The sequence below is a fragment of the Stegodyphus dumicola genome, chromosome X1, assembly GCF_044657685.1.
Source record: "Stegodyphus dumicola isolate Sdum_Otavi_A_Nest chromosome X1, ASM4465768v1".
Lineage (NCBI taxonomy): Eukaryota > Metazoa > Arthropoda > Arachnida > Araneae > Eresidae > Stegodyphus > Stegodyphus dumicola.
This window is the reverse complement of record NC_140780.1, coordinates 196,090,886-196,235,064: the sequence shown is the minus strand read 5'-3', so window position 1 is coordinate 196,235,064 and position 144,179 is coordinate 196,090,886. Positions and strand designations below refer to the sequence as shown.

The window sequence follows — 144,179 nt, the reverse complement described above, 5'->3', positions numbered from 1 at the left end:
ATTATTATTTTTAAAGTCTGATGGTTTTTCAGTCTAAACTACTTCTGATAGAGATTTCGCATACGTCCCTGTTGGTTGTGCAGTCTGCTTGTTCTTGACATGCTTTGATCATCTGACGCTAAGGAATTAAATAGTTATTCTGAAATATTTCAAATGATGTATTATAATTTCTTATGATATCAAAAAGTGAAAAATTAAGAAAATAATTACAGTTTTAAATAAGAAATTCGTTACAAAGAAAGCTATGTAAGGAATTAAATTTCGAATATTTTCATAAAAATGAACAATGTTGGTTGTTACAGGAATACTCCTTGTTTTATAGTCTCAAAGTGGACTATTTTATAATTGACAGCAAGTAATTCTTTGTTATTAATGGACATATTTACCTTTCAGTTCTTTATATTATCTAGTTTATATCGAGTTTGGGCTTCTTAAGAAAATATTCAAATGTATCTTTCCTGCAAGAAGGTTTTTCATCCATTCATATATTGAGCGTCCCCTAAAAAAAAAAAAAAAAAAAAAAAAAAAAAAAAAAAAATTCTGAGAGTTGGGGATTGTTGCATAGTTTTCCAAAATTTATACGTCTTCAACGTGCTTTACTAAATGGTAGTGCTTGTGTGAGAATACATATAAACATCTGTATATCCGTTAGAAAATTTCCATTAAAAACGCCTCAGATAATGAAGTCTCTAAATCACTCATATTAATTTATTTTTATATTCTGGGTACCACAGCTTCATAACAGCTTAGGTCTACAAAACCCAAGGGCCGAGGACTCCAAATTTCAATGGACTAGTAGAAATTATCACACGATTCTTTGTAATCCAGCCTTTATCGGAGCCCCTGACAAGGCGTTGTGCCTGAGGCAGTGCTCTTCACAAGTTCTTTAAAGACCCTTTTTAACAAGCTCGATATTCTCTGTAAATTTTCATGATTAACTAACTTTGATTAGATGCGGATTATAGAGAAATATATTCTTAACTGAAAGTAAACAATTCAAAGACCTTTTTTTTCCCATAACATGCTGTTTTTCTGTATTCATTTACTAATTTGTATTCCAGCAACTAAAGGAAATACATTATTCGCCGACAGATGTGAGTTATCTTTAAGAAAAAATAATAATAAAAGCAGGAAAAGTATTACATGACTTATATCAGTTCACGCCTATGTTTTCAGATTAAGGTAGTTTAATTGATTATTTGATTGTAAGACAGCTGCAAGGAGACAATGCCACTTCTTGAATCCGAAACCCTAAAACTATAGAATGAAAAAGTCAATCTGATAACCGTGAGAGTATTAGCATTGTTTTAGCATATTCTAGTCACTCTTGTTCTGGTGTGTCATTCATGTAATCCTGTCAAAAAAAGTCGTTACAATAATCCTATAATTCGATAATAGTGTGAAATCTAAATAATCGAGCAAACGTGCATTTCGGGCATCAGACCATGCTGGGAATGTTATTAAGAGATTTTAACATAATAACATTTGCAGAACCAGAAATTAAAGACTCGTGCTGCTGTATTTAAAGTAAGATTTGCTTTACGATATGTTTGCGCTGTAAACCTCAAAGGGCCGCCCAATCGTTCTCTAATAGCCAACAATATAATATTCAATGTTATATCGCTCTGAGATGATTAAAGAGGAAATGGGTGGATTTTCATTGAATAGCTTTAGGCTTATACGTACGAAACCATGCATGAAGTGAGTGGAAAGAAAACAAGAAAATAAAAGTGTATTTTGAAACATTTAAGAACTGCATGACATTAAAGATTTGGTCAAATGTTGAATTGCTGAATCGCATAAATTTAATTGGTTCATTTGAAAATAAAATTTCCTGTTTATGAAGTTATTCAATAGGCTACCTTGAGCTCGAAGTTCCTAATCCCCGTAATTTTAAGTTTTATTTTTTATGCAATGTCTGTGGAAGAGTAATAATGTCATATATATAGAGATAGATAGATAGATAGATAGATAGATAGATAGATAGATAGATAGATAGATAGATAGATAATCGAATGGAAAGAATTCTCTCAAAAAAGACATGAAAGCATGATAAATAATAAGTTACGGAAAAAAGGATATTTTCTTGGTTATTTGGTAGTTCAGAAGTAACTTGCAGACTAAAAGATTCTAATAAAATTGATTATCATATTATAAGATTTAAAAATTATGTATATAATAAAATATAGTTTATTATAAAAATGTTTATTATTTTCTAAATGTTGGCATGGGACTAGACCGCACGTTACCGTTGGAATAAATTTATTTCAGAATACGTGAAATTCTGTGCGATTTCTTTATTCATACAAAGCATTTCCGTAAAAGCTGGAGTATACAAACTTTAATTTAAATTTTCAGCATCCCATATTGTCAACTCCTGACTTCCTGTACCTAGTAAATTGCCAGCAGTTACTACTGTTTTTTGAAAATGAACCAAAAAAAAAAAAAAAAAATGTCATTAACTGATATCGTAGAGACGAAATTCGAGTTTATATACTACAGCTACTAGCAGATTGATCCGAAATGTGAAAAACGATTTCTCTGCCTTTGAACATTCTTTTGATATTTAGTCAACAATTAAATGACATAATCTTTTACAAAAGTTAATTTTGTAATTTAACTCAAGAAATGAGTTTAATTATCTTCGAAAATGGCATTTCGGGAATTCATCTCGAATCAGAACGATTTAATGAAAAATTACAGGTTGCTATAAAAATGGACAGACAATCTTGACTTTTCATTAATGTTAGTAAAAATTCGCACGGTGCTTCACTTGCTTTAAATTTGGTGCAAGCTTTCAAAAACATTAAAATATTTAATGAAATAAATACAAAGCTCTTTTTATTCCTGATAATTAGGGATCCAGCCCTGCCTTGATGCCTTTGAAAATTCATTGTTAGAACTTATTTCATCTTTTTGTTCAAAGTTTAAAAAAAAAAAAAAAAAAAAAAAAAAAAAACATATTTTTAACATCAAATATTTTTTATTTGCATAAAAATACGCAGAAACGAAAATCTGTATTAATATATGCTTTACTCTTTGAATTTATTAATGAAACATTATTTGATTAACTTAATTACTCTTAAAAACTTGTAAACCTCCTCTCTTTAGTAAGATGCATTAATTTACAATAAAGTTTAGGCGAGAAGTAAATGAAGTGTAAAAACGAATGCTAAACTTGTAAGATAAGATACTTTCTCCCTCGTTTCCGCGTGACTTCGTAGTGTAATAATATCGTTTCCGACTAGCAATCGGGAGGTTCGAATTTCGATTCCCGGCAAGGGCCTTGATACTTTTTCACGTCTTCTGATCCGAAATAATATACCTGATGGTCTCTGTAAATTGTTGACAAATAAAATGAACAAACGTTTTTGCCGATCGTAGCATCCGCAAAATTATTAAATTAAGAAAGCAATGTAAATGTTCAATGAATTGAGAACGAGGTCGCATTTTAGAACTATCATTTTTCATAAATAATCTTAATGGAGTAGCTTGTTCTATTATAATCTTTTTTTATTTCGATTTTTAATTTATTCATAGCAATGAATTATTCTGAAAACATCATAATTTAAGCAAGGAATTTTAGCTTAGTAAAATAAAGGAGCATTTTTCTTTTTTCAGACGCTTATTTAAAAATACAGAATAAAAGGACTTGAGCTAAAATAGTGTGAAACATGAACTCATAGGAGGAATTATATTGCATACAAAAGGAATAAAGACTAGGCTAGCAAACAATGTTAAAATGAACCTTTCCCACCTTCACACGTACAAACCTAGAGAAGGCATAAAAAAGATTTGTGTTTCAATATTGTCATCTTTTATCAGTGTCATCTTATTTTACATTTTATTGATGCCATCCTTTTCTGAATACTGACCTCACGCTGTCATTCAGGAACAGGTTACGCAGCTATTTTATTTCCAAAATATTTTAGCCGAAAGAGTGAAGCTTTTTTGTGACCCACAATTTCAAGGTAGACAAGATATCCGCATCACAACTAGACCTAATTTACTCTACTTGTAGAATAGTTAATATCTCGGTATAATGCATGCGTGTATTTGCTATACTAATGATATTTTTTCTTCCGGCGTATCGAGAAGCGTTTGAAATTAATTCGAGAGTTACGATTTTCTTATTTCTGTGACTGCTTTCAAACGAAATTTCATTTGAGAGAATTAATTTTAACTTCAAGGGTCATCGTCGAATTTATTGTTGCACGTAGAGCCCTTATTTTTATTAATGTTGTTGTTGTTGCTGCTACTGTTGTTATTATCAGTACTATTATTATCACTTTTTAGTATAGATATGAACTACGCAAATCGATTTAATTTGATAAGTGCTATTCTTTTTAACAATTCGTAAGGTATTTTTATAACTTCATAATATCATTCCTTCTAATTGACGTACAAAATAAACATAATTTCAGGAAGATTCACTAGTGAAGTTGTTTCACTTTCCTTTGTGAATTTCTTATAAATTTGGTTACCATCACACTTTGCTGATCGCACACTGTGACTGACATCCCATTTTACACCATTTGCTATCATCACTGTTGCAGCCTTTATAGGCATTAATCACTAACTGATAAAATGCTTTTAGAAGTGAATATTAAATCTGCATTTTAATTATTCAGAGATATTTTCAGGAAATTATGGTCTGCAACAAAATTATCATTTTCAAAATTTGAGCAATTTTCTGCATGTAAAGCGTTATAATAATCCCCCCTTTCCCTCATTCTAGTTCAAAACGAGAAATAAGGCTTTTCTGAAATTTCCTTTCCTATTTAGTTGAGAATCAATAGCACCTGCAACATACAATTCAAGAGTGATAAAGATTGGAAAGTCATTTTCGCAAGATTTTAAGCGTAAATCAACTTCACATTTCCAGATGGTAAAAAATCGTCTGCTTTCGTAAGAGTTTCACCCTGAATTTATTTATGCAGGAAATTCCACCGAAAGTTAATGCAAAATTTCTTCTTTATCATATGAAATTAAAAAAAAAATGATTCATTTGTGACTATTTCGAAGTTATTTTGAATTATCGACAGATTACTTGCTTTGCTAATATAAAAAACATTTCGCTTGGTTGATTATGGAAAGGCTTGAAAATGTGATGTTTTTAAAGCCGAAAGCATTTGGAAAGGACTTCCTAAAGCAGCGTCTTGTACTTCACATGAGAAGACATGAAATGTAATAAACTCAGAAACTTACTAATATATCTTCTGAAAAATAACACTGGGCTCCATAACTAATGATATTTTTAAAGGGCAAGTAGATGTGAGTGGATGTGAATTTAATGGTTTCATATCTTTATTAGATATTAAAATTTTATTTTTATTCACCTACGGAAAAATAAATTTCCATTTAAAAGAGTTAAATTATACATATAAATTTATCTCGGTAAGCAGTCTACTATAACTTCCTAAGTTATGCATGGGTAGTTGTCTATCAACATTCTTCAATACCGCAAGAAATTTGCATAAGATCATTACACGCGAAAGCGGCATCCAGAAAAAATTTCAAACTGAAAAACCATTAGTCATTGAATTTAATCAGCGCATAAATTTCATCTAAGCAGTGGGGATAATAAAATAACTTGAAGACCTTTTGCATCAGCTTGTCCTTAAAATGTGGGATAGATGGCAGTGGAATAGTAAGGTTTAAGAAGTACGGTACTTGAATAAATGGCTTAATATTTGCTGCTGTTATCGAGTCTTAAATTACATTATATGCTGCTTTTTACACGTATTATAACTCATGCACTATAACGGGCAGCATTTACTGTATGAGCTGTATTTAGTGTATTTAGTGTTCGAATTATGTCTAAATTTATTTTAAATTTTGAAAGGTGCAGGGTCAAAGAACAGTACAGCTATAAGTATACGGAGGAAATTTGAAGCACTATGTATCAGAAATTAACAATCAATTTCATAATCAAAAATGGTTTATAAACAATCATAATTATTTAAATTATTTTACAAAGAGTAGAAATAACGCCATGCTTTTTTTTATTTGATTGATACTATTATTTAAACAAGACAACCTTTTTTTTCTCAAGAGTTTCTTTTTATGTAATCACGCTAAGTAAATTTAAATTCTATTCATCAATTTAAATTTCATCAATTCAATAAAACAATATTTTATTCTGATTAAACAAAACAGTATCAGCATATTTTTAGAAGATTCATTTTGCCTAAGTTTACATGCACACCTGCTGAGCTGGGACAGTCGGCAAAATTATCCAGTTTCTTTCGAGTATTAACACTAAAACTGTAGTTGGCATGGCTGAATTGCCCATAAAACTTAAAAGTGGTAGTTAAAGTGGTAATATCTTAATCTGAGCATTTTGTAGCAGATTATAAATATTCTGCAAATATTATAAGGCTATTTTAAACATTATCTAAAATGCTTTTATGAATTCAAAATGCTTTAGCATTCAGATTCTAATCTAAATCAAGATGTTGTGAGTAAAATAAAACCTCCAAAGCAAAATGGAGATTACATTACATTTTGTGCTTCTACATCTGGGTAAATTTTGTCACGTAATGATGATGAAACAACTATAGTCTTAATAAAATAACTATAGTATTATGGAAAACTCATTTTTATCATATTTAATACATATTTCTCAACACGCTCCAGCTGTATTATATTATCAACAGGATAATTCAAATTCATTACTATGTATTTTTTCATTTTATAAACGCAAGCTTATATTCCTTTTGCGTTTCTTTTCCTCTTTTTTTTCTTCCGAATAAAGCAGTGAGCTAAGATATTGCTTATTTTTTTCTAATGATCCGAAAAATAAATTTATTTGTCCAAAAAATTAAACGTTCGAAGTCACATATGCTCTTCCAGAAAATTCTTTAAAATTTTAAATAAAATTATTTCTTAAAATGCTTCAAAATTATTTGAACATATGTACCTAAATTTTTAACCGAAACTTTAAGTGAATAGTTCTCTTTCATTTACTTTATTCCATTCCTTTAGTTCTTTTCCTGTAAATTCATTTATCTAACTAACCTAAACTGAAAAATTATATTGTCTGATTTTTTTATACGCAAAGTATCAGGAAATAAAAATCTGAAAAATCATATAAATTCTAAAAAATCTTTCTAAATATTCTAAAAGTGAAGAATCTTGTCTTAAAAAAAATCTCAATTGCTTTACTATAAAAATCTGTCTAGTTGAAAACAAACATTTGGTAGAAGCTCTAAAAATGTACAGGGCCGAATAGTTAATGTTCTTGTCAAACGCTTCTAGCCATAATTTTGTGAAATGTCAACAAAAGTTCTCTCCATCTCATTTTTCATTAGAGTCAGACATTTTTTTTATGTATTTTTCCTTCTAACGATCTTGGAGCCTAGTTGAAAAGTTGGAAGTTGTGGAACTCGTAGACACTTGGGCTGTCCGTAATGGATTTAAGGGCAAGTTGTCGTCAATCAAAGAAAAAACGGAGGGCTGTCGTCGCGAGCTTAGAACTCATCACAGATCTGAACAGCGAAGTTTTTTTCTTTCATTCATTTAATGCTTTTACCTATTGGAAGAGAAGTGCACTGTTTCCAACATTTCGATTTAAAAGGATAAAAGATTTTCCTGCTCTTTTTGGTAAAAATATTTGTAAGCATATAGAAAATGAAAAAGAATTCCTTACTATTATTCGTGAAAAGTTTGCATATTTGAGAATATAACGCTTGAAACTTTTGAAAGCAATTAATTTTCAAAACGGAGAGATTTTAGGCCCTTTGCATTTAACAAAAGTTCGCATTAGCCTTTTATAAATTTTAATAAAAGTTTTTCAGATTTCATTTCATGAACTTTGCAAGTAAGCATATCCCTCTCTAAACATACAAGATTGTTACATATTAAAAACCAAAAGAAGCATTTTTTAAAACATGTTTGATATTAATTAATTACATTTCAATATGTTTAATAGGAAAGATTTTTAAAAGCATCTTTTTAAAAGGAAGTTCATCAGCATGTTGGTCAAACTGAAATTAAAACTACAAAAAGTAACAATGTTAATAACGCTAATATCTCCTGCATTGTAGTAGACTGAATAAAAAATGAAAAGAACTGTTACAGGGTCAACAAGGATATGCGCAACAGAAATAAAACACACAATAGAATCCTGAGGGCATTAAGAAGCAAATTATAAAAATAAATAGATAAAAAATGTAAATTTACAGTTATGTCTCTTCTATTCAGCACATTAGAAATAGAAGAGTTAACAAGTTAATATAAATTTATAAGCACAAGAGCGGTATTTTATTTGTCTGAGAGATCAGTAAAGTGCACAGAATTAAAAAAAGCAATATGCATAGCAACAAAATGATTTTTGCAAATCATTTACATCATACCGTAATATAAAGGGAACAAAAGATATTTCATTAACTTGGAAAAATCATACAAAGCTGCAAATAATATGAGAAAAAAATATTTTACAAATTTTTAAAACTCATTAGAAGACAAAAAATTAGAACCCAATTTATAAAAAGAAGACAAAAAAAGCAGCGTTTAAGAGAAACTGAGAATTTTTTCATCTAAGTGATTTTATCACTGTGATACAATTTTTAGAATTCTGAATGTAGACTGATTTTTACTATGAAATTGTCTTTTAGAGGAAACAGCCAGATTTGCCAAATTAGGAAATACTGAAAATAAATTTTAAAATGAGAAAAAAATAAGGAAGAAAAAGTAAAATTATGTTTTTGTTCATATGCTTTACTTAGGAGTTTTTAAAAATGAAGAGGTTCATGGTTTTAGTAACTTGAAAATTCGTAGGCTTGCTGGATATGGACTATGTAAATATGATGGAATATGTATTTTAAGTGCTTCTGACTATGGTTTCATAAATATCAGGAAATGTAAACACCAAACAAGTTTTGAAAGCTATTCAACAAAGAAACTGATTAGAATATTGTTAATTAGTTTTTGTAAAAATATTTTCTTTTGTGTGTAGGAGATTTAGTTCTGGCTTGATGGCTTATACTGGTATTTACAACAATTTTAGAAATACTAGAATTGTGTGTTTTTTTGCTTTTTGGTGCAAAAAGTATAATTGCACTGCTAAAGTAGTTCAAGCAATAATCAGTAGAATTTTAAAAAATAAAGGTATAACTTTAGTTTCGTTAAAATAAGCAAGTCTGCATATTTTATTTTAAGTTTGTGAAATTTTCATTTTATGGGATTAATATATTTTTTAAAGTGCTAAATTTGTAAATGCCCTTATTTTTTAATCATGCCTAGTTTTACTGCGTTACTAATTTATTTTAACACCTTTTTTACTACTGTCTGTACTAACAGGGTCTGTGGAAAGAAAGAGTGAAAAACAATAAAATTAAAATATTTGGCTGCAAAGTAATATATATATGCATTTTTCAGTATATGCTTAATAAGTTTAAAATACTACGCATTTTTACAGTAGGTTCTAAAATACAAATATTTATACAACTGGGATGATATTTCTAAGTTAAAATGTTGTTAAAATGTTGCCTTGTTTTTGGACACGAAAGCTGCGTTAGCTGCTCTTTTGTATGATTCTTTTATTTCAATCATGCATTTGAATATGTGTTGTGCAACATTCAGCGATAATCTGTTATCATGTTAAGATTTCAATGTTTCTGATACTTTTCATTCAATTAAAATCCTGGAGGAAGATCCTTTCCCTTGCTTTTCACTTACTATACCAAGATTTTACGTAAAAGGTTTTATAAAGAGAAATTTGATAGTCTTTGTGTAACCTTTAAATTTCCGTAGTATATTTAAAAGAATGGCGAATCACGGTCCTTGTTATTACTGCAAAACTGAAATGATATTCTGAAATCCTTAGGGCAATTCAAACTTCACTTTCAGCTTCCTTCATTATAAATTCAAAATTTTCTTCTAATATCAGTTTTTTGAAGTCTAGTGAGACAGATATTGCTTCTTCAGCTTATATTCTGGTAAGATAAGGGACATTTTCGAAGAGATTTAAAAAATATATTAACTTTTTATCAATGGCTTCACATAAGTTTGCACGAAACCTAGTTTTTTTGTGAAATGACGATAAAAAAACTTTCCTTCCGTTAGTAAAGCTTTGATGTAACGTTATTTTTCCAGAATACAGAACTATGCTTCATGGCTTGTGTTTTTACTCTTATTATTGGCTTCCTTCACCCCTAGTCCTTAACCAGTCCTGCGCTATAGCTGCAGGACTGAAGTAAATTAAACTTAAAACATCTAAAGTTAAAATTAAATTGTAATCAATGCAAGGCAATTCCGCAATACTATTAATAATTGCAACCAATCTGGATAAGAGGTTTAACACTGTATCTAAACATATCAAAATTAAAATAATAATTCATCAGTAGAACATACTCTAAAAATAAAAATGCGAGAAGGAAAAATATACAACATTATAAAAATATAAAAATTAATCTCCTTTTACTGAAACCCTAATTCAGGACTCATCAGGGAAAAATGGAATTTTTTAAAAAGTTTAGTTCCATTCCGTAGGTTCCAAGGTTACCTATACTAAAATTGCATTTTAAAAGGATTTTTTTTTTTTTGGCTAAAATTTTAAGAAATAAATTTTTTGAAAAAAATTAAACGGGAAAAAAAGAGTAAAAAGGGAATGTGATGAAGATATTGATTTCAAGATTAGCAAAAACTTAAGTAAAACATCAAAATATAATTTAGACAAGGGATTGCGAACTCATTCAGTGTTGCAAATAGAAGTTAATTTCAAGCATCTATAATGTTTGCGACACAGCTCGCAGAGTTAATTGATGAATTGGGACAATAGTAAAAGAGACTTTAAATTATAATTATTTTTAAATTCTGCATTTATTGTAGGGTAACCTAAATATGATATCAGCTGACAGCCGATCTATTGGTGGTATTAAAAATAGAGTTATCTGGCATATGAAGTTCTGTTCTCTCAAATAAGTCTTTCTTACAATAAAATTCATTCGACTGATAAAAGCTATGCGAATATTAAAATCTGTTTCATTGAGTCATCAATTATAATAAAGCATGCAAGTTTATTTTCTTTAGGAAGTATACTTTCGGGAGAATATTCCAAGGGAACTGTTTAGTATTCAAATCATACGTGGGAAAAATACCTTTCGCCGTGAACCGTACCAGGACTAGCTACTAGTGTTATCCTCTCGGACACGAATTTTAAGGAGAAAACTAGCATCGATTCTAAAAGTAGATGAGGATTCCAACGCTTGCATCCTAAAACATTATAGAATAACTCTATATTGCAATTTCAGTGTTCGTCAATTTTTGAATGAAACGTTTCCACACCATTAGATTGGTCCCTGTGGATCTGGCAACGAAATTGTTTGCAAATGGTTCTCATCTTCCGACTTTACTCATGTTTTGGAAGCACTTTTGCAAGGAACCCGGTAAATATGTGCAGCTAGATCCAAAGGTTTCTAGACTGATGCACTTTTAAGAGAAATAGAAATAACTTTGGTAGCTTATGTTTCAGAATGATCTTGTACCTCAATGCACTTTTCACAGCGTTTAATGAGAAATCACTGGCCAGAAAAATTAAGCTGTAGATTTAGTCTCAATGTGTTCTACAACTTTTCTTTTCACGCTATCATCATCATTAAATCTCTTTCCACGAATTTCAGATTTCTCTTTGGAGAATAGATAATAATCACTCCGAGCTAAATTGAGCTAAATAGTAAAATTGAGTTAAACATTGGGCCATGCATTTACCTTTTTGGCTCAGGTAAAAAAAAAAAAAAATATGTAGCTCTGATGATTGTATATAAAAACAATATTCCATTAAGATTTTGGATTAAATTTTATTGTAAGCTTTTACCCTCATTTCACAATTTCCATCGTTTTCATTTTTACACATATATCGTCTGAATAGCTGTTTATTCTACCAGACATCTTTTAAAGTAACTCTTTGTATGTTGCTGCACTTGAATTTTTGTAGCAGCTTTTGTGCCTATAGGACTTTTTCAATATCTTTCTCGTCTGTACTTATTAGAACACTTTCATTGCAATGGTTAGATCGGCAAACCAAATACCTGTTTTCACTTTTATATATATGATTCAAATCAAAAGACCGGCTAACATAAAGATTGAAACTAGGGCTTTTTAGTTTTTCTGAGTTTGAATATATTTCATTTTTCTGAGGCCTTGTTAAAAGAACTCTTCACGTAACTAATACAGTATATTGCGACAAGCTAACAAAGAAAAAAGAAGAGGAGAAAAACTGATACTAGGAATTTAAGATAGTAGAATTTAAAATAAATCAAACATCAAGACAGTCTAATGAAAGAAAAAAAAAAAAAAAAAAAAAAGAAAAGAAAAGAAAAAACGAAGGCTAATGTAGGAACTACTTAAAAACTACTTCCGGTTCGGGTTTAATCAGGAATAAAATCATTAAGGCTCTTTTGGGACATCACCGTTCCACTCACATGTGAAACACAGGAACTTAACCACAACCACTTGCTGGATAAGATGCAGAAACAATATATCAAACTTCCCTCAACTGAGACATTGACGATTACCACAAATTTACATAATATTCATATTACAGTTAAAATACAATTACTTACAACGTATAGAAAATTGACTCTAGTTATAATACGATAAAAATGTCAATGCTTGTCATGGCTTGCTCGCATAGCAATAGCTCAATTTTATTTCTTATAGTCGTATACAAAGAGAATTGCTTGTTGAAATTCCTTATATGAAGTTTATGTAGGAAGTTTAAATACATGGTTACACCATACAGTTTTAAGCCCCTTTTTCTCCAAAATTTCCGATATTTCAAGAGAAACAACCTTTTGTTCCCGACTTACTGCGTGTCTTCCTTATGTAAATGTAAAGCACGTCCGGCTAAGAATTGGAAGTTCCGTAGTTCGAATCTCGGTGAAGGTATTGCATATTTATCACGATTTCTATCTCAGTAAAACCTAATGAATCTTACAGACATATATTAGTTTCCCTTCAGTGTTCTACACATTATATTTTAAACGATTTACAGCAGACATCTATCGTAACAGTAAATATTGCAAAAATGATGTTTAAATCTTGAACAGCAGAAATATCTTTAATGTAAATGAAATATTTAAAATTTGGCTATTAAAAATGCAAATTTTTAACTTTAAAATAAATACAATTTTTAAAAATAGCATAATACAGTTTTTTATATTCACACTTTTTTTAATAAATATCATTTTTTATATTAAAACTTTTATAGCATTTAGTTTCTGTGGAAAGAAGTATAAAATTAAAATAATAATATGTAAAAGAAAATGGATTTTAAACTTGATGACATTACTGAATTAAAAAAAATACATAAAGAAACAAAAGACTGCAGTGAGCTTAAGAATGAAGTGAGATTTTTTTAAAATTAACATTAACGTTTCATTATAATATTCAAAAATGAATCTGTGAATAATTTTGCTAAATTTACAGTTAAAAACCATGTACTTTTCCCCTTTTTGATTGAAATAGGTGACTATTTAAAAAGTAAATTTATATACCTATTAATTTTTATACCCTTAATTACCAGTTTGGTAATAATAACTCGGACATAAAAATTTCAACGAGCTTCAAATCTTTTTCTTCAAGCATACAGAGAAAGAAGGTATGTTCCTTGAAAATGCGTTTCGAGTCATTTCATTAAATCTGGAAGAAAAAATAAATCCTAACTTTTGGCTTAGGTGCCATTTTCATACACACAAATTCTGGAGTCAATGCGTTTTGTACTGTTTCATGAATTTTAGATTTCTTATGGGATTCGGCGTGCTTTTTATTCGCACTACCGACAGAGGATTTGGCTTTCCAGCCGCTAAATAAAAACATCCGTCTAATCCATTATCATCTTTATCCATTCCTAATTAATTATGTTGGCCATGCAATTTTTCACCTATTCGGAATTCAGGGTTAGTACACATTATAGCATAAAATAAATCTCAAGGCCTTATTAAAATTGCACTGTTAATATCAGCTTTATTATAAATAATCGCTTAAGGAGTACACACTGGATTGAGAGAAAAGTTCCTTTCATTGTCCTTTTCTGAATTTGAGTACATAAGGCAGCAAGATGCCGTCACTGTCAAAGGCAAATATAGATGTCTCTACAAATGACCATTTCCGACCTCTGGAGTCAATGTATTCTTCTTACATGGAAACTGCCTTTGACTTCTGTCTGACTGCATATATAAGCCATTCCCCATCCGAAAAATCATCTGACGTCTGAGAAGGAAGGATATTTATCATTGGAGGAGCTGACTCCTTCCTTAAGATTTTAAAACTGCAGCTCTTCGTTATTCTTTACCTCAACTCTTCAGAGGCGTGCCAAGCAGCAAAAATGAAAAGGAACAACGCTTAGAGTTGCTAATTGCGAATTTCTGCTTCGCACTTACTGATCCTCTGGGGGGTGATTTGGAACCGGAAGAAATAAAGAAGTGGAAAATTTAACGTTTCGGAGAAGAGCGGAACTTTGGAAGCTCATCACGTCGCATCGCCATGTTTGTTGATTTAGACGGAGGCAGCATTCCCATGCTCAGTTAACCTAACGTAGTGACTTAAATTATTATTTTTTATTCTCACAGGGCCAAGTATGCGGAGATCCAAATAGGAGCCTAACTCATGAAAGTTTAAATCCTTAAAAGGCTTTTTGATATGATGCTTTAATTACGTACCTACCGTTTCAACTAAACCGTACCGGACGCTTCTATTTCGGAAGTTTAATACTGCATTATGAGTATAAAAGCATTACGTTTGCTAAGTGGACAAATTAACTGAAACAGCATATTTTTCCCTGTTAATTTCATGCTCGTTAAAATTTGCTTTCGAACATACATTACAGTCTATCAGATCAGGTTTTTGCTAGTTTAATGCAGTATCTGAAATGACAGGATGTAATTATGAAAGTACTTGCGTTATATTTTAGTCTCGGAATGTAATTTCTCTCCTCTCTCTCTCTTATGAGATACTGCAGATCGCCTAAAAATATTATTTAAGCATTCATGTATATTATTTAAGCATTGAAAAATAACATTCAAGAAAACATCTTACAAATATAAAAATTAAACGGGAATTCACGATTTCATATGAACTTACAGCAGAGTCTAAGAGCTGCGAAAAATTGTTAATGCAGTAGATTATTTCGTGAAGTGGCATAATTTATAACAGCTGAAGAAAATATAATTGTGTATGAAATAAAATAAGATTACTATTTATCTGAACTATTTAATATTTAAAATAAGCCAAATATAATTCCAGTTAATTGTTTTAAAACCTATATGTTAATTTTTTTACAGCTCTCTGTTTAAAATATACAGCTATAATATTCAAAAAAAAATGTGATAAGAACAAAGATAAAATAAAAAATAACGCTATATATTTAAAATAAATGTAGTATAGTAATGTATATTTTAGACAGAAATGATGAATGGTGCATTAAACTTTAAGATATTATTTTATTTTCTAATTTCAATTACATTTCACGTGTTGCAGCTTACGTCATTAGCCGAGATGGCGTAGAACCTGTGGCAGAAAATTGCAGTTGCAGGGTAGGCTAAAGCATTCCAGACTGAACTTTAGACTATGGGGCTGAAAAGATATGATTTTAATGCAGCACGTGGTCACTCATTGTGGGAAGGAACAGGAAACGACTGCATAAACAGGAAGCATCCAAAAACGAAAAATTCCAGGAATGATTCAAGGACTCGCAGTGGCTAGTATAAACGTTCAAAATGACAAACAAATTGATACAATAAAGTAAGTTTAATAGATATTATTCTGTATTTCTAATCAGCTTGAGGACTTGACATTCCAAAGGCCACTATATCGCTTTGCTTAGCCGTAATATTGTCAACATAGGATGCGAATAAACGCGAAGCAATATTTCTAGCTCCCACTGTAGTTAAATAAAATCCCAAAAGAAATGCAGAATTTTTATTTATGCATGAATTGGTAAAGCCGGGACATATATTAAAAGTGTAAAAGCTATGAATTAAATATGGAATATAATATCCTATCAAAACATCCTCCACGTCTCATGACATTCGCGCAAATCTTTGACGAAATTCAAATCCTGCTTTAATTTTGAGATACATTTTACTAACATTCATACCGAAACCAGTTAAGTTTAGTACCTTGTTGAGTGTCCACAGTATGGAATCATGTATAGTGTATGCATTAGAAATGTAGCTAACATTGCAATAAAAGCATATAATAATCTAAAGCAGCAGCAAAGCAAATCCTAATACTACGTGAAATCTCATAAAAATTTTTTCTGATTTTTTACTTCCTGAAGCAGAATTGTTTTAAAGTGTGTATCACGAATATGAATTCAAGATATAATAAAAGTATTTATTCAGAAAACCTGTTTTTATAAAATCTTCTCTTTTGAAACAATATATAACGCGTCACTGCATACTTTACATTGGACACAATTTATTTAATTATTATCCTAACCTTTGTTACAATGAAATGGAAAGAATATTTAGATCTGATTCTGAAGGTAGGGAAAAATGTTTTTGATTAATTAATTGCATGGCATAAGACATAGAAGTCTATGAGTAGGAAAAGTTTGCTTCTTGTGCATTATCTTTCTAAGAAATATTAATTTGGCACAATATTTCTTGATAAACATGAAACATGTCAAGAATGTAAATTTTTCTTATTAATATCTAACCTCGGATCTACCGGAGTAATTGGTTTAATACACCACATCCCTAGGAAGCAGGCTTAGATTTAATATAATCTGTGTAACTATGTGTTCACAATTTACAACAGGTATTTAAAGGTTTATATATGGATTAGATTATTTAGATTGAGTCAAAGCGCTAAAGAGCTATCTGCCTAAGGAGAAGGACGCATTCGGGGAGAAATTTTTAAGGAAAACTGGTCCGTATTCACATGGAAAAATCTCCCTCGCACCAACTCAACTCCTCTATTCTTCGAAGATTATTGATGTTTCTGCCGCTGTTCTGGATACTTTTGGCCCTATCTGACTCCTCTGCACTGACGCCTTGGACAAGACAACAATAACAACATGGGAAAATCCACGAAAGCTCCCATGCAGCCACCCTGTTCGAAAAGATTTGAACTTGATCGAATTTCCAGTGCTTAGCGGTTTTACCGCTCGGCTGCTGTGGGTGCTTGTGTACTGAAGAGAAACAATTCAGTGTAAAACTGAGAGAGATCCTTACATTAGCGAAGATTTAAGATTTAAAATCTAAGACAACATAAGGTTTTTACCCTCTTCCCTTCTTTTTACATTCAGATGCTTTCTTAAATGTGTTGTACTTTAACATATACACTAGTTATCATTAGCTAAGAAAAAATCACAAAAAGGATAATTACTCAAAAAGAATTTAATGAAACTGACCCACAGTATACAACACATAAGGTAAAAAATAACATAAAAAGAAATTACCAGACAATTATGGTATTACAGAAGATAGCATATGTATCAAATGAACATTTCGGACGTGTCAGTTTCGTGTAGGAAAATTACTTTCAATATGGAGCATGATATCCCCTAGAAACAACACATCACATACAGAGATGTGCGATCCTGTCAATTATGCAATCTCTCAGTTCCGTAGGAAGTGAGAGCTTTTACTCTTGCAAAGCAGTTGCAAGCATGGCAATTGTCTGAAGTGGAGGATTGAGAGCAGCTATACGCGTGCCTGAAGCATTCCAAACATGCTCGATAGGATTCAGATTCGGTGATTGCACTCCATGCGTTGAATTGTTTGCTGCTGAATATAATCGTCTACGATGCGATGCTTGCGCAGTATAGCGTTCGTCTTGTAGCAGGAAATTATCACAAATTTCCTAGCATAAGCATCAAGGATATCATCTCTAGAGACCTGAGCATTCATGGTTCCGTGTGGAAAGACATGAAGGTCTGTCCGTACACCCAAACAGACAGCACCCCAAGACTAACACTGCCTTCTCCGTATGCATCGCTTTCAAGGATGTTTGATGGAAGATAACGGGTTCCAAGTTCTTTCCAAATCAAATAACACCTACTATCGCTTTGGAGGTTAAACCTGGACTCATCCGTAAAGAGAACAGCTGTCCATTCCTATCAATAACTTTATCTGAGTTATCTTTAGGTACAATACTCAGAGGAACTTAAACTTAACTGAGGTATGGAGCTTTTCTTCCATATTCTTAAAATGTCACAGGAAACAGTTTCGGTAATGTCTTTGACTGATGGGTCTTTCTTGTTCCCTTTCCACAATAAATCATTTCTGACCCAAAAGAATGATTCATTACATTAGGATACGTGGTTAAAACTGTCTCTTTAAGTTATACTGGAGTTCTAAAAACATTACAAAAAGATGCACTTCTAGTTGATGTCATCTTAGACTAACATAAACAATGACTGGTAAAACAGGATTGAGAAAACACACCGAACAGCCAACTAATCAACAATAAAAGGCCGTTAAAAGATTATGGAAGCCACGTGACTGCTTACCCCAAGCAAGAACCCATAGTCAGATTAGAAGTCTGCCAAACATTGGTTTATCTTGACATTAAATTTGATATTCTGATGTTGGAAGCAATTTATGGCGATAATAATGGCTTTTTCAGCAAATCAATTCGTAAAATAAAAACATGAAACTGTTGAAAAAGTCAGTACTTGAGGCGTAGAACCTGAAGATGTCAAATTTTTGTGCTGAAATTTGAGCACGATTTGTTCTAGCACATTTGGAACCATATTATAGCTCAGGCAAAACGAATTTCAACAGTGTTTTCATTCCACTCTCCTATCCAGTGGACATGTTGACGTGCCCAACTTAAACGTCCCCTTCTATGACGTAACGTGAGAGGCACGCAAATGGCTAGTCGCTTCGCTTACAGACCTCTTTTGTGAAGCCTTCTACGTACGGTTGAAGCTGACCCCAGCCTTACAGTAGCTGCAGCAAGGAAGGATCTGAGTCGGTGTTGAGGTTCTATCTCTTCGTGAGCATAACAAAAATATCAGTCATCAGCGGTCATCATAGCGGCTCGGCGTCCTTTGCTGAACCTCCTGGATGCCGAATCTATGGTTAGAAATTGTTGCCAAAGTTTATGAACTGCAGGAGGACTCACACTTAGCCATCCAGCCACTCACGTCAGACTTTGCCCTGTCTCTAGTCTCTCAATAGCTGTCCATCACAGCTCTTCGGGCAAAAGATGCCTGGAGGTCATTGTTACAAACTGGCTATCCCAGATTTCTTATATTAGTATATCACAGCGAAATTTTCAATCTTACTCTAAAGCACGCAATTTTACGCTCTTCGCAGATGACGTATTTCGATTTCAGCGCCACTAATTTGCATACTGCAGTTTTACTCAGCAGTTCTTATTTGACAACATATTCAAATTTTATACGGATTAGCTTATTTTTGAAAGAGTTATCGCTATTTGTGTGATTTCTCCTTAATTTTTGGAAACTAATGAATATTACGTACAATCTTTCTCTCTAAAAATAAATCTGTGAGATTATTAAATTAATGAATAAAAGCGTAGCTGGCAAGTCAGAGATTTCAAATGCAGGTACTGCTAATCGGATATCCAAACTTACAAGTAATCTCCCATCTTACCCATACAGAATGAAATGAAACCTATATAAATATTACAGACTTCAAAATCTGGAGCAAAAATTTGCAATTTCAAGCTTAACTTATAAGTGTTTAAGAAAAACCAAAATTCTATTATTTTCCATTTTTTTTTTTAAGCAAACGCAATTGGAAAAACATTAGAAAGCAAAAACCACTCGAATCTTTAATCTTTTGTAAAGGAATGGAATTATTGGCTTGTATTATATAAATTAGATGTAAAAAGCTGTAGCATAATGCAGGTTCTTGCTGCTCTAAGAATTGAAATAGATTACCCTGCTGAGAAAGGATCATTTGTTATTGTTATGACTATATTACGGGAGTAAAGTTCCGCTGCATGGTCAATTAGGTTAAAACAACCCTGTATTTTTATTTTAGTTAAAGGGCTTATTTTTGATACTGGGCTCTGGCATTTCTGCTGCTCACTGCTATAAAGAATAAGTATTGTTAAAACACATTGCTTTCTCGAATGCATAAATATTATTTCTCTTGCAGATGCAAAATGAATTATACAAGTTTACATTAGATCGATCTATTTATCGTACTTCCCATCGTAAATATGACTGATTATTTTCATCGTGTCAGAATAAAATTACATGCGATAAACTTTCCTCCCCCTTTTATTTATTTGTACTGATGCATATAAAAACAGATTCAAATTTAATTGTTTCTGGCGATATATTTAATAAATGCATTCTTTCATTATTTAGAAAAATTCTTTGATTAATTTTAAAATATTCTCAAGAATTTGTGCATGTATTTGCGTTAGTTTTACCTCAGAGTAGTAAAAAAAAATTGCATATGCCACAAACAAATCATCCGCAGACAATTTGGTTATTTTTACACTGAAGCATTAACGAATTCTTGCAGTAATTAGCCTATTTCTGGAATTAAAATAACTTTTACTTTTCACACGAAGAAATAAATATATTCCATGCATATACATATATTAAGCCGGCTTTCCTAAGTAATTTTCTAAAAGAAAATATAACTTAAAACAATATTTTGATTATTTTAACAAGACAAAAAAATTGCGTACTTTATCTAATGTTTGAGAAGAAGGTAGCCCAATTGACTTTTCACAATGTCAATACGGATGTTTTTTTTAGTGGCATTTGCTTTATAAAGTATTCATGTTATTTCTCTAGCATATATTTGTTGAGTTTCACTTAATGATGATCATTTTATGATACAAAAGCCGCGCGAGACCGTTGAGGTAGCAGTTTTCGCACATGTTTTTCAGTACGCTATATATTTTACGTTTGAAACAAGAGTTCTATAATATCCATAGTGTTGAAAACACCGAATTACCTTCCTTATTAGGTCGAGAAAAGGACATACTAAAAACTTACATAGGGTTTCATGTTAAAGATGCTTTCGCAGATAAATAGAAAATGAACAGTGAACTTTGTTTCTTAAAATTGAGAAAGAATGCATTTTGTTTAATTTTCATCTTATCAAGCAATTTTCCTTGAAGTAATTTATAATGATTTGAATCAATATTATTCAAGAACATCAACAATTTTAAAGAAAAGAAAATGTAAGGATAAATTTTCCTTTTATTGTAATCGTGAAGATGCTTTTAATTCAACAAGGCGAATTATGTAGAAACGACACTATGAAATTTAATGATTTTTAATTATTTTTTGAGTTAGTAAGCACTGAGAATGAGATGAAACAAATAAGCCTGTTATTGGAAAACTTTTGAATTGGCGGTTGGAGTAATAGCAGCTCTTTCGTGTAAAGCAGTCTTATATCATGAAATTTATCATTTTATTTATTTTTTCTCTCATTTTGGCATTGATATTGAGCTGATGTTCCGAAGTCTGTAACATGTAAAGCTGAGTAATACCTGTGCGTTTTATTAAGGCATTTAAATCAGAAAAATAATCAGTGTCTTTGACTAGTTCAAGACTATTTTAATTCCTCATTTTTTTAATTGAATGTATAGCTTAGATTGTCACAGAATAAATAATAATCATTTTATAGGTATTCGTGACTTCAAATAGATATTTTTTCCCAATCCGCCACAGTTTCTTAGAGTCATCATTTGATAACATGCATTCAACTTCCTGTGAATATAAGATTTTCTCAGTTTAAATTGCGCACGAGAATATAATGAAGTTTATATGACAAGAAACATTTGCATCTACCTTATAAGTGCTTTTCATACTTCATTTTCGGTTTTTATATTCTGCTTTTCGTTTTCTGCTATCTGGAATTAGAAAGCAAACTCTAATTCTTAGTATAGGATGAAATTTCAGACAATTTTCATGATTTTCATGAAAGTCTGATTGATGAAATTTCAGACTTTTCTCCGGCACTGTCTTTATGAAGGAAATCTTCGAAAATTTGAAAATCATCATACGAAAGATTCAATGAGTAAAATAGATGGGGATATTTGTGGTTGATTTAAAAGTAATTGCTGTTATTCTTGATCTTCAACTAGCTACATAAAATACTATTATTTCCATTATAGATACGACAGCGAACATAGGAATCCCCATCATACCCCAAAATATTGACCAAAACATAGGTCACCATTCTTAGGAAAGTATAATGTCATCAACATATTACTTGCGTATTCTGAAACAGTAGATCATCTTTCATTAGGCATTTAGCTAAATTTTATGAAGAACTTCCCAAAGCAATAGATACAAATAAGTTAGGATTTACAAAACTGAGAAACAAATTTCCTACTGAAAATAATGAATAAAATCCAAAAAATTGTTTTCGCATGATCTTAAATTAAAACCTTGTTCCTGAGTAAGTTTCGATCAACAGTTGAAAAATTGCATGACAGTTTCGTAAGTATGTTTATAAAAATTAAATAAGAAAGGTTAGGTTATCTGACTATGGCAAAGCACGTGAGGGCTATCTGCTTAAGAGGAGTGATGCCTTCGCGGAGGACTTTCTAAGAGAAACTGGCTCGTATTCGCGTTACACATGGGAAAACCACAAAAACGAGCCCGGGTTGAACTATCAATATTTAGCGACCTTAAGTACTCGGCAAGTGGTGAGGCCTTTTATACGAAAGCGTAAATAAAAAATAGAAATAAATAAAGGATGTTCCTTCGAAATTCCAAGAAATATGTTTTTACTTATTTATTTTCATTATCCCCCTTTTTTCCTTTCCATCTTGAAGCGCTTCTGTCATAAAAGTTTCTGTCACTGACAAGGAAATGTGTCCCAACCCTGAATTTTCACTTTGTCGGGGGTAATATTTTTATATACATGAATCTTCATATATAGAAATACATACTAATAAAAAGAATAGCTAAACAAATGTAAAGTATTCGGGAAAATATTCAGAATTTCGGACGTGCACCCATTCTGAGTAAGACATAGAAGAAAACGCTTTACCTACATCCCATTAGAAAGAACGTAAGTTAATTAATGTATTTTTCTGGCCTTTTATATTTTCATATACATTTCACATTTTACTTTCTTATTATATATATTTCAATTTTTCAACTTTTATTTGATTTGTGTTTGCAAAGACAACATAGTTATGTTTCTTATTTTTCTCATGTTTATTTCAATTATTTATGTTTATTTTTATAAAAATAGTCTTGAATTAACATGCATAAGAGCGAAGGTGTCGGGGGACATTTACTCAAGTATCTTGTAAATTTCACTACATAAATTGGCTATTCACTCAAAATTTCTAAAGAATCTTGTATTAACGAAAATGCTTCATTGAGAATGAGTTCTATGTTACTCTACTTTAGCTATAATTCCATCAATTCACGGAACTACAATTTTGGCCTAACTTAATTTGCCAGTTTGGCATCATCATTCTTACTTGAGTAAAAGACTAAACACCGTCGCATTTATTAATTATTGTTCATTGAACGGGAGTTGGTTTGTTCCCCTTGAAAAGTCAACTAATTTTCGATCAATAGCGATAATTACTTGTTTTTTATTTTCTTTTTCAAAGTTTCAAATTTTGTTATTCATGATTTAAATTCAAGTCCCCTTAAGAAGTTTTTTTCATGGTTTACATTCAAGTTCCTTTAAAACACAATTTTCGGAATTAAACTTCCTACATATGGGTTCCCTCTTTTAGATACTTTTCTATGGAAATAAATATAGTTGAAAGGAGCATTTGAAAAATTACACGTATGTTATCGGAAGAAAATATTTAAAATTGTTTATTAACATTATCCTGGAGTCTAATGTTAATTGCGTGTTCACGGGCTTGATGGTATTAACTTTAGCACTCTTGAGAATGACACCATTTTATTCCCTACTACTATTTCTTTATACATTTCTGAAACACATTATGTGTCAGCATTAATTTTGTACAATTTATTTTAGAGACATATAATACGGTATAAAATAGTAGATTTTATTGGAATGATTTACTCAGTTACAGTTTCACAATTATGAATCTGAGTTTCGTGTCCTTAAATGCATGAAGATAATAAAATTATTAAGGCAGACTATACTAAAGCAAATTCAATCTAAGTTCCATTTTCCTGTATTCATATTCAAAACCTTTGTAGGAGCTACGTGTACAAAAATGACATTAAGGCGTTCATTCAAAATTATAAAGAATGAAAAATGTCCGAGAATTTTCTTTGGCATATGTAATCCAGTGAAAAAAACACTGCGTCATCAATATATTTCTTTCTGTGCAGCAAAGTGCAAAATGACAAATTTCCCAATGTTTCTTGAGAAGATTGATGCTCCAGAACTCCCGAGGGTCAAATTTAAAACCAGTACCTCTTGTTATTTTATGTTGCTTAGAACCTGCGAACTGAGGGAAGATTCTATAGCTTTCCTGAACGAGCTAGAGAAGACGCACTCTAGTTCGGGTAGAGATTTGAAGTGAAAAATATAAATAAAATGAAAGTGATTGAATCCTCGTCAAATAGAGATTGCTGCAAATCCCATTATTCAAGAACTGCATAACGCAATTATGTGTAATCAATCACCGCAGAAGAACCTTACGGTATTTCAAGAACCCTAATTACTCCACATCGGGCGGTTTTTAAAGACTGTTTTATGCCGATGACTGTTTTTGAAATTTATGTAAGGAATACGTGGAGAATTAGAGCCTTTTATTTAGGGGGAAAAGTATATTATGTCACACTGCTGCACAGCGATTTCATTACTGGGCCTGTTAGGGGCAGAAAAAGTGGGGCTTTTCCCCTTCATGAGAAACCATTTTGGGGTCTGTAGCAGTTTTAGAAAGAGTTCTGGCATTTAATTAAGTGCATAGTTTGATTAATGATTCTATGAAGCGATCACGTTTTAAAAACTAGATTACTGAATATTTCGTAATGAGTACAGTCTAATCGTATGTCCATACCGGGTTTACGATTATACTTTCATTGCAGTTTTCTATCCAAAATGAAGGATTCTAGTTTAATTTTTCAGTTCATCTTACAAGAAACGATTGAAAAATTCAAAAACTGTGTTCAAATTATCATGTAGTTTTAAAAGTTAATAAGCGATGGTAATGACTTAGGGCTATGTTGTTTTTCATGTACTCTAACTTTGCTACAGAATTTTTCTTCCTGTGAATGCTCTAAATATGTCGTTTAATATAATTGCTTTTCCAAATATGTAGTTTAAAATAATTGCTTTAACTACCTGGAACACATTAGAAAATAAATAAATAAATAAATAAATTCTGCACCCCCCTTCCGAAAAAAAATGCGACTGGGTATGGAAAGAACAGGAACGGATTAAAATTGTGAATTTCTGATTAGCCAACTCAATTTAAATTGGAGAAAAAGGATCAGGGCAAGTACTCTTCCCTTTATTGATGCGTATGTATGCATAAAGGTTACTTCTGCTCTAAATTATTTCAATATCATTTACATTATCATTTACATTAGCCTTTTACCTAAGTCTTAACAACCAATTATCATTTCGGATTAGATGAAATTAAAATTCATTATGCATAGTAGAGTAGAAAAGTCCTCGAAACTAGAAGAATAGTTACTTTAGTCATTACACTAATGTAACATTTAAATTTTAAAAAATTAAAACATTATTTATTCAAAGAACATTAAAACAATAGTTATCGAATTAACTTCAATTAACCCTTAACTGTTATGAAAAATTTATTCATTGTCCGCCAGCATACGAGATAATTTGAACTGCATTGCATACGCAACATTTTGCTGGTGACATTTGCTGACAACATTTGGCTGATGATCAGTTTTGCAAATGATTTATATATTATCTTCTTGCTCTGCAGAAGAGCAATGCATTTGAACTAGAAGAAAAACAGAATTAAAAGTAGTATTGGTTTGAAAACAACATGCATAGGTCTCGCAAAGATTCTCATGAGGAGAAGAAGGATGTGTTTGCTCAACCGCCATAAAGTGCCGATGCAAGTTTTGCACATAATTTTCAATATTTAACTCAATTATAAGTAAATTTTCTCTACAGAGTGGAACAAAAACAGCATCAGCTAGAATAGTAAAACGGAAGAATACTGAGGGTGATTTATTATGCTAGACATTAACTTGAACTATGCATATTTCTTTTACCTCCGCCATGTCAGTACCTGGAATGCTGCCAGGATATGTCTTAGTTCTGTCAAATGAGAATGAAAAATTGTTTACTATAGCCTCACTAGACCTGATTAAGGCTCTTAAAAAGTCTGGTGTGTGGTCATTCTTAATGGCCCTGAGACAGCTTTCTTCAGGGGTCTAATATGTAGATAAGTTGGAGCTATAATAAATAAATAAATAAATAAAATGCTTGAACTGCTATTGTATTTCTAAATACCAACTCTCTAATCAAGTTGATTCGTGAAAATGTGACTGCAGGACCACTGAATCATTTGATATGCAAGCATTAAAAATAAGTTTTTAACTCTTATTTCATTTCATCGCTTGTAAGCATCAGATTGTAAATAGTTAAAATAAACGTGATAAATGCTTGTCCGTTAGCTGGATGAGAGGAGGAGATTCTTTGTTCTCCTTTAATTCTTTTATCATATTTTTCAAATAGATTTTCATTACGGATTCTGAAATGGGAAAAAAAAAAAAAAAAAAAAAAAAAAAAAAAAACGAAAATTATTGTAGATAATGATGGCAAAGCAAATTTCTTTCCTGACAGAATTAAGTAAATTTCGTGCGAAGTGTTTAATCGGAATTTCAGAATTTGTGGCCTGACAGCCAGTAACGTTTTGTGAAAATATAGCCGCCTATTATAACTTGTTTTACGCAATTTTCATGCTCTTTTTGTTTCATGCACTTATTTTTATTATGAGAACTCAGCAATAAACATTGCTAAGCATGAAGATGGAGATATTAAATAGTAGTATAATATTAAAGAAAGTAAAGAATGCAATATGCTTAGAGAAAAGACTATCATAAAAAATAAAAAAATAACAATAGTTTACATAACCATTTTAATTCGTGGTGTGAATGTAAGTGTACTGCTAATGGATGAATACGCTTTTTAATTACATTGAACTCATCGAAAACAATGTAAAACACACTGCGAGAAAAAAAATATATGTTATGTTAAATATATCTCATATTGTTAGGTAACCTCACTTAACGTGTGAATATTTTAATTTAGGGAATGAAGTAAATTTGTAAAATAAAGAGTATTGTTGAAAGCAGATGTTGCTGATTATGAAGTCTTATTGGGACCAAGGAATTAATTTTTTATTTATATATAAACTGTTTTGACTGCATTCTTTTCATCAATCATTTTATCGACAAGATTTTAGATGGCACTTTTGGAAATCTGGGTAGTTTCCCTTTAATTTTGGTTTAAAAATCTTCTTGAATGCATGCTGCCAGCTCATTTGTCCACGGTGAAAAAATAAAGAGGCTAAGTTCTTTGTTAGTGAGTGAAAAACTGGTAAGTGCTTTAGAAAATCGAGAGTCTGCTTTCGGTAAAGCGCCTTGTCACAAAATCAGAATAAAGCAGAAATAGAATGAAGGAATATAAGAATTATCGGAAATCAATATACATCTTCAATAATCTCACTCTTGCCTATTCACACGTTCATTCTTCTCCTTTTGCATACCGTAGAGACCCATTGAAACAAGAGCAGTGGGGGAGAGGAAAACACAGCAAAGGGAGGGAACAATTGATCTGAAAGGAAAAGCGAAGAAAATTGAAAAATGTCTGAATTCTTCACTCCGGAGCGATCTCTGGTTTCAAAAGAATAGATGCTTGTTGAAATAAAACGCTGGAGCTGGAAGAGAGAGCTACAGAGAAACATCTTCCATAAAGTATAGAGATGAGTAGTGATACCCTTCACTGCGAAGTCAATCTCTTTTTACCTACCATAAACAGATATTATTTAGATGTTAACACCTCTTGCCAAGCCAACTCTACAAATCTCTCTCTCTTATCATTTTTCCCCTAATTTTCATAACAGTCCGTCGTGAAAAGAAGAAAATTGTATCTGTAGTTAAACTTACAGTTTGAGTTCTTAGCTTAGAAAGACGGCACATCCTCCCTCCCCCCCAACTGAAAATATTTTTATTTTCAAATTTTCTGCATTGAGAATTCACACTGTACGTTTCATAAGCATGCTTGATTTAAACATTTTAATAAATCAAGAGAACCGTGATAATAAGCACTACAAACGGAATTATATGAATTAATATCTCAGGATGAATCTACAACATGTGCGCATTAACATAAACTAACGTATCTTCAGCTGTAGGTTTTTCATTATTGATAAACCAACGATATAAATGAATCTGTAAATTACAAGTGGAGCAAAACTATGTAATTAATTAATGACTTACATACAGATACATGATTACAGATAAAATGTTATCTAATAGTTAATGATGAAAAAAAAAAAAAAAAAAAAAAAAAACCAGATAAAACTTAACGCATGTTAATGCTTCAGCAAAATTCTATTGCAAATGTATAGTAAGTATTTCATGAAGATCATTTGGTATTGAGTCGTATTTAAGCGCACAATAATTTAAACTTAAGATTTTTAATTCCAAAGCTGTAAATTTGTTTTTATTCGACTTAGGGAATAAATAAGTGCACTGAATTCAAATGAAATTCATAATACAAAATACAAAATATCTAGCAATGCCGAGAGATATGACAGTCCCTACATTTATTTTTATATTAGAGAATATTCAAAACGGTTTTGAGAATAATATAATGTTAAAATAAAACTAAACTTTTCTTTAAAGAATAACATTATTTTAATATAATATTGCTGAAGAAACTGAATTTGAATTATCATTAACTACTGTTCGTGTGAATTAATGAAAGCATTCGGTTAAGAATTCTGCATTAATTTGTTATATGAAATCTGTTATTACATAGTATAATAATAAATTAAATCAATAAAATCAATTCTACTCATTTTCTGACAATATGTTTCATTCTATGGCGAAAGAAAGAATATTTTAACAAAGCCTAATGCAAAGAGAGTCTAAGTGATATTCATGTATTAGTACTCGTTAAATAAGTAAATTTTAATTTCTAATTCAACTTCATATTAAATTTTACACAAACAGCCCTGAAGAGCTTTGATATAATCCAAGTAATCCAGTCTTGTCTCTAAAATATAAATCTGTAGAAATCTGTAATGATTTTTTGAGTTTACTTGGTTTTATGAAAATATGTTTGTGCAATTAGTCTCATATAATTCTGTTTTAGCATAGATTGAATTTAAGATCAGGTTTGGAGGTTAGTTATTTAAAATAATAGCTTTTGAGCTCAAAAAAGGTGATACGGAATTATGTTCAATCGCATAAAAGATTGCATTCTTACCATAATTCTTTTTTTTTTTTTTTTTTTTGTATGACAGTTGACGGTACAATTCAATAGCAAGCCGAGCAAGCTACTAAATATTCTTATTAACGTAAGGAATTCTTACGTCCCCTAAAGAATTTTATTAATGTAAGAAGCACAGTTATTAATTTTGAAATAAGGACTGTTGGTGTAGTTGGTGAAAACGTCCTGCATACAAATTTTTGCAATTTTAAATTTCGTAATTTCGTTTTGGAGCATTTAAAATTGCCACAATTTTTACTAGCCTTTCTAATTTATAATTTTTTTACAAACTTTTAATATCCTTTAAAAGTTTGTGATTACCTGTGCGAGGTAATCATAATTTTGCAGAGCTATCCTAACGACTATTATGATTACCAGAGAGCCTTTTAATATTGCTTTTGGTATCTACGGGGCAAATTCTTGGAAGAATAAGGACAAATAAAATAAATAATTCCCTGTGATAATTTTTACCGAAAATGTAAGTATTTTTATTACTTATTATATTTCTATTTAAATTCAAATGTAATTATTTTTTATTACGAGAACATATTTATATTTGCCTTTAAATGTAAATATATTTAATTACGAAAGTCTATTTTTATTGTCATAGCTATTTCAGATCATTCAGTCAAAAGTCAAAATTTATTTATTTATTTTGAGATAGCGGGTAGAGATTTATTTCTATGATAATCGTAAGTGTATGCAGTTCTACGTGGTAGATATAATTTGCAATTTCCATGAAGTTAGATAACTTCGCTGCAACTAAAAAAGACAATGGTATTTTAAAAGTTAAATATATATATTTATACTGTCAAGGATTTCGAGCCTAAACAAAATAGAAAGCATCTCTGACGGTAAATATAAACTCGTTCCCAGCCGCTATAAATATAAAATTTCTTCTCTTAGAAAAGAAATGAGTAACAATCATCTGCCAGCAATGAATTCTGCAAAAATATCTGAAGTATTATCTCTAAAATGTAATAAACTAATCCATTTGCTCTTACTAAAATGTTTATGCAGTTTGATAATTTAAAATTTAGAGAGTTAAATACTTATAATATGTTTTTCAGTATGCCATTTAATGCTTATGACATTTTTAAAGAATTCTTGCGTTCAAAAAACTTCAGGTGTTCAATTAGGTTTCATAGCATACGCTTTATAAAACAACTTAGTTATTTCAATATCATTTCCCTACCTGTACATACTAGTGACTGTTCATAAAGAACAAATGCGTTATTTTTGTTCATGAGAAATTTAAAGCAGAATTCTGTAAAGACAGTTCTGCATGCCTTTGATTCGAAGATTAAACTCAATGAAGTAATTACTTTTAATAAATTACTTCATGCGTACTATTAGATCATGGTGTTTAATTTGTAAAAGGCATTTTCCCTTTTCCGTGTAAATTTATAAAATATGTTTCCTGTTAACACATAGGGTTGTTAAAGTAGATCGTAGAAAAACAGTGAAATCAAAGTAAGACCTATCGGCATGACGACTAACACAAAGTATCAGTTCAAAAGTATTCAACGCAACTAACAGGGAAATTTCATTACAACGTACTTTAAGAGATTTCAGAAGCTTTACGAGATTTCGCTATAATGAGCATTTGTTCATTCTATTGGAGGCCAGATAAATGGTCATTCCGCCGGTAGCATTTAAAGCTTTGTTTCAAAGAAGAGATTAGTTGTTCCTTTACTTAATCTACCAGGTTCTCTTCGTATTTACATATTCCTTCACATTTGATCTACTCCATGCCTTTTCGTCGTTTATTACTCGGTGAATGGCCCCTTTTGTGCTATTCCCATTAGTTATTTTTCAAAAACTCATAAATTAGCAATCCGAACGCAGTTTACGTAAAACGTTTTAAAAGCAGTTTCAAGACAAATGATATGTAATGCTAGAAATACTTCTTAGAATTAGAATTTTAGAAAGACTCTGATTTAGCGTTTCTATCTTTAAAATGCAAATTGAACTATAATAGTATTATCAGTAATTGCTGCGGCAACTGATTCTGAATTTTTTTAGGTCAAATGTGACCTTCTGTAGACCCCATGAAGTTTCTAAGGTCTTTTTATGCTGTAAGAGTCATTATCTTTACTATTAGCCATGGAGTTCCTGATGAGCGTATATTTCTGTCTCTTTCTTCCCCCCTCTCTCTATATATCTCTCTGTACATGTGTGTGTGCGTATTGCTAATATTATTTAAACGAACAATGCAAGGTAAAATTTCTGATAACATGCAGCGGAAAATTAACTTAAACTGTTTCTCATGAGCGCCCCACAGTAGTCTCATTAATTTATTTACTTTTTGAAATTTAAAATTTGAGGGAGTGCAAATTTTATTAGAAAATATATTCATAACAGCACTTTAATTTCTACTTTGAACCGAGGAGTAATATCCGAGTAGTTCGTACGTGGAAAATACAAGTCTTAATACATAATATAAATGGAGAAATGAAGGATTTTGTCAAGAAAGATGGACAGGTGATGGTTTTAAATCCTGTAAGCTTAACAGCAATCTCATAACTGAATGACTTCTTAACCATTTAATATCAGAGCTAAGTAAACTTGCCAAAGATGAAATTTAAAGATCTTGAGCAAATAAATGCTTTTCTTGACCCAAGGGGTTAAAATACAATAGCTGAATTTGAAAACAATGTCAGAGTGGATCATTGAAACATGGACATTTATAATGTCATCGACAAAATTTGAAAAGAATTTTAAGAAAACCGGGATATCCAATTTTAAATTTTAAATCAAAACTATTTAATTTTACATCTTATGTCAAGTGCTTAAACGAATTAATTCGTATGTATCGCTAGTTCCTATTGTACTAACACGCTGTATTTTATGGAAAGGTTTGACCGAATACAAATGCAATTATTAAGAAACTGTTATTTATTGAAAGAAATTCTCCATACCCTCACTGTTTTAGTGACATTAGAAAATAATATCTGACTGATGATATAACTCAGTAGAAGAGCAAATTAAACATCCTGAATGTCACTATACAGCGTTTCAAATAATTGAGAGTTGTGGAAATTTAATAGCCTCAGTTTCTTTGTATTGATTGAGAGAAACTAAGAAATAGCAGCTAGACAAATGAGTGGAAGGAGAAAGCAGTGACCAAACGCAACCACAACCCCATATATCCTCAACTAAAATATCAACACTTGCAGAGGCTGGAACTTTGCACTTGTCAGAGTTAGCTTTATACGCTATAAATCTCCGAGGTGAGAACCGAGTGGTGAGATATAATCTGTTTAAATCCCTTTTCGGAAGCTGGAACAAATAGTAACCCAGGCTTTCAGAAAAGCTTTATTGGTGTTAGATATTAGAATAGAAGTTCATTTAAGACGAACTTGGATGTCAGAGTTCAGGAAAAATAGGGGGATTTAAAAATCTACGGAAAAATTCTTTCATTTCTTTCTCCCTAAAATTATCATTAAACACGTAACTAATTTTAAAATTTGTTATAATTAATTTAAATAACATGTATATGATATAATAACATATACAATAACATGTATATAAAATTTAGATGAATGTGTACGATAAGTGGCCCGGCTTTGACTCATACGTAATGTATAAATATTGATGGAAAAGTAATCATGCATTACCTCCACGTCCTGAAGTAGAGCTTCAAGCCAAGTGTTTTAGGCACTTTACCTCCCGCGAAGATTTTAAAGGTAGTGTGATGCTCTACAATATTTAAGATGACAGCCCAAAATGAATATTTATACCTGATGGAAAACTATGCGGATTTACAAAATAAAAAATTTACAGTAATTTCAAAAAATATACTGAGCGGATTAATATTAGGAATAATATTCCTAATATTAATTCGCTCAGTACTATTCTTGAATGAAATCCTTGATAAAGTTTCTAACTTTTGTTGTCGTTTTACAGTGTATTAAATAAAATGAACTTACTGCTAAATTCGTTTCCCTGCATAAAATTGCTAGATGGATTAAGAAACTCTTGATTATCTATTGTTTGCCATGTTTTCAATGAATATACTAGCCTGGTGAACAATCTCGCAGTTGAAGAAGAGTAACTGGTGTTGTATAAAATAATTTAAAGGCGAGACATTTACTGGCAAATATACCTTACAATTTTTTACGTAAATTTCCCTCAAAAGTCTTACCAGGCTTCGTTTATTATTGAAGACGATCTTAGAGAATTTTTAGGGTGAAGCACCCTGCATAACCAGTCTACTGATAGATCTTCTTACTTACAGATTTTTCTGTTTTAGTATAAGTTGATAATTGTCTGAATTCCCAGGTATCAAAATTAAATGAGAATTATTCTCATTGCTGTTTCAAATTTTGTTTTCGTCGACATTCTACGGAAGTCTTTTCTTCGTCAACTTTAGAATCTTGTTTTTGTGGAAACCAAGCCTTGTTTTCGTGGACTGCTTCAAATCTTGTATTCGTGAACTTTTTGCACTTTCCTAAATTTTTATACGCAAGTGAAGAGATGAGAAATTGAAAACTGACATACACTCATGTCCATAAATTAAGGATAATGCAAAATAAGGCAAAGGAAGAGTTAGAAGCAAAACAAATTTGACTTATTTGTAAAGCTTATTTATTAAATAAAAGGTAAAGAGCAAAAAAAGATGCTATATGTTTGATATTATTAAAAAAAATTAGCGATTTTTTTCTCCCTGGAGCAAATTACAAAAAACACCTTTTTACAAAAAACCAATATTACATGGTTGGTATGAATGTTAATACATTCATACCAATCATGTAATATTGGCATGCTGAGTATCAAATTATCGATCTGATCTTGGGGGATATTACACCACTCAAAAAGCAATGCTCTCCGAAGTTCCGGTAGACATGTAGGAGAAGGTTGACTGGCTGCAACTCGTCGGCCAAACATGCCCCACACGTGCTCTACTGGATTCAAGTCCGGTGAAAATGCTGGCCAGTCCATACGATATCCTCCGATTGAAGGCATTCGCTTACGATGTTTGCAGGGTGAGGACGGGCGTTGTCATCCATAAACACAAATTGTGCGCCCATGGCGTCCCGAAACAAACGTACATGTTGTTCCAGAATGACGTCCCGATAGATTTGGCTTGTCATGGTTCCAATTTGAATATGAAGGTCAGTTCTGGAACCCAGAATAATTCCACCCCAAACGAGCACTCCTGCATCACCGTAACGGTGTCGTTCAATGATGTTTTCTTGGTGGTAACGGGTACCTGGAGCTCTCCATATGAAAGTCCGGCGAGAATCAGACTGCAAGCTAAACTTGGACTCGTCGGAAAACATCACACAAACCCACTGTTGCGGTGTCCACAATGCATGCTCTCTACTCCAGGCTAACCGCAGGCGACAGTGAGTTGCAGTAAGTGGAACGCATCTGACAGGACTAGGAGTATATAGACCAATCTGCCCTAAGCGTCTGTACACGGTCTGCCTTGAAATTGTCGTACAATTGGCTGAAGAGAGCTGACGAGACAAGTCTGAGGCTGTGCTCCGCCTGTTTCTTTTGGCAGTAACTGCCAAATACCAGTCCTCATTCGGCGTTGTAACTCTGGGGCGACCCGTGCTGTAACGTCTACTCACATTACCATCATCTTGGAATCGTTGCCAAAGCCTGGAGATGACACTCTGGGCAATTCCAAGTTCGTTTGAAACTTCCAGTTGGGTACGCCCACATTCCAGACGGCCGATAATAAAAAATCCTCCAAATGCGTCCTTCGTGTCATAAATATTCGGCTATTGCACTGAAATGCTTATAAAGCTCCTGCGAACAATTTTACTTTTTTGCCTGTATTCCTTATATATCACTCTCTTACACTCTCGTCATTGTGACGTACCATCGGTGTCACCTGGTTACTTCCTGAAATTTGCATATGATTCTTGAAGATGTGTGTAGTGATTTTACAGGTGATATATTTATTTTAGAGTTCGATTTCCGCATGACTCCGAATTATCCTTAATTTATGGACATGAGTGTATTTAAATTTTTATATTAATTAAATATCTAATGCCACGAAAAAAATTCAAAATGAGTGTTTTTTAACAGGATAGTTTTATTAACTAACAGTAACATATACTTAACGGTAGTGAAATTGACATGAAGAAAATGACTGATTGGTGGCCATCTTTGAATCATTGTTAAAAAAATCTAATACGATATTGTAGAAATTAAACAGTTTCTTTTAAATCACTTCATGTTAACCTTATCATAGAAAATATTCTTTTGTTCTTCTATTCTTCCTTTTCACATGCAGGAAACAACCTCGAAATTTTCTATCGCTAAAATATCTTATCAATGATTTGAAGATGGCCATTAATCAGTTGGATAAAAATTATAAAGCTAATAGTTTTCATAATGTTGTGACGCAAATTATGTGAGAACGTTTGGGCTAAATACCAGTGCTATCATTTTTCATAGAAATTTAGTACAATCTGAAATCAAAGGTTTCCCTTTTGCGATTCCTACCTTAAGTTTTAATAGACGCTTATGCAAAATAATTTTGGGAAGTAACCATAGATAGGTGCAGGATTTAAATAAATAAATTTGTATTTAAAATCTGCTCTAGTCAAAGTTTGCTTTTTTATACCTTATTTACATTTTACATCGCCATGTTTCTCTTCCAATTAAATGAACAGTATTTTCTGATTATATGAGCTTCCAGTTTCAACATTTTATAGAATTTTCGTGTTTTAGTCAAACCTGGAGAATTCACCGAATAACAGCCGTATATTTCGCCGTTATTTTGCTTAACAGCATCCTTAGTCTGTAAAAATGTAAATATCGGCGAATATAAAATTTTGCTCTTTCTCATAAAATTTTTATTTTATTTATAAATGAAAGTAAAAACATAATATATAAATGAACATATAAAAATTTGACAACCGCTTCTTTTTCGACTTATTTTTGTAATTTGAATCATGCATAGGCAAAGGTGAAACGGATAACCAAGTTGACTACAGAGTTAAACTACTGACTAAAAATTTATTCCTACCCAGGGCCAGAATCATAACCTGAAAATTTAATGAAAAAAAATTATGAGAAACTTTATACAACTTGAAGTTCTAGCATTTTCTATTATTGCCCTTCTACAGTTGTTCGCTTTCTGCAATTTTGTGCAGTCTAAGATTTCGCTCGCCAGCAAATACTTTCTGACTTTCACATCAAGAAAAGAACGGTGCATTACGAGTGTTGATGTCTAATATGGTTTGTAACACTCTCTCAGCATGTCAATCAATATTCTATGACTGCTTTAATAGAAAAGTACTGAAATTTCTTTTAGAATGATCTTATTAGTGCCCACAAAAAATTAATATTCTCTTATTTTCGCTAAAGTCTGTAGAATAGCTTGAATGCTTCTTATCTATTTAAGTCGTTAAAGAGATTTTGCATTAATATTTGTTTCAATTCGTAGCATTCTTACAATTAAGGAAATAGTTAACCATGATTTTTTTTTTCTTTTCCTTCTTTTAAGCGTAAGAAAACTCAAGTGTTTTTATTTCATTTTAATGAAACAATTAAGTATTTTTTTACTTACTGCAACAAACTTTAATTTACATAATTATTTTTTTTACTTACTGCAACAAACTTTAATTTACATAATTAATTTTTTTAATTAAGGGGGAAAAACCTCATATATGCATGGATTGTGAATAATATTTCATCGAGGGTGTTCCAATACGAGTCTCTCTTCTTTATGGATGTGATCGCTTTCGAAATCAATACACTTTGTTAAAATCTATGGCCAATTAAAATTTATTTATTTTAATTTTTCTTAGTTTTTAATTTTACGTTTATTTGTCTGTCTTCCAACTTAACAATTTGACAAAACTTGGTGTTATGTAAGAGGTTTTATTTCATGACCTTGTAGAGACATTAGGTATTTTTTGAAAACAGGAGAGATGAAAAATCCCCGGGACTCGAACCATGGATTTCTCGATAACGCGCGGACCCTACTGATCATTACACCACGAAGGCATGCTAAGAAGGCAGGAGAAATATCTTATATACTCTCCCTTTTAAAAGGCGACTGGGGATTAGGGGACCCAATCGACAAATCTTGGTGGTGGAGAATTATCATCCACCACCTTCTTTAGTTTGGGCGCCACTGTAGAGTCATTAGTACTTTTGAAGTAAGAAAATTGAGAAATGTGCATTGCCTTCACCGAGACTCGAACCACGGACCTCTCGAATATGCGCCGATAGTGCTGACCATTACACCCCGAAGGCATGCTAGAAGACGAGAAAAATGCCTTATAACCTGATACAATTAAAAATTGCTCAGTCATACAGATACTGTAAATACAAATTAACCTAATATATCAATAAGATACCTAACAGATATTAATAAGACAATAAATAGTCCAGTTCCATTCGGTTTTCAGTGCTGAGATCTTCCTTTCATGATTATGTTATAAGTTCGAGAAAAATTAGTCACACGTTAATAAAAGTTTCCAGTGCAGTTTCGGTAAATTCTAAGCATGAAACTAGTGCCGCTGTAAAATCAATGTTAACAAACCCCCGCCCCTAAAAAAAAAGCTGAAATTTGTATTTATTAAAAGAATGTACAGTAGAATCATATTTATCTTATTTGAAAGGGTAATGCTATTTGATTCATTCAAAATAACATATTTTGTGTAAATAATGTACACTTTTATTAAAATTTACGCAGATTTTCCAATCCCATTTATCAAATCAAATCAAAATTTTAGAGCAGATCACAAAATTTCATAAAAAATAAACTTGACTTAGAAGGCAAGTAAAATCACCAGTAACACATACACACGTGAAATCGCCTTTGAATATTATGGGAGGGGGTTGGTTGCATCTTATCATAATTCACCCTGCTATTCTGTTACTTTATAGTAGAATTCATTTTACAACCACTAAAATTATAAATAAGAATGGACAAACGTGTTAATCTTATTTTCGTCTTATTTTAATTTTAAACTTATTTTCTTCTGAATAAACAGAATTAAAATTATCTTTCGTGTTATTTGGCATAAAATTGTAGATATAGCTTTGAGCTAAAAGCTAGGTTAAATTAAAGTTATAAAATTTAATCCTCTTTGATCTCAGGTCTACCAGTGGCCAAATGGATAAAACAGCTTAACAATAGCTGGCAGAAATTTGAATCTCGGCCAACGGGCTAGCTGCACGCACGTTTTTATGGTTTTCTCATGTACTATAATTAAATACAAACCACTTTTCCTTAATATGTTTTCAACAATGAGATTCTCCTTTGGCTACAGCTCTTGCTTATTTTATCTTCAATAAATTGATCGATAATATATTTTTAATTCTCAAATGTAGCTTATCAATCAGCAGAATAGTCAGTCATTTTGAAGCAGAACAAGAAGGAAGCTTAAAGGTTAAGTTATTTGAAATAAGTGTGGCACACAAGAGCTATCTGGCTATGAGAAGAGACACCTTAGCGAACGACTTTCTAAAGGAAACTGGTTCGTATTCACGTTATAAACAAGGAAAACACGAAAACGCGCACGCAATCAACCCTTTCGCCGAAATTCGAGTCTAGATCGAACTACCAGTGTCCAGAGATCTTTTCTGTCAGTCGCTAACAGGCGAAGATTAGAGAATAATATAATGCACCTGAAAAAGTAATTAATTTTAAATGAATGGATAAAAAAAGTAAGTTTTTTTAAACAGGCTCTTTTGGTCTTCTGTTCATAGCATATGGCTGAACGACCCGTTACACCAGGCTTCCATGACGGAGCCCTATTGCCCTCCACAGCTTGTAGGAACATGGGATTGTGTATCATGTATAGGCCTATCTTTACGTCTTTTACGCTGTATCTGTAGCTACAAGAACAGTAATCAAACACTGTTAGTGCAGCAAAAATAAAAATAATTTTATACGTTCACTTTCAATGCCTGTAAGTTGTGTGTTTATAGAAACAAAAAAAAAAAAAAAAAAAAAATATTGTTGTTTAATCTTGATTTAAAAAAAAAAAGGTGCATTTTGTATTTTGGTTTGTGTAAATAAAAGAAAAGTATTTTTTTTTCTTAGAGTATACGTTGAAATAGAGTAGCGTACCTCATAATAAATTCCCTCACTAACATTGCAATAAATAACGCATATGATCTACAAGAGGTACAATTATTTCTGGACGGTCTGTGGCTCTAGTTAATCCTTACATTTGGAGTTCTATTATTTTTATGCCTAGCGTTTACTTTTTCTGAAAATTAATAACAATAATAATTCTGTTGGACAATAAGAAGCTGCATTCATATATATATCATCGAAAAAAATGCATTTTTCATAAGCATGCCTGTATAAAAACCTAAGAACATAACAAATTCACTAAATTTCTGCATATGGAGCCAGAAAAATAGCAAGTGCTACGGCATCTGAATGAGAAAAAAGATAATAATTAATTATCATGGTAATGAAAGTTCCGACGTACGTGAAATTTTCTTTTTTGTCGGCTCTGATCAAAGAAACTAAGTATTATTCCATTTTGCTTAATAGGACAGAAAGAAGAAAAAGTAGAATATTTTCTTGTCATTAGAATTACCATTTATAAAGACTTCACTGATAAACGGATTGAAAAGCTATTTAACTAATTAGATTTGCCCTCTATTTCAAGCTTGTAATTTTCCCCTCTGTGTAAAGTCGTATTTTTTTAAGCTCAAGTCGTACTTAATCTATCTGTTTTCAATAGCAAACATTTATCTAAGAGTAAAACTAAAGTAGAGCACAAAATGAAATATTGCTATACATGTGTGTAGTCTTATGGCTATCTGAAATTCGAATACAATTTGATTTGTATCATTCTGTGAAGGATGTTTAAAGTCTTGAATCAGTGTTGGTCAATTATCAACCCTTACAATGGGAGCAATAATGCATAGAAGCCCTTTGAGGGGCTGGAGCAAAAGTATACAATACAAGATGGGAGGATGAGTCCTTTTAATTAATGGAACGAGCTCTGAAAGATAAAAGTGTGCGTATTAATTTCTAACATGAGTACGTTTTGTGTTGCGTTTAAGTGGTGTTTTTTGATAGTCTGGTTTAGGCTGTGAATTAAGTTATTAAGAACTGTTAATCTTCCTTTAGAAAATATTCATATGCTTATGTTGATTCACTGGTGGTTAAAGGTCCTAGCAAAGGAATTCTTTCCATGTCCCAGGGAGAATGGTGATAAACCAGAGTATTTGGACATTGGGTCCGACTTCCGTCGAAACCGGTTTGAATTTCGATTTGAAAATCGTCCGAAATTAATTTGTAATATAAGAAGACTTATCAGTCAGTAACGAAAGCTAAGAATATGATAGTAGCATAGCATGAAAAAGGCGGAATGAGCTGGCAACGGGCGTAGATAAAAGTTCCGACACAGTGAGATATCACAGTCTAATTGTTTTTAAGCAGACTTCACATGAGGCATTCACAGGATCAAAAGGGTCTTACCACATGATACAAAAGCGCATGGAATAAATGAGATACTTACGAATTTTTTCCAATGCACTAATGCATCGACCAAATGAATTTTTTTTTTCCTCTGAACAAATGCGTGCATCTATTAGATCAAAATGGTTTTAATGAATGATTAAATACTTATGTACCCGATATATCAAGCAAAGTGTCACATTTAATGAGACATTTTCCCCACAAGCTTCTGTATTTTAGTTGCTTGATATAGAACTATAATGTCAGGATGCTTAAAATCCTCTGTTCTCATGAATGTTATTCAAAGTATGAGCTGCAAATTTTGTATGCACAACACACCACATATAAAACAATATAAACAATATTCGGTCTGGAAATACCTTCTTGTGCTTTTCGTTCAGATAAACATTGAAAATCATGCCGGAAATTGGCTCGTAAATCTTATATGTCAACGAAAATCTTTGTATTAAAATATGAAATGATGTAATTATTTAATAAGCTGAATTTCAGAAAAACTCCAATAGAGTGGGTAATATCAAATAAATTCAATTATAGAAAACTAGGCTGGGATTATTTACGGGGCTGGATATATCGGTGGTGTAATTTTTAAGTTTCCCGTTGGGAAAAACGAGCTTAAGCATTCAACTGGACAGAAAAGATTATGGAGTGATTTATTAGTGTTGTTCTGCTTTAGCAACTTACTCCTACTGGGCTATAATTAGAAAGAATCTGTTTTTATATTAACTATCTTAATTTGGTTAGCAATTAAAATAAATTCAAAGGATTAAATTACTGAAATCTGATTTTCCTAAAAGGGCTTTCAGTACTCGTTTTACGAAAGTGCAGTTCACAACAATTTATACTCAATGGAGATTAAAGATTAGACTAAAGTGAGTGAAATGGCAGCAAAATAATGGCACATTCTGATTTCCTAACTGTAAAGGGTATTAGAATTAATAATGGCGGACAAGAAGTGATTTTTTCCATTAGAGTTCAGATTAAGCAATTGATCTCATTATTAATCCTACACTGCATGAATTTTTATTTTGGCACCAATATATATGTATGCGTGTGTGTGTGCTATTAAAAAGGCTTGCCAAAGACAGTGAAAAATATTTTGGGAAACGTATTTCTTATTTTACTGATGTTTAATAATGTACTTAGATCTTGTGGCTATTTGGCAACAACATGCATTCAGTGACCTCACGATTGCCACTGTACAGTAAGATTTGCAGACAAAGAAATGGATTTATAAACAAGTTTTATACATCTAAACTTTCAATAACAGGGAATTTCTCTGATCATCATTTTATCGGATAGACGTTCTCTTCCAAGAAAAGTTTACTCATCTTCTTCCATAATACGCAACTTTTGGCTGTTTTGGGCTGTTTCCATAATACGCAACTTTTGAGATTTATTTAATTAACAGTTAATTTTATTTTGAAACAACCTTTAATCTTGCTGTTTCTTTCAATCCATGCTTTCTTGTTAGAATGATACTTCGGTTTCGAGGATTATGCAAAGTAGGAAAGAAAAATACTATTTAAGCTGGTGTCTGAGTTACTTTAAACAGAGCGTGTTCTACCTTTCGGCCACCTTATTTCTCTGATATTTAAGATATGATATGTGATATCTGATATATCTTGCTATTTTACGGCCGTGAATATTAATTACAGGTTTGTCTACGCTGATGGTAGGGTTAAGAGGCAGCTCGCGTTAATTACCTCTGTGCAGCTTTGGTTGATTATTTAACTCAGATTTAAATTGATATTTCTATTTTGAGTTACAGCCAAAAGTTGCGTTTTCTACTTTATCTTCTTCCATAATACTTCTCGTACATTCTTTGATGCCTTATTTTGTACATATGGTCCTGGAACATCTCCAATAGCAAGTTCATATCAAGTTCCTGGAATTGACATTTTGCCTAATGTTTCTGACGGCCTAGCAATGTCAGATAGAGGTGGCATCAGATCACATAAGGACTCCTTTGTGAAACCCTGCATTCTGTAACCATCTCTCCTGTGGTAGCGTGTCTTAGTGACCATGGTGACCCAATGAGACGACTTTTTTTTTAAATGTAACTAATTATTCACCTGAGAGGTGTCAGAGTTTCAATACATACGCATATGTGTGTATTCTATATTTGTGTACAAAAATCAATTTTTGATACTGAAGTTACAAAAGAATGCATTGCTTATTTTGAACATCGGGATGACGATGGTTGAAGCTCTTACTTAGTCTTACTTCCTAATGAGAATTAGTTGCACCACTAAATAAATAATCTCAAGTTTCTGTTCCTTATTGCATTTTTCACTTTTATTTTTTTATTGAGGTATATTTCTATCTGATGGCTTAATGCACTTTTTGATATGTTTTGTTTCCCAAAACTCACATAGCCAAATGCTTTAAATCCAGTTAAGTATATTACTTCTCACACATTGGCTTTCCTTATGATTTATTTTTTGTCATATATATATATATATGTATATATTTATTGCTTTAATTTCTGATCAGGAAAAACTTCCTGATTTATATATTCAAAAAATAATGAAAAGTTAAGGAGTAACAAGATACTTAGTAAGTTAATTTTGGATCAAGAAAATTTAGCAATTCATCAAGTCGATTTATATAATAAAGTGTTAAATGGTAACAACACATTGCACTTCTCCTAAAGAATATTCGCAATTAGTAAACATTTGCCAGTAATGAAGAAATTTCTTAGTTGAAGGCAATTAGAGAGACAACAAATAATTAGGGCCAGTAGGATAGCTCCAGATATTTCAGAGATAACCATACGTTTTCTTTTTATCGTAGTATTGCATAAAGAATGTAACATTTTAGATTTAACCATGACTAAACACAAAGCGGAAAAGTTTGAACTGTAAATTATCCACGTGTGTTAAATCTTACAGGTCTGAGTAGAATATTCCAGTTGCAATCGCTGCAATAAGCTGCATTGTAACAAAAAAGGCATCCTACAGAATAACAGCAGTGTAGTTCATCCCGATTTACGCATGCCCCATTTATATAGCACCTTGTATCGCTTAGAGTTGTACAACCAGAGACCATTCAGGAATAACACCTAGATATTACAAATAGCGCCTCACATGGAAAAGGAAAATCGACCATGGACCATGAAAAGTGAAAGAAGGTTGCGAGGATTTATTTAATTAACAGTTAATTTTATTTTGAAACAACCTTTAATATTGCTGTTTCTTTCAATTCATGCTTTCTTGTTAGAATGATACTTCGGTTTCGAGGATTATGCAAAGTAGGAAAGAAAAATACTATTTAAGCTGGTGTCTGAGTTACTTTAAACAGAGCGTGTTCTACCTTTCGGCCACCTTATTTCTCTGATATTTAAGATATGATATGTGATATCTGATATATCTTGCTATTTTACGGCCGTGAATATTAATTACAGGTTTGTCTACGCTGATGGTAGGGTTAAGAGGCAGCTCGCGTTAATTACCTCTGTGCAGCTTTGGTTGATTATTTAACTCAGATTTAAATTGATATTTCTATTTTGAGTTACAGCCAAAAGTTGCGTTTTCTACTTTATCTTCTTCCATAATACTTCTCGTACATTCTTTGATGCCTTATTTTGTACATATGGTCCTGGAACATCTCCAATAGCAAGTTCATATCAAGTTCCTGGAATTGACATTTTGCCTAATGTTTCTGACGGCCTAGCAATGTCAGATAGAGGTGGCATCAGATCACATAAGGACTCCTTTGTGAAACCCTGCATTCTGTAACCATCTCTCCTGTGGTAGCGTGTCTTAGTGACCATGGTGACCCAATGAGACGACTTTTTTTTTAAATGTAACTAATTATTCACCTGAGAGGTGTCAGAGTTTCAATACATACGCATATGTGTGTATTCTATATTTGTGTACAAAAATCAATTTTTGATACTGAAGTTACAAAAGAATGCATTGCTTATTTTGAACATCGGGATGACGATGGTTGAAGCTCTTACTTAGTCTTACTTCCTAATGAGAATTAGTTGCACCACTAAATAAATAATCTCAAGTTTCTGTTCCTTATTGCATTTTTTTACTTTTATTTTTTTATTAAGGTATATTTCTATCTGATGGCTTAATGCACTTTTTGATATGTTTTGTTTCCCAAAACTCACATAGCCAAATGCTTTAAATCCAGTTAAGTATATTACTTCTCACACATTGGCTTTCCTTATGATTTATTTTTTGTCATATATATATATATGTATATATTTATTGCTTTAATTTCTGATCAGGAAAAACTTCCTGATTTATATATTCAAAAAATAATGAAAAGTTAAGGAGTAACAAGATACTTAGTAAGTTAATTTTGGATCAAGAAAATTTAGCAATTCATCAAGTCGATTTATATAATAAAGTGTTAAATGGTAACAACACATTGCGCTTCTCCTAAAGAATATTCGCAATTAGTAAACATTTGCCAGTAATGAAGAAATTTCTTAGTTGAAGGCAATTAGAGAGACAACAAATAATTAGGGCCAGTAGGATAGCTCCAGATATTTCAGAGATAACCATACGTTTTCTTTTTATCGTAGTATTGCATAAAGAATGTAACATTATAGATTTAACCATGACTAAACACAAAGCGGAAAAGTTTGAACTGTAAATTATCCACGTGTGTTAAATCTTACAGGTCTGAGTAGAATATTCCAGTTGCAATCGCTGCAATAAGCTGCATTGTAACAAAAAAGGCATCCTACAGAATAACAGCAGTGTAGTTCATCCCGATTTACGCATGCCCCATTTATATAGCACCTTGTATCGCTTAGAGTTGTACAACCAGAGACCATTCAGGAATAACACCTAGATATTACAAATAGCGCCTCACATGGAAAAGGAAAATCGACCATGGACCATGAAAAGTGAAAGAAGGTTGTGAGGATTTATTTAATTAACAGTTAATTTTATTTTGAAACAACCTTTAATATTGCTGTTTCTTTCAATTCATGCTTTCTTGTTAGAATGATACTTCGGTTTCGAGGATTATGCAAAGTAGGAAAGAAAAATACTATTTAAGCTGGTGTCTGAGTTACTTCAAACAGAGGGTGTTCTACCTTTCGGCCACCTTATTTCTCTGATATTTAAGATTAGATATGCGATATCTGATATATCTTGCTATTTTACAGTCGTGAATATTAGTTGCAGGTTTGTCTAAGCTGGTGGTAGGGTTAAGAGGCAGCTCGCGTTAATTACCTCTGTGCAGCTTCGGTTGATTATTTAACTCAGATTTAAATTGATATTTCTATTTTGAGTTACAGCCAAATGTTGCGTTTTCTAGCACCAGAAGTGCCGACTGTAAAACCTTTCTTGAGCTGAATAAAAGGGCATTTTCACCTTTCGTCCGCTTTGTTATTGATACAGTTTTGAACATAGCGGAATAGTCGCTTCACAGTTCAACTAAAGATCCAGCCAACAAAGTAACTTTAATTTAGGTAGAATCTTACCAGGTCCTTTGTCCTATTTTTTTCTTCTAGTTCCATGGCCATTATAAACTGGTCCAAGCCGTATCTCGTGGTTTCCTAATACAAGTTATGTGAAATTCTGGTCTTAGAATTTTTTGCCTCGCACACCTTCGCTCAGACGAAGGCTTTTCGGTCATAAGTTTTTGTGACTTAAGGCTTTAAAATTCGTCCACACTTGTATAACAGGGTTTAAACCATAGCCGATCAGTTAAAATTGCGCATGCGTAAATGTCGACCGAATGTCATTTCATGTTTCCTTTTATCGTTTATCGTTTTTATACCAAACTGTCATAAAGTCGAAAAGTTGGAATATTTAGGAAAATCTTTAGACCAGTTTTTGTGATCTAATATAGTTCGGTGCCTGGCACTGGAGCTCGGCTTATTCTACTTATAACAGAAACGGTCTCGTCGAAAAGATCTTGTTTGTCATCTTATGAATTATAAAAGCGACATCTATCAAGGCTTGTTAACTGACCGTTCGGATACGTACGTGCAACATATCTTCTGCACCACAGAGACAGTTTTCAACAAAATAGAGAACAATATCATTAGATTTATATAACTATTAAAAGGTTGAAAGAATTCACCTTATTATTTCGGCCTTCAAACTCGTTTGCCTATAGCCTAGCTAAAAATTGTGCGATACAATGATATTTAATGTTATAGCTGATCCTTTTCCAAGAAATCTATGAGAGTCACCGAGCTACCAACACTTCTTCAAACAATGAGTGGGAACTAAAAAGCTGTTGCAGCGAACAGCTATTTAGTGACGTACAGGAGGTATCCGGAAATTTGTGTAACGTCCTAGAAGACTGTTAGCCGCTGCTCTGAAAAGCGGTAAACTAGCCCATTTCCAGGTACATGTTCTTGATGAAAAATCTAATTTAGTGTGGGGAGCAAATGCACTCCAGAGCATAGCTGAATTTATAATTATTTATTAAGTTGAATTAATGGACTTGTACGAAGATTACCTAGAATTACACTGAAGTTAAACAGAATTTATGCTATGCCTGTTATATCTGTAAAATTTAGGGAGAACCTGGCATATAATTATACGTCTTACTAAAACATATTTTCATTTGTAGTGTAATCAGTCTACTCATTCCTAAGAACAGCTGCAAGAAAGAGCGTTAATTAGAAGTACGTTACTACGCCAACTGCAGCTTCAAAAACAAAGTTTTTCTTTTGATCAAGTCTCAAATATATCATCAACGCTTCCAGACGATAAAATTTGGAATTTTTACTAATTCTTGCGCGCACAAAACTACATATTATCATCTCGCAATAGTGTTAGGAGAAAAAAAAATGTTATGAACAAATCTTCACTGCCGTTTTTCTTACCAGCAATTTTTTTTAAAAATTTTGATACTAAGACAGTAAAACTTTTATTTTCATTATTTTTATATTTAATTCTGTTCTGTGTCAACTTCTGATTTCATCACCAAGTTTAGTTTCATTGAAAAAATAACATACTAACACCTTAGAGATTATTTCAGTGAAAAAAGATATATTTTTGATAGCATTAATAAATTATTTCATTAGAAATATTTCCCATTACTTTTAGAATGCAATATTAGATACACTGAAGAAAATTAAACTCTTTAGGAAAGAAGTAGATGAGCAGATGTAGTGAAATAATTTCATTTTGGTTTCTTAAAACTGAACTAAAATAAAAACATTATAAAAATTTTGTCTTAATAACAATACACGGGAAAATGAAAGAGGTTTGCTTGCTGAAACTGAAAGACTTTAGTGCAAAGAAAAGCGTAACTAATCTAAATTATAAGCTTCGAAGTAAAAAGCAGCAGCTATTATGTAACCAAGCTATATAATGCACGGTGTTAGTAGTCTTTTATCAATTAAACAAGTTATCAATGCTTATAAAAACTATCAGTTAGATATATTACAAGTTAGCTTACCTCGATATATCATAATAAATAAAATGATCAAATTCGTTAAAAAGTATATGTCCATTTTTAAATCGCTCACATTATTACACCGATAAGCAATATATTGCTACAATTTTAAAAGTAAGTTAGAGGCCTGCCGAAACGGTTGGCAACAGCTTTCAGCTTGGCAGTTTTTCCATTGCATTAATGATTAATGAGTTGATAACGTGACATAGTATGGCACAAAAAACGAAAAGATAACAGGAGCATCTAATGTCAAAAAGGATTCTGGTCTGTATCTGCTTGTACGAAATGAAACCTCAAGGTACGTACAAATCTTGTTAAGTAAGTTTTCACTTAAGTGGTTTTGTAAAGTGATTTTTCACTTTTCATCTTGAAGAACGTATAACTAAATGAAAGTAAGCATAAACAAGACTATTTTTCTTGTAATGTTCATATCAGTCTAAGCTCTTCGCTCTTGTGTTACGTTTACTTACTTCACCATAAGTATGGAGCTTATGCAGTTTCATTTCATTTGCTTTTCCTTGGGGAACTACTATAATTTGTCAACAATTTCCATTAATTTAGGTCTACTTTTCCTTCCTATGCACTCTGAAATCATGGCATGCGCTTTTAAATCATGCGCTTTCAAATGACAGGATTGAGAAACGTTTGCTTTTATTCTGATGAATGCACAAATCTATTTAATTACTTATGTAAAGAAGTAACACGAAATGCAGAGCATAAATAAGCACATCATAATCAACAGACAAAATTTTCATTTCTTTATGGGCATCTTAATTGCAGCTATAGCTCTAGAGACTGACACTGTCGAGTTACAGTAACACTAACATTACACTAATGCGTAATATCATAATCATAGCTTCATTAGAACGAAAAAGAAATTTAATTAAATTTGTATTTAAGTCCGAAATTGTTTAAGTCATCTGTATCAAAATTCATTACTGCAACGAAGTGAAAAGGAGAAAATTATATGAGTATAATACGATAATATGCTGAAGAAATAATTGCTCTGAAAAATTATAATTCTTAATTACTTACGAAATTTGTCTCAATCTAGAAATAACTTACAAATAGTATGAATGCATGCAAATCGTAAAGAGTGAAGAAATAGATTACAGTCACAAACATCAGTTAAAATTAAAATCATAATAACTTATTTTTGAGGTCAAGCATTTTGTATAAAAATGATACTGAATTCAAGCTTGGTTTTAAATAACTCTTACTAAATTAACTTAAGTTTAGGGTAATTAAAGTGAAATGATGATGATTTACAGCAGTCGGATGGCTAAATTCGAATGCTACATTTCAAAATTACCTGAGTGGCTTTATTTAAACATATTATTTACATCGTACATTTGTCATACAATTTGCTTTAATTGTGGAAAGATCCTGGGAGACCTAACTTGTTAGTTTCATTAGCACGTTTAAAGTGCATTTCATTTTGATTATAACAGAAATTCCATTAATAATTACACAGAGTAACGAATTTTTAATTTTTACTCCGTCTCACGGTTTTAAATATATGTATCTGTCAGTATTTCTATTGCAGAATTAAAACAGAAGAATTTATATATCTCTATGTAAATTTATATGCTCAACAGTGTAGGTAATCATCTAAAACGTAAAAGTATTGCTAATTTCTCTAACTTGATTTGGGAAATATCTTTTATGGTTATTGCAGATGTCAGCAAGGATATTAAGCTCCCAATAGTTTTGACATCGTTTCTCAATATCAGAAATTTCCTAGTCTAAACATTTCCACTCTTATCATGCTCTTCTCCAAGGTAAGAAACAAAAAAAAACAAAAAAACAAAAAAAAAAAAAAAAAAGAAAATCTGTGTTGGAATGGGAAAAAATGAGATTTGAAATTTGAATTGCATCTCATAACTTAGTTCAAGATATTATCCGTCATTTTTTGTTAATTATTTATTCAGAAAATTTTCGTAATTATTCTTAATATCTGTCATGAAAGTTTTTAACTGCTTTAACCATGATATAAAAAGTTTCAAACTCTAGCCAATCCAGCATTCATTAGTTGCAAGATTCCAGAAAAATTCTTGAATCCACTGTAAATTCAACATCACAAAAATTCAGAAATACAAAGCTCATATATTTACAAAACATTCCGTTACTCGTGCAAACCTACAGGCCTTGCTGCAGAGTTACTATTTATTTCGGTAAAGTGTCAATTTCTTCCTGTGTACCTGATGTAGTTATTAAGATCTCTACAAGCTGAAACGTGAAGCAAAAAATTTATGTTTTGCTTGCTGTAAGATAATATACTTAGATTTCGAGTAAAAGAGTATTTTGCTTAATAAAATATGCTTATCTCTTGAGAACATACTTTTCTATTCAGCTCCGTTTAAGGATGAAGAGGAAAAGAAAAAGAAAAAATCATCGAAAGAATTTAAAAATTTTACATTCCTTACTTTAAACAAAGTGTTTAAAGTTGTTCGACAAGTTTAAAAGTACTTAGAATACATTGCATTAATTAGATTCTGGGATTAATGTTCCAAAAGATTACTTGATTTCAGAATGTTATGGTCAATTTTTAGCATGACAAGAAAAATTGATTTTTTTTTTTAATTTCATCTAACAGCATTACTAGTAAGCTTTAGAGTTAAACGTACTTTTTTCTTCTTTTTAAATTAAGATTTCTTTTAAGTTTAACTATTTAGCATGTCCTCTAATATTTTCTCCGCCACTAAATTAAATACATTAAACACCCTCTTTTTTCCCCATTTTTGACAAATATATATATATATATATATATATAAATTTGTTTATTATAAAAATTTTTTATTATAATATTTTTATTATTTTGCATTATCTTCTGTATTGTATACGTATTTGAAGTTTTTTACTTTTTCTCCTTTTGGGTGACGACTTTAAATGAGAAAGAATTGTTAGGACCTTTCTAGGGATTAAATTATATACAATCATTTAAGCTACGGCTTTTCCTTTCTTTTAATAATTTTATTATTTTCGATCTTGCTTCACTAGCGCATATTCGTCTCTTAGTTATTTCATAAACTCTATTTGAAGAATTCTTTTTGAACTCTCTTCTGAGTTTTTCCATTGAATATACATGTATTGCAAACATGTATTTGAGTATACATGTATTTGAGTGTATACGTGTATTTGAGAACTGCATTAAATTAAAGGTGAATGCTTTTTCCAGCTGTTTCCTTGTTGTCAGAAACTTTAAAATGCTGAACCTCGGAAAGTATACACTTTTGTAGTATTATAGATACCATCTTTTCTTTCTCCGTGTTACATGTGTATAAAATAATTTATAATTTATCAAACATTTGTAATGCTCAGTTCGAAGAAAAGTTATCGCCTTTTGTGAATAAAGAAGTTGAATTTGACAAACATTTTCTTTTACACCAGATAGAATATCGGCTCAAGATCTTTTTCTGATAATGGAATTGAAATGTACTTTCATGTATTTGAGAAAACAATGAATATCTCTGAATTTGCTTTAATAAATTCACTTTAGTTTTAAAAATTGTAAAAACTGGAATTAAACTATTATTAAATTAGAGTATCTAATAATATATCGTATTTATGAAGGTATTTTTTGCAATATTCCTTCCTTTTTATTAACTTGAAATTGAAATGAAAAAATTAGTTTAAAGGTAATTTTAAAGGTAAGTTTTAAATTGCTAGTTTAAGAGATGTCTTATTATATCTTATACTTTCGTTGGCTTTCACCAGGATGCAAATTAGTTGAAGCATTTAACCCCAGATTACTTGAGAGAAAATTTTTGGCAGCATTTGCTTATCGCATCGCTATTTTCCCAATTCAAGTAACTTTTGTATTACTTGAACCGGCTTTAACCGTCTACCATAATTGCTCATATAATAGGATGGCCTTTGCCTGATTTTATAGGTTCGCTTTGTCTTGCAAATCTCATATCTTAATGTTTAAATTTTATTTTAATTTTGTTTCTGTAATTTTTCTCAAGCTGCTGAGATTGTTTCTATTTATACGTAGATTGTGTAATTATTAAGCTAATGAATTTTTGAAAAGTTTCTTTATTTTAACTATTAAAATGATTAATTAACACTTTTCTGATGGCAGTTTTGATTAAATTAATAATAAATTCTTAGTTTTCTTGGTCTGTTACACTCTCCCTCTTCCCGATATTACAGACTCATTTTCAAGCATAATCAAGACCATCCTCGGAGCTGAAAATTCAGATTTTTTTAACATTATGAAATAATTTTTCATATACCCATGGTTTGTTTCCACACCGTTTCGAATTCGATCGTTGTATATTACCCTAGACTTCAAGTTGTGTATTTCCAGTCATTCATATTGTTAAGGCTTTTGAATTCCACATTAGAAAGGTTTGTTAACTGGTATATCAACTAGCTATTAGATTATTCTTACAACCTCCAAAGGAGACTGGTACTCGATTTCAAATCTCGGAGAACAGTCTGTCTGTATGAAAGTTTTCGTAGTTTACTCCATATGTAGAGCGAACAAAAGCACCTTCCCCTTAAAACGTCCTTCCGAAGGCATCCCATCGCTCATGCAGTTTGCTCTCGCGTGCTTTCCCTTAAAAGTTAATGCTTTAAGATAAAAATAGGACTCAATTTTTTTTCGAGTGATTTTGTTCGAAGCTTTTTCTCACACAATGTTGACCATAACGTAGAATTATGAGGTCTACTGAAGGTACTGATCAAAACAAATATTTTCTAACTTACATTTTTATTAGTTGATCTACTGCATAAGGACGTGAAAACTTTATTTGTAGTTTTTTAAGTTAGTCAAAAATATGTTTGTAAGTACTGAGAGTTTAGAAAAGTAATAATAAATACAAACTTAGGTAAAAAGTAAGGATTCATGCGAATTTTTTTAGGTTAGTATATTGATTACGCAAGTCATAATAGACGTTTTCCATTGTAAGAGAGGGTAATTAACCCTCACGTACAATGGAAAACGCTTATTCGCTTCTCAGGAATGGAAGTGCGTCGGTTAGATGGAGTTGAGTTACAGGTATGCAGATCGTAGAACGAGAAAAATATACCTACTTATAATTTTCAATTAATGTTCATTAGCGGTCTTTAAGAAAAAATGCAAGAAACAGCAGGGTTGGTAATAAGTTTGTATGGATGAAAATCTTGCTGTTGTTTCAGATATGTTGCAGCTCAGAAACTGTTTAGTGCATGTAGCAATACCGTCAGTAGTATAAAAATACGGGTTCACCTGCACGCGGTGTGCGGTGTGGGCGTGGTCAATGACGTCACACAGAGGGCGGGGTCAAAGGCAACGTCATCACACTAGTAGGCGTGGTTTCGAGTGGAGTTGAGGTGTTGGTAGACTGCTGATTGAGTTGTAGACCTCCTGCTTTTCATTTAAAGTTAGTTTTTTAAAAATTGACAACGGGAAATATTTTCTGCATCTTAATTTTGATGATATAGTGATGCTGCCCTCTCTTGACTAAAAAGTGAATTATATGTTTTAGAAATATATTTTATAAGTCTGGTGTTAAAATTATTCAATGCGCGACTCTGAAAACAATGTAAAAGAAACAAATATAAAAAAGACTTTCCTTTAATGATAGTTCATCATGTCATGAAAATGAAATTACAAGATAATTTGTTTTTATTACTCAATTTTATTCTGATACTTTTATCCTTTCTAGTTTTAAATGAAACTTTAACTTATTTCTTAGGTTTTCTGTTCATAATAACATATTCATTTACTGTCATATTTTTTAATACTTAACACGTTTCTAATTTGTAATATTTTATTTAATTTCCACATACTATTTTTTTTCATACCTTTCATAAATTTCAGCATACCCTGATTTTTAACTTATATGTTATATTTCACAAACGTTCCCGCACATGCTGTTTATTTGTTACATTACTTAATTTTAGATGCAATTTAACACTTTTTTTAACGTTATAATGTTCAATATATTCTGAATTTTAACTTCATTTACTTTTTTTAAACCACTCTAGTATTCTATACACACTTTAACTTAGTGGTATGAAATTGTATTTAAAAAGAAACGTTTATTTTTCGTGATCTTAGTTCTTTTACTAAATTTTCTACAGAATTTCTAATTTCTTTCACGTGTTTAACAATATCTTCCTTACATTACCGAATATTTTTAAAAAAAACTTAAGTCTATAACTGTTAATTGCTTTTCTTACGTTCATGATTTCCCTTCTGTGTTTATATTTCTTAATTCTAGCTTAACTTATTTATTATAATGTTTTTATTTCTGTCTCATCACTCGTAATTCCAACATTTTATCCCTTTTTATTCATTTTAACGATATGGATTGTTTTCATTTACTCCATATTCAAATATTTCCTTACAATTACTTGTTTTATTCCTCGATCATAATAGATCATCTACAGGTTTTACTCAGAAATTTCCATTCACAACTTTACAGTTTAATACCATTTATATCTAAATGTATTTCTTTCTCATATAGTTTTATGGTCTTCAAAGTTTCTAACATCATATTTAGTTTTAAATCCCGATTACCTTTAAGTGTGTTGATAATTTTCATTTCTAATTTTACAACCACGTTCAGTGTTTCATCCACACATACCAAAATATTTCTTACATTTTCTGATATTTAGTCTATGTCATATTTCAGTACTTCAAATGAATTTACACTGCTCACACTATTATTTTTTCATGTTTTAGAGACACTAACTATACTAATTTTACTATTTTTCCTGCACTAATTGCATCTATGTCAGCACTCATGCTAAACTAGCAATTGTTTTGCATCACATGCATAAAGAAATTCTTAAAACCAACTTTTTCAATATCGTACTCAAATTACTGTTTTCCAGATGGGAATTACCAGTATTCTTTGGTTTTACTCTGTTACATCTTTTTTAAATTTTAACATCTTACTTTTAATTCTAACATACATCTTTTAAACAGTTTTTTCTTTTAATGATAGCCTTACCTTATTTGTTCAAATTAATTCTTTCATTCACCTTCTTTACTACCTTTCAGTACCTTCATAATTCACTATGCAAACGGAATGTCTTTCACTGACATTCTGTTTAATAATACCACAAGTTTCCTTAATTGACAAAAAGCGAATTATTTCTCATTTCAAAATAGAACTACTATATTTTTGCACAAACATTACCTTTATCCATTCAAGCCACCCCTTAACCTGTAACTGACGTAGCGATAGGAAAGGAGATTCTTATCATATGCTCTTTCGACATTTGAGGTTTCTAGAACTTCTTTGACAAGTATATCAATACCATCAGAAAATATACTTAACACTTTTACCCAGTTTAAAGGCAACATACTGTTATAAGAATGGTTTTAGTTAAATTTATAACACAAATAAACGCATTTTGTGCTAAATAGGCATAAACATTTAGATTCAGAATATTTCTTTTTAATCCGATGTAAGACTTGAATTTCATTCATGATACGGATTGTCTCTTGATTTTCTTTTTGTTTACCTTACACTAATAGAAAGTTTTTATTTTACAAGTTCAGCTTTTAATGAAATAGAAATAAAAACTACGATACACCTGCTGTTTTTAAGAAAAGGAACACTTTGATATATTTCTGGAAATGTAAATGCTTTTAGAGTTTTCTTTCAATAACGTTGATTTTCATTACTTTACTAACTTCAATAAATCTCTTATTAGCTAATATGAATGAAAGAAGATTGTCAAAAATGTGACACAGTATAATTCTTACGAACATATGTACCTTTACCAGCATACAGATATTACCGATTGAAATGAAGAAAGATACAGATATTTTACTCCAATCTACATTAAATTAAATTTAAACTTTCATACATTCCAAAGAATAAACGAAAACTCAATAGATATTGTCATGTTTGTATATATGAGATAAAAGTTTTATGAATGGTATTTAAAGTAATGCTTAGAACTTCATAAAAGCGAACATTCACTATGTTAATACACATATCATCAGTTATTTACATTAATCAATGTAATATTAATCATTACATGTACTATATGCATATATATTTAAAGTTTAATTGTCTTACAATTGAATAATTAACTATTGTAAGCGCTGTAGTCTTCACGTTATCATGATAACGTGCAGCACGCATCAAGGGTCTTCCTTCACTTCTGTATGTATTGTCAAACTTGGAATAGCAACAACAACCTTAAGATAATACATTCTTTCGCATGTGATTATCAGAGTTTTAGAAATTTTCCATTACTCTATCATGATAAGTGGATGATGCTTTTAAGATTCTCCTTATGCATATATGTAATATCGAGGTTCAGAATAACAACATTAGGACACTATAACTCTTTCCCACTATCCTATCATGATTATTTTTACACATATGACGCCGGAAAGACTGGCTTCACAAACAAGACATGACAAGAATGATTTACGATAAGTGTTGATGAAATCATTTCGTTAATGTATGCTTTAGATAATTTTTGCTATTTAAGAATGCTACGTATTTCTATAGCATTCAGAATTGTCGTTAGATTCAAAAGCGAATATGAGGAATATATGTGATACAGAGTTAAATGTGGAATTATACGAAGAATTTTATTCACGAAATGAAGCTGATATTTTGCTAGATGAACTATCAAATTATGATTTTAAAAATATTAGTTTTGAAATTAATGGGACTCAGTATGTTCCACGAAGAAAAGTACTCGGTTTTGGTGATGAAGGACTTAGTTACGAATTCTCTGGAACGAGCATTTGTGCAGAACCATGGACTCAAACTCTTCTAAATGTAAAAGATTATGTTGAAACGATAACTGGCAAAAAATATAATTTTGCTTTATTGAACTATTATCCTGACGGAGTGGCGAAAATTTCAACGCATAAAGACAATGAAACTTGTCTCGAACATGAAAGTGATATACCTATCATCAGTTTAGGTGCAAAACGTCAAATGGTATTTACCAGGCGAAATTTCACATCTCGAAGCGTGGACTTAACTCATGGAACTCTCCTTGTAATGAAACCCCCAACGAACCAATTTTGGATGCATGGAATACCCTCTCAACCTGACGTTAAAGATCCTAGAATTAGTATCACATTCCGAAACATAAAAATTTCGAAAATCAAAAAACGACGCTTGGAAGATAATGAGGATGAACTTCCAGAGGATGACTGGTTTGCCCACTATATGAAATCTGTTCCTGAAAATATCTTCATGCCGAATAATCGAGAACAGAAAAAAGAAAGTTCGAAGTTGATTGCACAGTGGACTCTTGGTTGGGGATATTTTGTGTCCATAAATCAGTTTGAAAACAGAATGAACATTCATCTACGTGAATGTGTGGAACAAAATAAAATGTTATACCCTACTACACGCGGTGTTGTTATAACTCTTGCAACATGGCAAGAATTTTCCTCAAAAATATATGAATTTAATCTGGTCTATACGAGTGCCAGCATCATTTGCAATAATGAGTTGGTAGTTTTCAACAAAGAAGGTGAGTGTATTTTTCAACAAGTTTTTAAACAAGAGGAAAATTCTTTTAAACTAAAACCTACATACCTAAAAGTAAACTGTGATATTTTAAAAAAATTGAAAGAAATTATTCCTGATGTATCTAATACTTTATATAAAAGTATTTTTGAAATTATTTTACCGTTGCAAATCAAATGTAAAAACAAATGTTCGGATATGGTAAGTGATGATGATGAACTTTTTAAAGAACTCATAAACTCTATCAAAACTGAATTAAATTCAGTGATAAAAAAGCTATATAAATGCGAAGGTTGCATTGTAAATCATCCTTCACAAACAAGACATGATTGCATTATAATAAGTGTTGAGGACAGAATTAAATATATTGGTGAAGATATATTTTTATGTATTAATTTTAAAAATATAAGAGATTCTTTAAGGCAGAAAAAAATGTTTCATTTATTTTGTAATAGGTTTTTTGAATCGAAATGTTATGAAGATTATAAAAATGCACTAATATAAGTACAGCTATTCTATTTAAATTTCTGTCTTTGGTTGATGTTATGAGTATTTTTTTTTTCATTATGGTTTTTTTTTAATAGAAATATATTGAAATTTTAGTTTTAATTTTAAAGCAAACATGTATATCAAATATTAGTAAATGGATATTGTTGTTAATTTGATATTAACTAATGAAAGAAAATTCTAAGTATATTTTATGTATAATACAGAAACTTGTTCTTTGGAAATAAATAAATGTATTTAAATAGAAAAGCTTCTTGGTGAAATGAATGTATTTTTATTTTTTATAACAAATTTTTTAAGTATTGTATGTTTACAGTGCAGTATATGCTTCAAGTGATTCACTCGTGTTGAAAATTTAAGAGTTTATGAAGCGATTATTCGCTGAACTTATGTGATATATTTGTAAGGTTTCTTGAATACGAGTAATCTGAATAGATATTTGAAATCTCATGAAAGAAACATCAGATGTAGTGTATGTCCTAAGAAATTTAAGTTTGTAGTTTGAAAAGTCGCGAAGCTTTTCGTCTTAGAATTTTGTAGTGAATAATCACAAGTTCTTTTCATGTAAAAAGGATATGAAAACTTATAAAGTTACTTTTAAGAGTAAATCGTGATAAAAAATATTTAGTGAGCATAAGAATTTAAAACAATATCAAAAGAAACAGAAATATGCTGATGATGATGTTTTGAAACAGCATGATACTTCTCTTCTTATAAATTGCATCCATTGTTTACAAGTGTTTAAAAGAAAAAGTGATCTCTTACACCACATTCGAATGCGACATGGTTTGATACGAATCTTACAAAAACGAAGAAACGTTGACATCGTTAATACATGCAAGTCTTCTAAAATCGCAAGTCTTAATAGTATGTTCGCAATTGAATCGATTTGCTAGAACATAGAAAATGATCATGTCTTAGATGTACTTCTTGAATATATAAAATTGTAGTTAGTAGGGAAAAAATGAGTTATGATGTAGTTTTACACTGAGTTATGATATCGGTGTTTGAAATACTAATCAATAGTTACATTTAAAATGTGTCGTGAGTGTGAAAATGCAGAAATAAAAGAGCTTTGGCGAATTTAATAAACGTGGTTCAATGTGGTTGATGGAAAAATTTGTTCCATGTGAATTAAATAGTGTAAGATATGAACCTCTTTCTCTCAATAGTTAATTATTCAATTGTAAGACAATTAAACTTTAAATATATATGCATATAGTACATGTAATGATTAATATTACATTGATTAATGTAAATAACTGATGATATGTGTATTAACATAGTGAATGTTCGCTTTTATGAAGTTCTAAGCATTACTTTAAATACCATTCATAAAACTTTTATCTCATATATACAAACATGACAATATCTATTGAGTTTTCGTTTATTCTTTGGAATGTATGAAAGTTTAAATTTAATTTAATGTAGATTGGAGTAAAATATCTGTATCTTTCTTCATTTCAATCGGTAATATCTGTATGCTGGTAAAGGTACATATGTTCGTAAGAATTATACTGTGTCACATTTTTGACAATCTTCTTTCATTCATATTAGCTAATAAGAGATTTATTGAAGTTAGTAAAGTAATGAAAATCAACGTTATTGAAAGAAAACTCTAAAAGCATTTACATTTCCAGAAATATATCAAAGTGTTCCTTTTCTTAAAAACAGCAGGTGTATCGTAGTTTTTATTTCTATTTCATTAAAAGCTGAACTTGTAAAATAAAAACTTTCTATTAGTGTAAGGTAAACAAAAAGAAAATCAAGAGACAATCCGTATCATGAATGAAATTCAAGTCTTACATCGGATTAAAAAGAAATATTCTGAATCTAAATGTTTATGCCTATTTAGCACAAAATGCGTTTATTTGTGTTATAAATTTAACTAAAACCATTCTTATAACAGTATGTTGCCTTTAAACTGGGTAAAAGTGTTAAGTATATTTTCTGATGGTATTGATATACTTGTCAAAGAAGTTCTAGAAACCTCAAATGTCGAAAGAGCATATGATAAGAATCTCCTTTCCTATCGCTACGTCAGTTACAGGTTAAGGGGTGGCTTGAATGGATAAAGGTAATGTTTGTGCAAAAATATAGTAGTTCTATTTTGAAATGAGAAATAATTCGCTTTTTGTCAATTAAGGAAACTTGTGGTATTATTAAACAGAATGTCAGTGAAAGACATTCCGTTTGCATAGTGAATTATGAAGGTACTGAAAGGTAGTAAAGAAGGTGAATGAAAGAATTAATTTGAACAAATAAGGTAAGGCTATCATTAAAAGAAAAAACTGTTTAAAAGATGTATGTTAGAATTAAAAGTAAGATGTTAAAATTTAAAAAGATGTAACAGAGTAAAACCAAAGAATACTGGTAATTCCCATCTGGAAAACAGTAATTTGAGTACGATATTGAAAAAGTTGGTTTAAAGAATTTCTTTATGCATGTGATGCAAAACAATTGCTAGTTTAGCATGAGTGCTGACATAGATGCAATTAGTGCAGGAAAAATAGTAAAATTAGTATAGTTAGTGTCTCTAAAACATGAAAAAATAATAGTGTGAGCAGTGTAAATTCATTTGAAGTACTGAAATATGACATAGACTAAATATCAGAAAATGTAAGAAATATTTTGGTATGTGTGGATGAAACACTGAACGTGGTTGTAAAATTAGAAATGAAAATTATCAACACACTTAAAGGTAATCGGGATTTAAAACTAAATATGATGTTAGAAACTTTGAAGACCATAAAACTATATGAGAAAGAAATACATTTAGATATAAATGGTATTAAACTGTAAAGTTGTGAATGGAAATTTCTGAGTAAAACCTGTAGATGATCTATTATGATCGAGGAATAAAACAAGTAATTGTAAGGAAATATTTGAATATGGAGTAAATGAAAACAATCCATATCGTTAAAATGAATAAAAAGGGATAAAATGTTGGAATTACGAGTGATGAGACAGAAATAAAAACATTATAATAAATAAGTTAAGCTAGAATTAAGAAATATAAACACAGAAGGGAAATCATGAACGTAAGAAAAGCAATTAACAGTTATAGATTTAAGTTTTTTTTAAAAATATTCGGTAATGTAAGGAAGATATTGTTAAACACGTGAAAGAAATTAGAAATTCTGTAGAAAATTTAGTAAAAGAACTAAGATCACGAAAAATAAACGTTTCTTTTTAAATACAATTTCATACCACTAAGTTAAAGTGTGTATAGAATACTAGAGTGGTTTAAAAAAAGTAAATGAAGTTAAAATTCAGAATATATTGAACATTATAACGTTAAAAAAAGTGTTAAATTGCATCTAAAATTAAGTAATGTAACAAATAAACAGCATGTGCGGGAACGTTTGTGAAATATAACATATAAGTTAAAAATCAGGGTATGCTGAAATTTATGAAAGGTATGAAAAAAAATAGTATGTGGAAATTAAATAAAATATTACAAATTAGAAACGTGTTAAATATTAAAAAATATGACAGTAAATGAATATGTTATTATGAACAGAAAACCTAAGAAATAAGTTAAAGTTTCATTTAAAACTAGAAAGGATAAAAGTATCAGAATAAAATTGAGTAATAAAAACAAATTATCTTGTAATTTCATTTTCATGACATGATGAACTATCATTAAAGGAAAGTCTTTTTTATATTTGTTTCTTTTACATTGTTTTCAGAGTCGCGCATTGAATAATTTTAACACCAGACTTATAAAATATATTTCTAAAACATATAATTCACTTTTTAGTCAAGAGAGGGCAGCATCACTATATCATCAAAATTAAGATGCAGAAAATATTTCCCGTTGTCAATTTTTAAAAAACTAACTTTAAATGAAAAGCAGGAGGTCTACAACTCAATCAGCAGTCTACCAACACCTCAACTCCACTCGAAACCACGCCTACTAGTGTGATGACGTTGCCTTTGACCCCGCCCTCTGTGTGACGTCATTGACCACGCCCACACCGCACACCGCGTGCAGGTGAACCCGTATTTTTATACTACTACCGTCGAAAGGTAATTGACATTTGGATGCTTTTCAGAGAGGCGGATTTGTAGATTTGTGAGAACTGGGGCAGCATGTGCGTTTTCTTTTTGCACAAAGGCAATGGGAAGCATAAGCTGCCTCATGTTATTGACGCTTGTGCTAGTATGAAGCTTCTTAAGTGCCTAGCGCAGCAGTCTGAAAGATGCTTGTATTCCTTAACAGGAAAATTCTTTTGCCCACTGGATCATCATCCTAGATGGTACTCCATATGATATGTCAACGGCCATGGATTTCTCCAAAAACGACCTGAACTATAAATCGAGTGATCAACCTGCTCAGCAAGCAACCTTTTCTTCAACTGCCATAGTGTAAGTCCGATGTCATATTGAAACCATGCAAACCGGAATCAGAATGAACTTTTGTTATCTTCAGTAGTAAATTCAAGTAGTTCCCTTTCTGTCTGGGAGCTGATTATTGACAATTGACTGATATACCCTAGTGAAAGAATAGTCATACCTTCTGTTAGGCATACATCATATCATAAGGTGCTTTTGGGCCTGACAGCATTATACATATTGTCCATGCCACAGGCACACTGAGGCAGTTCTACGCGAAATATGAACGAGGTTCTATAACTAATTTGTTGACTTCTGTTGAATGGCATAATGTCCAATATAATAACGTCCGTGTACACACCGCTAGGATCTCCAAAGAATGCTTGGAACATGTATAAGCATTTCAATGGCCTGAAAATTTGCCAAATTTATCAGCAATGAAAAACTCATGAGAGGAAGTTGGAAGCAGTTTCCAGTCGTTTCAACCAGCTCTAGATCTTTATAAATTATGCGAGCAAGTTAATCATCCATAGTACTCACTTCTTCTAGACTATATCTGTAGGCTCTGTGCGATTTGTATGGTCTTTTTTCGAGGACATACAGCCAACAACTGAGAAGTTCTTATAATTTTAAGTTCTAAACACTGTATATATATTCACATTTATGTGCTAGATTATCCCTGCATCAGATTCTTTTTGGTGGATTGAATTTAATCGCATGCCATGAATATAAGTATTTGGCGATCCCATCTTTTGAAAGATTGAATCAATAATTTAAATATTTTGACATAACATTATTTTAAATGGTTTCTGTTTGCTTTTCATGCGAAATCCAAAAAAAGGATATTTCTGCGCTTTTTTTTTTTTTTTTTTTGAAAATTAAGGTCAGTCTAAGTTTGAATTTTACCTGCTTTTAAAATTCATATTTTCCCTCGAAACCTCACCCTGGACTTAGCACAAATTAGCCTTTTTTAACTACTAGACCAGCCGCCCAGCCAGTATAGTGATCAGTGCGCCATCTGCTGCTCCGATGGGCATAGGCTCGAATCCCGGAGAAGGAATGGATATTTGTAAGCGAATGGTGTCGGTGTGGCAAGGGCAGTATACAGGGCCAGTCGAAAGTCCTCTTGAGAGGGTATTAGTGTAAAGAGGTTATCACACATGGCTACAGTCCCTACTAGACGGTATTTTTCTGAGAAACGAGATTCTGGTAGCAGTGGTTTCAACGGAAGTTTTCCTAGAAAAAAGAGCCCCGCTGGAAGCGAATTCCCGCCAAGCTACGGAAACGATGTTGCGGCTACGCGGAATTTTTTCAAACTTTCCCGAAAATGTCTCGGCTGGAGCTCTGTCTCGTGTACAGACAACCAACTGTCCCGTGTACAGACGAAAGTTCTACTTCTGAAGGATCACGTGATCCCAATCTCTCTGTCCCGTGTACAGACGAAAGTTCTACTTCTGAAGGATCACGTGATCCCAATCTGAGCGATAATCGATTACTGGTGTTCAAGTCTTTGTAGTAAGTGAAAATGGTAACCTAGCCACGAAGGTTTCCTGGAATTGTGTGGGTTCTGAGAATTGTCCCTTTCAACGTCAAGTCCCGCGTAGCCGAAACATAATGCGATTGGGACCTAAGAGGCAGAGGAGATCCTCGGACCATTCTCCGTGAATTCTTTCTCAAAATTGAGGGGGGACTGCGCAGTTAGTACAGCGGGACTATAATTGTACGATCGATGGTGAATTTTGATATATCGTCCACTTCTATCTGTACCTGTACTTGTTCCTGCTAACTACTAGACTGTCCCCCGTTTAAAAAATCAGAACTGCCTCAATCCAAAAATTTAAATTTTCTACGTAGACTGCAAAGTCTTCGCAAAACACAAAGTTAAAGGTTTTAACTTTTAGGCCAACTAATTATCTCTAAGTGCCAGATTTGATTCCCGAAATGTCTTTGTTGCCGTCATAGTTGCTAACAAATTTGAAAGTCATGTAAATTCAAAATCCACAACTGAAAAATTAAATTTTTTCGCTTATTTGTAATATCAAATTTTAAAAATTCATAGCTTTTCTAATTTTTGTTAAATGTTTACTGCGCACTGTTTATCTCATTTTTGCTTTTAAATTTCTTGTTTTTAACATGCAAGTCTCTTTACTTAGCCTTTCTACAGTTTCTGCCTATATTAAGACATAGAAAGAGATGCGCTTGATTTCTTTCACTGTTTTATATTTCACTGTCACATTTCTATAACGTCTTCAAAATAATCGTATTTATCACATTTTCCCTTAGAAACTACTTACAATATCGACAATCTTTTGATCATTTTTCACTTAAAATTTTTATTTATGTATTTCCTCAGTAGATACAACCTAATAGGTATTAAGATACATAATAAAATAAAAGTTTCATGACAAATGAGATGTAACAGGATGCGATAATGCTTTTATTTGGAATCAATGAAGTTCTTGTTAATAAACTGAATTTAACCATGTAAGTTAAATAAGATTTCTTTTACCACTGAAAGAATTATTTCGCATCTTTGCAATTAGAAATCTGGATAATCAAGTCAAATGTTCTAATAATTTTAAAAGACACTCATTCTAACTAACATTCATTCCCAGGTTTCCAAGAAAGCGGTAGATCTATTTAGACGTCTGACTGGACATGACTCTTTGCGAGAGCAGCTGTATAGAATTGGAATGGTGGATTCCCCAAACAGTGTTTTGTGTGAATAAATCAGCCTATGATTTTTGAACACTTAATTAATTGTATTGCACTTTCTCTGTGTAAGAACATTCTTAAAAAGTACTGGAGAGCCCTTGAACTAATGGCTGAAGCGGCTATGTTTGGCATTGGTAAAATAAAATAATTTTAAGAGGGAGATATTACCAGAACGCAATTGTACTGACTAAACATGTGTTGAAAACTATCATGGATTCGTTAAGACCTATTAAGACCGTTACCAATAACTTGTAAAGATTACGTTAATTTTATTAACAGTTAAATTTTGAGTTAAACTTCTTTCCTATCGCTTCTTAATTTCAACTTACCACTTCCGGCCAAAACGTAGTTTTAGAATCACGTCTGAATGCTAATGAGGAAGAGCGGTATTTAACCGCGAAGTTCTACTGTCTTAGTGAGAGAGATACTAGATATTCTGGCTAGCACGTGTCTGCCTTTTTAAGCTACTCTCTCCTAAGCTATTATTACGCTCGCCCTTGATAGCTTCGCAGTCAATTAACGTTAAGGGGCCAACTCTGTTAGAATTTTGATAGCTTCGGCTATATCTCTTTAGTTAAGATTAGTTTAATTTAATTCTTAGTCTCTTAAGTTCAAGCCCAAGTGTCGGCTTTATTGTACTACTTCAAGATGGAGTTTTGTTAAATTTAGTTGGAATAAAAGGCTTATTTCACCCTTCTCACTTGTTTCCTACCTCTCAAACTCAAGCGATTATTCGCTTACTAGTTCTTAAGATTCTTCACAGTCATCTGTAACTTAGAAGTACACAGTGAGGAATCCTACAAACTATATAATTGAAGATCAGTCCCGACTTTTCATTATTTGTTCTTTTTATATACCAAATGTATTAAGCCTTTTCAAATGCGTATTCTATTAAGTTACTCATACGTGTCTAAATTGATAAATTTAAAGAGCTGTAATTTCTTCTAGCATAATTAACAAAAATTTCTGTCGAAAACACATAGCATAGCAAATATAATGCAGTTTTTATGTAGTCAGTTCACACACACACGTTCGAAGGGTGGAATTATTGCTTGGAAATTAATCTTAATTACACAAACTTAAATATTTGTAATGCGAAATTCGGAACTGGAAACAGAACAGTGCTTAGTGTCTAATTAATTTAACATATAAAACAGTATAATAAAAAAAGTAGAGACAGTCAATTCAAATAAGAAAAGTCGAGTGGGTAATTACATGAACCACTTTCTGGAAATTACAAATTTCAAATTTCATTGCGTTTATATTGCCTTTTCTCGGTTTACCACAAGTAGGAGGAAAAAGATATTACGTAGCTTTAAGCAAAAATAAATAAACAGAATCAGTTGATAAGCAAAGTAGAAGACACAGCACTCCTTGATATCGATCAAACACAGTTTCCTAGGTAACCGCTCAAGAGCATTTCTTCCAAAGCTTTGAACTTGCGAAAAGATTTCCTTCTTTTTTCTCTCACTCCTTTGCCTTTTTTTTTTTTTTTTTCAATGTAAAGAAATAGTATCATCGCAGAAAACGGTAAGTGGGGAAACGATAGGAACAGTTTCACAACCATATCCCTAGATATTTCGTTTTTAAACTCAATTTTTTATTGCAGTATTTGAAATTTTTATGTTCTCAAATGTGTCTTTTGACTGAGACAAATCGCACCTTTATGAAATGCATCGCCTCACTGTGCACATTGAGAGATAAAAAGCTGATTTTTTGTTGTTACCTGAAATTTGAAGAAGTGAGAAGATCTTTTGATTTTAACATTTTTAACCAGAACAGATAGTTTTAGTCAACAGAATTCTATCTTCTTTGAAGATTAAATATATGTAAAAATCTGTGTTTTTATCTCCATTTGTTACATTTTTCAGCTAGACTACCTATACGAAAAGAAGAAAGAGAAATGAGAAACTTGGCATAGTAAAATAATACTGAGGAACTGCAGCAGTAATAATTGACAAAGCTGCCAACAGATTCCTTGAAGCATTTCCATCCAAAGCATCAATCATCCAGACTCTGTAGTCTGTGAGTATATACTAAGGGTATATGTATAACACTCATCTCTCAATGCAGAATGACATTGTGGATGAGGAGGAATGGCTAAGAAGCTTTAATACATCGTTTAGAATTTTAATTTTAAATCACATGCTTCCAAGCGTGTTATCGTGAATGTAAAAGGTAGAACACTCAGTCAGCAACTGCAAGATCCCTGATTTGAATTCCAGCGAGAGCGCTACTGACCTCCCACGTTTTTCAGCTCTGAAAAAAAATTGCCTCTATAAGCAGAGTCGAAACTACGATTCGTTACCACATGAATTGGGTTGGTTGGGTCTCGAGCTTCCTTCCATTCGTCATTTAAACGGGGAAGAATATAAAGAATTAATGCATTCCCCCTCAGGGTGTTGACGTAGAACAAGTGGTAGCAAATCCAGCTAACAACTGGAAGATCCGTTGTTCAAATCCCGCACATTCTACAATGGAGTTCTCACGTTTTCTGGCTCCAAAGTTTAAACTATTAATAATAAAACGAGGAGTCTCTTATATACTTATTAATCTCAGATCGTCTCAAGTAGTGTATCTCATATATTCACATATTTTAACTCTATTAGAGAAGGTTTATACAATTTGATCCAAGACTTAAATATTATCTATAAATATTTTAATGAAAAATTTTTATGATTTTCTATTTCTCAGTTTATAAGGTATTTCTCCCACTTCCCTAGAGTGCCTTCGTGGTGTAACGGTAGCACGCTTGGCCGGTATTCCAGAGGTAAGTGGTTCGATTCCCGGCGAGGGAGGTTGCTAATTTTTCATCTCTCTGGCTTCCAAAAAAATCCTAATGACTCTAAAGTGGCGCCCGAACTAAAAGGGTTGTGGATGATGATTCTCCGCAGCCACGATTTGGCGATTGGGTCCCCTGAAAACCCCAGTCACCCTTTAAAAAGAGTAATATATAAGGTATTTCTCCCACTTCCCTAGCGTGCCTTGGTGGTGTAACGGTAGCACGCTGGGCCGGTATTCCAGAGGTCCGTAGTTCGATTCCCGACGAAGGATTGCATATTTTTCATCTCTCCGGCCTCAAAATAACCTAATGTCTAAACAAGTTAACACTTGGTTACAACACTAAAGCAATGAATAAAACATATACTTTACAAACGTGTTATTTTTTAGTTGTCTCAAAACTTGGAGTTCTCAAAACTCTCAAAACATTATGGTACTTGCTATGTTTTTAGTCCGGTGAGTATTAGTTTTTTTCCTCTTTTTCATAAACCTTATGCATAATTTAATCAAATGTCGATGAGAGTATTTTAGGTTTGATACTCAGGCAGAGAAACAGATCGATTAATATTAACTGCAATAAAAACCCTGCATTTTGTCAAATTCAAAAGAATTGATTTATACTTTTCGCATGAAAACCAAGTTCACATGATACGTTAGCTGGAAAAAATAATTTAAAAAACTTTTCTGACTTTCAAAAGAAGCTGCATATCAGCAATAAAAAGTTTTCCCTCATAAAATTTACTCTTACTACTCACTAAGTTACTACTCCCTGAAAATCACGAATGTGTTTATTTATTAAAGAAATATACATGATATATGGACTATTACAGTTACTTTCCACAGCAGAACTTTAAGAATAACTAACTGCTGGTAATGTTGCAAGCTAAGGATTTGTGGAGATCTGTACAAGTATGGTATTAACTCGCTTATTCATCCCTTTTTTAATAATCTTATTGTATGAAAATAGTGAGGGGCAAATTACGCGATTAGTTTAATTTCTACAGAACGCAGTTACAGAAAGAACACAGCAAATGAAAGGTTTTCATGGATAAAGTACCAGTAACTAACACAATATTATTTTATTAAAAGAAACCTGTATTCCAGTAAGATAAAATAGTACTACTAACATTGCCAATATCTAATAAGATATCATCATTTCTACTTCCTGTATCCTGAATCTTGCCCACTCTTTGTTGTAGTTCGCTGCTACTCCATAGGACTCAGATTACTTAATGCTGCTGGAAGAGCTGTCTGCATTGCTTCTTGAGCTTACATATGGTTGCCTTCGTCATCATTATCATCGTCTTCGTGACCGATATCCCCGTTATCTCGAAGTTGTTCACTACTATTGCTTCATCAGTCAAAGCCAATGCACCCCAAATCCACGAGTAATTAGTAAATTAATAGCAATTAGTAAAGTAATCGCTTTCTGAAAGCCTTGAAGAAGGATAAAATTTCGAGAATACTTAAAAGATATTCAGAACCTTTTGCTAAAATGCTAAGGGGATAAATGCGTCAGTAAATACGGCAACTACTTCAGGAAACGGGAAGAACTGGCAATTACTTTATTATTAATGAGAGTACATAACATTAATAACAGCTATAAATAAATCAAAGGGAATAAATGATAAGTAAAATACACCTTAACACACGAAAAATATTGCAGATTAAACCCAAGAGTTCACTCATAGAATAAACTCAAACTCTTTGAACCGCACCCTGAAGCCAATCAGAATTAAAACTGATCTCATCGGTTCAAATATGTCTGCTTCTATAGGCTTAATCGGTCCTCTAGAAATCTCGAGAAGAACCAAAGGTGAGCTTTCCCGAAATTTCAAGATAGTCACCAACTTGGCGAAAAAAATTATTGTCTAGCTGGCGACAAGTTGATTATGAAAGTTTGTTGGATCCTGAATCACAATATCTATAATTCTATATATAAGAAATGCGCTGTTTTATAAATACGTGGCTACAAATTCAGTTATACAAAAAGGCAAAATGTATTAAATAAATAAATAAAAACTAATATACAACATTAAATAAGGGCACAAAAAGAGTAATACAATAAAATGGACTCAAATATTAATAGAAATTTAAAAAGTATTAGATTAATTTAATCAGATGATATTTCCTTCCCAAATTTATCATCTGAATTTTTCTATTATTGCACAGATACAACTTATTTTTTAGATTAATAACATTAAAAGCATTAAAAAAACTGGTTATCTCAAGAAAAAAGTTTTCCACTCTCATTCAGGCTCAACAGCGGTTGAGTCCCTGAATGCTAGTAGTTCGTCCCGGGATTCAAATCCCGGTGAACGGGCTGGCTGCATGGGTGCTTTCGTGATTTTATCCATGTGTAACGTGCGTACGAGCCAGTTCCCTTAGACTATCCTCCACGAATATAGATCGTCAGATAGTCCTAGAGAGCTTTGCCGTATTCAACTAAACTAAGCCCGCGGTCAGTCATATTATTTATCTACAAAATGTTCTTTACTGTTTTCAGCAAATCTTATGTAGTCCCGACCAGCTTCCCTGAAGGTAGTGAGTGGTTAGCAGAAGCTCAATGAAAGTCCGAGCTCAGCCAGTCCGTGTGTTCGAATCCAATGTAAGACTTGGATGTTCTGCTTGTCTTTTTTCCCTGACCGCGAATGCGATATCTGTCTACTATTATTGTACATCCTGAGCAAAGTTCTCGGCCATGACATAGCTAAAAGACAAATTAAATTAAGGAATTATTCCCGACAACTTGCTGCCGAGCAAATGCCTGACTAAAAATATGTATATTGCAATGTACTTTGTTTAAACTTCTATATATTGTATTTTCCGATTGTTTTCCTTTAGCTGATATATGCAGAACACATTTTAATTTAAAACATGCCTCAACCTTTTATTAAGCAAGATGCAGAAATTAAATGCTGAAGTTATATATTAGTACTGCCCACCAGCGGACGAGCGGTAAAGTCGTTGAATGCTGGTAGTTCGGTCCGAGGTTCGAATCCCGCGAACGGGCTGGCTGCATGGGCGTTTTCGTGGTTCTCTCCATGTGTAACGTGTATACGAGCCAGTTACCCTTAGAAAGTCCTCCACGAAGGCATCCCTCCCCTTAGGCAGATAGCTCTCGAGGCTTTACCATAATCACACACACAATATATATATATATTAGTACTAAGAATGAGCATTCGACATTCTTTAGTAACTATATTATGTCGAATATAAAAACTGTGCTTAAATGAACATATTTTTTTCAAAAGTAGTTAATCCATTTATTTCACCCATTACTATCCCCTAAAACCTGATTGCTGCAGTGTTATAAAATCTAAAGAAATCTAGATTTTTAGATTTTTAATGCTATTGATCTGAATATCTTTATATATTTGAATATATATATATATATATATATATATATTCAGATATATGAATTGTTTTTGATTTGTTGCTTGATCGCCAGCGTTAAAGCAATGCAGACAATATTAATAAATCATCTCTCTAAATTCCTAAATAAAAGACCTTACAGCTTAAATACTGCTAAAAGCTGACGGAAAATTTGCATTCCTATCAGATTACATATTTTAAAATTTCTTTTAGCAATAATTTTTATGCTTAATAGCTTAGCTGCTTCTACTACCGGAAAAAAAAATATGTTCGTCTCTTTTAATGTGATGAAATGAAGTAAGAACAACATTTCCACATTTGTAAAGAAAGAGCAATTCCGTGGAGACAAGCACTTTGTAATGTATGACCAGAGAATGTGAATATTAAGATCAACTCTAGCAAAATTAACAAAATTAAATACTTTATTATTAATTTAACTAAGAAATGTAGTGGATTTAATGTTTATTTTATTATATTTCATCATTTACTTTTATACTTTATTTATATATAATTAAATTCAATATTTTTCCTTTTATTACAATTTTATTTATTCATTTTAAGTATTGCTGTTAACCGATGCCTCATAGCTATGCGGTTCACTTAATTTTAGAAAAAGTTCTTGGACTACTTAAAAAAAAAAAAAAAAAAAAAAAAAAAAAGTTTAACATTTTGTTTTTCATAAAATAAGAAATAAGTGAATTGCAAACTTTTAATTAACATGTTATAGTTTGCGTCAGTTTTATTCTTTCGAAAATGGTTTAGGTAATTAACTTTTAAAGGCATCTTATTAAGTACCGCAGTATTTAAAGTATCCATACCATTACTTCTAAACACTGAAAATAAGTTACTCAGCTTGCCTCATCTATATTTTTCCGAGCAGGCCAATTTGCAATATTAATGTTGCTGCAAAAGTTATAAAATAAATTCACTAGCAAAGGGAATTTAGGGAAAGTAAAGAAAAAAAAATTGCCAATGTAAAATTTACCTTCTTTATCTTTATAACTTTGGTGAGTTTTCTTGCGATTAACTTCAAGACCCAAAAGGGTCTCAGTATTGAATGTAATGCACAAAATGCTTTCATTCATGAAGTTCAAGATTAATAATGGTTGGAGCCAAAGAAGCGGAGATGCCATAAAATAATTACAGAAACTTACATTTCGTACGTTATCATTTAAATCGGACAAAAATAGGATAAAACGTTTGCAGGATAATCAAATTTTAACTTTAATGGCAGCTTATATTTTCTATAGCTTACTCTCTAACTTCTTCTGAAGCGTGTTTTCAAATTTTATCTTGTTTGAAATAGAAAACGACAGATAAAAACACTGAAGTAGTACTAAACAATATAACAAAATTTTCCCATGTTTAAAAACTTTGAAGATAGATCAAACTTTTGTCGCTTATAGTAAGTTAACTTTTGCTTTGAAGAAAGTATTGATAAATGGATTACAAAATTATTGCTTTCTCAGAACATTTCAATCCAATTCAAGCAGTTTTTTTCCCTTACCCATAACTAAGACTAAATACATTTAATACGATAGAGATATGACTATGAAGTTGCTACTCAAAAATTATCACAAAATTACCATAAATCAGTGTCCGATTAGGCTGTTAAACATGAAACTACACGATAAGTCATCTCATTCAATTTCATGCAAAATTAATTACAATTTATCTGGTATTTTCAATTTCTTGTCTGAAAGCTCAGTCAGGTTAGAGTCAAAATAGTCATCCTTACGAACGTACGGCAGCGATCTGAGCCCGAGCTGCTATTTTTTGTATGATGTGTATTTCATTCGGTACATAAGCCAGGTTGACTAGGGGTCTTAAGCGAAATAGAGCCTTCTTGTCCATTCAGCAGAGCAAAGTGATACCCCAGGGAATGTACCTGAGCACAGTATGTGGGTGACAGGGTCATAAACCTGTCGTGGACGACAGAGATATTTCACCCGTTGGCGCGATTGTCAATTAACTCTCACCGCGACACTGTATCTGCGTATCGAGTTAAACACAAAAGTCGGCTCCAGGCGTTTCCAAATACGCATTATAGGGGACCGTACATTTGTTTCCAGCTTGTAAATCACAAGTCCATGCTCGAAACAACAAATGTGATATTAAGAAATGTGATATTATTTAACCATTTTCAGGATCATTCTTGTTTCAATGTGCATAAAATATTAAACTTTTGCTTTCTCTATTCACGTTGACAGACACTTCTCTTCATCCCTCCGACACTAACTTTTATTCTTTTTGCCACTAAAAAACCTGCTATTAAGAAAACAAAATGCTCTAACCATTCCCATTAAGAATTACCGGCTTAAGTATATTTATTTATTTATATTTTTCTGACAAATGGTGCAAAAACGTTAGTAGCTGTAGAATTCTATAAATCTTCGTGAAATTCTTAACTGCGAGATATTTAAATCTGACTGGCACTTCGCAAGTTTACGAAGCACATCATATTTGAAACTGTGGCTTTGAACGTCACTGTATACATTAGCTAAGAAAAAAGTATGCTTATATGTGTTAAACAATCAGCAACCCTCTCGTTATTTTACACGTTGTAACTTTAAAAGCTTTAATCATCTGTTCCATTAATTTCAGTTAGCATTTTGTGCATGTCCCCTGTCTCTGCTTTAACTTGTGGAAGTATTTTGAGTTTTATTTATTACCCCTGAATTACCTCTCAACAATAGATAAGCAACAATAGTATCTTTACCTAAATGCATTTCCCCTTCTAAGAATAATGCTCTTAAACGTTACTCTTTTCTATTATAAATGCAACATTTCTCGGTGTTTAAAAACCTCCTACTCGAAACCTCTCCAGCAATTTTCTTTGAGGAAACTTCTCGTTTATTATGGAATGTCAGCTTAAAGCCTTAGCGTTCGTGCTCTATTTGAAAGGCAGCTCGGTTACCTCCACACTCACATATCAGGATGGACGCTGGATTGTTGCACCCAAGAAAAGTGATTTTCTGTGTTAAGGTTTTTGGCTTCACAAACGAATGCAGTGCTGGCGGAGAAGGAATCACTCAGTTTCAAAGAATGCGTTCCTTAAAGGAAATGTTTAAGTCAAACGCAAAACTTTTATTATGAAGTGAGTATTTTGTTGTTTAGTATTTATGTTCTTAGTATGCTTCATTTTCTTAAATTTATGTTACAGCTCAAATTATATTACTTTATATTACTTTTATGTTCAGTGCTGTAGCTAAATTTAAAATAAATCATACTTTTGTGTAAAATGTAGAAAATCACAATTGTAAAATTAACGATTAATGGACTAACACATTTATACTAAAGAATTAGAAAGAGTCATCGTACATAATTAGATGAAATTGAAGTCAAAGCAGTCGTTGAAGCAAATCAGACATTTCAGTTACCCATTATTTAATATGAAATTCATAATTCAATAAGAAATTTCCAGTTTCGCATAGCTAAACAAGAACAATACTGAATGTTAAACTCATTTCTTGGCTATAAAAAAAATCGATCTCAATATTACATTACTAATTAATATGTATAAGGTAAATTAAGTTTTCAAATTTAGAATTTCAAAATTACTAAAAGAAATATTTTACTTAACATTAATTTATTCTATTATATATGAATATATTTGAAAAAAATCAAAGGGATTTGTTTCGTTGGCAGCAAAACTATGAACGCAAAATAAGTAAAAGATGGATATTTTTCTTGACTGCTGACCAAAAGAATTGTCTTTCATCAACCTCACTTATTCTGCATTTAATCTAAAATAAAGTAAAACAATGTTTTTCAGAATAATGTTAGTATGAACAATTGTTAGAAACAAATTCTAAATGGTTCTTAATTTAAGAACAAGAACTTTTCATCGTTATTTTCTGTAAACTTCCGTGAAGAGCAGAACTAATTTTAAAGAATTTTAGTCATGGTTAGCGTTTTGAAATTATAAACGTGTTAGATTCAAAAGAGCTGTGAAAGTACCTAAAAGGGAACTATTTAAACTATAGAACAACAAAGCATATATTAATTCTTTTTTTTTTTTTTTTTTTTTTCAAATTACGAATATTTTGAATTCAAAAATGTATTTTCTCTTTTTAAAAAATGAGCACAGAATTAGCAAATTTTTAACTTAAAAATACAGAGAAAATGTTAAATTGTCATTAAAATTTTTCTCTACATACTTATACAAGATATTCAGCAGCTGTGAGGCAGCTCCTGGATTCGAACTGTACAGAGTTTCCATTTTAAGTTGAGATTGAAAAACGCTTCCAAGAGATATTGATCGTTTTAAATTCAAAACCTGGATTTAGGTAAATAAAATCACAGGTAATTTAGAAATGAAAAATTAGCACTTAAATAAATTTACTGACATAATTAACATATTCAATCAATTTAACATTTTTTGTTTATTTGTGTGATAATTAAAAATTATTACACAAGATCTGCATTCTTCAATAACTCCGCCGAAAATACTTTGAGACATAATCCATTTCAAGTCTTAACAGAAGCTATATTTTCTCATTTTTACTTTGCTACTCAAATGTGCAAGAAAAAAAATTGTGCATATTCTTACTCGTAGATTTCTACAAAACATTTTTATTAAGAAACGCTCTTGTTCTACCTACTAGAAGGTAAAATGCTCTAAATATATATATACTTTTAATGAAGGAGACGAGGTTAAATGTGTTACTTGTTTCTTTACTTGCATTAGTTGCAATTATGAATATATATTCACACGTCAGAAGACAGCAGTTCACATAATTTGTTCATAATTCACAAACGAAAAAGATTATGCTTTGGTTGTAAAATCATATGTCTGATATATTGGGAAAAAAGAAAAAGAAAGAAAAACTTTAAGCCTATCTAACACATTTTCTAAATTTAAAAGTTTAACGTGACATTTCCTCCGCTTATTATGCAGAAAAATACTGTTGCTATACATATCGATATATTTGCAATTACGACGCATTCAGAAATGCTTTGCATAAAAGATAATCTATTATTACTGCTTTATATTACGCAGTGACATGATCTCACTTAGCTGATATTCAATTGCATTGCATATCTCATTGGCCAGGCTTCAGTGTTATCCATAGATTTAAACTACTATTTTATATTTTCACGATTCATTAGGGAACAATTCTTTTGGTATTATAATACTGTATAGTGGTGTTCAACAGAAGGGGGGAGAGAAATCAGATTATGACCTTCAGTAGCCGATAACCTTCAAAAACATGCACTTTGGCTTGGCGTATAATGTATTCTTCATTTAACAACTAGTAATGATGCATTGAATGATAATGTTTTATAATCCCAATTATTAGTTGAAACTGGCTCAAAATTAATGAACAAAAATGTAATTTATTAAAATAACCTCTGATGATTCAGAAAAGATAAAAATGTCAAATGGCGTTAGGAAGTTAAAATGACCATAATTATCGGAAGGAAAATGATTATGTCTACATACCATTAATAATAAGGCTTGTTGTTATGCATTTGCAGTTTCTAGAGCACGTGGTACTGTTAATCCTTTATACACATCCTGATTCGGTTTTATTAACATTCGAAAATGCATGAATTCAAGTAAATGATATGCATAAAAGAGCACATTCCATTCTGAAATTGTAGTCATGTACGTTGCATGTTAAAGTCTGAGTTCAGCTAATATAAATTATGCTAATCTGAGTAACTTATAATTCATTGAATTCCACTTCAGAAACTGAGAATACAAAATTAAGGTTTATTACATTCTTGTGAAATTCAATATTCGTTTTATAGTACCCCTATTAATTTATTGCCATGTTAGTCACTCATTGTACCAAATTTATGTAGATCTAGATTTAGAACGAAATTGCTTTGAAGGTGGATTTCTTTAAGCTTTTTTATTTTTACTAATTTTAAATATGAAAGAAGATGGATCGTTTGTTATAATTTATTAATTTTTGTGGTAGCATCTTCATGTGAAACAGCATCTTTTTTTAATAAGCAAACATGACCTTATATTACATTTTACAATAAATAATTATATACTTTACATAAATAAGAAAATATAATGTCTCTATACAGAGAGACAGAGATGTATACATTATCTAAGTAATCATACATAAAATAGGCGGATACACATACATTTAACTTAGGTTTTCTCCTCTTTTTTCACACACACATATATATTTATAATGTGCATTTAAAATTTAAAATTCATATTACATATACAGTAAAGTAGAACAAAAAAAGGAGAAAGGATCAAAGCTGAGCAAACAATCACTGCATTAAACTGAGAAAAATGATATAAAAGTTAAAATCCTAAAAAACTTATTTTTTCAGATTTTCACTTTTTACATCACTTTTATTATTTTATTATATTATGTTACTTTTTATATTATATTTTACATTACATTATATTTTTTAGCTACCGGCTTATTCGAACTTTATTTATAAATCCCTATCCAAATCTACGTTTATGCAATTTAAACATAGGCCATACATGGATAATGACTAAGCTAACTTGAAAAATACATTTAACTTGAACTAGCAGAATATCAGGAAATGGTGTGTGTTTAAATTATGAATAAATTATAGTTCTTTTAAACCTAAATTTGAACTTTAAGACAGCATTTCGTATCACGTAACAGTTATTCTTTCCCTTTGTGATAATTTTATGAAATTATAATAGTTTGAAACCTTATAAACTGCATATCCTGATCACGTCTTTACTTCATTAGTTAATTTGAAATTTCACCGAAATTTTAGAAATGAATAAAATGTGCTGACAACCTTCATAAGTTCTTCATTATTTTTTATGTAAATTGCCTGAAAGTTTGTAAACGTACTGCAAGATTACATTCAGAGTTACTATAAATGATTTTTGATAAGATTAAGTTTTAGGTAAGACTTTATAGATATATTATTAATGGTGATGAATAATGCATTCAGCCTCATAATGTTTTTTTAATTCTTGTTATTTACCAATTATTGTAATGTAATTTTTATTACTGTATTATGCCCGTAGTTGCATTTAATCAAATGGCAGCAATATCCAGGTACTTTAAGGAAAAAACATAAATCGAAAATGTAAAATTATCAGTGTTATATTTAAACTTTAAACTTTTATACATGTCGTGCATGTGTAGTATATTTAAATTATTTAATAAAATTTCTTTGAAACGCAGAAAAGTCTTTGAAATGTGCTTAATACAAAAAGGCAAATAAGAAATCACTGTACCTCATTTTCAGTTTAATAATATTGCATTAAAACAAGACATTAATAACTTCAGCTACTAAATTTATTAGAATAAAATATATTTAATTTTTACATTATCAAATATATATTTGAATTGATAAATATTAAATAAATAATCTTTGAAATAAAAAGTTTTTTCTCCCCCCATATCTGAACAAAATGTGACACGTATAAATATTTTGGTGGTTCAAGAAGAATTTAAATTGTACCTGAACCAAAGGGAAAATATTCTTCACCATCTAGACCTTATAAGGCAAAAGAACAATAATTATATTTTATGTTATAACTTAAGCAAATTTAAGAGGTTTTAGGCTTATTATTTCAAATGAAAATTTAAGAATCCAGGTGTTTCTTAGCACAATGGACAAATGCACTTATTGCGGAAAACTACCCCCGTGGAAAAATAATAATAATAATAAAAAATCCTAAGGTCTACTATTTTACTTAGGCAGAGGAACCCCTCTTTGAAACATTTAAGTAAACTTCAAATTTACCTATGCCAGATATATTTCTGGCCCAAGTCATCATTCATCGCATAGCCTTTTCATTGAAGATTAAATTCCAAACAAACACATACCTGTCAGGATACTTATTCTTTGTACTCACAGCAGTCTCTCTTCAGCGAAAGAGGCCGGGTTAAGAGGTCATGGTATGCCCTCGCAAACCAAACATGGCGCCTCTGTTTGGGACGCAAACTTCTAATATTTCATCGGCCAGGTTCTTCAGCGAATAATGCTCTTCTAATGATCACACACACACATACATGTATACATATAATGAAAAAAAAATCTCAAAATATAGTTGTTCGTTCGCGAGACATGAGGGTCAAATTATTTAAAAAAAAAAAAAAAAAAAAAAAAAAAAAATACTTCGTTTGCTTAGTTAAGCCTCCGTTTGTCTACGCAGTTTTTTCCCTCTCTCAGTAAGTTCATTATTCAGGTGAAAGAAAGATTCATCGTATATGCAGGATAGTTTCCAAAACAATATAAAAGTTATCAAAGGGAAACTACTGAAATAAATTTATAAAGATAAAAGAGAGATATGAAGGGAGATTTATCTGCCTAATAAAGAAATAAATCAGCTCCATAAATATTTTAATATACTGCAGTTTTTTAAAGAAGTGTGATTAAATTTTGTGCTTATGTTCCCCCAAAATTACCAATTGTTGATATCATACGTTTTTTTAATTATTTTGCTTCCTCCTGTTTTGTGCTTTTTAATCTTTCCAAAATGCTTAATCTCATATAATACGCTTCTCAAGATATATTTTCCATAAAGAATACTTAAAAAGTATTAAAAAATTGTTCAGTCATAGTGGAATTGTTTGAAAAAATTGTGCGGAGAGAGAGAATACGAAAGCTTCTTTAAATTTTCATCTTTTAGGGAACTACATCAAATATACAATATAATCACTCGTTTGGACATCATAATTTTTATCTTACAAATACTACCGATAGAATAGAAAAGATAGAACTTCATATAGGAAATTAACAAGTTTATTTTTCAGTTTTACAGTCTTTTCTGTGACATTTTTTAATTATAGTGCTTTTTCTAGCTCCCTATAGCATTTTCTGCATTTCCTGCTACAGCTTTCATTTTGAATTTTAAGCCTTTCCATGCAGTAATGAGTAATAAGCACTTTCAATAAATTTACTGCAGGGGTAACGTGAAGCGGAAACTCTCCATTCTTGTTTTCAGTTTTAGTACCTGAAATTACACCAAATATGTGGTAATGCAATAAAATAATGATGATATTTTAAGTAGGTTAAAAAAAAAACGACACCGAGGTAAGTGCTTTTCTCCAGAAATAACTAATCAAAAATTATAGACTAAAATGATATTAAATATTTATATATATATATATATGTGTGTGTGTGTGTGTGTGAGAAATAATAAATAGAAACGAGAAGGGCAATTGAGTTAATGGAATGCTTAAATTAATGAAATATAGAAAGAAGGAAGAAGAAAAGATAAAAGGCAGACTGGTCAGTCAAAATTTCCACTTATTTATTTAAATAAAATTTCACAGAATGATACGTTTAAAAAATTGCTTAAAAATTAGAAATTTGGTTTAGGTCGTAAAAGAATTAATAAGCGCAATTATGGAATTACAAACATACGTAGATAGACGAAGTAAAAAGGTCATCAAATACTAATTCAAATGTAAAAATGCCTCCTAGTTTCAAAAGCAAGACAACATGCCAGTTCTTCCTGTAATGGAAAATTTCTCAACGATAATAACAGCTTTGGAAGGGTATTTCATGCGTCAAATGTTGCAATATTTGAATGCAACCAATGTTGAGTTGCTTTGATTTTAAAACTTTATGTATGTCCACGTGTTGTGTCATTTCTAATATTTGTAAATATATGTAAATTAATAAAGGGATTTTATGGAAAAGTTAAAATGAATTTTGATAAATCGAAAAATGATTCTAAAGACAAGCGACTTCTGAAATGCACCTGAAAAATCATAAAAATCGTAGTTTCCCTCCCCCCTTTCTCTCTCTCTTTTTTTCAAAACAAACATGCAAACAATTTTGGGACGGTGGCTAGCAAATATCAACTGCCAAGGAGTCGAGTTCCAGCTATGATAACAGGTAAGGCAGAAACATTCGTAATTATAGTATAATAACTAATCTTTACTAAACTGGAACATTTAAAATTTATCTATACGAAGGATCTCTCGTTAAGTTGCTGGTTTCCGACGAGAAGTTAATGACCATGCTATTCTTTTGCCGGAAGAGTCTCAATCAAAATTGGGGTGAAGCTTGTTAAACATGTCATATTCTTTACCAAAATTTAAAATTTCAATCTAGTATACTGTTTTAAAAGTCTGATAAATCAGCATAATTTAGTTTTGCCCAGATTTACAGGCTATTTATTGAAATGGCAGAAGACCTGAGCACCATCATCTTAGCATTAATGACATTAACTAAATGTTCATTTTAACCTAATTTTGCTATAAGCTCAAACACTTTAGTATGATTTTTAATTAGTAACCTCTCTCTGTTACCTCATATTCAGATCTTAAAAGCTATAAACTTCTTTGGTTCTCAGTATCTGATCAAAGTATGTTCGTTTAGTTTGTTGTCAGTATAGCATAGCCAAGTCAATGTAGTCGACATAATTGATGTCAGAGCATATGGAATTCCCGTTACTATAGCTTCACTCATCTTCATTATTTATTCGGAAAGAAAAGCTGGACCGTTATTGAAAACTAGGATATGATATCTGAAAAGTAGTTGGTATAACAAGGGTATTTTGTAGGGGGAGTAGTAGTATGTTCTATTGCCCGACATAGAGGCCAACTCTCTTGAGAGGACAGGAGGGGTGATTTATGTTCTCCCGTCACTTTTAGTTAGATCTCGGAGAATAAAGCAGCTTCAGTAGTGCAGGTGCCAGTTCTTCAGCAGAGAACGGTCCTCTGTTTCAACCTATGATGAATGTCAGATCAATAGAGGACCCATGTTTGCGACGAGGATAGTGATACGAGAGAAAAGCTCAGTTTGCTCATTTTTCTCTGTTTGATAATCCTGCAGAATGTAAGATTGAAAGCTTGTCCAAATTCTAGTTAAAATTAATTTTAGTTTTTGCAGTTAGATAGAGTTTCCTAACATCTGCTCTGTTTACAGTAATGAAGTTGACCAATGAAATCATTTGAGAAAGTTTTCATTCTTTTGAATATAAATTATTTTCCCCTTTTATTCGACTTCAGTGCCTTTGTTTGGTAGAATCTCATGCAATCTGTGTACTTCATATTATTAACTCCACACACTTTTATCTTCCTAAATTTAAAGAAATAGTCTTTTTGCACAATATTCGTACTCATTGTTCTTCATCTTGCTTATTCATTCTGTTTTTTTATCTAACAGAATTTAAAACTATGAAAACATTAATTTATTACAGTGGTTACAGAATTTAAAACTATGAAAACATGAATTCATTATACTGGTTACAGAAACTTAATAAACGAATTTACTGCTGATGAATGGCTTTATGTTCTGATACCGTAAACTTTATCAGTTGATTCGTGGAAAAATGCTTGCGATTTTCTTCTGCTAATAAGCAGAATAGATCAAAATAATTTAGAAACCAATGATGTCATTCTAGTTAAGCAACTTAAAATTATTATTTAAGAAAATTTAAGCCACATATTACTTATTATTTAAATGCATCGATTCAAAATCCATCTGGAAACTATTTACTTTTGATTCATAATTTGCACGTTTGGGGGGAATAAAAGTAGTAAAATGAATTATGCTCACTTATTTGTTAGAATGGTCCTAAACCATGAAATACGGATAGTAAGAATATGATCTATTGCCTAAAATATTATTTTCATATCAAGTTTGCGTGTATTAATAATTTGTTGTTACTGATAAATTGTAGAGACATTAGGTATTTTTTTTTTTTTTTTGGAAGCAGGCAAGATAAAAAATGAGTAATCGCCTTCGCTGGGAATCGAACCGCGGACATCTGGAATACCGGCCCAGCGTACAGAACCACTACTCCACAAAGGCACGCTAGGAAAGCATGATAAATACCTTATATACTTCCCTTTTTAAAGGGCGACTGGGTTTTTTGGGGGGGGACACAGTCGCCAAATCCTAGGTGTGGAGTATCCTCATCCAACACCCTTTTAGTTCGGGCGCCACTGTAGAGACATTAGGGTTTTTTTTGGGGGGGGAAGCAGGCAAGATGAAAACTGAGCAATCGCCTTCGTCGGGAATAGAACCGCGGACCTCTGGAATACGGGCCCTGCATGTAGAATCACTACACCACGAAGGCACGCTAGGAAAGCAGGATAAATACCTTATAGACTACATTTAATGTGTATTATTAATATAATTTTGGACTAATTAATGTAATTTTATAATTAATATAATTTTGGACTAATTAATATAATTTTATAATTAATATAATTTTGGACTAAGACTTACTCTTTGGGAAAAAGATAAAAACTTGAAAAGAAAATTAAATTTAAGATTTAATGTGATAAATTAAGAGAATTGAAATGAGATTTTTTTTTAAATAAAAACATAACTATGCAAGCAAATTTAATTAAATTACCATAAAATAATGGTACGCAAATTTTATACAAACTGAAGCAATGATCTAATTAAAAAATTGTAATAAAACCTTCTCATTCTCTTGCCAGCCTTACTAATTAAAAATCATTTCGTTGAAAATATTCCCAATCAATTTAGAATCAAGTAACAGTGCACCTGAAATAGACATTTAAATTTTCAAATTGATTTTTACTCTTGATCAGCATACTGTTTGCAACAAAATGCCTCGCGAAGCCTCTTTTTCCTATCTGTATACCTTTTTGTTGCATCTGTCAACATAATTAATTTTAATGCATTTGTTTTAGTATAAACTTTGCACTTATGTTTAAGGATTGTGTTGCAGCTATTAATATTTCTGTTACCTAAAACTATTTTTTCAAATTTGTAAATTTCACTGACACGTTTTGTTTTGCTAACAGTTAAATTTTGTCTAATACTGAATAGAAGAAAGTTGAAAGTAAATCTTAGAATAGCTTTAAATGCATCAGACAATTAATTTTAAACTCAAATGCCTAAAGTCTATAAGCTCAGATACTTGTTTTGATCTCGTAACTTTGTATATAATTTATGCTGAACGAGATTTTAAATCAGAATTATTTAAATCAATTAGGACTGAAGTGCTTAGCGACAGAAATTTACAGAAAAAAAAAAAAAAAATTAAGTGCTATTTGTTTTTTGCCTTTGAGCTGCATTTCTTTCATAGCTATTCTTCTTTTGCTATCATGACTCTAATGTCTAAATGATCTTTTGATTGCTAAAAATCACTAAGGGCCTTGTTTCTTGAATTTGCCCTTATTTGATTCTTTTTCAATTAGATGCAACAGTTTTTTGTTGTTTCTTTGCTTAGTTAATTTAGTACGCTTTTTTACTTTGGTAACAGTTCCATAATAAGTATATGAACATTTAACACTAACTTGAATAAGACACTACTTTTTAGAAAATTATTAACTTCCTATTATCTATACTTTCTTAGAGAGACACAGGAAAAACTATTTCTGTCACAGACATTCTTGATATTAACTTGATGCTCCCTTTTTTAACAGATTATCGAAAATAGTTGAGTTTACTAAGTTATTTTTAATCGGTATCAGGTTAATTTTTAAGATATTAAATCTTTCATTCCTTCGAATTCATCTAAATGCTAATAATAAAGATAAAAAGGCGACTTCAGCTTAAACTACAAATACATGATTGCTAATTTTGAAAACAGGTATAAAAAGTTATTTATTACTTCCCAAGATAATGCAATTTTGTAAAAATTTTAGCTGAGAAAGAGAACAGGGCGTATAGAAACGTGTGCATGTTTATTTGAAATCTTAAGCCCATTTCGCTTCGTAAGTCCTCCTCGAAGGCAACCTTCTTCTTTAGCAGATAACCTTTATGTCATTTGCCGTATATAAGTAAATAAATAAATATACTGGAAATCTTATCTTTTTATACTGCATACTAAAAAACATCGTTTGCGATGCGATCTATAGGAACTTTAGAGAATACCCACAAAATTAGTTTTCTTAATATTGATACAGCAAATAAGATCTGAATACGAATTTTCATTTGATTTTAAATCATTAAACAGTTATTTATTTTTAATTTGAATTGCATATTTATTTATTTTACTACTCTTTGTAAGGAAAACGCAAAACGAGCTACCTAAATTTAACTAATAATGTTCTGTCCTTTCCGTTTTCATAGAAAAGTTTTCTGAACGATGAAAGTATAGTGAGCGATTTTGGCAGCTTCGGTTCAGCAACAGCGCATTTTTAAACTGAAATGCAGTATAAAGTCATCTAGTAAAATTATAGCCATACGAAGTGAAAAGTTATGTTTTGTCTATTTTAAGATTAGAAACAGTAAGGAAAGGGAAGAGTAGGAAATCTATATTCGCATATGAAAAGAATTAGATTCACAGATTAATTAATCAATGAAAATTTCAATTTCCTTAAGTTTCTCCGACATTTTATTTTAAGAAACCTTGAAAGATAATAATGGCACATTGAATTTTAAACTGAAATTATTAAACTTGGAAAAACATGAGTGGTCTGATGTGGTCCGCTTATAATTCACATCAGATAATACCCAATGGCTTGAAAATTTGCTAGTTAAGTATTCGTAGGGACGGTCGGAACCCATCAGTTATTTGGCTGCCTTATCATCGAAAATGCTGTTCTTGGTGCCCATAATGACCAATTTTACACTCGCAAAGAAGGGAAGTTCTATTCCAGTTTTGATTATGAACACTCCGGGTTTAAAATCCAAGAGTCTGCAATCCGTCTTCTCATACTACAACTTCCCGAGAGGACTTTCTATTAGACAGTATTTTAAGTGCTCTCATGCTCAAAGACACTTACATTTACAAACATTTATGCTTTCAGAGGGATCTGAGCTCGAATCCGAGGATGTCGCGGTTGGTTCTCCTACCGCCTTGTCAGTAACGCGGTCCATTGTATAAACATGACGGATTTCCAACTTCAGCGTTATAAATAAGTTTAATGCATATGAACATATATTTATACAGCTTTTTATGTTTCCGGGAATGTGAAGAATTCCGGGTATATGTCTTTGCCGAGATTCGAGCTACGCAACTGCTAACGCCACCTGCGGACGAGTTAACAATTTTAATCCCGACAGCACGCGTGGAAGAATGCGATAATTCCTCATACATTATCATTCTAATTTTTGTTCGGATTTATTAGAAAGTAAGCTTTCATATGCTTGGAAGATTAAGGCAAAGAGAAGAGAGAAAAATGTTGATTCAACCTTAGAAATATGTTATTGAGCCATACAAAAAACACTACGGCACGTTTCAATTGAATAAAAATCATCTTATTGTTTTAAGATGCGCATTCGAAATAATTTATTTTAAAAAATAAAAAAAGTTGGCAATGAACCAGGAAGACAGCTCTTAAGATCCCGTTGAAATTTCAGCCAAACATAAATACATTTCTTTTTTGTTAACTAATATTTTTAAGAGTATTTCACACCTGATATCATCGCAATAGCGTTTTGTGAATAACTCAAATAATTGCCCCCAGGGGTGAAGAAAAAAATATGTTAAAAGCGGTCTAGATTCAAAACGTGGACATTAAATTTGACTGGGCAACCATCCAAAGCAACGGAAAACATTTTTCTTGATGCTTCGAGGTCAAAACTGAGTAAAAATCAATAGTTCAGACGCGAGTGTGCAGTCGAAGTGATGAATTCGTGAAGTTATCTATTTCCCATGTTTTCCTAATTGAAGAGAAGCTATCTGTAATTCTCTTTTATTTTATGTTGATATTTTATGTTTCTCATTTTTCAATTAAAGCGTTCTTCGCTTTTATTTTCCTTTAATTTCAAGATGAATTAATGTGCAAGCATTAAAAGACATGCAATTTATTTCAGTTATGAAAGACTTCTTTAAAAATATGTTTTATGTCGGGGCATTTTTAAAAGAACTGAAATGAAATAAAAGAGCTTAACCTAATAGCATTTTATTACTGAGTGATATAAATCACCACTGTGGCAGTAATAACCCTGACGACTAATAGCACGCAAATATACAGTACAGGAAATTAGGTTATTGCTTTGGCTGATATTGTTCCCAAAATAGATAAGTAAAGTGAAAGTTTGCATAGTAAAAATATGGAAGATTTAGGAGTAAAATCTCTTTAGTAAAATGTTTTACAAATAAAAGGTTAAAATATCTTTCTATCAAATTCAGCTAAGTTTCTGTGTGTAGACAGAAAAGCTGTTTTCGCAAATTTTATACTATTTTATAGTCTGTAAACACGAGGAGCTTCATTTTACCGCTGAATCTTTTTCTTCTTCCTAACGCAGTTTTTCAGGTATTAGTGAATAAACATGTATTCGTACAAATACACCTTATAAAAAAAGATTTGAAAGAGAAAACAATTACAATTTAATTAAGCTTTCATGTGCAGAAATAATACTTAATTTATACCATTATATCTCGTACTCATGTATAAATATGAAATAAAAATTTAATTTTAAACCTCTTATTCTTAAACTAAGAAATTATTTTTCAAACTGTGTACCTATCATATATTACGTTATGTTTTACTTCAGCAAAATTTTAATAACGATTGCTTAATTGGCTGTCTCCTTGGAAGGCACTCAATTAATAAAAATACTTTTGCCTATAATGTGTTTCTCCTTGAACTAGTGGTCTTTACACCAGAAAAATATCAGGGAAAGGCAGTCATGGTAGTGTTAAAAAGACACCAAAATTTTCTTTAGTCCCATATCGGTTGGTATCACAACCAGCCAATTGTATAATTCGTAACTTTTTTTTTAATAAAAGCTGCCTCTAGTGAGTAATGCTAAGAATTCTTTAGTTACTTTCTAATTCTTGAGCTGAAATCTGTCCAAGTTCGGCTATGGCGCTCTAAATTTGGAAACTTATTCTCTAGAATTTTAAACAAAAGGCGTGCGTTTCCAGTCTAGATCATTATATATTTATTGTCAGTATTCTGCGTAAAATATTTGAAGCGTCCACTATTACGGTTTGTTTTCAAAATCAATCATTTCTCATATAAAATATATTACATACTTGAGTTTACATACGCAAACACATATATAAGTATTTAGTGATTGACAAAGGTAAATTAGGATGAATTTTTAAATCCCGATGGTTAAACACATAATGTAGTTAATCAAGTGTCAGCGCATTGAATAGATAAATATTTACAGATCCATTAAAGTGGGAAGGACTCCTTGCTGTATAAAAAGGGGGTTTTGCAATGGCAACAGAATCGCAGAGGTTAAGTGTTAATGTCTCAGTTTTGCATCCTAAATGATTGGCAATTCACGAAGTAATTTGGTTATTGAATACAAATATACACCGTTTATGTCATTCATCATTGGCTGATATCTTCACTGATAGTTTAAGTATGTACAGACCATCAAATCATATTTCGTCAAAACGCAAAGCATTTTTGGGATAGAAAAGCTCATAGAAAAGTTCTAGAAGTCTAAAAAAAGACTAAATTGGGCTGAAGGAATCATCGAAATTCAAGTAATAGACAAAGAGACGGTAGATAAGCAACGAAAGCAACCACTCACTGTCCGAATACATGTCTAATAAATAAGAGAGAAATCTTTAAAGAATATTTCATAACCAAATGCCAAAAATTTATAAATATCAGTTAAAAACAGAAAATGATTAAGAAATGGTAATGAGGATGAAAGCAAAGCGTTCATATGAAATCCTATCAAAGGTTTGCTAGAAAAAATATATAAAGGAGCAAGAAATACTGTATAGCTGGTTATTAATCATGGAAAATATTCTATCATATCAGTATAGATTTCTTGAAAGAGAATGCAGATGTGAGAAGGCTAACATGGAAATGCATACCATTAGAGACGAGCTACTACAAAAAAGCATCTGCAAAAAATACAGCTAATTTTTAAAAATAGGAAAAGGAATAGACTTGATAAAACTAAAAAGAAAATAGACTCAGGCATTTAGGAATATGAGTAACATATGTCAACGTTTTTAGCTTATAAATGAGTATACTTTGTTGATTCTGATATGTCTTCTTAGAGGGATTAAGAGTCTTTTATTTCATTTGTTAGCTTTGCAAGTATGTTGTTGTTCTCTTATTATCTTTCATGAACTACTTTGCTGAGAGCTCTTAAGTTTTGTATTAAAATCCTTTCAGATAAAGTAGAAGGTATTTAACGAATCATTTTACTTCTCTTCACATGGACATTCATTCTTGTTTAAATTACCAAACTTATACTGGAAATGGCTATATAAAATTAAGAAAAATAAAGAAAAATGTTACCAACTCCATTAAATCAGGGATTTATTAATTAAATAATTATGTATTAAAGTTTAATGAAATTTAATATGAATGGATGAAGGAATTCAAGCTTAATCTTCATAGATTTTAAAACAAAAATGTCTAAAGTTATTAGACATTTTTATGAGAAGGTCACATGAAAAATCAGCATTGCCTTCCGTACCAAGGTCTTCCAATTTGATAGTTAGATAAATTGATTAATACACCTCAAAGATGCGTTGAGGGAATGAATTTAAATCCTTAGAGAATTATCAAGGCACTAATAAGCATAAAAGTAAGTCTTTCCCATATGTTAATTATTTATCTTAATTTAATGATAATAGCTCGAGACCTGTATAGACTGAAGACTTCACATGTAAATATAATCACGATTTTGATCAGGATATGTAGCTGATGTAACGATACTTTGACATGCGTGTGAGCAGCATGAACTTATAAAAGCTATGAAGCTGAGTAATTAACAAAGACTTTTAATTTTCGCGACGCGAGAGTAGATAAAGTCATGGAAAGCTATGGACATGCAAAGGAAAACTGTAGTCAGGAAGATAAATTGTTCATAAAAGTATCTACAAAACTAACAAGAGTTCGAAATACTCCGAACGCTATACATCAGTCGCACAGAATTTTCCTAGCCGCGCTGTTAAAATGGCAGAATTAAGTAAAGATAAAATGGATCCTAGACTCGAGTACAAAGTATCCCCTCATTGGGAAATTCACGAAATGCAAAATGATTAGCTATGAGGAAGCTCGTTTGGTGGTAAGAATCGGTAGACGTTCTGATAAGCCCGCCCTCAACCTTCCAACGTGATTAATTACCTAAAATATTTAGACTAGTAGATGCGAAACAAATAACAAACAAGAACTTAAAGTGAATTACCCCTTCATGGTGTAATTGCTTCAAATTAGACTATCCCTTGTCATAATGGAGAGCAGGAGTCCTTCTTTAACCTACATTGAGACCGCTCGCTTTTCCTTTGGCTTCAACTCCCTAGCGCACAACTCATTATGTGAAATGTTTCTGATGAAAACCAGACGTTACGGAATACGGAGTTGGTGTTTTATAAAAGAGCTTCTAGAGTTTATGGATTGGTTTTCCTTAGGTTCCTTTCCTAAACCGATTAAGTCTCTCTCTTGCCTCTAGTGAGCTGTTAATCATAATCATGCTGCTATGGCAACTGGAGGATTGGTAAGGAACTATTTGTACCCTATTTCAATAGTTCCTTTATTTGCACAATGCAAGAATTGAAGAACTTATGCAGGAGAGAATTTAACTTCTGTTAGACATGTGGCTTTTATCTCATTGAAGTAAGCAGTACCTTAGGGAATATTTGGCATTTAGCTTTCCAGTTTCTGAATGCATAAAATTCAATTTTTTGAAAAAAAATCGATATGAAGGGATTCAAGCTATATACGGGGGGATTTGTCAGAGATAAAAGCTAAATATGGTTAAACGAGGAGCTGCAAAGCGTTTCATTTTTCTCCTCGATGGGTTTGTTATGATTCCTTTTCGTAATCCGGCAGCTTATGTCACTGCGCAAAGATGCAAATTTTACATGTGAGAGTATTAAATGGATTTAGTGCGCCTTCGTCTACCTTAACATAATGCCAAGAAGAAATGAAAGCTTAACTACAAAGCGAAATAAATGGAAAAATATTCTACTTCAAGGAAGTATAATTTTCGAAAATTTGTTCCATAATACCTGCTTAAAACCAACAATTAAAATGTCAGATTGTTTCATCTTCATTCTGTTAAAACGATTTAATTTCAGAACAACAATTGAAGAAGTGTATTTATTTATTTATTATTGTATACATACTGCAATGGTAGTTATAGTGATCACCACTTAGCTTTCTAGTTACTTGTCATGAATCACAGGATATTATTGCTGCATAAATAATTATTACTAGATACCAGTCATCTTCACTATATCATGGCAACGTGGGTGACAATCAAATAAATAAATAATACAATAAACGATTGTGCTCTTACTTTAACTCAGTTACCTACTTTATTTGCACCCTTTAGAGTGCAATCGGATTAAATTACGTTTAAAATCAATTAAACAAAGTTCAGATGTGATTATATTTTCATATATATTTCACATATTTGATATATACGTTTCAGTATTATAAAGCAAATTTTCTTGAAATCTCCTAAAATGTTATGATAATAAATATTCTCTGAAAGTAACAGATCTCAGAATAGTGACTTAAAGCTTAGTTTTTGTGATTCAAATGGGTAAATGAGATTTTTAACAATATTTTAAATTTTCTGAAAAAAAATTATTCTCAAGAGTAATGAAACATTGTTAAAACTCATAGCAGAACATACTTAGAATTACTATGCGATGTATTTCATGAATTCAGGGAAGCATAGGATATAACATACGAAAACCTACGTAGCAACTTGCAAGTCAATTTAATGTTTCTATTTGTTTAATGCAAGACTTTTTTTTAACTGTTTGTGTTGTAGCGCGATCTTACACTAAGGCATTTAAAACTGCTCTAATAAATTTTTCCGCCTGCGTTTCTCAAGCAACATACAAACCTTTAGAAAAACATTGATATTTATGTTTATTTATTTTTTTTTAACTTCACGGATATTTCTAAAGATAAACAAATTTACTAAAAATTAAAATGCATACATTTTACTAAAACAAATTCTCGAAAACAAACGACTGTTTTTTGTTTTCATGTAGCATTCTTAAAATATTTATAAAATGAATTACTTTCATTTTTACCTCCAGCATAAATCTACTATCACTTTCCCTTTATGAGATCAAGCCTCATTGGACACGCTTGTTTTTAAACCTGGGAAATTTATGTCGAGTGCTATATCGAGAGGGTAAAAAAAAGTCCCCATCGTAACCAATCTAAAAATCCCGATATAGATGACCTCCCTTTTACTCTCTCCCATCTGCAGAGAGGAGTCGAAAACTGATTTTTTTTTTTTTTTTTCTTCGGTGGATATGATCGATTTTAGAATGCTTGAGCAAACAATGCAGATCTCATCGCCCCCATCTTTAGTTGCAGACCGCTGGAGACCCATGCTTTGTAAATCGTGTGTAATTCGACACCTTATTAAAAGATGAAAGCCGACTAAACAACCATTTAAAAGATGCGGTACTTAGTTGCATTTTATAACGCTATCTATTTTGGTGACTTTTTAAATTTTTTTTTCTTTCTTTCTTCTTTTATTATTTTCCCTCCTCTTTCGAATGGTTCATGAAAATAATTCGCTTCTTCTTCTTTTCTTGCTTCGCGCTCTCCTACTGAATGGAACGATAGCTGATGAAAACTGCAGCAAAAGAGGTGAAATTGAAATGTCAGCAGTCGTAGATACATGCCACTCTTAAGATTTATAAATTATGATGACAATTTAAATAAATTGAAAGCAGCTATGATAAAAAAAAAGATTCATTTTCATATAAACGCATCAGTTTTCCTCATTATAAAGTATAAATAACTGCTATTCGTTAACAGACAATCTGGCACATAAAGATATTTTATTAAAGCAAAACGAAATAAAACTTCCGCTGACAAAAACAAATCTTATCAAATTTATTGTTCTGAAAAATTATTAGAATCTCATTTCAGCATCATTACGTATTCACCAAAATGACAAAAAATATTTATTTATTTCCCAAAATGAAAGAAATAATTTAATATTTTTATGTAAACTTCTTACTAATCCGTAATTCGTATCAAATTTTTCAAAAACAGAAAGTACGTTATTGAATCATGTGATTTAATCTCAATTAATGCAAAATTAAGTATTTTAATTAAATGTTGATTACTTAATGAATTTATTCAGCAGACTTTTAATTGCATCTCATTCCGTTTCATCAGCACAATTTAATATCTAGAGTTTCTAAATGAGAGATTTATATTACAGAAGTCCTTTGTTTAACTAGTAGTATGAGTATATTAAGGTACGAGTATTGTTAAAAGTTGAACATTTGATTGGCTGTTTTAACTTATGGTTGCAAGAATTTTTATGGAAAAATATAATTTGCCTATTTTACAAAAAAAAAAAAAAAAAAAAAAAAAAAAAAGTTGCATCAGTGCTCGTAAGCTAAAATCTAATATTATTAATGAAAAGCAAATTCATTGAAGCTGATCTTACATTTTTATTTTCAGTAAACTAAATTAAAAATTTTAGCCCATAAAATATTTCTCTAGTTCATATTATGTATAAACTTAATAACATTCAAAATGCAATCACTCTGATATTAAAAAGCATTACTGAAGAGTCACAACTAATTGAGTCATTACCCGCAAACGATGGTTGCGTGTAGTTCATATGCAGCTGAGAACTTTTTAATGATAAGAAATAATCCGCAATCAAAGACACTGTACCAGCTCTCTTTTCTTTGTAAGTCATCCGTGATGAAGCTAGGATGTCAGGCATTGCGCAATTACATGGATTTTCTATCAGATACTCTTTGTCTCTTACGCTTTCTTCCAGTTGCGGTGTCATTATACACTCCGTTAAGATTGCAGTCGCCCATGCGTTGCAGCATCAACGTCTGTCGAATCTTGAGTGGAATAACAAGTTGAAACCATGTCTGAAAAACATGCAGGACAAGTGGTCGGTTAATAATAATGGCATGATTAGATCATAAGAAAGCACTTTTTGTTTCTTTTCATTATAATTTGACTTAAGAGTCGAATTTGAATGCAAGTGGTCAGCAAAACTTTAGGATTTTCTGTTGAGATAAACATTTCTGATTCAAGGAGACTTTATAATCAATGTATAATCAATCAATTTCTCCAAGAGAAATACAGGCTGTTTTTCGATATCAAAGGAGAAATTTCAGCGGCTTTCTGAGTCAGAACTTTCACAGGAAGATTATTATGTCTTAGTTGAATGCAATTGCAATAAAGTAAAAAAAAAAAAAAAAAAAAAAAAAAAAAAGATGAATTAAAATGCAACAAAAATTTAATTATTCGGCAAAAAAATCTTTTTTGGGATATATTCATTCATATTGAATTTTCTTGAAATTGTTGTAATGAAAAATAATCGGTCACTTTGCTGACTAAATAATCAGAATTTAAATTCATCCATTCACACTACATAATTTTCGCATTTTTGAAGTCAAGCGGTCAAGTCACTGAACACTAGTAGCTCAGTCCGAGGTTCGAATCACGACAAACGGATTGGCTGCATGAGAGTTTTAGCGGTTTTCCCATGCATATAACTTGTATACGAGCCAGTTTCCATTAAAAGGTGTTCTACGAAGGCACCCTTTCCCTTAGGCAGATAGTCCTTGAGTGCTTTACCATAATTAAGTAAACGAAACGAAACCATACATTCAATAGACTGAAGTGCTTTTAGTTTTACTATTTAGTAAATCGGAATACGAACATCATAACACCAAGCAAATGTCTTAACAGGACTGTGTAAAATATCATTACGGTACAGTTCTACATATCTCTTTTGGATGGTTACAGCCGAAAACATCGCGGCAAAAACATCGCAGACGAAAACGTCGCGGAGAAAACAACGCAAGGCGAAAACGTCGTGCTACAAAACATCGTGGGAGAAAACATCGCAAAGAGAAAACATGGCAGTTCTAAAACATCGTGGTACAAAACATCGTCGTCGAAAATAAAGCGGTTCAAAAACTTCGCAGTTTGAAAACATCGTCGTCGAAAATATCGTGGTAAAAAATAAAGTATCTACAAATCATTGCATGACGATAACATCGCAGACATGCTTTTTTCAGACATGCTTTAATAACTGTAAATGGATATTCCCATAATGACATGTGAGCGCAAGATGGAAAGAAGGATAACTTTTACTTTCATATTTTTTATTAATTAATAAATTTTTGCTGAGAAAATAAAAAGGAAACTTAAGCATAGAAAATTAATGCAACTTATAGCACTTAATAGAATTTTAAACCGGCATAGTTAACTAACAAAGGCCATTAATAAATCATTTTTATGAAGTTTTTACTGGTAATTTTTCATGAAAAGTATAATCTATAAAACGCATTTAATTTTCTATGCTTAAGTTTCCTTCTTACTTTTTCAGCAAAAAATTTATTAGTTAATAAAAATGTAAAAGTAAAAATTATCCTTCTTTATACCTTGCGCTCACAAATCATTATGGGAATATCTATTTACAATTATTAAAACCTGAAAAAAAGCATGTCTGCGATGTTATCGTCATGCGATGATTTGTAGATACTTTATTTTTTACCACGATATTTTCGACGACGTTTTTTTCAAACTGCGAAGTTTTTGAACCGCTTTATTTTCGACGACGATGTTTTGTACCACGATGTTTTAGAACTTCCATGTTTTCTCTTTGCGATGTTTTCTCCCACGATGTTTTGTAGCACGACGTTTTCGCCTTGCGTTGTTTTCTCCGCGATGTTTTTGCCGCGATGTTATCGGCGGACACCCTTTTGGTTAATTTAACGTTTTTAAAATTGTATTCAGTTCCTTATTCCCTTATGCTTGATTCAAAAGCACCGTAAAACTGTCTCTATTTATATATTATAGAAATATAATAATAGCTCTATAAGAAGTGTGTATTACAAAGAGAGTCGTGAACAATGATTAGTGTATGCTTTATGGAACAACGCGGTATAATAAGCAATTTTTTGTGATCGGGTTGTGATTATAACGGTAAATATGAGCTGAATTTACTTTTGTATCATATTTTGGAAGCAAATGTTTAGCATTTTTATTCTCATCAGTTCGGATTAAACGCTGTTTCAGATACTTACCGTTCTTACTAAGACATACTAAAATGGACATTTATTGAAGGGAGAATGGGCATTGTCTGTTCCTGCGATAATTCCCCCAATCATTCTATTCTACCATATCATGGCGAAACATACTATATGAGAATATAGTAGGTAAATATTGCTGCTGGCACTTTTTGTTTGTTTGTTTGCTTAGTGTAGCGTAAAGAGCCAAAAATGTTAATGTATAACATATGAGGAGAGCAACTTGATATACAGAATAATGTGAGCAGAGCGCTTGAGTTACCATAGATATTTTCAAACTGTCACTTTTATGTCCAAATTGTTCTGAAAAAAAAAAAAAAATAATAATAAACTACCAGATACTTTGAGTTTTGCAGAGAAAATTTCAAGATATTAATCAATTTCGCTTTAAATATGACCTGGAGCTAAATAATTTCGCTTATTTAGACCAAAGGACTGTCATTTTGACGAATTATCTTCTCCAGTTCAGTTATTTCAATGAATAAGAAAAGTGAGTAATTATCAGCACAGTTGTCCATGAAATTAATGAAGGTTCAGTTTGTAGGTTATTTGCTTTGTAACGGATTTCGCTATGGCAGTCATGAAGTCTAAACTTTTGCTATCGTACTACCCTCCCGCAATTTTTGGATGTATTCTCATTCTGTCAAGTCAGGACTGACCCCACCTGGAGCTGGCCGGCTGAGTGACGGCTGTGTCGTATGGCAAGTAACACCTGTCCTTTTTTGCTAGGGAGTGTTGGTGATAAATGGTAAGACTCAGCATATACCCAACGAATGGGTTGCTGCCACTGGTCAGAAATCACTGGAGCACAGATTTAAAGGCGTTCCTATACCTCCTGCACGCAGTTTTTGAAGTTTCCTGGATACAGCTCTTTATATGAAAAATTAGAAAATTTGAACTGGTAGACATCAATAGAACCGTTCTCAAGTATCCCTTTTGCGATCGTGACAACTTTTGAAATATCTCATATTTCCTTTCTCTCATCTTCAGACATAGAAATAAGCAGAAGCCGAAAGTGAAATTCGGCACTTATTGAAGCAACACACAAAAAAGCAAAATAAAAACAGAAAAAATACTTTCCTATTCCGTGATCATGAACTTATTTCATGTAGTTTATAGACATAACAAGAAAAAGTAAACAGTTTGTTTTAACGGCAAACAAATTTAATGATGTATAAATGAATTCTAAATCATCAGAATCATATCTGTGTATAAATAGACATAATAAATGAAGTAATTAGAAATAGATAACTGGTAACGTGCATTGGCGTAATATAAGTAAAATTTACAATATTGTGGTTTCCTGGGCCAAACAGCATTTTCGTTTACAGTTGTGAATACTATCCGGCAACAAATAAACTAATAGTAAGATAAAAAGTCGAATTTAATTTCATTGTAATATCCAGGTAATCCGTACAAGTTAAAATATTCTCCATATGAAGTTAGGCTAAACTAAAATGCTAAATTAATGTGCTGTCTAATAGATGAAACTGCAGTAGCTGTGATTCATTATCCATACGCACAAAAAAGCTGCATTTATTACAACTGCACTCTTTTCATTTCGGATTCTTGTGAATTATCTGTCGTAAGTATAAAATATAAAGATTTTAAGAACTGCCTTAAATGTAATATAACATATTAAACCTCTGTATAATTAATGTTATATTTATTAAAATTTCGGAATATATTAGCAAAATTCTGACTTATATCGTAAGTCTATTTAATTCTACTTTGTATGAAATATTTTCGTATGATATAAACTTTTACCCCTTTAATCTACAGTAGAATATTTTACTGAATTTAAATTTATAATACATATCTTACCATTTTATTCATTTATTTTCAAGTATAATGTTTTACGTCAAGCAAGCTCTAGAAATATTCTGAAGTAACAACAAAAGTTGTAAAACAACTGCGTAAAGATATTCTAGACTCCTCGTTTAAAAGGGCAAGGGTTTAATTAGGAATTTGTATTATTGTATTTGCCATTCTAGAAAACTCATGAATGAATCTAAATCTTAAAGTGTTCTCTTAACATAATACACCATTTACATTTCTCTTTCATTCCTTTCAACGAGATTTCGTTCATATATGACAGTGATTGATAATGATCATTCTTTCAAAAGGATTCCAGTTTCAAAATATTACTAAGCATTGTGCAGAACACTGGAAACAAAGACCGCAAATACTAGAAATCTGAAGTATAGTTCATGATGCACATAGTTTATGTATTTCTAACTTAAAGAACTTCGGTAAATCTGATAAACTGCGCGAAATATAGAAATAATATAAAAGACATTAAACTGCATCATTGATTAAGTAATTTTCTGCCATTATATATGTTTCCACATAGACGCTAAATTTTGCTGGCCGGTAACATTTCCTGTAATTATAATAATGCTTCTATACATATAATGCATATGTATCAACATTCACCTACTTGCAAATCTATATTTGTTTATCTCTAGTTACATCTCTTTATCTGAATGTACATCTATCGGAATTGCATTACATGCAGTGTAAGGCAGGAGGTATTAGATGTTAAATCGAGTAAAAAAGACACCCTGTATGCCTTTATCTTCGTTGAAGAAACCACGTGAAAGGGATGACGGCAGAATTTTGTTCAACATATATCTGATAATATCTTTCTTTTTCCTGCAGGCTGGTAGTTGCCTGAAGACATCTGCTGCTTCTACCCCTCTATTCTAAGGCTTAATTTGAGCTCCTGAGTTTCCGGTTGAAGACGTGCCGTGCGAAGAATGAAAGATGCGGGACAACATTACATTAAAACAGTCTATGCATAATTTTTTGTGGTCAGAATTTTTTTTTAAAATTAAACGAAAGTCTAATAATTGGCAACATAAAGCTTGAGTTTACAAGGTACAAAGGTATTTGTAGCAAATGAGAAAATAAGCCCGTATGGATTCATAATAAAATTCTACTGTTGGAAAATGTGAATAGATATATTAATGGAATAATTATATAATTATATTAATAAAATTATATAATTATTTTATTAATAAAATATATAGCGCTTAAATTAACATCCAGCATAACCTGATAATCATTTTCTTCTACAATTATTTAGGCGTATATCTATATTTGATATTAAATTTATTTCACTGCACCTCAAAATCTCTCAAAGATAACCAACAATGTAAGCAAAATATGGAATTTATATCATTAATAACAATTTATCTAGGATTAGAATACTGAAAAACTTTGGCTTTATTACATGAACACTGGAAACAATCTGTGAAATTTAAAGTTACTTCTATTTTATTTAAAACTAAGAGCTTCTAAGTTTCGTTTTATTTAAAATAGAGTAGCTAATAAAAAATAATACTTACTATATTTACAAAGCCTAATTAGAATATGAGGGAAATAGATTAATAAAATATAGAAGAAATTAAGTGCTATGAAAGAACGAAAATAATATTCTAAAATAGAAATTAATAAAGGGGGATTTTTGAAGACAGAATTAGGTATCAATACTTAGATATTAATATCAGATTAATTTAAAATCAAATTTTTGTTACCACTTAACTGATAACTTGGTTTATCTAGTATATTCAAATATATGAAATTTCGATGCTTGTGCCAAGAATGGCAAACCTTCATGTCAGTCGAAACTGCATGTTGGAATTCAGAGATTTCAGCTACTGAAATTAGCTATTTATATCATTTTAAATGTATTAAAGTAGGTTTTGAATAGAAAAAAATCATTATAAGTAAGAAAGTTAAGCAAAGTTAACGAATAATCTGTGTTGTCATTTCTTTTTATTCTGAAAAGCATGTCTTTATTATATACATAAACTTAAAAATGTTTTACGATTTACTGAATTCCCCTCTCCTCCAAGAGCTTGAAAAGAATCATTTTCTTCTGACTATAACTGTCGATTGATTTTTATAAGAGAAATGGGAAGAAGTCATAATGTGCTCTACAACAATGTAAAAAGTGGATAGTATCTAAGTGGAAAGTCTATGGAAAAAGCGGATAGCAGCTATATGCAAATGTGATTTTATTCGAATGCAGTAATTTGGAAATATAACTAGCGATTTTACTTTGCCTTAAACCCATACACACTTTGGTGTATTGTATGCCCATACACTTTGGTGTATTGTATACCCATACACTTTGGTGTACTGTATACCCATACATGTGGGTTGTATACCCATACACACTTGCTGAGTATAAGTAACGTAATGGAAAGGATAAACACATATGAAATGTGGCAGAAATTATTTTAAAATACTCTACTGTCAATATGTCAATTGTATAAAAATGCTAATTAAGTGGTTCGCGAATAACCTAAGTGAGGACCAACATACAGAAATCACGCGTAAATCATTTATTCAGTTCTTTATATTTAAAATTTGATCATCAAATATAATTTATTTCAGAGCAAATGGCAACTGCAGCTAATATCTCGTTTAACCAACCTTCACTTTTTCTGGAATTCCGCTTAAAGTAAGAAATGGAGATTAAGAATCCCAAAATCTCTAAAAAAGAAATTTTTTTTCACAGCTTCATTTGTTGAAGTTCAGTACGTAAGTTGTGAGGAAAACAAATGAATTAATGTATTTCAATATTTTGCGCAAAAGTGGGAAACTGTAAAACTATGGTTGTTCAAGACATGATTTTCTTAATTACTACTCATCAAATAGTAACACGTATCGCAAGGAAGCAGCTCAGGCAGCTCCATAGTTCTAATCATATAGATACATAAATGTATTTTGATGCATATTTTTGCTTTACATTGCAATGCATATTTATTTCTACTCTTCACTCGCTAACTACAGACTCCGCTAATAAGTAATTTGAATACTCTGCAGATATTCTAACTTCGTTCAATGGGATTCGATATTTATCATCTGCTGCAGATTCGCGTCTTTTCTGCTGTCCCGGCCTGCCAGTGACTGAGTGAATAAAACCGCTTAGTCTTGGTTGTACGACCTCGGCTCGAATCGCGGCGAATAGACTAGCAGAATGGTTTTTTTTTCACTATCGTAAATATGAGCTGATTTTGAAAATGAAGGGATCTTTCGCCTTATACAGATAACTCTCGTGTGGTTTGTCATATTCAAACAGATTATGTTTCTGCCAACCCGATAGTCACTACTAGCTCTAAAATTAGCATCGGCTTATCAGTAATTCACAAAATTACAATCATCTGTTGACGATTAACGGACGTGTTTTAAAATCATTATATTCATAGCGTAATTAAAATAAATTCTTTCATTACTAGTAAAGCTTGCCGCAGCGCGATATTTCGAATTATAATTGAATTTTAAAAATAAAAATGCTGCTTGCTCCAACACAAACGGCATTAAAAAAGCCAAAAACCGCAATTCACCATCCAATTAATTTAACTTACTTGTCCGCGAAGCTTTTCTTAGCTTATTTATACAAAGAAATGTGTTATTTATATATTGCGTTAAAATATTTAATCTGTATAATGCAATACTGTAAATATGTTATTTACAGTATTATTTATTTATCAAAAAAATGGTGTACACTTACATAATAATTTGCCCAGAATTGCTTTTAATTGCGAAATGCAACTAATAACAGTGGGAAAATTAAGACATCAAAATAACAACTCGGTTGACACCTCCCAACCTGTACTGCAAAACATTCGTATACTTTAATAATATATTTATTTTCCGATTGTCAGTACCACATTTTACTTTAATACCAATTCACTCAACCGTAGGGATAAAGACTTCATTCATATAAAGGTTTCCTACTTTTCATTTTTAACTAATAGTAGGATACCATTGTCGAACTGCAGGAATTGCATATTCAACAATGAATGGGGACCTGTATTGTTAATCCGGTCTATCATTAACACATTCACACGTTGTTAAAACTCCAGTCCTTGATTCACGCTATCTGAAGATGAAACTTCTGAACTGATATTTTTCCAATAGTATATGTACTCTGCTTTAGAATTTTTTTCCCCATTCTTTATTATTTTGTTCTTTCCCTTTTTTTATCAGGCGTGTGTAGGGGATTTCTTTCTTTTTTTTTCTTTCATTTCCCGCGGTCTTTTCTTGCTTTGTGCACAATACCGTACTATATCCAATTCTCACCCTGCATCGAATAGCCCCACTATCTCAGATACCTCATTTTCTACGACTGTGAATGACCTACGTACAGACGTTCAGAGGGAATAGCGCACAAATTACAAGGATCATACTAACGGTAGATGAATAGGAAACTTTAGCTTCTGATGAAACCGGTAATCAATTGCCACCCACGAAGAGGATCGCAGAAAGAAAACAGTTCTTCATCCTGGTATTTTCTAAAATAGATAGAAGCTTCGAAATGCGATCCATGATACATTTTCAAGTATGCACAGCTCTTTCTTTTTTCCCTACTTAATACATTGGTTTACATGTTTTAAAATTTCGCAAATCTTATTTTATTTAATCTGTATTTTTGAATGCTTGAGTTCTAATTAGAAGTTCGAAACGTTTTTTAGCGCATCTCATGCATATACTATATTATTTACTTACTGTGCATTAACTAATTTGGGTATACGTAAATAAAGTAAATTTTACTTGAAAATTCAGACGTTCTTTTCACACAATTGCATTTTGTATTTTCTGACTAGGACTAACGTAATGTGGTTATATGAAAAAGCTTCTGGATATGTGTTTGAATAATACTTTTGAATATAGTAAAAATAAGCTAATTTTATTTGGCAGAACAAGAAGAGTTAAGTATGCACATTAGTCACCAAATTCAAAATGTGAATATCAGGAACATCTTTGAACATACTACGTTTATGATATTGTGTAAAAATTTGCATACATCATAATTACATTCAAATAGCATCTCATCAATACAGCAACTTAATAACGTTAAAATTTATTTAATACTATTTTGTTATTAATTAACTTTGCCAGAAATTTTGACTTTTAGAACCAAATTAACGCTGTTTTGATAAAACCGGTTCTACTTTTATAACGTCTAAACATTCGTCCTTCCGTGATTTTTGATGGATTTCTTTACGTGCGATTCGATGTTCCACTTCATTAACGATACGTTAATATATGTTTGTGATACTTTAATCTCATGTTTGCTTTGTTTTTTGCCTATTATACTTTGCTTAGGCTGTTTACTATCAGATCTATACAAAATATATTTGTAATAACAGAATGCTTAGCACTTTTTCTATCTTTATAATATCTATAATAATATCAAACTAAAGATTTTAAAGATAATAGTGATATCTAAATTACTCGGTGAGCTAGCAATGCCAGGAATCTTTTGAACTAAAATTTGATATTAATAAACATGCTGACGATGTATTTGTACATGAATCCTTAACAATAGAGATAGTTAAGGTCTTCTGCTTAAATGAGAGATTAGTTGCAAAAGATGACGTCGCTAATCAGGTAGTTAAGAAAGGGGACGTTTCTGATTTAAATTTGATGGTTTTTTAAACTAGTAATGCATTTCAACTTTGGCTTTTGTCTCTGAATTATTAATTTTCCCCAAAAGGATGACATAGACCACATATTCCTAACGAGACATTAGTATTAATCGCAGAAATTAAGAATGATGTAAATTCAAAAAATTAAATTAAAAGCACTATTTTTTTAAATTAGATTTTGTTAGTATCTCATTAAATGAAGTTAGAAAAAATAAAGTTCTCAAAATGCTTGTCATGAGAATTAACTGAGTACTTGTTACAAAATGTATTTCTTATTTAGCATACATCTATTCTCCTTGTGAAAGCTGAAAACATCATCTTAAAATAATGCTTCTGTATTTGAAACATATAGTTAAAGCAACCGCTTCACAAATAATTTTATTTTATTTTATTTTAAATTTAAATCTTGATTTGATTTTTTTTTAATTCTCATTGCAGCATTGTGACGTGTTATTTCTTGACTGCTTAGCAACATGCTCGGGAGACGCACTGACGAAAAATTGTGCTTACTTATATAAGAATCCCCCCCATCCTTTCGGCGCAGATTCTCAATGTAATTAGAAGCACGTCCAGTAATCAATCCCGGGGAAGGCATTGTGAATATTAATGATTTTTGTTTCGAAATAAAATTAATGGCTCTACAAGGGACACCCGAACTAAAATATGGTGGGCGAAAAATTCGTCACCCCCCGGAATAGGCGACTTATTCCCCCTTCCCAAATCTCTTCTTAGGTGGGAGAGTATGTAATGAATTTTTTTCCTTTTTTTGGGGGGGTGCCTTCACGATGTAATTGAAAGCATATCTGGCTAGCAGTTGGAGAGCCGGAGTTTGAATCCTGGCGAGAGTATTGCTGATGTGTCACGTTTCCTGCTACAAAATAAATTTAATGACTCCAGACATAATTTTGAGTTTCGAACTTTGTGTGAAAAAAGAGGGTAGGATTAAATCAGATTTCATGATCATGAGACTACGTACGAGCGGAAAATAAGCACTAGTTTCGATTGTTTTCTTGCAACAGCAAAACAAACAAACAAACAAACAAAACTGCTGTTTTTGAAAAAAATTTCTCTGATACATTTCAAAATATTGGAGAAATAAACTTGCTTGTAAACTGTAATACGAATTTCGAATAAAGTTTAAATCTTTGCTGTAGAAATGCCGAAATTTAAAGTCGATTAAAACTAAACGAGTGTTGCTTACTCATAGACTACGCTTATATAACAGCATAAACGCTTGTTCTTGCTGTAACAATATACTAAAAGCGAAAATTTAGACTCAATAAATAGAAAGTCAGCTGTTTGTCTAGAATTCCTAAATTGATATGTTCTTATTCTTCTCACTGTGTAAATTACCTCCCCTTAAATATTGAATTTGACTATAAAATTGGTTGATCGATTACTTTATTAAGGTAAAGCACATGGAACTACCTGCTAAAAAAGAATCTTCGTAGTAGGTGTGTGTGTGTGTGTGTGTGATTATGGCAAAGCCTCGAGGGCTATCTGCCTAAGGGGAGGGATGCCTTCGTGGAGGACTTTCTAAGGGAAACTGGCTCGTATACACGTTACACATGGGCAAAACCACGAAAACGCCCATGCAGCCAGCCCGTTCGCGGAATTCGAACCTCGGACCGAACTACCAGTGTTCAGCGACTTTACCGCTCGGCCGCTGGTGGGCCCCCTTCGTAGTAGGAGTTTCTAAGCGAAAAAACCAAGAAAAAAACATTGCAGTCAGCTTGTTTACCAGAACTGGAACACGGATCGAAGTACTAGCGTTCAATCACCTTATCCGCTCGGTGACTGGTGGGTTTGATTTTAACGATATGATAAGACATTTCAGCCACAGTTTAGCATGTACTTTGATCCAAGCAGCGAGCTTGAACTAAACCATTAAAACTAGTTAACGTCCTGGATTTGATTCTGGCGAATGAATGGGCAGATTGCTTTAGTTTCTCATATTTTTCGCTATGTGTAGCGTGAATATAAGTTAATATTGCTTAGAATTTCATTCACGAAAGCATCCTTACTGCAGTGTGAAAAATTTCAATTCAATATTGAAGCATTTAATGGCTAAAAGTAAGACGTAGAACGCAAACGTGATTCATTTAAATAGTACTTTGATAGTATGATGAAACTACGTCAATGGCTCAAGTTTTCACCACTTTAAGATGATATACTGCAGTACGTCAAAGCAAAGAATCCAGTGCATGCGTGATTTTCTCATTTTTTGAAGGTTTAATGACGGCTGTTAGCATGTGTTCGCGGATTGTTGGCAAGATATTCGATAATTACAAAGTATGTATATTGCTTGTTTATTCTTCATAATTATGCTTGAATTGCTGCACTAAAATTTGCGTATTTAGGAAATGTAACATACAAAATGCAATTAAAAAAATTCGCAGCTTTTTTTTTTTTTTTTTTTTCTGCTTTTGCTTTTGCTGACGTAGAATGTGCCTATCGCTGGATTAAATTACATTTTCACCATTTTGTTTGGTACGGTTATATTTAACGTAGCTGAATAGAACTCTGAAAAGAAATTCCCAGTATTCCTAGTGTTGAAATATTCTTCATGACATATTGTGCATTTCTGTAAATATACATACTATATTGTACGCATTATATAAAGAAATACTTTTAGAATCCCATTTTTTCATGGATATAATGCCCCTAAAATTTACACTGAGATCCTTTTTCTCCGTGGCTGAGATTCTTTTTTGTGTCTTCCAGCAAATCTGTACACATTTCTATATTCACGCATAATGAACATAGAATGTACTGTAATTTACCTAGCTGGGGATGCAAATTGTAATGGAATAGAAACTGCGCCCCTTATTACGACTCTGACTAAAAACTGTTACATAGGAATGCAAAAGATAAACAGAAGCACAAGTAAATAATCCGGTTATGTAAAAGCTAAAAAAATTCTGTCAGTATCAATATTGATATTATTTTTAGACTGACAGGATCTAGCCAAGCATTTAGCTTTCAGAATTTAAGGTAAATTCTGTTGCATTAAAAGCAACAATAAATGCAATTTTGAATATTACAATCCGAAACCAAGATATTAACAAGCATAATACAGGAAATCATGTCTAACACATCTTAGACATTTATAATATTTTTAATATTAGCTGATGAAATAGATACGAAGTTTTACTTGCACAGAAGTGTGAACTTCCACCTTCTATTTAGCAGAAATTTAGCAATAAAAATTAATAAAAGCTACTGTTTACGTTGTTGAAAAATAATCGATTTATTCAGCTATCTCATTTTCTCCTCGAAATATTTATTCGCGAAGAGATTTTGAGTGATTTGTAATTAACATCATTAATTATAGCTTGAAAGCATCGCAAAAATTATACACGGCTGCTTGAAATGTTTAAAATTTCCCTTGCTCATCAAGCAGGCACATTTTTACAGCTAAGTGATTTATTTACCGATATGCAAAAGTAATCAATTTAACCTTCCATAATTAATTGTTCAGTGTATAAATATTGGGAAAATGACCTGTAACTTTGCAGCTTTCTAGAATAACATGGCACGCAGAAAATTTCCCATTTCTTTATCTTTTACTGCTGATCAAAGCCTATCGAAACACGCTTTCAAGAACTAGCATTCCTTAATCCATAATTAACCAAACTTATGCCACTTTAGGATATGCTTTACTTACAAAAAAAAAGAATAAAAATTTGAAAGGTTTCAGATTTTAAATTACGTCCAAAGGGACGTTTTTAACGTTTTATATGTTACTTTATTATTAAATATCATGTTATTTACACGTAAACCATAAAATTCAGTTCAACAACAATGTCGCAAAATAATTTTAAAATGAGCATATCTTTAGAATTTCCGATACACAGTTCCATGCGCTGGAGATAAAAGGTCCTGCCCCCCCCCGTTATAGTGGCTATTGTTGCCATTGCTCGGTTTTAAATCGTTGAGTTTGTTAATCAAAAATTCGTTAAAGTTTTACAAAATATGAAATAGATAATAAAACAAATTCCAAATTTCAAATTTGGGCCTTCAGATACCCATATTCGCAGTAGGATTACGTCATTAAAAATTGGATGGCTCTAGGTACCGTTGTTTTATCACAATGCGAGAAACATATATACATTTATGCAGATTCTTCATTATTTGATTTCTTCAAATATAATACAGGGTGAAAGTACTTGGTGGCAACGATTTGAAAAGTGATACAGACTTTTCAAGTTTTCAACGCAAAATCGCAAAACGAAAACAATAGTCCTTCAGGGACAAAGGACTAAAAAAATGGACTTTGGACTAAAAAAATTGTCTGCCATTTTAGAATCTGAAATGGAAATCTTATATCGAAAGTAATGAATCTTATCTTTCAAACTATACAAATGTTCTAATATTTTAACTAGCTGAAGGCATATTCTTCTATACTTCTTTAAATTAAAATAAAAATAAAAATGGAAATCCAGACGATCTGAATTCGAATATTTGATTATGATTTGGAAAAGCTATGTCGCGAGCATTTAGATTGAACCAATTTTCATTTTAAAAAAGAGGGTGTATTATTTCATTAGTTTTGCTTTTCAAAAGTGCTAATTTTCAGCTCTAAGACTTAAACTCTCTTTTCAAGCTTTTATGATAATAGAGGGAAAAAAGTAAAAGAAAATACTTCCAAATGAATGCGAAACACACTTCTAAAGCCTATCTTTTCTCATTCTCTTGAGGCCCACCATCAGCCAAGAGGTAAAGTCGCTGAACACTGGTAGTTCGGTCCGAGGTTCGAATCCCGCGAACGGGCTGGCTGCATGGGTGTTTTCGTGGTTTTCCCCATGTGTAACGTGTATACGAACCAGTTTCCCTTAGAAAGTCCTCCACGAAGACATCCCTCCCCTTAGGCAGATAGCCCTCTAGGCTTTGCCATAATCTCTCTCTCACACACACACACACTGTCTCATTATCTTGATGTTGAACTTTGACTAAAAATGACGCTTAGATAGAACACATTTAAAGCGCCTCGTGAATTAACAAACACAAAAACTTATGAAAGTTAAAAATTTCATGATATATTGTTTAGAATCTATGTAGTTAATCCAAAGAAAGTGAATGACAAGATGGCTTTGTATAAATTAACATAAATGTTATTTTTATTTTATGCATTTAATAGGGAGTGCGATAATCGGAACATATTAAAGAGTTTTAAAAATTGTAAATATACATTTGATAGGAAGCATAAACGAAAAATTATTTTATTTTATGCTAGTATATTAGATCGGATTTCTTATTACCATTTCTTCAAATAGTACATCCTTATTTCTCTAACAAATTGTGAAGTCTTGAATGACGTATAAAAATTTTTAGTGACTTAATCATTTAAGAAGAAAAGAGTAGTGGAATTACATAGGATGTAAACATAACTTGAAAAGTGAAGGTAATGCAAAAGATAAATAGAAAAAGACTGGGCTTCGCCTTCGCAGGAAAACCTAAGAGCAATATTCTATAAAGTTGATTATTTTATTTCTAGTTAATCTGAAACCTCTTGCCCTTTTGCCTTGTCTCTCATGTTTTACAAATTTCAGAAACAAAGCAGAGGACTTTTTCTCGTCATTTTCGAAGTATATAGATCCTAAATTACAAGAATGAAACATTTAAACTTTTTCTTAATTCCCTAATCCCTAAAATTTATAAGATGCAATGAGTCTTCCATTTTTGGAGTAATATTATGAAAGCCAAAATAATTAAAACATAATTTTATGCATAATAATAACTTGGTTTCCGCTTCATGTTAAAAATAATCATTTGAGAACTCACTTAAATGACATTTTTTTGGGGGGAAGGGGTCATTTTATAACGTTTTAAATATCGCTTGACTAAACTTTAAACTAAAGATATTTTGCTTATATATTTTCCAAAAAGAAAGAAATTTTGTTTATGCGATACTCTCGTTTCTACCACTGCTGGCTTTCACTAATCAAATGGTAAAAGCAGTTGAACACTTTTCAGTTTGACTCTCTGGTTTGATTCCCCCAAAAAAGGGCCGGCTCGCTGTATGGCATTTTTTAAGGATGTCCCTCTGTATACTGTGAATACACATATGAGGTTTACTCCAGGAAGTCTTCCTCGAAAACATCTCTACTATAAGGTGAGTTAACCTTCGCACGCTGTGCTATGTTACAATGCTCAAAGTTTTTGAATTGCAGTTACGCTTTGTTAATATCCAATTTCTTTATTTAACTTTCCTACTTGAATTAAGAGTAGAATTTTAGTAGAATATGATATAATGCAATTAAATTTATCAATTTAAGTATACTTATCTAATATTTAAACACAGAAGATTTTAAAGTTTCAACAGTATTTATATTTTTGAAGTGTGGCCTTGCATACAATCCGCGCCTTACTTCGAAATGAAATTTTCAAGTTTCATTAAAAATTTGTGTCAGTGTTTTAGTCTTCACAACTTGCGATCGAACTTAAAAATAAATTACTTTCAGATGTTCTTTGTTACTTTATTCATTTGGTATTCTCCTCTCCCTGACTCTCGCTATGGAACTTTCTTTGATTTCTTATTCAAAACCAACGTGGTTAGTATCGTGCGGTAGGTAGAGCAATAGCAGTATTTTTATACGTGGGTGACTGACTATCTTTGCTGGTGATTTCAGCAGAGGGAGGGTAAAATCACACATAGGAAAGAGAACGGGGGAAGATTCTGAGTAATGCATTTGCGATTAGTTCCCCCTTCTGATCAATAAAACGCGAATGACAATGTATTCCTAGTCATCGATCCCTCTCGCTTAACCCTGCGGAGATACGCCTGGTTGTTAGAAAGTCGGAACGTGTCGAGGCGTGATGAAAATGTATTTCAACCATAAATGTGCGAGTAAATATTTGCGGCTTCTTCCGCTTTAACACATTTGGGGGAGTAACGAAGGGGTTGTAAAAGAATGTTAAACAATGGGAAGGGGATGTTTTCAGCATTTATACGGTTTCTCCATCACCCCGCTTTTTGTCCCGTGATTAATATTCGCGTATTTATTTAAGATCATAATAATATTATTACTAATTAAGAGGCCGTCAACTATATTAAGCACAATAGCATTTATTTTAAGCATCATAAAAGAGAGCAATTTAGTCATTATTAGTTCTTTCTCGGGAAAGAGAATTTTATTTAGTATAAAGCTTTCTTACAGTAACCTACTCTTTAAAATGTTTATTTAGGGCAATAGTTCCCAAAATTTCGATTGCGAGATTGTTAGAATTATCTCCAGGTGTGCATTTTACTGATAACTTTCTCGCTCTTTCTTTGAATACATTTAAGATACAGCTACTCCATCGTGCAACAGTAGACTGAAAGGTATTTGTGACATATCGTGACCATTTTATTTTGTCTTTGTTATTGCAAGTAAGATTAGCGCATCAGTCTCATTTAAGGTTCATGTAATACTTTTTTTAAACTAAAATTAAAAGTAAAAATAAATAAATAAATAAATAAAAACAAGTCATATCCTATGAAATTTAATTTGAAACTGTGTTATGCATTTCTAAATATCTTGCACGTATTCTTTTTTCAGACAAAGCAATTTTAATTCTGCATTTGCTTTTGAATTTTCACACAGAAAATATTTCTCCATTCATCAAACAATCGAGACATTTAATTTGTTTTGTTGGACCACTTTCATGCTTTGTAGGATAAGATTTATTTACCTTACTGTTTAGAGAACGTAACTGTATGCTTCAGAAATGAGTAACGAGTCTGCAGTTGTAGAGAATAGGCTTCTAATCCTAGAGAGAAACATGAAAAATCAACAATCTCCTCGGCGGTAATCGAACCATGAATCCCATTGGTTAGCTGGATATGCTAACTATTGCCCTGCTAAAGTTAATAAGAAAAAATATCATAATTCTTTACATTGTAAAAGTGTAATTTGTAGGGTTTGCACTTGAGCTATATCTTAAGCTGTTAAGAGACAAAAGTATATTATGTATTAAATTCATACATTACTTCATGTGAACATCTGTCATGAAGGGTGAAGAAACATATATCAAGTTCCCTTTATAAGGTATTTTATCCTTCCTTTCAGCAAGCTTTCGTGGTGTAACTTTTGGTAATTTATCGCGTATCCAAGTTCGTGTCCCGGGAAGGGCACTGCTCATTTTTTATGTTTCCATTGGCATCCGAACTAAAAGATGATAGACGATAATTCATCACCACCAAGGTTTGGCGATTGGATCCCCTCATCCCCAGTGGCCCTTTAAAAGGGGAGTATATAAGGTATTTTCTCTTTCCTTTACGCATGACTTCGTGGTGTAACGGGAAGCAGACTGGACGCGTATTCGAGAGGTTCAGGGTTCGAGTCCCGGCAACACAATTTTCACATCTCCTGCTTCAAAATAACCTAATGACTGCACAGCATAACATACAGCCTTCATGAGAATTCTGTCTTCATTTGAACTTTGGTATTTCGAAAGAAATCTTTTACTTACCACATATTTTTCTTCAGCTATTAGTAAACCGGCTTCAAATAATTTAATTCACAAAGTTTTAAATTCTCAAAGGAACATTTATCATTTTAGGTAGATAGGTCTGATAAGTCTTGAAACCTAAAAGCAACAGTTTTTTATTATGTTTTAATAGCGATTTAATAAACTTATCATTATTTATATCGTCCACTCATTGTTTTTGGTTTCATAATAAGTTACACTTCTGTAAATTGTGAATTGCTTTCTTTTTTTTTTTTTATCAGGCCTTTTACGCTTTTTTTTTTTTTTTTTTTTTTTAAAGCTTTGTTATTTCAACCTTCAGTTAAACCACAAAATTTTCAAATTATTTGAAAAACTCTTATTAGTTCCTTTGAAATTATGTATGCATTCATCTTTCTTGTGTTATCGTATTAAAGAGTTCATTTCTGGCTTTGCTGTTGTACATAGAATAAATGTGAGTTAACCAGTTTACAGATTAAAAAAAAAAAAAACTATCTTATAATAAAATCTGACTGATTACACCACTCAATAATTGTTATGTAATTTGTGAATTATTGGTAGATGTGTTTTTAAAAAGAAAACACAACAGCATTTTTAGAACTGTATATTGATTTGTGAGGCTTTTACTAATGTTGCATGGAATTTTTAAAGAGTGAGAAGCCAGAAATTTCTGACTAGTGTAAGAGCAGATTACGGTGAGTTTATCTACGCTCTGTGGCTTTCTTCTTTAGACATGTAGCACGAGTTCGTAAGATGAATACTGCTTGACATGAACTGCACCGTATCAGTTGCGTTAAAGACGCTATCAGATTCCGTTGTCTCGATACCCTCTTTTCCCCTTCAAACCTGCCTTTGAACTGAAGCATTTCCTTGCACTTTTCTGTGGTTAATAGCCTAGTTTGAGAAAGTGATGGTAATGACTGAGTATATTAAAGTTTTCTACAACTAAACCCAAAACTTTAAAAAAAAAAAAAAAAAAAAAAAAACCATTGTGAGAGTGGGACTCAATTTATTTTACATGTTTTATTAAGCTTTCATGATGACGTTTGTCCGAGAATGTTATGTTCGCTGTTATTTGTGATTTCCTCTACACCAGCGGTTCTTAACCTTTTGACTAACGCGCACCATCTAAACAAAAACTGAAAACCTTTAGTACCACCATTACAAAGTTGTACTACCACCACTCATGAACAAAACTCAGATCGCATAAATTTACGAGTGTTAGAGAAAAAAACTCAATCAGGAACTTAGGGTTTTACTTTTTGAATTTAATAGTTAAAATTGCTTTGCTTCTTTGCGTACCTCCTTTTTTTCTCTTGCGTACTACCGGTTGAGAGAGAACCCCTGCTCTACACTACTTAATTCACAATTATTAAAATTTCTTATCAATATACTCAAACTACATACAAAAGTTTTGGTGTACTCTTCAGTTTTCTGTGCTGCCTTTACATTGTTCTTTTGCAGTATATTACTTCGAATTCAACTTAATTTTTCTTCAATTAGTTATTAAATTATTTAAATTACATTTATCAAGAAACCTAATTCCGTTTATTCTGCATATATATATTTGTTCATCTGATTAAACTACGTTTTCGTATTAATTTTTATACATACTCATTACTCATAATTGTCGTAGAAAATTTCTAGTTGCTTATTCCCAAAAATATTTAATCTACTCGGCGGGGGTTGATTATCTAACAAGAAAGGAAATCATGAAGCGAAAGACTAGAAATTAATCTTGACTTAAAATGTAAAATTAGAACATAAACAAAACAAAACAGTAAAGCGCAATAAAAAATAAATAAATGTACATCTATTGTTGTATTATTATCTATTTTTCATTACCTTCTACTGTTTTATTTGTTTCTTTTGTTACAAACCAATAAAATAGTAAAAAGTAATCAATAATAGGTTTATTAATCTTTTATTTGGTTTGCTTCGTTTAACGTTGTAATTTTAAGTATCAAAGATTAATTTCATTTTTTTAAAATTATTATTATTGTTATTACGTCTCTGACCACCATCGTGTAGACTAAAATTAAATTTGTTTTCTTTTATTCTTATTAATTTTGCGAGAATTTAATAGTTTTTAATTAAGTTTTATCTTCCATTATTGCTCTATAAATCACATTTGTGATCGTATACGTAATCGCATGACCTCCATTTTTATTGAACAGCAGGATGGAGTTCATACCATTAAGAAAATTAAAGATATATACAATGCTGCGTCTGAAGAAAAAATACATCTGATTTTTTCGTACCGTACATTTTTACATTCTTTAAGACTTTTAACATTAAGAGCAAAAGCAAATAGATATTTCACAAATAAATTAAATCTTTTTTTTTTTCCTTGTCTAATGCATGTTTTTTGTAGTCTACGCATGTACGCATGTTCTTCCTAGCAATGCATGTTGTGTGCACAACGTTGTGTAACGTTGTGCACACAACGTGTGTACACAACGTTGTGTACAAACGTACACAAACGTTTTACAAACGTACACGTGAACGTGTTACAGGTAAAGAGAAATTTTACTTGCATTTCATGGTTTTTCTTGCAATATCTCTGGCAAGATAAGGTGTTAAATAAAAGCTTGTAATTTATGTTTACATTACTTAATTACACTTGAATAGTACTAGATTTTGTTTTAGATATATATGTATTGAAATTCAACAATACAATTTTAAAGAAATTTGAAATGGTTTAATGACCATTCAGACAGTTTACATTCTTTAAACTGCGTTTTCTCAGTTTGCAGTTTTTTGATAAACCCTTTTAGTCTAAAACTTTAACAGATATAAACTAAATTATTTAATATTTTTACTGCGTGTTTAAAATTATAGACTTATTAATCGTATTATACTTATAAGTCATTAATTGCAAAATCAACCCTTAAAGTTATTAAGAGCATTCAAAAATAAGTAGGATAAAAATATAGGGAGAAAACATTGAAAATGTAGAAGTAATTTTAAACTGTTATTACATTTATTTACAGTGTTAAATTTTTCTTAAAAAAATTTTAATTAAAAAAATTACAGGGAAAAAATTTGTTTCACAAAAACAGTTAATAATACTCATAAAAATAGATAAAAGTTCTTAAAAAAAATTTAAAATGTTTAAAAATGGGAAACACTTTCAGAGGGTAGGGTTTGCGGTCCTTCTCCAACGTATTCTTTACTCCTACCCCTTTCACTTTACACCACTTGAAAAGCGTTAAGTGAAAGAGATATGGGGTGGAGCTGAGATAAGACTGAATAAGTAGGTGTTAGCCCCTGCACCTGACCAATCAAATCACCTGGGTTCAACCTACTTTTCAGAAGTTTTCTAGAACTTACAACAATCTCCAGTTCCTTCTAATGTTACAGAATTTTTTTTTCTTAAAAATTTAGTTAAACTCAGTATATATTTAAGGACGATCTGAACGAATTTAGTCTCATTATGAGCTTCGAGCGTCTTTTTTTTTTTTTTTTTTTTTTAAAGACTATAAAGCGATAGTGCTGCAGAAAATGCTTTAAAACTCGTCTTGCTTTTGCGTTTTTCTATCAAAGTTATAACTGGCAGCCGTGTAATGATATGAAAGAACTAGCTCTTACCTTTATCTTCGAATTAACTTTAATTAGTGAGGTAGTAGGAAACTGGAAATATAGATTATAAGTTTTGGTAGATCGGCAGTTTTCAGCTTATATTTGAAATTAATTTCAACAACAACAAAATTATACAAAAATTTCCTTCATCGAAATTAAAACTAATCAGCTTCAAGTCTATGTATTTTATCTTATTTCTCAGCAATATGTATTTTAATGCACTAACTTAAAATAAAGTTACTGCTTTCAGCATTAAACTGTATAATAACTACCGTGTTTACTCGTTAATAGTCGCACTTTTTTTTAATTTTTCATTATGAAAGTCTAGGTGAGACTATTATGCGGAGACACTTTTGACATTTTTTCTGCTTCAAAATGGGGGTGCGACTATTACACGAGTAAATATGGTACTTTTCGGTATTGTCAGTTATGTAGGGAGTAATAACATTGCATTTAAAAAAAAAAATTAGTTTGAAATTCTGATCTACAAAAATCACAAAATACTGCTGAAATTCGTAGAAGTCTATTGTAGATTTTTTTCTTCTTCTTCTTTTCCTCTCCTTTACATGGTTTTATGCATGATTTTGCAAAAAATTCGGTTCCAGAATTCTTAGATCCCTTTAATGAAAGAGTAGAAAATAATAAGATGCCTTTTAGGAAAATACGCCTTTAGAGTAATCATGTATCATACATATTTATGCGTATTTGAAATAATCGATGTGCAAATTCCCACAGCGCCAGTATTACCATTTACAAAGAAATGCTTAAAATACATCTCATTATTCAGCTTCAAGCTTCCAGTACTTTTTTTTTTTTCCTCTGAAAAAAAAAAAAAAAAAAAAGGCGTTGTAGTATTTTATTTATTTTATTTTATTTTAAATAGGTTCCATTTCAACGTCTAGATGCACATTTTAATAAAATTTGAGGATTTGCTTGCATGTTTAAGACTATTTATATTTTGCAATACGTAACCTATTAATTATATGCCACATATACATGCACTAAAACTTTAATAATTTACCAAAATGACGAATGTAGCTCTCATTTTTTTGATAAACTTTGCTGAGATTAAACTGGCCGTGAATTGGAACTTGGAATACAAATTAAAACTTTAGAACGCTTCATCACATCATAATTAAAAGCACTCCCAGTTATAGATTCTATTTTGAAAACATATGATCAATTTCAGAGAAATGCTATAAAACTTCGTAAAAAATGAAGGAAATGAAATAGTCCATTCTTAATCTATAAAACGGAATTTTACTGCTTAATGGAAATAATAAAATTACTGAAGCTTTGATTAAATAATCAATCAAGATATTAAAACATTAGTTAACTTTCTAACTCTTTATTAATTTCCGTCTATAAGAGGAAGAAATGACTTAATGAAATTTTAATATGCCGCTAATTATTGAGCTTGAGTAAAAAATATAGGAAGAGTTTTCTCATTCCTTCGGATTTTTTTAAACAGCTTACACACTTAAAAAAATTTAAGCAAGTTTATTTTTAGCAGCTATAAATTTCAAACTGATAGTAAAAAGTTTACCTAGTATCAATTTTAATTTAATAGCTCATGAAAGACAAAATACTGTAAATCAGAAATTGAAACTTCAAAATTTTTAAGTTAGATTCTATTATTTTATGAAGTTTCTTTAATTTGTGTTGTAGCATTCTGCACATAAAATGATCAAAACTTATTTTAATATCTCTAAAATTAATGTAGTTAAATTCTTCGTTACATTCATCATTGAAATACCATTCTAATTTCTTGCAGGACAGGCGATTCCTGTTTACCTGTTCTCAGAATGAGAAGAAATTTACAGCTTATTTCTAAAAGTAACAACACATTCTCTAACACTGTATATTATCATTTTCATTAGTATAAAATCGGCAAAATTTCAATGAAGCAAAACATCTTTCAGACTGAAATCTAATCTTCCAACCCAAATCTTCCGGCATTCTCCTGCCCTAGACTGTAGAGTCCTAGATTTTCGTTATTAATGTCACAAAATCAGTTTATCCCATCTCTTGTTTTAATTTTAAAGAATTACTTCAATTTCTCGATGGATTATACGAGGACTGGAGAATCATTTTATGTCAATGAATGAAGTAAGTTCAATGAGATGAAATTGTCATTCCATCTTTAACAAAAAAGTGCATATTTCTGAGCCATCTAGATTTCGGAAATTCTTGTCTTTACTGTGGCTGCTGATGGATCAAACTGATTCGATTATTTAGAAATATCTTTGAACTAACTGAACAAGGTTAAATTGGCTTTCCATATATATTGTGGTAAAATAAATCCGGTTTATGCTTGGCATGGATTTATCATTCAGGAAAAGCGAGGGAAAGGCCAACAGCAATAATCTGGAAGACCACTGGCCCAGTTTTCCACATCACAAAATCTAAAGGTTTATGATAAATTTTTTAAATGTAATAAAAATTCAGGATCTTTGCATACCTAGTATCTAAAAAACTTGCAGACCTAGTATCAATTTTAGTCCGAATGGGCTATTAATCTCGAAATCGGATATAGCGGTGTATGACTTTATATGTCCGAATCATTTTTCAGACTGTTGCCACGAAATATTATCGCCCAGTATTACTCTTAAAGAAATTAAATAATGAAAAATCTGCATGAATGTATGCATGTTTCTCGCAGCATGAGAAAACGACGGTATCTGGCAAATATGTAAAAGCAGATAGTGGCGACAGAAATAAAGCAGATTTTATAATGGAATGTAAATGAGTACATGACCCGTTGAAGTAACAGAAGGTACTGTGAAGATTGGCAGATGAAAGAGGTCCACTCCTGTAAATCATCGTTCTTCGTGCATATTTCGAGTGGTATGCATCTTTACACGAAAGCAGAGCTCGTCTTCGTGCATTTCATCTATATAACTATGGACGAGAGCGGAACAACTGCTCTCATGAGAAGATAACTGCGGAATCACTAAACTTTCCAACGTATTAATCGTCTCTGTGAATCTTCTATTACTGTTTGTGGTTGCACTTTCGAGTTCCTAATGTAAAAAGCTGAGTCATTAAATTTTTCTTTTTCATTTTACTTGCCTTTCTTATCTACTTGTTACCTATCTACATTATGCACCAGCACTTACAGGTGCCCTTTCTGGTGCATATATTCCGTTACAAAATCTGCTTACTTCTGTCCCCTCTTGCTGCCTTTATATTTGTCAGTAAGGTGATTCTGAAATAACTGACTAACATGTAAAGGCAGCATACGGCGATTCAAAATTCCTTTCCAAATTTTAAAGGGTGATAGAGTATATTAAGCATTTTTCATCAAAGAATGCGTCTTCAGTCCGCATCGTAAATGCTTTTCTTACAAGTGAATGCCGATTCATCACACTTTTGACTATTTGCACCGTTAGGCTTTGTAAAATCGCACCACTCCATGTGTGCAAGCATAATGCAAGTCGGATGAAAAGTTCGAGAATTTTTTAACATGAAGGTGCAGTTCTAAGAGCAGCTGAGAGAAATCGGGATAATATTGTGGAAGCTGTTGCATACAGAATTGGTTGGGACAGTTCTATCGTAAGATGAGTTTCACCTAAGTAGCAATCATACCCCTTTCAATTACAAAGAGTTCAGAAGTTGAAACCTGATGATTATTCTTTGCGCTGCTAATTTATAGGTTGCTTCCCTTGCAGCGGATAAACAGGATTTCCAACATATACGCTTTTCGCATATGTGACCTGTTTAACAGGTGACGGAATATTTAAATTGTTCAATATCATATCTCGGCGCATGCTTCATGGCTACACGTTTATCATGAACGCTATCAAAGTTAAGGAGGTTAATCTTTAACGTCTGTATCAGTACGCAATACTTGCTGCAACTTCTACCTGATGGGAGGATTTAAGGCGAATTTCTGGAAGAGCTGTTGCGAGATCACTCATAATGCCCTTGCCAATGACTTTCATTGAAAGTAATGAGGAACTCGTTGCCAGACAACCTTCTACTGCTGCTGAAATAAAATACCTGGTATCTTTAAAAATTAACGACAGTCGCTGTGTCGATGCTGTGAAACATGTAATGCTAGAGGCTTCCTTTCCTTTGAGCATCCATTGCAAAATTTGATCAGTTAAAATGCTTCATTTTTTTATCAGTACCTGTGTTAACGCCTCTAAAAGTCATACACGTTTTCGACACTTAAACAAATCTATCAGAATCTAGCATCTGTGTAAACACATATATACACACATTTTTAAAATAAAAGCAAAGACAAATGTAAATAATCTTTTACAATGCTGTAATGCACTGAAGTATGCATAAAATGACAAATGCATACATTGCGTTCCAAGTGAAAATAAAAACACGCATTAAATATTTAAGGTATTGAAACCTGGTGAATTTATTAAGAGTTAGGGAGCGACTGGGGTTAAAAAACCTATTAAAACTCCAAAGCCCTAGACAGTGTCTTATAAAAAAGTAGGAAAGAAGGGTTTTAAATAAATACTTTTCCTCATTCGCTAGTCGCTCCTTCAAAAGCATTCGTTGGGAATGACTTATTAAGTAAAATATGCACAATTTTTCTTTATATTTATAAAGAGAAGTTACTAAAAATCTTTTTTTTTCCTCCCTTTTTCTCCTTTCTCAAAATAAACAAAACCGCATACATTTAAAAAATAGAATGAAATGCAATATCAATAAATTGTACTCAAATTATTAATTCCATCATTACTTCAATTAAATTTAATAAGACTTTCATTAAATTACAGTAACCAATAAATGGAACAGAAATCATTAATTTGTTGATTCATTAGGTTTATCGATGCAGGAGACATGAAAAATGTGCAATACCCTCGCCGAGACTCGAACTTTGGAACTCCCAATTACTCCTCGAAGGCATGCGATAAGAAAGAAGGAAACACATTATATTCCCCCCCCTTTTAAGAGGCACCTGGCGATGAGGAGGCCTAGAGATCAAATCCTAGTTGTAACGAATTATTATTCACCTCCTTTTAGTACAGGTGCTACTTGAAGAGTCATTATGTTTATTGATGTGAAAGACGTGAAAAATGTGGGATATCCTTGCCGTATTCGAACGCCCGACGGTTCGGACGTGTTTCCAGTTGCACCACGAAGACACGCGGATAGGATAGAGAAAATACCTTATAAATGGAAGAGGACAATAAATTTCTTCAGAACTTCATGCATTTTAGGTATTTAATTTCAGCAACTATTTGGTTCTAATTTTTAATAATCTTAAGATCTGAAAATGAAAAAGTTCTTAATAATTGTAGAGACAGTAAGATAATTTTTTAGTATTTTAACCTTAAAACTACGTTTTCGGAGATCATGTTTTTCTTACTTTGTACTCTAACTACGAAATCATTTTTCAGAACTACTGATGTTGTAATTCGATTAAAATGTGTAATCATAAACACCGATAAGTTTAATACGAGTGATGCTGATTTAATGGAATAACTGGTTTTATAGGCTTGATTTTGTGTCAACCTTTACAGCAATGCTGAATTCAAGAAATTAAATTTATTTTGCATTTGACAGTAGTTTTTGTTTCTAGTTTCTTGTCTCTGATTTAAGTTTAAGAACATGAGAAAACAAAATTGTAGAAGGCTGCTGAATGATAAATATAAATCGTAACAAATTTATTAGATTTTACACATTTATGGACAGAAATACAACCAAATTGATAATTTAAATGTCATTCCTCAAAACAGGCGAAATTATTTTAATTAAAATTTTTTTACTGCGTTCTTCAGATTCAGTTCTAGAACACTTTAAAGGAAAAATATTTTTACCTTATGCATTAAAACTACTGTCTTTTTCTGCTACGAAGTTAGTTTTAGAGCAGGATACTGCATCACATAAAAAATGAATACATTTAAAGCAGTTTATAAATAAAAAAATGCATTTTTTGAAGGGTTGAGCAATTTTACCTAACTTTTACATACGTTCAGAAGTGAAAATAAATATTAAAAAAAAATTGTTTTTGATGGTAATTTAAATTTTTTTTTATTTCTTTAAAAAATATATTTTTTGATGGTTTGACCATTTTTTACATAACTTTTACATATGTTCAGAACTGAACAATTAGCTGATATGTTATATTTTACACTTAGTAGTTTCTTGGAATAGCTTTAGAACACAGAAGTTAGGTTAAAAATAACTAAATCAAAATATTAATTATTCTTTCACTCTTAGATATTAATAAATTTTCTAAATATAGAATTATTTATGGTTAGGAAAAATAATTTTGCATGTGAGCATAATCAAATCCATCATCTATACATTTACACACTATTGCAAAGGTCAGCATTTTGTAAAAACTGAAGAAAAGTATGGAATACGTTGTACAAGCAAAGGACAGATTCAGATAAATAATTGAGGAATTGTTCCCAAAGGTTAATTAAGCATAAAATTAGAAATGCATATGCCAGAAACATTTCGTAAAATTCATAAAAGATTTATGAAAGATTGTCAAAAAATCAAAATCTTCATGTACGTTAATGGCTTCTATAATGTAAGGGTCAAAGCGCGAAGACTTTTTCGTTGTTCGTGTAAAACTACATTAAGCAATACTAGGTCAGTGTTTGATAAGTAGTAGTTAAGTAGTATAGCGTGTAAAACATGCAGTAAATATGAGATAAGGCTGGAAAGTAGAGAATAATGGAATGAAGCCGCAAAAAACTGATGACTTTTCTCTGTTCAGCAAGAAAACCATCTTATCGCTTGATTGTATCGTGGTGTAGATTTAAAATAGTGCAAAACCGGCAAAAGATGCATGTTTGCATGGCTTTTCAACTCTGTATAGGCATTAAAGAAGTAAACATAAAATTAATAAAACAATACCATCACATAACTTTCAGTTCACAACAGTAAATGTATTTTAACTCTTCTATTTGGAGAGGTAAAACTGATTTCCTCAGAATCAGAACTATAGTTTTGTACTATAGAGGTATTAAAAATATCCTTTAACGATTTATCAATTGAATTCAATTCCTGCACAATTGTTCTTTTTAAGCCTCTTGAGATGTTCTTAATGCTTACAAAGTACAGTACCAAAGAAATGTGTCCTGACGCACCTTTCTGCACAGCCTGTTGTCAAAGAGACCTGGTCACAACTCCATTTTTATTTAATTTATAGGTATTGTATCATCTTTTTAACGCTAAACAGTGAGAAAAGACTATTGCAAAGCGATTACTTTTTGAACTTTATAACGTGAAGCACCTTTCTTCCTTAAAAGCCATTTTGTGCAGGAAGTTCCATTGAAGTTCATAATGAATAATGGGAAGACCTGAACTCTGAATAGAAGTTACAGTAGAAGATGACAGTTCTATTGTAGTGCGCACCCGTTCAACACAAAAAGATAGCATATACACGAGGGGGAAAAAAAGACGGAAGAATATCTCTCTGAGTTGCAGTAAACAAGCGGAAATCTGCGCCTTTACGGAGCGCCATGCAGTATAAAAGAATCATTTTCAGCCCTCAAAACAGATGATAAAAACATGACCCTGCAGAAAGATTCATGTCAATTATTCCACATTTCTATCAGAAATACAGTGTTGCAGAAGCAAATAATATGAGATTTGGAAATATTGTTCCTTTAAATTGTTCAATGATACTTTGTCTGAAAAATTTAATTCTTAAATTTCTGAGATGACTTATGTTTAGAGCTAAACATTTCTTGGATTTCTGAAGTTTTAAATTAAATGCACGTCTATTAATTCAGCTTATAAAATTATCACTGCTTATGTATCCAATCACTCATTTACTATACTCCATTTATAAGGAACTGTATTTCTATCAATAATAAATAAAACAAATATTATGAAACATGATGAATTTAAATCATTTGTAGCTTTAAAACTATCTAATCTATTTTATTATGCATACACATGTACGCATATATACATAAAAGCAGTTTTAATTATAGATATTTTATTTGTCTTAGTATTATTTGTACATATGTAGACATAGAGATATAGCAATAGATACAGCTATATAGGTGCAAATATAAGTATTAATGTAAAAAAAAAAAAAAAAAAAAAAATTGAAAGATTCTTTTAAAACTTTTTGGACTCTTACATTTATCATTTTACATACAAGTGCAACCATTTGGTAAAGCAAAATATCTTTCAGTTAATCAATCCATAACTGCCCTTTAAACTGCGCGGTATAAAAGCAATAAGTGTGTTTCCTAATAAAGTAATTCTTTATTTTTTAATAATATAGTTATCTTATATAATTCGAAAATCATTTAATTTATCTTATATCAAATTAATATTTTTTTCGTATATTCTGCAGATTTATTGTAATAATAAATAATGCTTTTTCACCGTATTTTATATAGACTGCTACCGAGTCACTTCGTTTCTTTACAGCATGCGGCAAAATAATTATATATTTCCTTTCCAAAGAATTCTTTACATAATAATGTCTTAGATATTCCTAGTTTAAATTTTGACTTGCGTTGGTCATCTACAGATTCTAAATAAAAAGAGAACAACTTTGTTCTTTTACATCCGATAAAGACGCCTTCTCTTAAATGATTATCATTAACAACTATATTGAGCAATAGTTTTACTTTAGACTGCTAATTATATTTCATCCTATATAACTAAAAAATTACAAAGTTTATATCACGAATATTACAGAGCTGACTTTGCAGACATTAATAAAGTGGAGGTAGAAAATAACACAATTCTTATCATTTTCTTCTAATATGATATGATTTTGATACTAAAATCTGAGAAGCGAATAATCGACCAAATAAATAAAATTATAGATATTCGAAAATTCATGAAATAAAAATAAGGAAAATTCTTGAATAAATATTTTCGAATTTCATGCATGAAAAAATTGTAGACCTTTATCAGGTATCTGGTAGTGTCCTTAAGAATTAAAAACGTTGATGTAGCAACTGCTTAAAAATCAAGAGAACAATGTCAGTTATTATTGACAGTAATATTTGGCCAAACATTTTAAATATAAAATCCGCTTATTTTCAAAACCGTATTTAAGGATTGTTCCCGTTATATTTTACCTGAGTTTTTACTATCGCAGACTTTATGCTCTATAGGAAACAAGTCATCTAAAAAGGAAACAAACCAAAAAAAAAAAAAAAAAAAATTCCCCGAGACTTGGAAAAGACTGCCGACTATGCTGGGAAAAACCGCTAAGAAACCTAACCATAAGAGAAAAATACTAAAAAAGGAGGGCCACCCACTGAGGGTTAAAAAAAGAGCAAGTGCATTTACGGGCTAAAAACAAAATGAAGCGCTCATGTGAAACCCTTTCAACACCTCAGCGATTGTATGAATCAGCGGCGAAGTGAAACGAGGGGGAGGATATTCGGGGGAATGCATGTTTAAGCATCGTTGTTGTCCCCCCGAAAGAAAAGGGATTGGGGAAAAATCGCAGCTTTTCCATCTGATCCTGTCACTGGCAAACAACCGTGGTCTTCCCTGAGTGACACGCCGGCTCGTCGCCTTCGGATTGGTCAGTGGCCGTCACGTGATGTTGTTTTCACTGAATATGATTATGGCGAGGGAAGGCGAGGATGAACGCGCGAGGTACAGAGACGAATCACAAATCATCCACGCGCCTCACCCGACAATATGACTTCTTCCTACAGCAATAATTCTGCGAATAATTTCACAAATGGTATGGAACACGATCCACAATTTTACCTGCATGGTTCTAAATATCCGGAATACGAAAGTTATTCTCACCAGTATACGTCGCCGTACTCACGGTATCACCAACCGTACAGTTCAGTCCGTCTCGACGTACCCTGCACTTTGACTCCCCCGCAACCGGACAAGACACCACCGTATGATCTCACATGCCTAGCCGGCACCCCTAGATACGGCCACATAGCAAACGCGGCTTTATCTCAACACCCATTTGATTCAAATCACTGCAATCAAAATTTTTATAATCAACAGGCAGGTGTTGTACAATATAGGACAGATTTAATAAATAATGGGGATGCCACTGAAACGGGAGACTATTACAACTGTAAAATGATCTCGCCTTCTTATACCCCGCCGGCTACAAACCAGTATGAACTTCCTGCTTCAGTAGTTCCACGTGCATCAGAAAGTAACAACACGAGAGTTGTGGAGTCACCTGCTTTAAGTAGTTCCCCGGCGACTGGACAAAAACATATTCCAAATCCAACGAAAAATCTCTATCCTTGGATGAAATCACATGCAGGTAAGTGGTGGAATAATTTAATTTTATTCATCTCTCCTAATTATGGGGTTTTCAAGGTAATGTAAATTCAGCAGATGTCATTGCACATAACGGTATTCGTTCATGCAGTTAATCACGTGGTTCCCCTCGCGGAGGTGTTGCGCTCTTAATAATGAGAATCTGTATCGACTCCACGCGTTTCTGATACTGTATGGGTGGCATATTATGCTTACGCAGATACTTGATTGTTAATTCTACAGTATTTATTATTGAAACAGCTGCCTTGACATATGGAAGTAGTTATTACTTTTGAAATTAAAATCTCCCAATGATCATTAAAAGGTATGATTTGCCTGGCCAGATTTTATCTTAACATTCTTAAATACTGTAAATTACGGGCTTGAAATGTAAGAAGACACTATTTAAGTCAGCAAATTATTTTTCTTTATATTTACCACCTTTTGATTAGAGATTCATAAACATGATCAAATGCTTTAATAAGAATTTTGTCACCGACATCACTGTCATTATCCAAAGCATCGCAGTATCTTTCTTTCATGAAGAAAATGTAAGCCGAATAGAAAGGGGGAAAAAAAAGTCCAGACGAAAAGGCTGCAAAAGAAGGAAGTTAGCCCGGGATATTGTAAAAGAATAAAGCATAAATCACAAGAAAACCGAAGAAAAGAAAATAAATGAAGTCTCTCCTGTCGAAAGAGGGGGGGACATCAGAATGAATGAAATGAAAATGTAAAAATTTCGAAAATGGCATTATCATCAATTAACCTAAGCACACTAGTAAAAAGCATGATTAAAGTTCTGTCTTTCTGTTCACTTTATTAATACTGTAAGTAAGTCTGCATCGTAATAAGCAAACTCCGATTTAGGGGGATTAGGGGTTCACTTCCATTTTTCATCTATTTTGAATAAACTTTGCAAATGTAACATAAAATGTTATAAAGATAAGTATATGCATTCCATTTGTTGTATGCTTATTTCCCTCCCCCCTTTCATATATTTTTAATCCTGAATTGCTGAGAATTAAAGTAAATTTTATATGGAATCAATAAGGAAATTTTCTGCTTTTCATTATTCTTTCTGTTTAAATCTCTAAACTAACTTTTTGAATTCTAATAAAGACTGGGAACCAGATTTAAAGATGCATATGCACTGAAAAATTGAAATATCAGCAGCTTTCTGTTTAAGATAATTTTCATCAGGAATTCAATTTCCAAAGTTTAAACTAGCATGCAAATATTTAAACTACGTTTTGACACGCATTTGCGTAAATATCGATTTTAATTTGCTTTAAATCTCTGAAGTCAGTCTGGGGTAAATTAATCAATTTCAGAAGTGAATACAATAATGTAATAATGTGCAAATAATTAAAGCATAGGCTATTTAATTTATTTAGGTATTTAAATCACATGAGGAAACAAATTCCACAGTGGAACTTGTGATTTATACGGGTTTGTCGTATTTGGTAATTTTACAGATTTAAATTATTAGATTGCTTGAAATCATGAATATCTACCTGTATTGATTAAGTAGTCTAAAGCTGTATCTTAAATTTCTAAGCTTTAATAACGTAACCTTCAAATGTATGTGTGAATATATCTAGTTGTAAAAGATGTGTAAATATACCAGGTTATAATTATGTCATTTATAATTGCATGCGCTTTTTTATTTTGTATGGAAATTAAACGTATGGAAGTTATGTTTCATAAACTACTTAAAAAAAGAATTTGGGGGGGGGTGCATGAATAGTTTTTTACACAAAGCTAAATTTTTATTAAGAAGTAATGGTATTTACGCAATAAAAAAGGGAAAGGAATAAACTCCTGAAGTTAATTATCTCATTTTCTTATTCTGTATCTATCTACTTATTTTGTATCTATTCATTTTCTGTATCTACATGAAAATATGTCATTTTTTTATAATACGAAACCTTTAAATAAATCGCTTGTTGCACTGAAAAAAAAACCTTCCGGAAATAACAACATATTTTATTTAGAAAAATATGCAATTACATTCTTTCCAAAACCTTCCAGTTTAAAAGCATGCCAGTCCAGCTTGATAGTGTGAGTTTTCTTCTATGTGTGTGTAGGGAGTGGTGAGAAATAGTAAGAAAATTCCTTGTAAACATTTCTCGAAAATCGGTTTTAAAACCCACCACATTTTTAGTTTCAAATTACTCTATTGCTCTTATGTTTTGTTGAGTAATGCAAAATGTACTTCCCAGTTAATGCTAATTCGATCCATATTTAGAAATTAAAGAAGTTATGCGGGAGGGGAATACGAACTTGGGCTTTCATCTTTCATTTCAGTGTCATTTAATCATCAACTGAGACTATTATTTCTGTCAGTGCAGTAAAATCTAAAATTCATTATCCGGTTAAGTTTTTACTTCTAACATGTTTTTTATTTATACCCATAAGAATGCAAATAAATATTATTACTTTTAAAGCTTTGCATATTTGTATTTATTATAGTGATTTAATAGTTAAATGTTATTTTGCTGTTTGTCACTGTGCTCTACATTTCGCTTAAAGATAATCCAATTTACCGCCCCGCTAGTTTCCTGTCGCTTTTTATAAATATTAGAGGTTTTTTCATACTAAAACATTACCACCTTTTTATTTTCATCTAATCGAAAAAAATCTGAAACTGATGTCTCTTGACTGAAGAACTGTATCATCAATTGATCTTTTAACAATTTTTTTGGTATGCTGTAATCTCTGCTGAATCTCTGTTATCGATCCTTTAATTGAACAGGTAGCGAATGATGTATAACGAAGATACTCAACTACAAATAAAAGTCGAATCTGTCATTCTCAGAAACGTAGCTGCTTACCGATTTGCTATGCTTACCTTTACACAGATCAATCATATTTTTGGATTAGTTTCTTTAAACATTGTGATTCTGAATAGGAAGGAAGCATACAGGAATTATTCCGCCTTTTATTTCAGTAAGCCATCTTACCTAATGAATATTTATTGATGCAATAAAATCTGTGGTATCCTCTAAGATTGCTACAAACTGTGAAATGTCAGCACCATTTTATTTGGTCATTTAAACACAGATTTATAATGCATAATTTTGTTTCTGAAATAGTTTCAAAATCTGCTAGCAGCATTCATTGCATTTCTTCGTCGAGGTGAAGCATACTTAATTCTTTTTATGACTTACAATAAAAATTTGCCGATACAAGCCACAAATGAAGAATGGGTAAGCATATTACATTGTCCAACTTCCAAAATGCTAAAATTTTAAGTGCAATATATCTATAGCAATCCTCCCTTCCAATGATATGTAATTCATCTCTATCGAATGAGAGAGACAAATTGTCCTTGTCTTCATTAGGTGGCAAAAAGTGTAATCATTAGTGTAAATGAATATGAAGATCAAATTTATTTGTTGAAATATGTACTATTGGTATAGGCAAACATAAGTAGGCTAGTTTTCAAAGTAACTTGTGAATAGTGTTAGTCAAACGTTACTGTAATTGCAACCTCTCATTTCTTATGTCACGAAGTGCATGTCGACGTGAAGTCTTCAGAAGTCTAATATGCAGAATTTAAAGGTGAGTGCGTTTTATTCTAACCTTACGCTATTAAGATACTAAATTTCTTTGGAGTGATCTCCTTGCTTTATTTCACATAAGACACTATGAATGAGTACTCAGATCTCAAAAGGAGAGGTAAGGTAAACTGCTTTATCAAAACACCTGTAACATCGAAAAGCCTGCTATTTCAGAAGAAATTTGTGATTTAGATACAAAACCCCCAACTCGAATCAAAACCTCTCGAATTCTATCTTGCTGAGCAAATGTTTTAATTTTTTTCCTTCGTCATTTTAAGCAATGCTATGAATTTTTAATATAAGTGAAATTCAGAACAGACATCTCTAGAAAATCCTCCAGAAAAGTTTTCCCTCGGGGCATCCCCATTTTTTAAATAATGATGTGACAATGTTTTCTTGTGCTTAAAATAGTTTTGTCGCAATTCATCTTTTCGTTGCAATTAAGCAAGTGCAACGCAACAAATTGCTATTGCATCTGCCACTTATCCTTCTCGACTAATGAAGACCTTAAGAAGTCTGCTCTTATGCAACTGAATGGATTTGACAGCTACAACAGAAAATTTCTAGCACGAAGTACAACAAGGAAGTACAACATACATCACAACAGTGTGTACAAATGAAGTAAAACATGTTTTGACGTTAGATTATGGGGCTTGAAAGTGTTGATCATGAGTACAAACCTGTACGAACTGAAACTAAAACTACGAGAGGAGCATTTTTTTTTATTTAATGTTTTGCACATTTTAATACCTAATAAACTAAGATTAGTATTTTCCATAGATTAACACCCATGAAGGCGCATGAAAAATGCAAATTTTCCACATCATTTATTTAATAGATTGTTAAATGCTTCTATAAGATCTCAGGTATCATCTTTACGGAACTCTTTTTAAACAAACATGTAATTTGTTAGCTCAGAGTATAGCTCCTAGCTCTGAATTTGAGAAAACTAAGAAAGATAATAAATGAAAGTTTATCATAATTCTGATGATATGTCAGTGCATATTAGTATGTCACAAGAATAAAAGTTATTTAAAATTTAAAATATTGTATTTATTGAAAAACAGCACCATCAATATGGAGAAGTTTATCTCCCGTATAGATAGTAAAATTTTCAAATATTATTAGTTAAAAAAATGTCCCCAAAATTTGAATTCACATACAATTTTTTTTTTTAAATTTTTAATTTTTTTTTTATTTGCAGATCATTACTTCTTTACTTTTATCACTTTTTCAAAATATAAACTAACCATTACCGGTATATATAGTTAAAAAAACACGGACAGTGCACTTAGATAAACTCGTTTTGAGGTACATTCTTTTACAATCCATCACAGCTGGAAAGATTTCATCAAATATGATTCAGGTCATTTCTAGTAAGGCTGTTATTATCTAGGCTACATTCCCCCATTCTAACAGGCTTTTTTCCCCCTTTCGTGTACGCTTTCTTTTTTCCATGTTCCTATCATTACATTTCAACGAAATGAGTAAAGTGCCATTCAAACCTGAGATAAATAACGAAATGGACTTTGCAAACAGCGCAATGGATAGGAATGTAGCTAATGATTTCTACTCCTCTAACTGCAATTTAGTTCCTTCGACATTTTTATTTGTGTGGTTTTGAGAGCTAAAAAACTAAAAGCTGTTAACTGAAGCTATTCTTAAGAATCGGAGAAACTCGAACAACACTTATTTTTAAAGCTACCACTTACATTCTATTCCCAGAATTGTGTAACTCAAAACATGTGAGCACGATAGAAGTTAACCGTATTAAAAATAATAACACAACCGCTTGAAGTGCAATTTATCATCTACGCAATTCTTAAATCTATACAAATAATTTCTTGCAAACATGATCTTTGAGTCTAGATGTAGGCAAAATTTGAAGAAGATAGTTAGAGAGTAACAAATGGATGCATAAATATTAAATAATATACTATGTATAAATATTTATAAGCAAACAATATGTTATGAACACTGCCCCCCCTTTTTTTTTTCTTTTTTTTTCAATTTCGTGATTTAATTAAATGTAGCACAGACAGCCCTAACACAGTAGACAGTTTACAAGAAAATACCGCGTTGTGCGAAACCATGGTATCTTGTGTGAAACCGTGTTAGACTAATAATAAACACAAAAAAAGAAGGATGCGTTCCGAAAACTTTAAAAAAGAAAATGTTTTTTAATGGTTCTCGCTGTTGCCTCATTTAAGTTCAGATTTTTTGCAACGTCAGATGACTTTACGCCTTTTAACAAACGATTCAAAATTTGCATTTTCATCTCCAACGAATAAATTTTCTTTTAAAAGTTGAATTTTTACTTTCAGACATAGTAGAACTGATATATAATTTCGCAATAATTACTTCTAAAAACGGAAAGGATAATTGGGAACACATAACCAAAAAGTTGGCCCACCAGCGGCTGAGCGGTAATGTCGGCGAAGAATGGCAGTTCTGTCCGAGGTTCGAATCTCGCGAACGGACTGGCTGCATGGGCGTTTTCGTGCTTTTTCCCATGTGTAACTTGTATACAAGCCAGTTTCCCTTAGACAGTTATCCACGAAGGCGTCCTTCCTTAGGCAGGTAGCCCTCGAGTGCTTTGTCGTAACCGAATAAACCAAACCAAACCCAAAACGTTTTTCTAAAATCACAATTACGTAATTTATGAAGTTTGTTCATACAGGTCACTTGGAGCACAAGATGCTTTTGTGTAAATGACGGGCAAGATTGAATTTCAAAAAAAAATATGAAGAATGTGAGAGAGTAAGAATTATGAAAGAATGAGGATATTCCTGGAATTTATTCTGTTTCTGGACGTATATATAAGTATATTTTACTGTGTACTGCACACAGTAAAACAGGGCATAGCACGTAATTTAACTTTGTAAATAATGTTTAGGCTAAAAATCGTGTTATCGAAATATGTACATACGTAAAATTTTAGAAAAGTTTTATGCAAATTCGTTAATGTGCCAGAATGAAACCGTGTTGCAGTGTTATACGAGGGTTTACGTAATTTTCTTAACGTAACGAAACCTCGTGTTGTAGAAAACCTTGTTACAACAGGGATACCTGTAATTGGTGATGATTTTTATTATAAAATGACATGAGACTAATAACTTAGTAAATAATGAAATTCAAAGACCATGTTAAAAAATTAGTAAGGAAAATGTTAACTATTTTAACATTTTCTTTGTTAAAATATTAATATTTAAAAAAAAAAAAAAGCTTACGGCAAAGAAGTACGTTTGCTTAAAAATATAGCACTATAGCTTCTTCCCTTTCGACTTCCCATAAAATTCAAATGATAATGGGCGAAATATTGACGAAATGTATTGCTAAATTCCTAGAATAAATATTAATGAAATAATAATCTAAGCATAATCAGTAGCTTCCTGTTTTCTTTAATGGAGCTAATTTCTTTTCTTTTCTTTTTTTTTTTTTTTAAATATGTACTAAAGCTTAGTTTCGAGAATTCAGGAAATGCTTGTGGAATTCAAGTTCTTAATTTAAAAATAGAATAAAAATTGAAGTGTCTTATTTATAATTTTATTATCTCTTTCGTCATGCAAAATTTTTTCCTCTGAAAGCAAATCGTCATAAACTAGATAATATCTTGTAAAGATTCTTCTTTGTTTAAGTAAGGAAACTTGCAGACATCCTATAGCGTACTTACATAATTTTTTCCCTAATGTATGGCGTGCCCTTCAAGCTTTATTACATATAATTTAGGTACTCTTAATTTTATAATTAAATATTATATGTATATGTATATATATGTGCATAAGCTTTCAAGTATGATGAGTTCTTTCTTTGGTCTTTTTCTTCAGAAACAGCATTTTTCTTTTCTTTATATTAAGCTGTAAAATTAATATAGAAAGGAGGAGGCTAGCAAAAATGGTGTATAATTGAGCCAATATTGAGCAGAAGACTTGTGACCTATCATTTCAAAAATAAATTTATAGAGAATTCAACAACTTGAGCCACATTTTGAATTAATTTATTTTAAAACTTATTTTCAACAATGACATTTGAAATCTTCATTATAATTTAATTTGGGTAAAGTAATAGGCAGAAGCTTTCCCCAAATCCTCCAAATAAACTGTAACTCTCGGAAAAGACTGCGAACGTCGGATAAACTCATGAAAATTAATTGATTGAAATGAGACACTAGAATTCTGGGAATGGCATGGCTGCAATAAGAAAGAAGATCTGTGATCGATACATCAATCTTCCCTTCTTTGAACTAGAAAGCAAAATAATAAGATTTCGTTGAAATCCGAAATCTCCTAATGAACCAAACAGTTTAACCAAAAACGACGGTTGCGGATTTCAGAACAATCAAAGTTATTTTCATGAGTAAATATTTCTTTCATAATCAATAAAACTCTCATCAGCGTGTCATATATATCAGATTCGCATTCAGATTACAAATGAGTAATATTTTATGCAAACAGTTCTATTGAATTTAGTTGCTATATATAAATTGCAAACAGTATTTATGAAGCATTCTTTTGAATAATTTGGTATATCAGCTATGAGATTATATGTAATAATAAGAAAAAAGACCAGTCTCTACTGTAATTCTAGATACGAAGCATTCCATCTGAGGCTCATTTCTAGTAATGGAAAAAACATATTTATTAAATTTGTCAGAAAAGGCGCCGAAAACAGATATATTTATAATTATAGTTAGATGCTAAAAATATCTTTATTCTACTTTTTTTTTTTTTTTTTTTTTTTTTTTTTGTTGTTGTTAAGTTTAGTTTTTTCACGATGCTAGAAAATGTTTCCAGATTTTGGGCCATTTAACATCTATACTTCTAGAAAAACATTTACCTATAACTATATTCGTTTTATGCTTGATTTACCTCATTAAGGTGATATAAAAATGTTATGTCGTTAAGATGATGTAAATTGATGATCTAGATGCGGCATAATTAATTCACTGGAACTGAATGGAATGTTCTTACCATTAATTAAGATTTCTTAATTATCAAGAGCTGGGATTTCGATGTACTATCTGTTTATGGAGAGTAAAATAAAAAGCGGATAATCGTGTTAAAAAGTGATTAATTTTAGAGAAAATATTCTGTATTTCTTAAATCTAATTTTTATCTCTTTCCATTATTACTCAAAACTGAGAAAGTTTTTTTTACTCCTATACACGTAATTTCATAGTAATAAGTACATACATTTTATGAATCGAAACAAAAAATCAAAAACAAGTGATTAAGTATGTTCATGTATCAAAATGAAGCATGTACATATGCAAATGCTTTATGTGATTAACTGCATAAAAATGAAGATTGTTAAATTGTGTACTAGGTAATCTAGGGAATGTTCATACCAAGTCTTCGGTAGGTCATTTCATTTGGGATTTCTTCGTTATATGCTAGCTGAAAAAGTTCAAACCTTATCATTAACAGTATCAGAGAGAATAATAAAATTTAAAGACACCAAATCAAGATAATCAAGAACTAAAAGGAGTTCCAGTGACAGATTTCATGATCTCCATTTATCATAATATATACAATGCGGAATAGAAGCGCGTTTTTTGGAATATATTTTCAATATGATTCATAATATCTTTTTTAGATGAATACAACATATTTATGTCACTTTTGTAAGAAACATGAATGGGTTAAACAATTGAACATAAGGTACTGGAGTCACATATTCTCAGGGGACGAAGAATGCCCGAATTGTTTTGTGATTTTCTTCGTTTGCAGGGTAAATAAGATACAGAAGGAAGGGAACCTGCTGGAAACACTTTTCACAGGACTTGAAAGCCCATGTGTGTTTTGCTGCCATCAAATTAACCTTACTCATAAGGAAAATAAATGAACTTGTGAAGAATGTTAAAATGAAGTTGCAAATTTACTCCTAACGGGTTTTTGGTTTAGTCTCTTTCTCTTCACATACATAAAGAACACGTCTATGTATGTGTACGTATAGATGCAGATGAAAATAGATGACATAGGCAAAATTTTTGATTGAGTCTATTGTCATCATGGAGCTGAAAGTCTTCCGGTGTAAAGGTAACTTGTGATTTTGAATATGCGGAACTAAGGGACAGTTTTTTTGCTCTAAAATCGTTATTCCTTCAGTGGAATCTGAACAGCATTGCCATTAAGCAAGTGATAGAAAAATGTATTCTTTTATCTTCAACAGGCTATAGGCAAATTTTAATTCTCAATTATTTACTTTAAAAGAAAGAAACTAAAGCATTTTTAAGAAAATAAACTGCGTGGTTTGAAATTTGTAGCGAAATGAGTCTATAAAGAAAGTCGTCATCTTACTATTAAAGATATTGTATAGTTAGTACTAAATTGCTGCATTTGTTACCATTAAATAGTTTCGTTCAGGTATGAATTTTTACCTTAAAAAAATTTAGTAATTCAACAAATTTTGCACAATTATTGGCAAATGCGCGTTTGAATTTTATGGAATATTTAATGCAGGAGCTACCTAAAATTTAAAAAAATTCTAATATATACAATGCGGAATGTATATATTAGAATTAATATTTTTCAATCATTATTTTCATAATATGGACTCATTTTCCTCAACTACTGTTTGGAAATGCATACTTTTTTTTCGCAATTCTAAAAGTATTATTAGCTTAACTTAACTCGGATGAAAGCGAATGCCACTAATCTGAATGAATTTTAATTTATTCACTTAATTAACCCTGAATCATTTATCCGAGATCCCGGTTGATGCTCTGGTCTAGGATTATTCTTGGACCGCTACATTGACAAGCATATGTTTTCACATCAATATTTTTTTCATTCCTCTCTCTAATGCTCACAGTTGTTTATTTTCAGACATTCAGGTTTACTATCATACAATTAATCTCAAACTGCAAATATAACTTTACGACAGATTTTCGAAATTTAAGCATGTACTATCATACTTAATTACATTAAGAAAAGAGGTAGAAAACGACAATAACTTTCTTCCAAAAGTGTACTTTGCGAGCAACAGCTCCTATATTTAACAATTATATTTTCACTCATGAAGAACATTTGGATTAATTAATTTAGCTGTTGAAAGATATTTCTGTGTAAAACTGGGGAAATAGTTTTATAGAAACAAGCACGTATCTTTAAAGAGAAATATCAAAAGTTCCTACTTTTATGAACTTCTGATATTTCAAACAGAAAAATTCGTTTATCATTAAAGTTTAAGATTTGCAGTGCAATCATCAAATTATTGTCTATGAAAATAAATGGCAGCCTTAGAGCTTAAATCATTTTAAATGTTCGCAGGAACCCTAATATTTCTTAAATATGAAAAGAAAGTGCACTCCACTCGCTGCCTAACTCAAAATATCAGAATTACTACTGCAGGCTCTGATATTTCTACCAAAAATTTTCAATTTTTTTTCGAAATCTTAAATTTTAAATGAGAAAACTTCTTAGAGATTTGGTCGATATTTTCATTTCTAGCTTTCGAAAGATGTTTCCCATCTTACTTCATACCAAGCATTTCCTGCTCAATTAATTACAACTCAGATTAATTTTTTAAAGAGTGCAAAATACTTCTTATTGCCAGACACTTACTTTTACATTTCAAACTTTTCTTATAAAAAAAATGCTCCTAGAACTTCTTGCCTTCAAATAATGTGAAGAAAGGATTTACATCTGTTTTAGAATCTGAAAGAATTCATTCAATATAAATAATCTGTATTCGATATACTAGACTCCCTATTTAAAGAAAAGTCTAAGAACAGCAAGCTAACGCCGAAGCAACCACACTATCGACCTCCCGCTTCTCGTCTTAAAATCAAGATACACGAGTTGGGGATAAAGTTAGAAGACGGATTGATTAAGTAAACTAATGAAGTTCATTACTTCCCTTTGTTCTGCTGGGTACATTCTGTTAGATGCACCACGGTATTGTGCTTCTACAATGAACCGGAGTTGATTGTTAGAAATCTCTAACATTCTTTTGTCTTTTCCTAACGGACGATTTTCGCATGGAATCCTATCTTTGATGTCAACTCTTTTGAAATACATTTCGTAAAGCGTTTTAGAAAAGTAACCCTTAGAATTTATTACCCTCTTATCATTTTAGAGTCGTTTAAATGTAACGCGGCTTAACTGAGGAAACAAGAAATTCTATTAGAGGTTCATAGTTTTGAAATAGTGTGTATAACTAATAGTAATAGTATATATAAACTAATACAGTTTTGAAAAGTCAGTTTTATAACTCTTTTTCATTATATCTTTTAAAGTATAGACTTTAAAAGATATAATGAAAAAGATTATATCTTTTATTTTTCCATACGTATGCATATACGTGTGTATCAATAAATATATTTTAGAATTGATTGCTTCATGGAAAATGTTAAAAGTGCCATTTTAAGGAACTGGGTAAAATGTTGAATGAAATGATACTATTAGAGACTTGGGTGCTCATAACAGTTTCGGTTTTTATTATGCAGTGTTGCATATGTTATTTATAGCTTGCCAAATAATTATAATTAAGTTATATATATATATATATATATATTTTTTTTTTTACTTTCAGATTCTAATCCGGGTCCAAAACGAAGTCGCCAAACATATACTCGTTACCAGACTCTTGAACTAGAAAAGGAGTTCCACTTCAACCGGTACTTAACTAGAAGACGCCGTATTGAAATTGCCCACACACTGGGTCTTACAGAAAGACAAATCAAAATTTGGTTCCAGAATCGGCGCATGAAAGCCAAAAAAGAGAATAAATTTCCTTCACCAACTTCTAGTTCCATGACTAGTCCTATCAATCAAATTAATAATCAAAATAGCAATTCATCAGATGTTCCTGAATCACTTCACGCCAAAGAAAGTGCTATGAATATCAATGAGCACCATAGTCACCGCAGACTCCAAACTAAAGAAGGGCTTCTTTTTATTCACCATCAGCGAGAATCTTTAATTACTTAACATACTCTTCCATTGGCAATGTTCATATCATTAGCAATATGAGTTAGATTGCTTTGTTTTTTTATAACACTGCAGGTTTTTGTCATACTCAGATTGAAATGTTTCTGGAAATTTTCAGTTAATGTTATTAGTATTCTGTGATGTGCATAGAAATGGTAAGCAGGACTCGTGTAAGACTACATCGTTCGTGAAGCATCATTTATGCAAAATCATTACTAAAAGAGAGAAAAGCTGAGTAAAAATTTGCATATATTCTAGTCCATAATTAAGTTAATTCTTTTAAAAATACGAACTTTATTAAAGTATACTGATATTTATTTAAACAGTTACCTGGAAATGTAATGGACAAAACGTATAACAATTTATTGATTTGTCAGGAAAAAAAAGAAAAGGCAGAAAAAAAGAAAAAAAAAAAAAAAAAACTATCCACTGAAATATAACCGAAAGAAAAAAATTACAGAGAAATAGTTTAGAGCGAAGGACAATTTAATCACTTTTATGCTTGTTATTCTTTTTTGTTTTGCACTAAAAACTACATTTCTGAAAACTTCTTTGCTGCAGTAAAAATCTGCCTATGCGAAACTCTAAATAAGCAAAAATTAAGTTTTTAGAAATAAACTTTGGGAGATTAATGCTGAATTTAAAGACAAGAATTTTTAAAATTATTAAATAGAAACTACTTTTACTATTCCTTTGTGTTTAAATAAGATTTTCTTCTTTTATGTAAGGAAAAAGTGATATACCAAGTTGGGGAAGAATTCACGAAAACCTCAGAAAAGTATAAGCAAATATCCAAATTTATGTTATATATATATATATATATAATATGTATTTCAAAATTACTTTTTATGCTACAAATGGTGCAAGGGCTTTCCGAGTTTTATTCAACATCTTTGCAAAAATATGGATGGGTAATAAAGTTGTCATGTCTTAAAATGGAATCGAAATGAAAAGAGTGAAAATCTCCTACAGCAGGAACACCTTTAGTCCTTTTTAAATTAATCTCTTTTACATCCAGGTGCAATGATAAAAAAGGAAAAAGATTAATCTCAAAAAGTCATTTTTTTTAGCTTCTAACCCTTCCTTGACTGGCATTCCACAACTGGTGCATTGGTGACGGCTGTCAAAGTCAAACGTCCGTGAACCCCAGATGTTACCTTTTCCACCCCTTTCTGTCCGAAACCTTCAATTTACGACATGAAAAGTTTCGGAGATACTCTAATCTTCAGCTTTTCTGGAGGGGGTTCCTGGACTCGTAGGGCTACCATATTTCCATCAAAGAGGGGTCTATTGCTGCGAGAACACCCATACGGGTTTTCCACACCCACCTCCGAGAACGTTTTCTGCACCGACGTTTCAAAAACCATTACTCTTTTTCAAACTCTTACCCTTTCTCTACTGAGAGGCGATTCTCCTTCTGTTGTTTCAGGGGTTGACAATGAGCCTTTTGCCTTTAGGTTCAGGGCGACAGATATCACCTGCCTTTCGGCATCACAGCAGAAACTTTTGACATTTGAAAGACCAACAGCTTGATGGTTTTATGATCCTCACTATTTGAAACCGATCTGTCTCGCCGTTTAGTCGGGAATTCTTGCCCTTTTCCTGTTCTTTGACTGAACAGGCTAGGCACCCGTTTAGATCCATTCTTATTACTCCTCTGTTTCAAGTCGCAGTTTTATTCTGATGCTCAGTGAAACTCGCGCCAGACAAGAGAATTACTGAAATCGGTGACACGAAAAATGAGGTATGCATGAATTACTTCACCTTTTCTTTCTATACTGTATTGTCCCCTAAAAAAATACTCATATTTGCCGTTAGCAGTAATGATGTTTAAATGGGACTATTTTCTCATGCATCCCCTTTCATCTCACCTGGCTGCTTATCATAGAACAAAAGTATTATAATTCTTCAGCTATCCTTCCTTATGTGTATAAAACAGTAAAATGGGCATTCTCATCATCATGGATGGTTGGTCGGATTATCTGTTTCCACATCAACTTCCAATCTATATATATATATATATATATAGGGAAAGAGAGACTGGAATATATAGATTATATATATATATTCTGATTGTGGGAAAGAGCAGCCAGTAAAATTTGCAATATTATATAATCTGAGAGCAAGTACCTATGAAAGGATTTATGTTTTCTTTTATTAGTTATTTTAGTCTTTTTTCACTTTTTAGTTATTTTAAGTTGTTTTAATAATAGGTAGTATTTTTTTCTTTTCCTTATTTTTTTAAGAAAATTACTGGGTTTTCAGTCTTAATAATAAAGGTGTACAATTATAAATAAGGAAATGTCTCAGATATATTCATTTATGAAAATATTAATCAGACCTCTTTTTACATATATATATATATATAAGTGTGCGTGTGTATTTGAATGGAAGATGTTATAAATTTTCACCTTTCCCTTGAAATTTTAATGCATTGCCCCTCTCGACGCTTCTATAAAGGCTACGTTATTGAAAGAAAGCACGTATCTGTATTCAAATTAAGTGCATTGTACGTTTCCCACAGATTTACAAGTTTAAAAACCAACTTCAGGACATCACTATGCATGCTTTTTTATTTTAGCAGTCTCTTCGCTCTCCTCTTCAAAAGAGTTTGGAATCTGCGATAACGCAAGCGGGGGAGAGCATGGAAAACATGTCGCTTGACAAGAGAGAAACATCTTGACTTGAGGGTTATGATAATAGTTTTATTATCCTTAGGATGCGTTTCTAATCATACGAGCGATTAAACACTCTCAATTCAATCTCATGTATTATTCAGCAGGACGTCAGGGTTTGTGCCTTTATGTGAAGAGACATGCCGAGCGGTAGTTACTATTATGGGGTAAAACTGGGGGAGTTCTGCCCTTCCCGCGTGTATGTCTTCTATTTTTATAAATTCTCGCTTCTGGAATTGTTTCACATTCCTCGCAATGGAATGCAAGGGAGATGTAGCTAATGATAAGAAATAATCAAAAAATAAAATCAAAGTCTAGTATCATGTAATCCATGTATGTAAATGTATGTATGCACCAGATAGATATCATCTTAACTATAATGTAATATTTTTGTAGTTCGATATTAATGAAATTTTATGCAAATATCAATTGTAAGACAAACACAGCTTGCAGCTTAATTTACATATTGATAAGAAATAAAAATTTAACTTTTTTAGGTAAGCATTTTAAATTTGGAGTAGTTACTTCATTCCAGTTCCAAATCTTTGTTTTTAGCCTGATACCAAATTTATTTTTTCATTCAAATGAATTTGCGCTAAAAAGAAAATCGGTATTTTTGCACAAAAAATATATAAGCGAGGTCATATAATTCTGGATTATGCTTGGGATTACTTCCAAGCTTCCTATGTAACCAACTCGAAAAGAATTTGTAGGAATTTTCATAATTCCTTAATTAGCAATGAGTTTTCTGTAGTTTCAAAGAATAACTTTTACGTCACTGTGTAATTTGTCATGCTGATAATTTATTATTGCAACATAATAAAAAGTTTCCGTATATTTCTTAACATGAAAGAAAGTAAAAACATATGGAAGTACAACTGTGAAATTTTTGCTTTAAACTCAGCTTAAAATGAAGTTACAAAAAACTTGATAATATAGCAAAACTAGAAACGAAGAAAGTAGTTTGCATTTTTTCAAATAAATAAATAAATACAGTGTTAAAAATAGTTTTCAAGTTCAGTGAACTGAAATGATAATCAAAATATAATTGCGGGTATATTTAAAACGGGTATGCATTATGTGGTAGACTTAATATTGTAACTGTTATATGGATCGTGTTGTTATAAGTCCCGAAATATATTATATAATTGGTTGTATATTGTGAAGATGTGAAAGTTATGTCTGTGGTCAAGTATTTTAATGTATGTCCTCCATTTATAGTTCGAATACTATTGAAAATGTTAATGAAAGGACTGTGTTTTTCAGTTTTGATGACTGCTATTTTTATATATATATACACAATGCTGTAGGACTTGAGTCAAGAAAGTTATTTTCTTAAATGTTAATATTTTCTAAGTAATGTGTAATAAAATAAATGAAATGCTTTCTACATTCAAGTTATAAAGGAGTTTAAATCTAAGGAATAATGCCATTCTACTAACTTCTTTCTTGCCATTATTTTTTAACTGCAAATGCTCAAGTGCTAAATGAATAAAAAATGCTCTTTAAGAAATATAAATGCATTTAATTTGTTGTACCTATAGTACTTCTAAAAATGTTCCCAGTCTATGTTATTAAAATTTGCAGTAACATATATATGAGACTAACGGGCGCAGAAATGTGGAAGGCTTGTAATCTCAAATATTATTTTAAAAAAAGATTAGGGATTTATAATAAATTATGTATTATATTTTGCTGTTAATTTTGTCTATCTTGTAACTCTGGGAAGTCAAGTTTTCATTGTGTGACTATTTTTATTTAATTTTTTGTTAGTTTTGTGCTACATAACCAAAGCTTGATTACTTTTTAATATTATGTGCATTTGTACAGACATATCGCACTCAAGAAGCATGTAAATATTTTTATTAAGTTATTTAAAAACTTATATTGAATTCCAAGCATTATATAAAAATATATTTGTTTATATGTGTACTAAGTTTATAACCTTGAAATTACAAACATATGCTTTTGTATTGTAAAACTTTCGAGCAGTCGATCAAACTTATTTGTAAATGAATGTGAATTTGTACTTTATACTTAAGTCTCATACAAATTATGGAAATGGTTTGTACAAGGTTTTAGAGCAAGCAGTTTTAGATATTTCCAAGATTTAGAAAATGGAAACTTCTTTTATCTAATATGTTTCTTGTTCGGAAAGAAATAAATTCTTGTAAAGCTTTCTAATTTAGAATTTTTAAGATATTAATATAAAATGCACTTGAAGGAGTACACTTTTTACTATGTAGCTGCACACAATTTTGACTCAATAGACAGATCAGGTACACGTTCTTACATAATTTGCTAGTTTGTTTTTAGTAGCTTATATAGAAACACATAGAGAACTTGTATCAAAAAAGAATTTTCAACAAAATTTTACATACACCACCCCCAATATCTAAAATTCAAAGCAGAAATTTTCAAATATTTTTATAAAAAAATTATTTGCTTTACATCTTTTATCTTTTTTTTTGGGGGGGGGTTGGGTCATAAAAATGCGATTTTCTTGAAATTGATGCAGTAAATCCGACTAAGTTAAACTTCGTGAAAATTTTAAATGTAGAAAGAGCGAGATGGATTGATAACGTAATACGTTGGTTTTATTATATGAAACTGCTAAACAAAAATCAGTATTACTGAGTAAATCAAAAAATAATTTAAAATGAGCACAGATTTTACTTCTATAAAAATTATTTAAGAAATACTTTTCATGTTGAAATAAGTAATGAATTATTTTATGTAACAATGAATTCATTATCCAAACAGTAATTTTTACAGGCAATAAGAGAGGAAAAGTCAGTCACAAATGAAACTAATTATTTATTTTGATGCTGACATATGAAAAAATATTACAGCACAAATTATTAATAGAAAAACAATCAAGTAATAATTGTAAATTTATGTTTCCATTCACTTTTAGTGATTTTACCTGTTTTTAAGAGTATCATGCAAATCCACAAAGTGTGAAGCAAATCCTGACAAGCAACTCTCGAACTATATTTAGCACTACGAATGCTCAGCATAAACCATAAAGCGGAGAGCATTGTCACATACGAGATGAAGGAAAATTTTCATGTGAGCAGGCCTTTACATTATTTAATCAGGATGAAAATGCAAAATTAATTTCGATGCTTCAAAAAAGAAGTTCCATTTTCTGCAAAGTTTGAAGGACAAATTACAAAGCATGTTTCAATAAATTAT

At 31.5% G+C, this 144,179-nt stretch overlaps 1 protein-coding gene across 2 annotated transcripts; it reads left to right on the top strand.

Annotated features, from left to right (window-relative positions):
- The first annotated feature begins 74,024 nt into the window (after positions 1-74,024).
- Positions 74,025-143,204, top strand: LOC118203926 (uncharacterized). Of its 2 annotated transcripts, none has more exons than XR_004760680.2 (2): positions 74,025-74,391; positions 137,909-138,034. XR_004760680.2 is itself a non-coding variant. In XM_035376242.2 (2 exons), the coding sequence occupies exons 1-2, from the start codon at positions 125,214-125,216 to the stop codon at positions 138,304-138,306; spliced, it is 999 nt and encodes a 332-aa protein (XP_035232133.1). In that variant the 5' UTR covers positions 125,053-125,213; the 3' UTR covers positions 138,307-143,204. The 2 variants fall into 2 exon arrangements, 1 of the variants encoding a protein (XP_035232133.1); XM_035376242.2 differs by lacking the exon at positions 74,025-74,391 and adding an exon at positions 125,053-125,814 and having other exon boundaries at positions 137,909-143,204.
- The last annotated feature ends 975 nt before the right edge of the window (positions 143,205-144,179 follow it).

Coding starts and splice junctions, on each gene's coding strand:
- LOC118203926 (XM_035376242.2), top strand. CDS start 125,214: ATGACTTCTTCCTACAGCAATAATTCTGCGAATAATTTCACAAATGGT. Junction 125,815..137,908: donor TTGGATGAAATCACATGCAG/GTAAGTGGTGGA, acceptor TTTTACTTTCAG/ATTCTAATCCGGGTCCAAAA.